At 36.9% G+C, this 120,569-nt stretch overlaps 6 protein-coding genes across 18 annotated transcripts; 5 read left to right on the top strand and 1 right to left on the bottom strand.

The window, feature by feature from the left end:
- Positions 1–956: 956 nt before the first annotated feature.
- On the top strand, positions 957–13,378 carry LOC18427422 (GTPase LSG1-1). Of its 2 annotated transcripts, none has more exons than XM_088854545.1 (8): positions 957–1,166; positions 1,734–1,981; positions 2,969–3,067; positions 5,495–5,581; positions 8,435–8,528; positions 10,762–10,818; positions 11,727–11,806; positions 11,950–13,378. In XM_088854545.1, the coding sequence occupies exons 2-8, from the start codon at positions 1,749–1,751 to the stop codon at positions 13,103–13,105; spliced, it is 1,806 nt and encodes a 601-aa protein (XP_088710671.1). In that variant the 5' UTR covers positions 957–1,166; positions 1,734–1,748; the 3' UTR covers positions 13,106–13,378. The 2 variants fall into 2 exon arrangements, with proteins under 2 accessions (XP_088710671.1, XP_006836535.1); XM_006836472.4 differs by having other exon boundaries at positions 957–1,027.
- Positions 13,379–28,473: 15,095 nt separating this feature from the next.
- LOC110006693 (serine/threonine receptor-like kinase NFP) lies at positions 28,474–29,228 on the top strand (the record flags this gene model as incomplete). Its single annotated transcript, XM_020663122.2, has 1 exon — positions 28,474–29,228. A coding segment is annotated over one exon (648 nt), but the record flags the coding sequence as incomplete, so codon positions are not given.
- A 394-nt stretch (positions 29,229–29,622) lies between these two features.
- LOC18427427 (Calcineurin-like metallo-phosphoesterase superfamily protein) lies at positions 29,623–74,215 on the top strand. Of its 11 annotated transcripts, none has more exons than XM_088854547.1 (14): positions 29,623–29,993; positions 45,358–45,429; positions 52,359–52,537; positions 63,905–64,043; positions 64,256–64,352; positions 70,339–70,398; positions 70,487–70,587; positions 71,324–71,358; positions 72,732–72,789; positions 72,897–72,971; positions 73,057–73,214; positions 73,367–73,624; positions 73,707–73,944; positions 74,064–74,215. In XM_088854547.1, the coding sequence occupies exons 1-13, from the start codon at positions 29,862–29,864 to the stop codon at positions 73,930–73,932; spliced, it is 1,590 nt and encodes a 529-aa protein (XP_088710673.1). In that variant the 5' UTR covers positions 29,623–29,861; the 3' UTR covers positions 73,933–73,944; positions 74,064–74,215. The 11 variants fall into 11 exon arrangements, with proteins under 11 accessions (XP_088710673.1, XP_088710674.1, XP_088710672.1 ...); XM_088854548.1 differs by having other exon boundaries at positions 63,908–64,043; XM_088854551.1 differs by having other exon boundaries at positions 29,693–29,930; positions 63,908–64,043.
- Positions 74,216–76,052: 1,837 nt separating this feature from the next.
- Positions 76,053–81,253, top strand: LOC18427428 (uncharacterized). 2 transcript variants are annotated; one of them, XM_020663171.2, is made up of 13 exons: positions 76,053–76,329; positions 77,319–77,459; positions 78,306–78,387; positions 78,504–78,580; positions 78,678–78,793; positions 78,945–79,062; positions 79,140–79,256; positions 79,361–79,452; positions 79,576–79,642; positions 79,912–79,993; positions 80,171–80,262; positions 80,696–80,839; positions 80,922–81,253. In XM_020663171.2, exons 1-13 carry the CDS (start codon positions 76,147–76,149, stop codon positions 81,066–81,068), a joined length of 1,458 nt encoding a protein of 485 aa, XP_020518830.1. In that variant the 5' UTR covers positions 76,053–76,146; the 3' UTR covers positions 81,069–81,253. The 2 variants fall into 2 exon arrangements, with proteins under 2 accessions (XP_020518830.1, XP_088710682.1); XM_088854556.1 differs by lacking the exon at positions 77,319–77,459.
- Positions 81,254–90,820: 9,567 nt separating this feature from the next.
- Positions 90,821–92,646, top strand: LOC18427429 (CASP-like protein 2A1). The gene is made up of 3 exons (XM_006836479.4): positions 90,821–91,082; positions 91,548–91,665; positions 92,164–92,646. The coding sequence occupies exons 1-3, from the start codon at positions 90,850–90,852 to the stop codon at positions 92,443–92,445; spliced, it is 633 nt and encodes a 210-aa protein (XP_006836542.1). The 5' UTR covers positions 90,821–90,849; the 3' UTR covers positions 92,446–92,646.
- A 20,383-nt stretch (positions 92,647–113,029) lies between these two features.
- Positions 113,030–114,796, bottom strand: LOC18427431 (uncharacterized). The gene is made up of 2 exons (XM_006836481.4): positions 113,987–114,796; positions 113,030–113,388 (listed from the first exon to the last, which is right to left on the bottom strand). Exons 1-2 carry the CDS (start codon positions 114,672–114,674, stop codon positions 113,309–113,311), a joined length of 768 nt encoding a protein of 255 aa, XP_006836544.3. The 5' UTR covers positions 114,675–114,796; the 3' UTR covers positions 113,030–113,308.
- Positions 114,797–120,569: the final 5,773 nt, after the last annotated feature.

Raw genomic sequence — 120,569 nt, forward strand, 5'->3', positions numbered from 1 at the left:
CTATGCTTGGATGGCTTACTTGGACTAAATGATTGGTAGGGTATGAAGTGATAAGATCCCAATTGTTTGAAACATAATTAAGGATAATAGGTTTTAAACATAGTTAAAGATAATGGGTTTTTTAACACACCAAAATATGTTTTTTTTTTTTTTTGCGTAGGGAAGAAGGCCCCTTATCTATTCATGAATAGAAGATAGAAAAATAAATAAAACTTCAGAGTAAAAATTCATAGGCCTTAGGAGGAATATCTTTGTCTCATTTTACATCAAACTAAAAATAAAATAAAAATTACATCCTTATACTATAGAATAAAGGCACACTTCTAAAGGTGTAACCTTAAACTATATAATAAAGGCGCACTTCTAAATTCAGTAGAAAAAAGTGTTCTAATTGAAGATATTGACCTTAAATAACAAGAAAGAAAAGAATTTAGAATTATAAAAATAATACATTTTGTAACAAGTTATTGGGTCCATTTATTTCAAGATTCTCAAGTGGTTTATCAAGATTTTTAAGTGTTTATTAATCTACTCAATGAGCCCTGTAAAATTTTTAGGGGTCGTTTGGTACGCATGAAGGTTTGACATGAAAATATCTTCATACAAAAAATTTACATGTGCAAATAATTTAGAGGAAATTTTTTAGTCAAGCATGCTTCTCACGGTAAATACATTCGTGTGGGTATTTTAGCATAATTAATTATATTTGATAAAATGGGCGACTCTATGTGTGACTAGAGATGGGGTCCTATTTTCACATGAATTGGTAATGGAAATTTTTTTCATTATGTATATTTATCGCGTACGCAGTATGCGCAAGAGTAAATCATAAACCCTAAGCCCAATGTGCGTTAGAGTAACACCTTTTTCACGTGAAAATATTTTCCTACCAACCAAACACGAAATTTGATGTTTAGGGCCGAAAACGAACTTCAAGCCATCCTTTTATTGTGGGCACGATTTTTGCGTAGTAGGTTTTCTCTCTCGAACTCAGACTCAAGACTCAGTGAAACAAATCAATAATCAGGTATGACTTCATGTGCTCTCAATGAAAATAAGAAAAACCATGATTTTTATACTTGAACCCTCCTTCGATTGATTAATTAGAACAATCATTCTGCAGTTCTCTCAAAATTGGATTCAGTCACTATTTGAAGAAAAAAAAGGTAGAAATAGAGAAAATCAAATATCAAAAGGAATTTTATCATCTTGCCTCTGCAATATTTTTTCTGATCAATCCAAAAAGCATATTAACCAACTCGAACTATTTTGAACAATAATTTTTTTAAGCAAACACTTGGAGAACTAGTTGTAATGGGGTTTCCTACTTTGTTGTTGTTGTTGTTGTTGTTGTTGCTATTGTTGTTGTCGTTATTATCATTATCATTGGGCTTTCACTAAGCTTATTGCGAAATTGGAAGAAAGGGGAGACATTCCCATTCTATGCCTTTGTGGTGATTAATAGAATACTTGATTGCTCTGCATATAGTGACTATAAAAAGCTTTTGTATTATCTCTCCTTCCAATATTTGCTAATTGTGTGTTTGCTTGTTTTTTGATTCTCATCTCATCAACAGCATAATCGATTCTTATTCCTTGAATCTCATCATCGACATAAATTTAAAGAGATTCTCATCTCTTTAAATTGTTTTATACTAGAAAAATAAAATTGAAGAGATTTTCATCTCTTTAAGTTATTTTACACTAAAAAACTTGAAACTGTGTGTTTGAAGGAGCATATCATCATCATGTCTAAGAACCACAGTGGGAAGTCAGGTATTGGGAGGGCCCTAGTGAAGCACCATAACCATTTGATTCAACAATCCAAAGAGAAGGGCACCTTCAATAGGAGGCAGAACAAGCAATTGCCTTTGGAGTCGGTTACAGACATCAAGGATATCGAGGCTGTGATTGAGCAGGCAGAAGAGGCTGGCCGCATATTTTCTTCCGCTAATCCCGACCCCGACCTCCTCATCAATCTGTGAGTTAACAAATTCGCTCCTTTAATAGCTACCAGATCACTTTTCAGAAATGATTGATGTTGTGAATTTCGATTCAAAATCTATGAATCCTTTAGTGTGTTCCATGCACAACAATACAAGCAGTAACATGTTTTGTGGCCTAAATCTAATGTTAGGACAATTATTGTCTCTTTATTTTGATGCTTGTTATTTGATATACATGCAAAGTGGTTGCATGATTTCCTCCTGATTTGCATGCAAAGTGGTTACATGATTTCCTCCTGATTGGTTGCATTCTCTTTACCAAGTGTATACAGTATACCAAATTTTGATGCATAAGGTTTCCTGTGATGCTTTTGCCACAACAAACTATTGAAAGAAGCTGCTTATCATTGTGAAAGGAGAATTAGCCTCCTGTCTCCTTTTGTCTTCTCCTAACATGTCCAATAAGGCTGTACATTCTTCTCCGATGATGTAGGGTTTGCCAAAGTGCATGTTAAGTGGATCCTATTCTTTGTATGTTTTTGGTGCTCGTGCAATCTATAAGTATGCATTCATGAGCACCTTTTCATACTTCCTTGGCAAGCAAGCATGCTTCAAGGTAAAGCTTACTGGATCAGGTTAGGTGCTTGATGTGAATGTGTGGGTGATCCGGATGAACATTTGATGAATGTTTATGCGTGGAAAGTCTCTTTCTCTCTCTCTTTTATTTTTTTGAGAGCATACACAAACCTAAATGTATGTTGCTTCTGTATGCAAGTACACATTTATTATGTTGATTCTATGAAGATTAATAATATATATCATTCAGATTACCGTTTTTTTGTGATTCTGTGCATGTATATGTCTTGGCAATGCTTTGTACTGGCTGTCATCATGTTTTCTTACTCATAATATATAATTAGTAAAAGGTTATTGTGATGAATTCTCTTTTCTTTCGCTGGGATATCTGCTAAGATAGTTATATAAGAAAGGTCTGTACTGATACCAAACCAAAATACTTTCAGTGATTTAAATTCTGAGAATGGCAATTTGACTGGGGATGAAAGGAGAGAGCAACAAAAAGAGGAGGCTTTGTATAGAAGCAATCTTAGAGTTCCTCGCAGGTGCACATCTCTCAGTCTTTCAAAATAATTTTTATATTTAACTGCTTTTGGTCTATGTCATTTGCATAAGGACAATCATAATGTATGATCCACATTTCGTGTTTGTTTCTATTTCTATAATGTGCTTGATATCTTGACATGCTTGACTCGTTTTTTTTTTTTTTTTTTTCTTTCTCTTGGCAACTTTTTAACCTGGTGTAGCTGTGCTTTGTTTCAAAAGTCAGCATGGACATGTCCATTTTGTTGTTGCAATGCTAATACTTGGTTGGTCGGGCACTAACAAGGATCTCGTCCAGAGATGAAGGTGGTAGATGCCAAATGTTTTGGTTCCCATAGACCATTTTCTTCTGTATTGTCCCTATTCATTTAGAACATGGCGATTCCTGACTTAATAGAGGTTTCCTTTGTCATCTCTGAATCAGTAAAAGGTCTCATATGTCACCTCCGCGGAAGATCTGTTTCCTGTCTGTGTTTTGGGATAATATAGAAAAGAAAGAAACAGCAAAATCCTGAAAGGTACCCATATGGATTGCTTTTGACTTAAGGAAAACATTAGGGATTATGTGACCATGTGGGTTGCCATATCGCCAAAGGTGTTTACAGAGGACCTTATACATGAATGAAAGCTGGTCGTTTACAGTGTCACTAACTGGGGCTGTGAACTGTGCCACCTTATGTCCAAACCTCATATTTGGCTGTAGTTCCTGGGAGTAGCTGGGTTGTCTGAGGTGGGTGATTTAGTAGAGCAACCTTGGTAGGACTTGAACGTTATTTACCGGGGATATGCATTTTAATGCTGTTGTAGAAGCAAGAGCCATATGGATAATGCCAATTTTATATCTGATTTCTTGGTCCACTAAGGTGATTTGCTTATCACAAGTCCAAGTATTCTTTTTCGTCACTAGATGCACGTTGGGATTGGCAAGTTAAGGATGACCATATTGATGGCAACAACTATCTATTGAAAGAAAGAGAGAGATAAAACTGACAAATCCTTGGAATTATCCATGGAGACATGACTAATTGATCCATCAACATTACCTGCTCTCACAGTAAAACTTTGTTCTACCAATTATAGCTTCTCAAATATTAATTAAGTCAACAATAGGACATCAATATCCTTGGCTTTCCAAGAGAGTCCACAATACAGCATCAGTATCCATGGGTTATCCGCGAGAGAACTGTTCACCTTTAGAGAGCTATTGTATTCCCTTGATGTCTAACTCGAGTAGCTTTTAGAAGACTCCATTAGCATAACCCTTGATGCCTCCCTAGGGTAAAATTTCTTTTATTTCCATATCTTTGAATATCCTTTCCATCCTACCCTTCTAAATCTTCTAGGTAAAATGGTGAAGAATCTCAAAATATCGATGGTTAGTACTATGTGATTGTATGGCGTTATCAAGCACAAAATAAAAATAAAATTGATTTAATTTTAAGGAGTTGCCAGATTTTGCATTCTTTTGTGGAAATCTAGCTAAATTACTAACATATTGATTTCAAATTTCTTTTCATTTTTCAAATCATTTAGTTTTCCCATATGATTTCCTGCTCCCACCAAAACATACTGTCCATTTGCTCCTGGGTCAAACCATGCTAGAAGTATTTTAGAGCCCAATTTTTGGGGATGTAAACCTCCTTGCACTTAGTGATCAATGTCCCAAAAGGAAAAAAAATGGACTGTGTAGCGCCCCAAAATATATCGTCATGAGATTGAATAGAGAGTCCATTTTTTTTGAGAGTTAGATCTAAGTGTTTAAGATCTCAAAATTTTATTTTTCTTTATTATTTTTTTAAAATAATGATCTAGTGATCCTCATGTAGGTCCGAAAATTTTAGATAGCTGTTTTGTTTGAGGGAATTGGCATACAGTATGTTCCTTGGGGAGAATGCTACATGTGTGCTTTAGTTTTCTTGATTTCTTTTTGTTTCCTTGATGCTTCCATCTGCCACTAAGCAGGTCAGGGCATTTACACTTGTGATGAGACTGCATAATTTTTTGACTACTTTACAGAATGTATCATATGATACAATGGCTGAGCATTGTGGTTTTAATGCTTTGTTCATAAGCAAAGGCATTGCTTGTTTGTATTTTTTCTTTGTATTGGTAGCCTTTCATAGCAACATGGTTATTAGATCATAAATACATAACTGGTTTAAAAATGAGATATGGAAAGTAAGATGAACAAATGAACTAGAGTGTGTACTTGGTTGGTTCTACATAGTACAAAAGCATTAGTGATTTATTGATGGATTCCTGGTCCATAATGTAGTTCTGTTTATAATAACACAGTTGCTTATGTAATTCATCCATTCCATATAGAAATCAATTTTAAGTGGATAATTCTTACAGTTGCCTCGGTCTTTTGCATCATTTTCTTCATTCGTTTGCAGCACTCTATTTATAACTGTATTCATGTTGTGCAGGCCACCCTGGAATCCAAGCATGTCGGTGGATGAGCTTGATGCCAATGAAAAACAGTCCTTTTTAACTTGGCGTAGAAGCCTTGCAAGGTCTGCTTCACTGTTTGTTTCTTAGAGTTAGCTTAATTAGCTCTATTTGAACTTAGCTTTGTCATTAGCAATCTCATGTAACTTTTGATTTCCTTCTTTACTATCTTCTTGTTTATTTTTTGGTAATGCGTTTGTAGTATTCATAAATGCTTTTTGTCTGAACCACCACCTAATGTGTCAATTCAGGCAAACTAATACCACTCCTACAGATTTATATTCTCTCTAGGTTCTGACGGGAATGTTTCTGTTCCTCATGATTTAAAGTTTTAACCTCTAAATATTCTTTTCTGAAGGGAAATATTTATTTCATTGTCGCAATCTATTTCAAAAAAAAAAAAAAAAAATCATCATCTGAACCAAATCACTTTTCATTTTTCTTTGTTTGTGCATATTGTTAAAAGTGGCATAGTTCCAGAGATATCATTCAGTTGTGTTGGCATTCTTCAATGAGTCTAAATACCTAGCCAACCGCACAATCACATTTAAGAAATCTTTTTATGATTCATGCCGCTAAGATACCTCTCACCAAATCCTTGAGAGAAAGAAAGAATTCATGTAATCCGTCTTACTTTACTGACCTCGAAATATTATCTATATGCCCACTTGAGTAAAGCTTGATATATAACTTCCTCTGTTAAAGCTCACACTGTTCATAAGGGGTTGAGCGGTGTTCTGAAACTGGAAGTGAGAGTTCCAGGCAGCTCTCTCTCTCCTCTCCTAGAAATACGTAATCAATATCTCAAGTACATAGCTAAGATGGATAGAGGTGGAAACAAGTGGTCAATGCTTCTCACCTGTACTACTTGTCAAACCATATCTCTACTCTCATCTCCAATCAAGGACAAAGTATTGCATTTAAGTTTTGCTGGTATAGAACAAATCCCATTCTATGCCCTCATAATTCTGCTATGCCTTCTTATATCTGATTCCTCAGTCATTATACTCACAACCTGTGTTTTAAATCTTGATGAACGTCCCTAGTATTGGATGAGTATCTAGACTGCACTTCTGGACTTATTCTAGTCTCTTAGAGACTCGCTCAAGTATTAGCAAGTTCTCTGGATTAGGATACTGAAAAGTGCCAAACTGAGTCTGTAATGCAACATGTTTTCCCTACAAAACCCAAGTGCAAGGAATATTTCTCCTCAAACACCAGTTCGACTTCCTTAGAAAGGTCTAGTTTATGGAACTAAATGTCGAACCCACAAGATTTTTGTCTTTGGCTTGCCAGCATCCTCCTATCTAACCGCATGGGACTTATGTATAAGGAAATCACCTATGGATTCTCTTGATTTATTTGTCTACCCCAAGCATTATCCTTAAAAGGGACATAATCACCACACACACACACATACACACACATACAGAGTATGTGTTTATATAAGATGTTAACATTCAACAATGAAAGGGTGCACCTTCAAACCCTGTTGGAAGATGCAATTTCGATGTCGAAAACCCCTGTGATGGGCTGAAAATTTGTTTTCACCCCTAATTATGAAATTTAAAACTCTAAAAATGGTGTAGCTCGAGCATATCTATAAACACTTGAAAATGGATGGTTCAAACAATATATTACAAGATGCACATTTTTTAGGATTTGAAACTCTTTTTTACCATATCCACACATCTTGAGGTCCAAATGATTAATTGGAGGGTTTTCTAGTGTTGGTGCAACCTTTACAGGAGGGGTTTTGAGGTGCGCCTTTATATATATATTATGTATAATATTTATGTCTGTGTGTGCGCGCCCTCGAGTGCATGTGTGTATGTACATATGCACATAGATACATATCATCATCATCATCATCATAGCCTTTTTCCAACTTTTTGGGGTCGATTGTGCAAATCCTGGTCGGCCATTCTACTCTATCAAGGACCATACTTTTAGTGAGGCCACAAGTCCTTAGATCTTTTCTCACTACTTCCAACCATGTTCTTTTGGGTGCGCACACACACACACACATATATATACATGGAGTATTTCTTTAATGTACTCAACATTTTTGGACACTTGATGCCCTTACCCCATAATGTAGTAACTTTTTTGTTTATATATATATATATATATATATATATATATATAGATAGATTAGGGTAAAATAGAAAATTTGGATAGAAAGAAAAACATTTTTTAAGTATGGTGGAGAATAACATCATCCACATGAGGTGTGACTTCACCCACATAAAGCATTAATAAATTTTAACCACTAATAGAATGCCATTAGTTTCTTATAGAAATATCTATTCTATCCCTCCTAATGACGAAAAATGCACTTGCTCAAAAAATTTGTATTACAAGGCAAGGGTATTGAGTGTTAAAAAATGTTGAGTATATTTAGGAAATATTCCTTGTGTAGGAGTGCCCTAACAAAACCCATATATGGAAGTACTATGTTGGAGTTTTTTGCCTACTCCTTGGTTGAGAGACATCTTCTTCATTGATAGAAGTCTTGGATACCCATATAGGATTACTGTTGAGATACAATTTAATAATATGTTTCCTTGTCTGGTGGATTTAGATTTTTGTGAATTGTCAAGATATGTTACCATTACAAATGAAGCATAAAATTGCTCAAATAACTATGAAAGGTTTAGATGATTATTTCATTGCCTGGAGAAAGTTGGGTTAAATCATTTGAACCTTGAAGATTCATCTCTAAAACATATGTAAGGATTTTTAAGGATGGTAAGCTTTTGATACCTAAATTTGTTGGCACTTTATAGATTTAAAAAAGATCAGTTGTTTCTCAATTGGGTTTGTGTTCATATTTCCATTTCGATATGGTTCAATGGGGTATCGGCCTTTTATTTCCATTGGACTGAAGATTATGATGTGGTTCTGTATTACTTCAGACTTGAGGAGAATGAGAAGCTTGTCCTCACCCCTTTTGAGAAGAATTTGGATATTTGGAGGCAACTTTGGCGTGTGCTAGAGCGAAGCGACCTGGTATATACTTTGTTTCCTCTTCAAATGGTTGTTTTTCTTTCACTTTGACTTTCCCTACTTGATGACTTTATTCAGGGAAGATTTTAAGCTAGTAGTGGTTTGATTTATTCATGTGCTATTTATGCAAAAATGATTTGAATGCATGTTACTGTGTTTAGTGTTTCAATTTTTTCATTTGTTTGCAGAAAAAAAAAAAAAATTTAATCTTCTATATATAAAGCAACGTGCCTTTCGGATATTGCTTCGAAGGCTATGGTTGACCAATTTAATATGCACTAGCCTTCATTTCAATCTTGCTCCAGCAGGAGCATTTTATACACTTACTCTATCAGTTTAAAAACATTATATTTTACATAGAAAAGCTTGACTGCCCTTGTCTTAATCTAGGCCCCCGGGGGTTCTAGCGCAGACAGCACCTAGGGAGCCAACCAGAACCTCAGGTGCCTTAAGGTTAAAGATATACACATATATGTATCATCCAAATTCACATATGCAGATATGTGTCAAATATGTATATTTTTATTCATTTTGTAAATATTCTAACTAAATATTTTATGCAAATATATGTGCATGAATGTGGAAAGACATTCAGATCATTGAAAATTTTGAATAATTGAGTACGAATTGTTTTGATTTGTAATAATTCATAAATCTTAAATATGTGAGTACGAACTGATTTGATTTGTAATAATGTATACAATATGTTAAATATAAATTATAACATGTAGTATACATTAGATTTATGAATTATTACATTCAAGAAAATTTAGGTGTGGCACCAACATGCGATAAAATAAGAGAGAGTAGACTTTGGTGGGCTGGCCATGTGTGGTGCATATCCAATACAACATATGTTAGGAGGTGCGAGTTAGTTCAAGTGGAAGGCTCAAAAAGGGCAAGAGGTAGGCCTAAAATGACATTGTTGGAAGTAGTAAGAAAAGATATAAGGACTTATGGTCTCATTGATGATATGACCCTTAATAGAGCAGAATGGTGGACCAAGATTTGTATAGCCGACCCCAATTAGTTTGGAAAAGGCTTTGACGATGATGTTAAATGTAAATTGTTAAATCTAGTTTAGGTATTAAACTAACTACTAATATTATAATAAGTATTATTTATTAACTAACTAACAATTAAGTAATATCCAAAATCCAAAATCACTTAAAATACAGACACTGAAATAGTGATGAACAAGTCCATAGTGTAGTAGTATCCGTACTCCATATTCCATAGTTCGTGAGTCATACAATCATAGTCATGAACTCCAAGTCTCAAATAAAACTACTCCAAGTCTCCAATAAAACCAATACAAAATGACGCAATTCAAAAGATGCAATAGAAAAGAAACGAATGAGGATTTCATTTTTCAAAGAAAAAGAAAAAAAGACCCAAAATGCCCCTTTCAGAATCAAAGCCACCCAAGACACCATAGCTTCACTAGTCCCTTTCTCTTGGGCCATGTTGTACTTTCTTGTTCTTTGTTCAAATTTTTATATTTTTTTTAAAAAGATCATCGTATGCACAAAGGAGGAAACAATATATCATGATCTTGATTGTTTATTCGGATGAAGATTAACCCATACGGGCCTCAGTATAGTTGGCGTTGTTCAGAGCTTTAAATAATGCAACTTGACTGGGAATTGGCTGAATCAGTTGCCATTGGCTTGGTGTTATGTTGAGTCCCACATCATTTTAAACTTTGGTTTTAACTTGGAAGGATGTTGTCATGTCAAAGAACGTCAGTGTTTGCATGCAATCAGGGTTGCAGAAGAATAAAATGGTATTTTTATTAAAAGAAACATGTATGTCCTTGTCATGCATACTAAGAGAGCTTGCAAGCATGTGTTATTTTTGAGATAAGTGATGATACTTATAGGGAAACATATACATTCTTGTTATAAGAAGATTAGAATTGGGTACAGTTACAGGTAAAATTTGTACACAGCAATGAATAAAGAAATGTGCCCATTGCTCTATACAACTTTCTAATCAAGACCTCTAATTATTTCATGACAGGATGTAACCTAGACGCCTATTGCCAATTAAGCTATTGTTTTCTGACAGTTGGTATTATTTCCTCCCTGTCCTTGTAAAAAGACGACTATCTGATCTGCTTGTGTTGTACTTTTTGTTTGTTACAGCATGACGTAGTTCCTGCCTTCTCTAACTATCTATGTTTATTCTTCTGCAATTTCAATGAAATTCAATGACATTATTGTGTTCTTGGCAGGTAGTGATGGTTGTTGATGCTCGGGATCCATTATTTTATCGATGTCCCGATCTTGAGGTATGATTCCTCGATGAAGCACTATGCATTATGGATACTATCTTGCTGGCTTTTACAAAAAAAATTAGTGTTGATCTCTGGAATACTTTGTAGTGTTAGAGTGCCTTTTTGTTTGTTGAACTTGAATATGGTATTGTGGTCGCCTTTTTTTTGTTTATATCATGTTTTTATCTTTATTATTTTGAAGTCACAAGGAATATGGTTCAAAAATGAAAAGAGACTAAAAAGAAACAACTCTGGGAAGTGATTATTCCAGAATCTTCCTCTTTTATGTTCCTATCCTTCCTTAGTCCTGCTACCTCTCTGCTTGTGACAGTTACTCCAACCCTGTAAGGGTCTCAACATGATGTGGCAGGGAGAAAGATTCGAGTCCACCGTGTGCCGCCTGGGCTGAGGCAATCATGCACCACAGACCTGCAAGCCCTTCCCTCTAATCTCCTCTGCGAGCTTGCAGTTCTTTTATGTGCATCTCTAAAGTGGATGCTCCACTCCAACAGGATACCCTAAGTACCTACCTTTTCCATCACATACTGCCCAATAGTTTGTTAGGGAATGTATGACACGACCAAGATGGATACCATGTGAATGAAAGAGAGATGTTTATATTCATGCTTTGATGAAAAATAGTTAAGTATTACGAATCATTCTTATGTGGCCTATCTGATTATCCAGGCACACACTCTGGTCCTAATGTGCCAATCATGTCATCATATAAAAGTTTTTACTTTCTAAAAGTATAGTCACTACTATTTCAGGTGTATCTGTGGCAAGTACGCAGTTTTTCTTATTGTTCTATTTAGTGGATGGAGTTTAGAGAATTGATCAGTTGCATGCATAACTGAAGTGGTATCTTCCATCACTTAGTATGAGCATTTCAGGCATCTTTACTCATTTTTTGCAAATTCCAGGCTTACGTGCAGGAGATTGACAAACACAAAAGAACATTACTGCTTGTCAACAAGGCAGATCTGTTACCATCTGATGTCAGGTTAAAATTCCTGTTCTTAATTATACTATGCGTGCTTAATTTGTCACAGTATGGTTTGTCAGGTTAAAATTCCTGTTTTTAATTATGCTATGCATGCTTAATTTGTCACAGTATGGTTTTTCTGATTGGGTCTTTTTCTACAGAGAAAGCTGGGCAAAATACTTCCATACGCATGATATACCATTTATATTCTGGTCTGCTAAAGCTGCATCAGCTGCTCTCCAAGGTGAAGTTTTAAGTGGTGATTGGGATCATCATGACCAAAATGCAAATGCGAAGGTGTACAGCAAAGAAGAGCTTTTGGCTCGCTTACAATCTGAAGCAGAGGCTATTGTAACTGCAAGGATCGGGGATGCCGAGGAATCACTTGAAACTCACTCTCCAAAGGGCAATTTGGTGGGTTTTCCTGATTCTAAGCATGTCACCGTTGGTTTTGTGGGTTATCCAAATGTTGGGAAAAGCTCAACAATCAATGCACTAGTTGGTGAAAAACGCACAGGGGTTACATCAACCCCCGGAAAGACAAAGCATTTCCAGACTTTTATACTTTCTGATAAGCTCGTCATCTGTGACTGCCCTGGCTTGGTGTTCCCTTCTTTTTCTAGTTCTAGATATGAGATGATCGCTTCGGGTGTTTTGCCCATCGACCGCATGACCGAGCACAGAGGTGCTGTGCAGGTCGTCGCGAATCGTGTCCCTCGAGCTGTGCTCCAGGATGTGTATAACATTGCCTTACCGAAACCAAAGGCATACGAGCCACAGTCTAGGCCACCTTTGGCTTCGGAGTTGTTGGGGGCTTACTGTATGTCTCGTGGTTATGTTGGTTCTAGGGGATTGCCCGATGAAACAAGGGCGGCAAGACAGATATTGAAAGATTACATTGACGGGAAGCTACCGCACTATGAGATGCCTCTGGACCATCATCCTGTTTCCTCGACACTTGGTGAGGAAAATGGAAACCCCAATGGTACGTATCTTTCTTTTGATAGGGAAGATGGTTTTCACATCTCTTCATGCAGCACAATAGAGGACCAAAATGCACCACCTTCCAATGATGTTGATGATATTGAGCATGTGTTGAAGGAGCTTGACTCTTTCGATGGCTCTTTTAGTGGTACTGCGAAAGAGAAGAAGGCAGCTCCCCAGAGGGCTTCTCATAAACTTCACATGAAGCCTGCTAGGAGGAAAGACCGCTCGTGGAGGGTTGGGAGTGACGGGAGTGATGGGATGCCCATGGTTGGAGTGTTCCAAAAGGAGGTCAGTTATGGGGCTGCAAAAACATCTTCAAAGTTTTGTTGAGCTGCCTTTGGGAAGAAGGTTGCATGCCGTCTCAGAAGCTTTCTCGAGTTGCTTCTTGAAAATGCGAAGTATGTGCTGTCTTGCAGTTGATTGGACGTCATACTATGGTTAGATTTGAATCCATGATAAAGGCTTGTAAGATATAAGAACTTTTATTTAATAATCTTTCCCTTTCTTGTTTTTCACTTTCTATTTCTTAGTTTAGGTTTTGACATATTGTGGCCCTCATGTTCTTACCTTATGGAAGCGGCGAAGATCTGCATTGAATTTTCATTTTGATCTTTGTCTGATTGTACTACTGCAATTACCATTACAGTAGTACTGCAATTACCATTGGTTCGCATCCCACTTCTGCAGCAATTATGTTAGGGAGAGGAATTTGAAAATTTGAGATCCTTAACTTTGGCGTCAAATGCGCTGTGATTTTGTCTTGGAAACGGTTGACTTGGGCTCAATGAAAAAATGTTTTTCTTGCTATTAATTTTCTTTTCCAAAAATGCACAAGTGCGTAGAAAATCAGACTGGCGGGTGCAAATAGAAGCCCAGATAAAAAAAGAATTGGACGAATCGTATAAATCTAGGGAACAGAAATCCCCCAATTTTTTTTTGAGATGATATATGATAAAAGAGAAGATGTGAATTTTTCGGGGGAGATTCAACATTGCATCTCTCTCCCCTTCCCCCCTTCTCTCTCTATGGATCACTTCAAGCGTTGTTTGAATGTCCTGATTTTTCGAGTTTAGAATAAACTATTCATGGGCACCTTTTTGGGAATTATTGTCAAAATGCCACATGGTGGGAATTTAACATGTCATTTTGGCGAAAATATTATTAGCATTATCTCAAAATCGATTTTTATATCTAATTATAAAATTTTAAACTCCAATGAATGTGAAAATCAAGTAGATATATAAACATATGAAAGTTTTGAAAATGGACGGTCTAGATAAAGTTTTGCAAGATGTACTATTTTTTAGACTCAATATATATATATATATATATATATATATATATATTTTCATATTCATACGTCTTGATGTTGAGATGACTAATTAGAGGTTTTTTCAATATTAAAACAACATTTTCTAATGGATTTTGAGGTGCATCTGTAATTTGACATTTTAAGGATACGACCTTATATAAACTTTTTTCAATACGTATAGACGAAAACGAATAGTGATTTCGCCTACCTTCTTCGCTGTCAAAAGTTCATTGCATGGTTACAATTGTTTGATAGTGTTTTATTTTTTATTTTATTTTTTTACAAATTAGAATGATCAGAAATTTGAAGCGTATGTAGATATTAGTGAGGTGCACGTAATAAAAATATAAAAAAAATACTTTATAAAAACAAAATTGACCAAAATACTCCCGAAACTTTTCGGGGGTATTTTGATCATTTTTTTCATGTAAAATATTTTTTTGATATTTTTCGTAGATTCATCTATTTTTTATGAACACACGTTTCAAATTTCAGGTCATTCTAATTTATAGAAAAATAAATAAAAAAAGAAAAACTACCGAATAATCGTGACCGTACGATGAACTTTAGACGGTGATGAACGTAGGCAAAATTACTATTCATTTTCTCCTATAGGCGTTATATATATATATATATATAAATGCTGGGATTAGCCTACTAGCTCATATGAATATATAAACCCAAATTGAATCTGGGCCGATCTGACGGTCACGATCCCATTTTGTATTTGAAATTTAATTTAATTTTTTTATATATATAGGGAGAATTTATAATTCACAACCTTTTAATTTATAAAAAGTTAATATTAGAGTGAGTTGTGAATAATAGATTTACTAACTACATGTTTCTTTAAGTTGTTGTTTTTTTTTTTTTAATTTATGTTTTACGCATGTAAATATTATTAAACACTAAGGGTATTTTTATCATATTCATGATGAATAAATTTGAAATTTTTACTCTAGGATAAAAGTACTATATATATATATTTTGATAATTTATTCTAAAATAAAATTTTACGATACTAACTTTTAAACTAGGATACGGTTAGTGGGCTTGACAATAAATATATATTTTAAATAATTTGATCCTAAGTTTTAAAGAACATTTAGTCTTTAAGATGGATGCTTTATATCTCTGGACTGCATGTTATATAAATTCGATCTAAGCCGCATGAAACAATTGTTCTTTAAAATATTATTATAATTTTATAAATATTTTAAGTTTACCTTTAATTAATGTTTAAATCATTCTCCAAATTTAATTTATGGGGAGAGATAGAGCTACTTCCGTGGTTGGAGTGCAGAGAAAGGAAAACATGTGGAAAAACTAAATCTCTCTAAAGCCATGCGATACCCCTCTCTCACTCTCTGTCTCTGAAAAAATTCCATCCTATCCTAGGGAAGTGATGGACACTGTGTCCCATACCAGACCATCGCTAAACCCAGTCTTTTGTTGCAACAACATTCTCTTCAGGCATTCCCCGTACTTCCCGCCCCAACGACGCTATGTTGAGGGAATTGGGTGCTCTCCTTGGCAATTATCAGCAACGAGTAGGAGGAGAGTGGAGACTAAAAAAGGAGTGTTGGTTGTGCCAAGAGCAGGTGGGGGTCCTCCCAGCAGCACCATTCTCATATTTGCGTTTGTGTTCCCTCTCTCTCTCATCGCCATCACCGTCCTCACTTCCATCAGGATTGCCGACAAGCTCGACCAGCAGTTCCTCGAAGAGGTTGCGATCTCTCTTACTCTCTCTCTTTCCAAATCCTTCCAATTATATGCTTTTATAACAAAATTATTCTCTCTCATTCGTATAATGTTATATTTCTCGATGTTCTCTGTGATTGACTGCCAACAGTTGTGTAATATCTTTTGTTAGCGTTGTTCTTAATGGCTGTATACAAGTTTACATTTATACTAGATTCTCAAAGATGCATTTCCTCCGCTTCTGCAGCTTATTTTATTGTATGCAGGTCCTAAAGTGCAAACGAGGAATGAATAGAAACATGAAATGATTTGAGAATCTATCCTCATAATCCATCCAATTCAATGGCCCAGAACTCGTGGTGATGGTGATGGAAACGAGTTCATTGCGCCCTACAGGAAGCCCATGAAATATGGCCTTCTCTGTCCAAATCCCAAGGGGTTTACATTTACTTTCTTTGTAAAATTTCTACCCCCGACATATTGTATGATCCATGAAGTTGAAATCCCAAGAATGAGCCCAATCACCTCACATACATATGGCTCCCCAAACGCCAGCTACCATTGAAACTGGAAAACTAGACAAAATGTGTTAACAATGACATATTGGCATGTTATCTCCTAGCAGTTAATAGCATAGGTTAAAAAACCACGTTTGGTGAAAATAAAAGGAAATAAAAATTGTGCAGAAAAAAGTGCAAAACACTAGTATTTAAGTCGGCAATTGGTTACATCTAGAAACCTCACATATATTTACTATCTATCTGTCTATAGCAGCCTCCATATAAAGAAACCAAAAAAAGACACCCACACGAAGAAACCTCTATCCCCTCCTTCTAGGTTTTAGAATGGTTCTCTCTCTCATTGAATCACCTGACTTTTTCCAGATCATCATCGATTAAAACTCGACAAGAGTAGGATCTCCATAATATTAGAAAAGGAGGTGATTATCCATAATATCAAGTTCCCTAAATAATGGAAACTTGACTTTACCGTAATATTCTCCCACTTTAAGACATGTTGTCATTCTGACTAATTTGCTTCAAGAAATCCTTGTGCAATAGTTACCAATCACCAAATAACCTCAATCCTAAAGGAACTTTTGTAGGAAGTACTTTCTCAAAAAAAAAAAAAAAAAAAAAAAAAAAACCGTTCGTAGGAAGTGAACTTTCCCTTTTCAATGGGTTCAGTCAACATCATTATCATCATCATTAGAGCCTTTTCCCAACAGTTTGGGATCGGCCATACGAATCCGGGTCCGCCATTCCGCTTTATCAAGGACTATACTCTTAGTGAGGCCATAAGTCCCGATATCTTTTCTCATTACTGCCAACCATATCCTTTTGGGCCTACCCTTTGCCCATTTTAAGCCTTCAACTTGAACCAACTTGCACCTCCAAACAAGTGCCGTACTGGGTTTGTGCTGCACATGGTCAGCCCATTTAAGTCTACTTTCTCTGCCTATTGGAGCCACACCTAAGTTCTCTCGAATGTAGGGCTGCGAAAACATATGTATTGGATATCCATATGGATTTTCCGTAATAAAATTGATATTCGTTAGATATGAATTTTAATCTATATTGATTATCTACATTGATATCCGTTGGATATCAATATGGATTTTCTATAATAAAATTGTCCATCATCTACCACATCATGAAAAAGTGATGTAGGATATCAATATGCTTAAGTTTTATCAATGAGAGTTGGATTCTTGCAAAATACTAGGCACTTTGGCTATCACAACGACATGGTATCCCTTCTTGTACAACTCATAATTCTCAATGTAACATGTTTAGCCAAATTGCTGCTTTAGTTGGTGCCTCTGCAAAGACAAAGCCACCAGGGACTATGACCTCGATAGTCAACTACTCCACCTGCCAAAGAAAAAACATACCTAGCAGTAGACCTTTTATCCATGTCACCTGCAAAATCCCCATTAGAATACCTAGCAACTTTCAAAATCCATTGCACTATCCAGCTACCAACATTACAAGTTCCCTTCAAATAACAAATATCTACTTATAGTGATCCAATGACCATGGGGTACGATTTGCCATGTATCTACTTACAACTCCCACCATTTGTGCCATGTTAGGTTTAGTGCTAACCTTGGGAAGCATGAGGCTTTCTACTGCTGATTTGCTTAGTGCATTCAATGGATAAACTTTTAACAAGTACTATACTTAACCCACATTGGGGATAGTCCTATCGTATTAACCTGGATTTTACTTCTAACTTCTTGGGAATTTCACCTTATTATCACTTAATATCATATTTTATGTAGTTTTACTACATCCGTCACTTGGGATTTCATTCATAGAATACTGTGGTTTCGCTATTCAACCACTATGAGAGTTATTGAGACAAGGCTTGAAAGGCTGCATTTCGTAACACCCCACTTGGCCTTGGGGCATTTATCATCTTCTTTCTTCGTAAACCCTAATTGCACTCCATGTTTCTCCAACATGCCCCGATTTAAAGTTTTTTAGTCAGGTTAACACCAATCATTTTGGGAGTGCATCACCACAAAGGGCTGGGATTGAGATCCCAAACGGTTGGAGCCGAGACACCTAATATTTGGGGATCTTTATCCCTAACATATGCATTGTATAGACGACATTCACAACCATAGGGATCTTTTAGCCTTTCATGAACTCCTGCTCTCAATACAACAACTTTGACTTGGATATAGGATTGACACTACAATGCTTAATGGCAATACTAGAAACTATTTAGTTATCATGAAATTTTATCAGTTGGACTGTGAGTTGTGCACTCCAAATTTGAAACCATTCAGAAGCTTTTCATACAAACAATCCCATGCACTCTTGTTTCACATTGCATACTTGTAAGACTTCTCGAGTCAGCAAAATTAAGATTGTAATTAAGTAATCCCTATCTGAAGATAGAAATTTTATAAAACTGGTTCTTCTTGATTATACAAAAGGCATATATTTGGAAAAGGCTTTCCCTATTAGTGGGATTGGAGTCAAAGGTGAGCCTTATACCATGTGATGAATACACATGTGTTGGACATGTTTTGGCATGTTAGACACCCACACATCTATATTTTGACACTCATCAACACTTCTTGGAAGTACTGTTAGGTGTGTCTTTAACTTTTCCATGCCGGACACACAAAATATGGTGTGTAGGGTAATAGGCCAAGGAGCCAATTGATGATGTATAGCCTTCCAATCAATCTCATTGCGTAAGAAATTGATATACTAGTATTGGGAATGACCTACTGAGCCATACAATAAATCATGCTCTTATACTTGGTGAAATCAATTTGCAGTGCTTCATTTTCCATGCATAGCAAGTGTATTATCTGATGTCATCTAGTTTGCCATGATGTGGTTCCATTCTTTTTTTCTCTTTCATAGTAGCCAATGTTTTTAAAATCGGTGATCCAGATCGGAACCGGCTGATTTGGATCGGGAATTGGTCAGGCTAATCTAGATCCAACAAAATATTAGGAATGGGCTGGTTCCCTCTTTAAACTAGTGGGTTCACTAACAGAATCGGCCGGTTCTGTCAGTGAATCGGATGGTTCTAATGTGAACCGGTTTAAAAAAATTGATTTTTTTTGTTTAAGGGAGAGGGGGTGGTGGGACCGGCCCTCCCTTGTCTTTATGTGGCTTTTTAGATTTGGAATTTTTTTATTGAAGTGAGAGGCGGTGATGGGGCCCGCCCTCCCTTATCTTTAAATAATTTTCTAAACTTTCCAAATTTTAATTTTTTTCTATTGGTGAGGGGTGGCCACTCATGTCCCGTAGGAACACGTGCTTTCACCTGCACATTTGAAGTTTCCCCACCTTCATGAGAGCATGTGATAGCAGTTTTTTTATAAGCCCATGCCCCCACTTAATTCTTCCGAATGCCTGATGTGGGACTAAAAGGAAAGGCATTAAAACATTCGAAAAGAGAAATGAAGGGGTGTTCAAATTTCTAAGATGCAGAGAGAAAAAATCAACTTGAGAAAAAACCATGCTCTTGTAACGTGTTTAGTGGGAAAATGATTTTTAGAGGCATTTTACAATCATCACGAGAGAGAGAAAACAAGATAGTTTTTACAATCATCATGAGAGAGAAAGCTGTGTTCGTTGTTCTTTGGAGGCAAATGATTGTAAAATGGCTATAACAACAGGATTGGCGATTGAAAAATTCATCTGAGATTTTTTCCATCAATTTAGAATTTGTAAAAGGGCTGTTTGTTGAAGAAATTTGCCATTTGGAAGGGGAAATATTGGTTTTCTAAATAAATTTATTATTTAATGTTATAACATCTAATTTTCTGCCGATATTTTTAATCATATATTGTAGAAGTGTTTTTTATTTTCTTTTTGGATCATGTTTGATGGAATATTGTTTTATTAAGATGAATAGTTTGGATATTAGAATGAATATGTAGTATATTATAATTGTACATTAATAATACAAATCTTGTAATTTATTTATTCTAAATTACATAATGTATTATTCTTTATTATAGATGTAAATAAGGATTTTTTTATATTAGAAGTTATTAAAAACTATTATTGAATTTACTTATTTTTGTACCTTGCCACCCTTTTCATCTGAAATCTGCCTCCTTCTCCCTATGGACTTTTACCCCTCCCCCTCGCCACCTCTTCCTCTTGTTACCATCCCCCCCACTACTTTCTCTGATGCAGGATCCTCCTCTTCAAACCCCACCCCCTTCCCATCTCAATATGTTGATTCTGATTACATCAATGTGGTCGACCGCGGCTGGGGCATCATGAAGGAAATCTTCAGGGTTATGGGCTTTCCCCATGAAGGCCCGGAAGGGCCTCTCCTCAGTTTCTTCTAGGTGGATGCAAATAGTGGGCTCAAGGGGAGACTCGAAGGTCAAAGAGAGGTGATGAACCTCTACACTGGTATTAACTACAACTGTCAAAACCCTTTGGTGCCACCTGCCTTTGCTCCGAACTCGGCCACAACTTCGGACCCTCCACTCAGAAGGTTCCCTAGACTGGCCACCACCCAAACTCCCCACATTCCCTTATGAAGATTCTTTCTTGGAATGTTAGGGGTTTGGGACAAACCCTTAAACGTAATGCTTCTCGGGACTTAAGTGTGAGGCACTGTCCTGCTATCCTGGCACTCACCGAAACCAAGCAACCCAATCCCTCTTTGCAGCTAGTTCGCCAGGTTTGGGGTTGTAGACCCTGTCAATGGGTGTCCCTACACTGCTGGTGCCTTAGGGGGAATATGGGTCATCTGGAACCCATATGAGCACGCCCTCATCAGCTCCCATGTTGGGGATTTTTCTGTCATAGTCTTCTTAACCAGATCTACAGATGGCTTCCTCTGGAAATTTACCGCTATTTATGGCCCCAATGCCATTGCCCTTAAACCCACCCTCTGGAATGAACTGGATCTTGTTGTATCTCTCCCCCACCCCTCATGGTGCCTAGAGGGGGACTTCAATATTACAAGGTGGTCTCATGAGAGAAATTCGAACTCCAACTTCTCTGAAGGGATGCGGGATTTCTCAGACTTTATCTCCCGAAATGAACTCATAGACATCCCTCTCCAAGGTAACCTTTATACATGGTCAGATCACTGTAGCCTACCTTCCTTATCAAAACTTGATGGGTTCCTTTTCTCTCTGGATTGGGACGAAGCCCTCCCAGTCTCCCATGCCTCTGCCCTCCCAAAACCCACCTCTGACCATTGTCCGATCATCCTAGACACCCAAACTGTGGCAAGTAGCCCAAGACCCTTCCGCTTTGAGCTGTCTTGGCTCGAAGAAGGTTCTCTTTCTTCTTTCATCTCTGCGTGGTGGTCGCCTTTCTTTCTGGGAGGGCAGGCTACAAACTTCAAACCAAAATTCAACTCTTGAAGGCTTCTCTCAAATCTTGGAGCAAAACCCTCCCTGGAAAATTTTCCCAATTGAAGAACACACACTTAGCAGCTATCCAAGCCCTTGACTTAGGTGAAGAATCCCATCCTCTGTCCATCTCAGATTCACAGCTTCAAACCCAACATAAACTAGATTACTTCTCTGCCCTTAAGAAAGATGAGATTTACTGGTACCAGAGATTTAGGGTCAAATGGCTGCACGCTGGGGACCACAACACGGGGTTCTTTCACAGGATAGCCAAATGTCGAAGAAGGGACAATTCCATCTCCATCATTAAGGATGGAAACAGGGTCTTGGACCAACCCCTTGACATCGAATTGGCCATCCTCTCCTTTTTTCAAAATCTTTACAAGACTCCCCTCACTTCCAAACCCAAGATGGGGGATATTCAGTTCCTAACCATCACAGACAATTGGATCTGGTGGCTGGAACATCCGTTTATTGAATCTGAAATCCTGGCCTTGATCAAGGACCTCGGAAAAGACAAAGGTCCTAGCCCTGACGGTTTCCCAGTCGCCCCCTTTTTGGCTTTTTGGGAAACCTCTCGGCCAGATCTCCTAGACTTCTTCAATGAATTCTTCCATAGAGGTATCCTTCACAAAGAGATGAATGCCACCTTTATCGCTCTTGTCGCCAAAAAAGAAGGCGTTGAAGAACTGAAGGACTTTCGGCCGATCAGTCTGATCAACTCAACCTACAAAATTCTGGCTAAAGTGTTAGCCTCTAGACTCAAAGAGGTCCTACCTCTTGTGATCTCTCGCTCTCAGAGTGCCTTCATCAAAGGGAGGCAGATTTTGGACAGCGTCCAGGTGGCGCACGAATGCCTTCATCCTAGGCAGTTGGCCAAAAAACCTAGTCTAATCTTCAAGATTGACTGGGAAAAGGCCTACGACCATGTCGACTGGTCTTTATTGGACGAAACAATGGCAAGGATGGGCTTTGGGGTGCGCTGGAAGACCTGGGTGAGGGGTTGCTATTCTCACCCCTTCTTTTTTGTCCTCATGAATGGAGTCCCTAAGGGTTTTTTTTCCTTCCTCTAGGGGCCTTCACGAAGGGGACCCTCTGTCTTCCTTCCTCTTTGCTATTTCAGCAGAATTTTGTAGCCAATCTATATCTAGAATGTACCAGGCAGGTCTACTTTCTGGCTTCAAAAGTTGCCCAAGAGGCCCTGTGGTCTCTCACCTCCAGTATGCCGAGGACACGTTGGTGTGCATAGATGCTGCACCAGCTGAAATTGAGGCCCTCCACCCTTTCCTCAAATGCTTCGAATATGCCACAGGGTTCAAAGTCAATATGGAGAAATCCACAATGATAGGGGTAGCACTCATCCAAACTGAAACCAGAGCTCTTATTCCTGAATGGGAGTGTAAAGTCGATGACCTGCCTACTAGTTAACTTGGTATGCCGTTGGGGTTAGGGAAACCCAAAAAGAGGCAATGGTCCCATATCATTGATAAAGTCGACCGTCGCCTGGCGGGTTGGAAAGGAAAATACTTGTCTTTCGCAGGAAGAAATACTCTCATCAAAGCCACCTTGGCCAACACTCCGGTGTATAACATGCCCCTCTTCCACATGCCTGCGACAATAGCAAGTCGTCTTGAACCCATGAGGAACTTTCTCTGGTTTGGGGAAGCATAATCGAAGAAATTCCACCTCATTGCTTGGGAAAACGTTTGCCAACCGAAGCGCCTTGTTGGTCTTAGTATTCGTTCACTCAGAAAACAAGACTCGGCCCTTCTTGGAAAATGGTGGCGGCGTTTGGCGACTCATAACAACTTGCTGTGGACAAAAGTTGTGCGGCACAAGTACAGAATCCCATCCAAAGCATGGCTTCTAGAGGGTAGCACTCCTAGTAGACCTTCTGGGGCCTGGAAGTCTTTCCTTTCCTCCCTTTCCAGTTTTCGCAGATGTATCAGATTCCACTCTAGGGTAGGCCACAGAGTTCTCTTCTGGTCCGACCTGTGGTTGGGTCATACACCCTTAAGGGAACAGTTTCCTTCTCTATTCAACTTAGCCACCAACCTCTCCTCCTCGGTCGCCGAAGAGATGAATGTTTTTGGCAACCGAAGGGTTTGAACTCATCATTCAGATGAACCCTGTCTGAGTTTGAATTGGTGGAGTTCATGTCTCTGTCTTCTCCTTTGCACTCCTCTTTCCTTGCTGTTTCTGGCCTTGACAATCTCGTTTGGACCCCTTACCCCCTCTGGGTTATTCACGGTAACCTCTTTCTACAGAAAACTGTTGGAACCTCCCCCCTTTCCTCACTCCCCACCATCTGTGATCTCTAAACTGTGGTCATCCATAGCCCCCCCCCCACAAAAAAAAATACGATCTTTAAACAGGAATAGCGGGATCCGAAAAGGCTCTCACAGTCGACCACCTCCAACGAAGAGGAATTCCAATCCCAAATCGTTGTGTAATGTGCCTTTGTGAAGAAGAGACTAACCCTCATCTCTTCATCCACTGTAACTTTGCACTTGACCTGTGGGGCAGGATTCTTCGCCTCTTCGGCCTTACACCTTGGCTTCCATTCCAGATCTGTTTAAACTCTCTGCGGACACCCCTTGGCCAAAGGCAGGCAGAACCTTATGGTGGGCCTCCATTGCGACAACCATTTGGGTCATTTGGACCGAGAGAAATTTATGAATTTTTCAGGGTACCCATTGCGATAATTCAGCACTCTTCCACAATATCATTCCCAGGTTATTTTATGGGCCTCCTACAACGAGGAATTTCACGGGGTTTCGGCTTCGACCTTCTTGCAAAACTGGGCCAAAATCATTTTTTTCAATTCCCTCGGCCTTCTCATGCTTCAAATTGGGTCCCACCTCCGGAGGGCATTAGAAAACTCAACTTCGACGATTGCTCCCTAGCCAACCCTGGACCAGCAGGAGTTGTTGGGGGGGGGAGGGTGGGGGTCTGGGCTTCTTTAGAGACCATCTAGGCAATATTTTGGCATCATTATCCGAGAGCATAGGCCGCGCTAATTCCCAATTGTCCGAATCCGTGGCCCTTCTCACCGGACTCAAACTGTTCAACCACGACTGGGGCCACTCTCTTACAATAGAAGGAGATGCTCAAAATGTTATCTCTTGGGCTGCCGGTCATACTTTTCCACCATGGTACCTTGCCTTAATCTTTGATGAGATCAGGCATATTTGTAGGGATATTGTCATATCATGGATGCATATCTGGTGGACGTCTAACTCCTATGCGGACTAGATGGCTAAGGAGGGTGCGCTATCGAACTCCTGAGAGTATGGAGTGTTTGACCCAAGTCACCCAGGCTTTTTGGGCCCTAGTGGTTCTCCGGTCTTCTCTTTTTGTACATTTTGTAATGGGCAGTTTCAAAAGCCTCACACATTTTTTGTACTAGGGCCTCCTTTAGGGTAGCCTATTTTTTGTCGAGGGACCCGGTCTGCGGGTTACCTCGAAGGTCTACTGTATTCCCCCTACTTCAATACAACTGTTAACATGTTAAAATAAAATAAAATACATAAATAATTGTAGACGAATAATTCTAATTTTAGAGTACAACACTACATTAGTATTGTATATATGCAAACGAGATCTGAAATATTCACTATTAAGAAATATTCATATGCTCTATTTTGGACCATGTATTCATATCCATTATGATTGTAAGCTCCTTTCTTCCAGTGATTTCAATGTAATGGTTAACTGACATCCAAATAGGGAAACATTGTCTCGATATTTATGTATTTTTATAAAATAATGAAAGCATATGCACAACCCCTTTTTTTTTGAGAACTCACTATTTTTATGGATTCTTAGTGATTTTTTATTATTGTTTAAGGCTGAATCTGGCTGATCTGCCCGATTCTTAGATCCAGGTCGCCGATCGGACCTGGTTTTTCAAATGGACAATCCGGGTGACCGATGCATTTTTTAAACCTTGACAATAACCATGCACAATGATATCGATGATTTTATAATGACCCAACTAAAGTTAGCTAGTTTGACCAGTTTGGACTGTAATAAGTTAATTATTTATTCCTGTTTTTAATGACATAGAACAATAGTGAACTGCATTAGACCTGCGGCAAAGCATTGTCTGAGGCCTGAAAAAGGACAATGGAAATGAGACTATTCTATTTCATAAAGTAGTGGAACAAAATGACAAGTGATCATGACTAGGATGACATGCTAGATTGAAGCTCATTATTGGTTTGACTTCTATTTTAGTATCCATTATTACTTCGTAGTTCTTCCTAGGTAATGTTGAGAGAGAATTTATACCTTGGATCATTTTGGGGTTAATGCTGAGAGTTGTATGGTTTCCAAATTTGAGATTCGTTTGAACGATACAGTTCTAAGATTTTCCACAGGTAGCTTATGTAGAAATATTGGATGTTAATCCTCATTTATGCACTTGTGTGGGTGTATCATAGTCCTCGATTTCTTTAATTTTTTTCTTCGAAAGCTTTGTGGTTAATGTATAAAAGTTTTATAGTCTATCTGAGTAGGCTAGAAATGGGCTATCCGGTCTACTGGGTGTCTAGTTTGCTGGCCAGCAAGGATGATTTTTATCCTTGGTGCTTTGTTTTCTTGTTCTATCAAGCTGATACAGATAATTGGTCTAAACAATGCGGTACAACAGAGTACTGAAAAATCTTAATTATCCGAAAACTAATTAGGCAGGCTGATAATACAATTATTTATGAGTTGTCTATCAATGTTATTGCTAAGTCCAACAAAAGTTATTAGGATCTACTTCTGTTTCTTAGGAGCAGTTTTATCATGTATTTTTCCTGTACTTGCACTAGTTCTTTATGAGCTGAAAAATATGGTTTTTCACCTATCCATCGAATCGAGTTCACTGAAGTACTTCTATGGTTCTTGTTGAATATCTTTCTGCAGTAAGCCTTCTGTTCAAGTTTATCTGTGTAATCAGCTTTACTAGTTTGGCAGGAATGTACCTATTTACATCGAATGAGAGCTTTGCTGATTTTGAGTTAGTTTTGGTCTATCAGCTTGCAGCAAATCAAGCAATTGTGGAAGATGAAGACGGCAATGATGATGACAATGCCATTTTTGTAGGGGATGAGAAGCCTGCACTTTCACGCACTCGTAACCGTCCCAAGCGCGAAGCATAAAATAGTTTCCAACAGTGCGATTTTGTAATATTTCCTATCACTTCATATGCACAGCCTTTTGGAGTTTGTATATATCCTGGAAATCTTTTAATTTGGCATCTGTTGTAATGTCTATATGCATGTGCTCAGTCATTTCTGTAGGTTCTCTTGACTATTTATATACATGAAATTAAATTATAGTGTTTTTGCAGGTCCCTCACTCACTCGGTTAAGTGTGTAAGTTCCGATAAATCTTCTCCCACTAAAGAATTTGAATTAAAAATAATAGAAAAATTCCTAAGAGTAGCAGACAATTGCTATACGTAATAATTACTTTATCCATCCAACTCTCATTTCCCTTCACACAATACTTCGAATAAACAAAACAAAGATTTTGAATTTATTAGAAATTCATTTTTTCACACCCTAGAATTAATGCCTTCACAACTAAGACATATGTGAAATTACCAAGTCATGACATTCATGCCAAAGTCCTTCGTCCCTCAACAAAAATAATGAGGAAGACATGTGCCGAAGTTTGTACAAAAATACAGGCATTTAAATTATGTCCGCTTGTCTTTGTTCTTCAGCCTTCAATTCGGCACGTATATGTATGATATATGTGTGTGTGGGAGGAGGGGCAGCTACTAAATAGGCCGTCGCCTAAAGTGAATAGTAATCTCAGCCATAAAAGTTCTAGTCAGATAGTTGGTAAAGTGAATAGTAATCTCAGCCATAAAAGTTCTAGTCTACTCAGATAGTTCTTTGAATTTTAATCTTTTATCTACAAATCAGATTAAGCTGAAATTTTATGCTATTCGACTTCCGACGGTCAATCAGCATAAAAAAAAAGCATAAAATTTCACTTTAATTTAATTTATAAAAAATAAGATCCACTCTCAACTATCAAATATGATGGAGAGGGTAACAAAATTACTCCTTGATTTAAAGTTTTCGGTGAGAACCTGTTCATTTTCTACACCTTAGATCCCAAGGATGCTCACTCGTCTGCTCCAATAGACCGTCTAGTTGGACCTTCACATGTAATATATTTTCTTTGTATAAACCAGAAACAAAATATTTTCATTACTTTTTTTTGAGTACCCCTTTTCTCGAAAACTTTGGATCAAAGTAAGAGAATATTATACAAATGTTGCTTATAAATCATATAATTCATGGTCTACCTAAAGTTTTCCCGTTTTATGTTTGCACCCTTTTTCCTTAATTGCTTTTAGAAAGACTCAGTCGCCCATATTTCGGATCTTCAAGATTTAAAATTATGCAGCTTTGAAATATAGTTTCTTTTATAATTATTGGATTTTGAATATAAAAATTTTTTTAGCCCAAAAATATGAAAGTCTGAAATTTATAAAAGCTGATAAATTTTTTGGGCAATATAAATTTTTGATATTCAAATTCTGAAAATTATAAATAGGGAAAATTACGTAAATATCCATTTCATTTTATGTTATTACCAAAAGACTTAAAACTTTCGGTTATATATGTCTGTTTTTTGGACTTAATATCTATTTACAAAAAAAAAAAAAACTACCCATTTTTCAGTTTTTCAAAAACCCAATTTATTTGTTTTTTGGGTTTTGAAGAATCGGAATTTTTTTATTACTTATATGTGGAAAAAATGAGATAATGTAGTAAAAGTGAGCAAAAGACTTAATATTTCAGTTGAAAGAATTGAAATTTTGCAGCTGCTATGTACCTACCTGTGTTGATTCCAGTCGATCAATTGCCAGTTTTATCTCAGCCTCCTTCAGGTTCTACTCGTGATTCTTCCCACTTACTCACCGATAAGTGTGATGACCACGGAGTTCTTATCATTTTTTTATCAGCTGCGGTATCTTTCCTTCTACTAGTATTGATTTATTTTGTTTTCCTAATTTACACAAAGCATAAATCAAAACATGTGGTTCTCGAGGGATCGAGCTTTGAATCGATGTTTCCAAGTCATCGGAAGAAACGTGATAAAGTCGAAAATTTGAGGCCAAGAACTCCAAAAGGAAAGAGATTAGTCGAAGCCTCATATTGTTTTGGTAAGCTGGTTTTGTATAAGAAGAGTAAAATTATAGTAGCAACCATGGATTTGAGTGAGGATTGCAGGATAGGGGGGTCAGTTTACAAAGCCACAATTGATGGGAAATATTTTCCGGTTAAGCAGCGTAGAGGACATATCACAAAGGAGATCAACAATGCGAATTCGGTGAAGCTCGCAGGTATTTCCATGGAGTCTGAGGGGAAAGAGAGAGAAAAATTGAGGAGAGCAAGAGTGGAGTTTAGGGTTTTTGAAAATCCGAAAATGGATAGTTCGGTCTTTTTTTTTAAATCGTTATAAAGTCTAAAGAACGATCAGTAATAACGAAAAGTTTAAGATATTTTGATAATTACTAAAAATAAAATAGATATTTACGTAATTTTTTCTTATAAATAATATGAATTTTTCAGGAAATTTGCGGATTTTTGGAATCTAAAAGATTGCAAAAAAAAAAAAAAGAGAAAGAAATTATGTGGTCAAATTTTTTTTAGACGCTCAAATCCGAAAATGAAAAAAAAACATGAAATTTGTGAGCTAAAAAATTTTTCAGAAATTTAAAAGCTAAAAATTGTAAAAGAAAAACAAAAAAGAACTTTTTGGCACAAAAATTGTAAAAAGCAACTAAATTTAAAAAATTCATAGTTCTGAAATATGGTAGAAATTTATATTTTAAAAGGTTTAAGAAAACATGCTCACAAATGTAAAAAAAATCATAAATTATGGGGGTTATACGCATAATTTTCTCTCCAAAACAATCTTTTGGGTGTTTAGGCCGCCGGAGTAAGTGTACAAAGTATTCCTGCGGGAGTACGGATTGAAGTTTGTCCCTACCAGCGCGATTACAAAGTCACAACTCACAAGACGTACACTCACCATCCTTTAATCTCTCACTCTGTGATTTCATATCAGAGCAAGAAACTTTCCTCCCTCCGTCTTTTGCTGTCTCGCTTTCTTCGGTGTAAAATCAAACAACCAAATCTCTCTGTCTCTCTCTCTCTGATTGCGAAATCGGAATAGTAGTTGCGTTTGAGAGTGGGAGGATGCATCATCAACAGCAACATGGTGGAAGGGACGTGTGGAGATTGACGATACTTCTGTGCTTGGCATGGGTGGGCACCCTCCTCTATGGTGAATTCTTCGCTTTCTCCATCATCCCTCATTGCTCTTGGCCGGTCAGTCACTTCATACCAACACCAATCTGTCTTATCATATCACTGTAATAAAATAATCTATTTCATTTCTGTTTTTTTTGAGGTTTAATTCTAGCTAGCTTGCACATCTATGTTATGCTCTGTGGTGCTTAGTGATTTAACCCCCATTCATTCGCATCAAACGATATGATCTGAAGCAATGCCGTTTGAACAAATCCAAGTTTACCAACTACTTGGTTTCAAAGAAATATTTGACCTTTTTTTTTTTCAGAGTTTTGGGATATTTTGGTCATCTTGAGTGATCCATGCTCTAAAATCTCCATCAAGCAATTCTATCAGCTGGCTACTTCTGCACGTATTTCAAATTTTCAATTGGGTAAGTCTTGTGGTGACTCTATCAAGCCTGGAGTTTGTTTTTTGATATAGATGGATTGGATTGGACAGTTACAATCCAAATAATTGGGAAGAACCTGAGGTGGGTTTGTGAGGGTTTGGTGCTTGAGAAAAAAGGTTTATTTGGCTGTGCCATTCCATGTTGTGATTGACAGGAGAGAGTGATTCTAGTGTGATGAGCCTGCCTCTGCTTTGTTGGTCGTTGTTTTCTTTTCCCTTTTGCGATCTTCCGACTCATTTTAGTGTTCGTTGAGTTTGGGAAGAAATAAAATTTTACTAATTATTACCTGTTTGTGTTGCCTGTGCCAACAAACTCAAGAAGTTAGGCCAATCCTATCTCTTTATTAGTACTAGGAGAAGCTATCAACTATGTGTTGAATGCCAAGAATCCTGATGTCCACAAGAGGAGTTAATCACAAAGTAGAGAGGAGTGTTGTGCTGTGAATCTGCCCTACCATCATCTACATCCATATGGTTTACATGAAAGACATGATATGAACCTATACTGTACTAAAGGACTAGTGGGCCGGTGACGCAGCCAGGCCCCAGCCACAACCAATTGTTCGTGGTTGGGCAGCCAAGGGTCGTAGGACCTTGAGGGGCAAAAGGGGGAACTAACATAATTTGGGGAAGTTATTTGGGTCCCATTTTTTATTTCAATTGTTAATTCTGATTTTTATAAAGATAATTTTAGTCATTTATTTTTAAGTTAATTATGGATGGCTTTGATTAAATAAAATGGAGGGATATGATTTTGTAGGAGCTTTTTAGGATTTTGAGTTACTTTAGTATTCTTTGAGGACTTGGTTATTTTTGAGAAGAGAGAAATTGTCTTTGGATCTTCTGAAGAGATCATTAGGGTGGACTCCCTTGCAAACCATGAGAGAGCATATCATTTCTCTCCCTTTATTAGTATTTTTATTTTGATTATTTCTTTCCCATCTTCCTCCCTTGCAGAGAGATGGTGTATTCTTTCTCCTTTATTAGTATTTTTATTTTGATTATTTCTTTCCCATCTTCCTTAGAGTGGTTATGATGTCTCCAAAAGTGGCATCCCGTGAAGTTATTTCTCGGTTAACTCAAACAATTCAAACTTTGATCAAAGCAGTACATATAATCGAGTATGCAGTTGGAGAGATTCATCGTGAAAGGAATCCAGCGTTGGAAATCGAGGCAATGATAGTGAAGGAGGTGTGACTTTCATATCTTCCTAGCCAACCTCTGGTTGGCGGCCCTGGTTAGTGAAGAGTTCAATAATCTAGCCCTTCAATTACTAAAAAAAGAGAGGGAACAGTGAATAAAAAATGATATTCCTGAGATCCAGTTTCCTCTCCATGTGAAAAATCCTATTTCGGGTAAGAGGTTGGATTTTGAGTAGTACAATGTCAATGACAAAACAATATATGATAAAAGGATCATTGAATTTAAGATGTCTGCATTAGTTCTTCCATCTTTGCATTTTTATCCATTTCTTGAGGTATTTTCGCAACCATTCATAATTTTAAAGTCGAAAGAGAAGAAGGCAAAAGAAGGATGTGAATTTGTTTTTGTTTTTTCTTGTCTCGAGATATCTTTCTCTCTTTTTCCTTCAGTAAAATATGAATATTATACATAAGATCCATTCTTGCTACCCCCCACCACTCCTTTCTTATAGATAGCCACTCTGCCGCTGTGAATCTGACTTTATCAATCAATTCAGATTTTGTTTTTGCTAAATCCTCAAAGCATCGTCTATTCTGTTCTTTCCATATTTCCCACAAAATAGATGCTCTAACTACTTACCAAATAATCTTCCCTTTACTTCCAATATTTTCTATATCCCACCCACATAATACATTCTCAATCTCTCCTGGAATGACCTTGATAATATCCAGCCATGTAACACACCACTGCCATACATACCGAGCTTAACTGCAATTAATCATTAAATGATCAACAGTTTCTTCAGCCTCTTTGCATAGAATACACACATTGGGTAATATCTTTCCCCCCTTCCTTAACATATCCATAGTCAACACTTTTTTAAGTTTCAACACCCAAAGAAAAGCATGCACTTTAAGAGGAATGGGCCATCTCCAAATCTTTGCTAAATCTCCATGTAAGCAGATTTCAACCGTAAAGGTCCCACTTTTTGTAAGTTCCCACACACATTTATCCTTCTCTTCAAGGGAGTAGAAATATTGTTGTAACATACCCAAACATTGAATATATTCATCGGTCACCACATTATCAACTCTTCTATAAGCACATAGAATACTCCAAACTGCATTAAATCCTTTCCCCTCCACCATTTCACTAATCATCTTACTCTTTGATTTTACTTTGGCAAAGAGGTGTGGGAATTGATATTTTAGAGGCATATCACCAATCCATCTTTGCTGCCAAAAGCGCACCTCTTCCCCTTTGCCTATCATCATCCTCATATTGCTAAGGAAAAAAACTCTATGAGACACTATACCTTTCCACATAATTGAAACCCCCTTCTTATTTACTCCCTTTGCCACTATACCATGCTATTTATCTATCCCATATTTTTCAGCTAAAACACATCTCCGTAACTGTTCTTTTTCATTTGCACATCGCCACCACCATTTTGTTAGCAATGCACTATTCATAATCCTCAGCCTTTTGACCCCCATCCCCCCATCACAAATAGGGGTACACACCTTATCCCACCTAACTAGATTGAAGTCTTTTTTATCATCACTTCCTCTCCTCAAAAACTTTCTCATAATACTTTCAAGAGCTTTCACAACTTTACTTGGCAGTTTGAATAGCGACATAAAGTACATTGGCAGATTTGCCAAAGCAGAGTTTAATCCTACCCCCAAGGGATAGAAGTTTATACTTCCAAGAGTCTAACTTGAACTGCATACACTGGATTAAGGGATCCCATAATGCTGCAGATCTCCCATTAAGAGATAGTGGTAAGCCTAGATACTTAATTGGAAACTTACCCACCCCACAGTTTACCACTTTTGCATATTCTTTAACTTGATCATCATCACATGCTACCCCATAAATGATTGTCTTATTCAAATTCACTTTCTGCCCTGTTACAACTTCAAAACACTTTAAAAATCTCTTTAAAGTTTTCACCTCTTCTTCACTTGCACCACAAAATATAAGTGTACCACCTGCATATTGCAGATGAGACACCATTGTACCTCCATTTTTAACTGTAAAACCTGTCAATAAACCCATATCCACCACTGATTTAATCATCACACTAAAGATCTCAGCCATGATTGTAAAGAGAAAAGGTGATAAAGGATCCCCTTGTCTAATCCCTCTTGACGCTTTGGAAAAACCTTGTGGTTTCCCTTTTATGAGTATAAAAAAATGAGTAGATTCCAAACATCCTCTAATCTACTTAAGCCATCTCTCCCCAAAGCCCATAACTTCCATTGTTTGTAATAAAATTTTCCACTCCACTTTGTCGTACGCCTTTTCCAGATTGATCTTACAAATAATACCAGCCTTTTCCTCCGCAAATCTAGAACTAATCACCTCTTGGGCACACATTATACTATCAGTTATCTGTCTATCTTGAATAAATGCTGATTGAGGATGCTTTACTATCATCGGCAGAACACACTTTAGTCATCTAGCTAGACACTTGGCCAAAATTTTGTATAAAATAGAGAGTAGACAAATAGGCCTTATATCGCCAAGACTCTCAATCACCCCCTTCTTTGGAATCAAGGCAATAAAAGTCGAGTTTAAACTCACATTTACTATACCCCTCTCATAGAACTCAGTCATCATCCCCACAACTTCTTTTTTGTCTTAATCCCAAAAATGTTGAAAAAATCCAAGTGGAAATCCATCTGGGCTAGGGGCCTTATCCCCTACCAAATTGAACACGCTTTCTTTAATTTCAACTTCAGTAAATGGTCTCTCTAACCATCTACTTCAATCTCTCTAACTGGGAGATATTTGAAGCAGTATTATTCATAGACCACGGTCCAAGCCGCACAACCCTAAACTGCATGGCATCAGTCCAAGCTATACGACCCTATACTATAGCGCACATCTTGGTTGCACGACGATAAACTGCATAACACATGGTCACGAAGGCACAACCTTAAACTTGCCTCCATTAGGTCTTAGTGGATGACCTTAAAACACACCAACCTTACGGTCTCGAAGGCACGACCTTAAACTTGCCTCCATTAGGTCTTAGTGGATGACCTTAAAAATACACCTACTCGACCGTCATGACGGCATGACTTTAAACACGGCTCCCTATGATCATGACGACATGACCTTAAACACTCCTCCCCATCGTCACGATGGCATGACCTTAAAACTGCCTCCTCAAAAAGACAAACTTTACGAAAACCTAAAAGGGAGTCATGGGTAAAAGAGTCAAAAGAAAAGAAAAGAAAAGAAAAAATGACGGGCGTAATAGTATCATCAGCTGTTACGAGTAAAATATGTCAAAAAGAAAGGAAGAAAAATGGGCACGGTGAAACCCCCAAGGGCATCGTGAGTAAAAATGTAAAAAGGCATACATGGTGTAAAAACTATGGGTAAAAGCGCCACAAAAGAAAAATACTGACGGGGTTTTTTGTGAAAACCGAAAATGGCACATACCCTAAGGGCTTGGATGAAAACCCGAAAGGGCATTCAAGTCATGCATGATGGAGATCAAATATGCTTCCAGATTCATCTTTTAGCCCCCTTCTAGAGGAGACAAGGGCTTGTCATAAAAAGATGAGAGAAAGATGCAAACCATGAAGCGAAAGAAGCAAACAAGTCAGGCAAAAGAAAGGAGCATTCATTCCATGTGCAAGAAGATTACAAAATTTGTGGTTACAAGTCTTAAATTCGCAAAAGAAAAGAGAGAAGATAAAATAAGCAAGAGGGTAAGGACTTCAGGGGCCCCCAGAAATTGTCAAGGGCTGCACGAATCCTTGCGTTCAATGCTTCTGAATGCTTTGAAGCTGCCTTCATCTGTTCTTTGAGGGTGGAGATTGCCTTGATGATCTGACTTGACCATGTACTGGTCGATTCTATCTCAGAGTACAGTTTTTCCAACTCTTAGGATTTGCTTTGGGCTTCTGCTCGCCGCTGATACAACTTGGCCTTCACTATGACAGGCCTGCAACCTTGCTATTTCTTCTTCTATAGCCTTCAACTCTGCAAGACAAGCCATATCTTCATCCTTGAAGCTATCTTGATAAGCAATGAGAAGGGCCTTCTTTTCATTATAGCCTGCTATTAGGTTCTGATGTTGAGTCAGGGAATCTTCCAAGGAAGTCAGCTGAGTGCCGCATAGTTCTTGCACATCAGATTCACTCTGTAGAGCTTCGCCTCTCGACCATTCCAGGTCATACAGAAGACCTTTGAAACGTTGAAATGTTTCGTTTCCAAAACTTAAGTTGCTCAGGGCAGCTGCACAACCTCTAAATGCAACAATCTCAAGTTCAAGATTAGAGAGAGAGTGTCCCTTTAATCTCTGAAGACTAGTCTATAATAAGGTTGCTACCAACGAGGCCTTCTTATTTGATAAAGTGCTCAATACTGAAGAACGCAAAGAGGAGCTAGCCACAGCTAGTGGGGGAACTTCAACAATAATGGCTGATTCGTGAGGTACAAGAGCTAAAGTCTCACTTGAAGGAGCATCTGGCTCAGATCTAGGCTCTGCCTCTGAAATTGTTGAAGTGGGTACTTTTGGAGCCGTTACCTCTGTATCTGGGATAACATTGATTGCTCCGGTATCATCATCAAGGCTGCATGCTTCTTCAGCAATGGTGAAAGGAAAGTCTGCCTGACCTGGTGGTGAGAGGGTTGAAAGCTGCATTGCCTCAGGCTCAGTGCTCACATCATCGGTCGGGCCACCATCACTAGGTGCCTCCATGACCATACAAACTATCTCCACCATAGGGGCAGGAATGCTCTTTGAACGATAGCTCAGACTAAACGAAGTTTTATCAGAAGGAGCTGGTTGAGCTATGACGACCTCGGGTGTTGGGATAACTGGCTCTTTAATGGGAGGCATCACTCTTGATAACGGAGTTGGGCATGGAAAAGCCTTGCTCTTTGCACGTTTCTTAGGTCTCGGAGGTAAATCATGTGCCTTACCTGGGGCAGATTGTACGGAGGGAGATACATCTTGATCTGAAGAAGTTCTTTTGCTCAATCGAGCACTCTTTCGATGAACCTCAGACTTTGAAGTATCACTGGGTTCGGCACTCTCTGATGCCTCCTTCTTTGCCCTTTTCCCTTGAGTTGCCTTGTTCGGCACTCTCTGATGCATTGAGATCTTGTGTGGGTTGGCCCTCGTGGCCTGGAACAGCACGGCCCTTGGTCTATTGAAAAATGGAGCAAAGATTATCAAAGAGAGATTTGGTTTCACCTTCAAGAAAGAGGTATTGAATAGAAGTATGGTTTGCAGCAAGTGACAGAGGGACACTGAGATCTTTCCAATTTAATGGGTAGTCAAGCTCATGAACTTTGGAAAAGACGAGAGGGGTGATATATTTATCATGTTTCGTATCAACCTTGGTGGCGTTGATGGCTTTCCACTCATGTGTCTCCCTCCAACAGGAGCGGTTAGTCGTGTTCCACCATTGCCAATAGCTCTCAATAGCATGACCGACACGACCGTAGTGGGGAACAACGAACTTGCTGAACCCAGTGAGAGTAAGGCAAGTTGCCCATGCCATTCGCATATTGCTGTCTGTCCAGGATTCATGCCTCACACCTGAAGCATGTGGGTCTTGCAAAGCCCCTTTCTTCCCATACTTCTTCTTGAAGAGCACCGAGAATGAACATCCCTGGTCCAAACCATGTTGGCGTGCAAATCTGTGAGGGTAATAGGCCTCTACCTTCTTGTCACCAACACCTCGGTAAGGCAGAATGCATCCCTTGACACTTAAAAGATACATCACTTCACAACTTTCAGTGGTGTGTCCATCAAAAACCTCACCAAAAGCATCAGTAAAGACACGATCAGTGGGGCCACCTATAAGGAAATGCTCTCACGAGAAAAGAAAGAGCTATCGGCAAGAAATCGACGTGCCTCATTCGGGCCCCTGAATATAGCCTTCTTCCCTGCAATTCTCATCATTTGAGGACAGGTGTGCTCTGACAGGTCCTCATTACGCTCGTATGCCCCAGGGGAATAAGGGGAGTCATTTTTTCGGAATAAGCAGAGAGCCGGCCAAAGATGTAATGGACAGGGAAGGCAGTTGTAAAGCGACCGAGAAGGACCTCCCCATTGAAAGATTCATTGCTAGCCTCACTCAATACTGCCTTGCCACGAGCAATCGCTCCCATGCTGTGGTATATGCTGCAAAGAACCGGCTAAGCTAGGGCATACTGACGCTCTTGGGCATGCTCACATGCCACGAAGAAACATCTGGAACGGATTGCATTGCTTCTTGACTCCAGAAGTGCAAACTTGCACAAGAAAAGAGTAAGGTAAGCCGCCAAGTATACGTGATCCTTTTCAGTGCTCTTGGGATGGATCACAGACGCTTGGTTCTCTATTTCCCTCTCTTGAGCGTCATCATCCAAAGTGATACTGGAATTGGGTTCCTCCTTATCTTTACGTTTCCCATGGAAGAAATGTTGCCAAGCGACGAAATGTACCATCTTGCTCTTATTCTCCGAGTGTAAGAGTTGGAAAATTTCAAAGAGCTCGTGAAGTTTAGGAGGTGGTGCTTCGCCATTCATGAGTTGGGTACCAAAAATCACCCCATTGCTAGGGATGAATTCTTCATACATTACTCCTAACATGGGTAGTCCACCAGTAAAATGCATATCAAGGAGAGTAATTCCCCCTTCACGGTGATCAAGAAGCCAGCTATTGCTCATATAGCTCCAGGTCTCCAATAGAGCTCTTATTGTATTAGAGCATCTATCATAATACCCAACTGAACATTGGCAAGCTGCATCTAAGGAGCATGATTCAAGATCTTTAGAATGAGATCAAAGAACATCAATAGTCCAGGTACTGTACCCTCTCATGTACTGATGCTCTCCTTCATACCGAAGTCCAAGAGCAGACCAATGGAAGCCTTTGTTCTTCATCATTCTTTTCCCTAAGTGGGGAGGTCTAAACTTGAGTCATTATTCCTATGAAGGGAGTGGTATATAGGTATACCATCTTCTTGCATTACTGGCTTGCCATCTTCATTCTCATAAAGGTAAAATGAAGCGTCTTCACCTACATAGGTGACGCTCAAAAGCCACTCTAGTTTGCAGGTGAGCTTAAGACTTCTGAGAGATGAACTCCTGGTGAAGGCATCACCAGTATAAGAATCAGTGCCTAACTCTCCAGATCGTGGCAGTTGAGTCACATCAAGAACTTTCACTGCATAAGAAGTACAAGATAATAGTTAGAAAAGAGCAAAGGAAAAATTTGATGGAACTTATACTTCAAGAAAGAAGGCATCAAGGATTTTGAAAAATTCCGGCAGCATCTCCTCTATATGCAGGAGGTTTATAGAAGAAGTTCTTGTTCAAAGAGATCATGAGTCAGTGGGTCAAGCCCATCGAGAAATATGACTCTAAAGAGCTCCCTTTTCTAGCATAAAAGGCACTGAATATGAATAGGAACGCCAAAAAATGCATAAAAATTCATGACTATACTCAAGCGTGTCAAACTATGCATAAAAATGCTCAGAAAATGCATAATTATGCATGACTATGCTTGACTATGCTCAACTATATCAGAAAATGCATGACTATGCTTAATTGTTCATAAAAATGCATTAACTATGCCATGAGAATGCTGAAGATGGCAAGCCATGATTCGAAAATGCATGAGGATGCGAAGGGATGCACGACCGTGCTATGAAGATCCTAAAGATGCTGAGCCATGCACGAAGATGCATGGGGATGTGAAGGGGTGCACGAAACTGCCTTGAAGATGCATAAAAATGCATGAAGATGCTCAAATATTTAAGAAAATGCTCGAAGATTCCTTGAAGGTGCATAAAAATGCATGAAAATGCTCAAATATTCAAGAAAATGCGTGAAGATGCTCAAAAGATGCTCAAGATGCAAAATGGATGTTCAAGGAATGATCAAGCATGCTAAAAAATGCTTAAGAATGTTCATATATGTTCAAGGATGCTCAATCATCAAGACTGTGCTCAAAGAGTACAAAACCATGCTGGACTATGCTCAAAAATAAATATTCATGCATAAGGATAAGCATGGAGCATACAAGAAGAGACAATGGGAAATATGAAATGAGAAAGAGCATAGAAAACATGAAAAGAAAGAAGAAGGGAAGAAATTGTTACCTTGAGGTTGGGAGGAGCTAGCCATGGCCTCAAAAGACCTCTTCAAAGCCTCTTTCTCATTCTAAAAGAAGTCTCTCTCTCACTTTCTCTCACTAGAAATGAAAAAATGAGTGAAAAAGGGGGAAAATGGGGGAAAATGGAGTTCCTCTCACTTTTATATAGCCTTTGAAAATGTTCATTCCCCCATATACCCACACAAGTCCTTTATTTCATAAAGGTCCACAAGAGAAGAAAGTGGAATTTGGAAGAAGATGGAGGATCTTGAAGTCGAAAAATGACCATCCATGCTGTTAGTCAAGCCTTAGTCAAAGATTTTACTGAGGGGTAAAAACATCCAAGTGGACATTTGAAAGGCCAAATAACATCAGAATGGGACGAGGCTGGGCTCGTTGCGAAGCTCGGGCCTGGCAATATTTAAATGCACTCAAGACGGGTCGAAAATAGGCCCTTGGCCTCAGTAGAAAGAATAGATTTTGGATGGGTAATATGGACCCATGGAAGCTTGGTAGGCTCGAGTTTTGAAAATCAGCTAAACCCGGGTTTATTGGGTTAATGAACTCAGAGTTTGGGCTTAAAAGGGTTTAAAGGGGCTAATGGGCTCAAGGTTTTAGGCTTCACAGAGTTGAGTGGGCTAATGGGCTTAAAGTTTTGGGTTTCACAGGATCACGCACTGAGGGGTTAGTGTGTGCCAGTGAGTCCAAAGGGTGTAACCCCTTTGTCCACTTTGTGAATGAGTGTAATAGTGTGTGTTGAGCTCACGGCCGAGCCGTGGACTCGTGTGAGTAATTGAGAGAGATTGTTGTATGAGAGAGAGTAAAATGAGAGAAAGTGAGATGGACCCGCCCTTTGATTCTCATTAAGAATAGAGAAAAGAGGGATGAGAGAGTGGGGGAAGAAAGGGAGTGGGCCTGCCTTTATTGTGGGCTCGAGTAAAGGGGTGAAAAGAGAGATGAGAGGGATGAGAGAGGAAGGAATAACGGGCCTCTAGTTGGGTTCGTGCCCAAGCTTGAACGAGAGAGGGAGAGAGAAAAAAGAGGGCTTGAGAGAGAAGATAGATGACGGGGTCCGAAGTTGGGCGTGGGCCTGTACTCAATTGAGAGAGAGAGGGACGAGAGGGTTGAGAGAGAAGAGAGTGATGGGCCCGCGGCTGGGTGCAGGCCCGTGTGTAGACGAGGGGGTAGAGAGATGAGAGAAAGAGCGGAGGAGAGAGTGACGGGCAGGAGGCTTGACGAGAGGGAGAGAAGAGTGCCCGAGGAGGTTCGTCTGGGTCTTAATTGGCCTGGCGGTCCGAGCCATATTTAGTGAGAGTTCGAGTGTAGTATCAACTACTGAAGGAGCTGAATTCAAACCACACTGCTGGACTGCTGGAGGGCTTTCGTATTGATCTAAGAGGGCTAAGGCCCGGGTGTGTCTCATGAACTTAACCAGTGGGGTAGGTGTTCGAGTCTACCTCTTTACTTCTTTAAAATTCTCTCACTGTTGGACACCTATCCGCATGCGACCCACGAGCACCCACACGCACGTAAGTCGAGCGGTTGTTTGAGAGGGGGTTCATTGAGTCGGGCACCCTACGTGCGCCCGAGCGACGGTAAATCCAGGCCTGACCAAATAGCGACTCCACTGGGGAGTTTGAAATGGGTTAATGAGGCATTCACGCCAGGTGGAGTGCAAGAGCTGCCTCGAGAGTACAGAGTGGTCCAATAGAAGTGGCCATCCGGGGGTTGATGACTTTGAAGAGCTGCCCCCTTCTATCTCTCGCTCTTTCTCTCTCCCTTTCACTTACTCTCTATCTCTTGAAATCTCACCCTCTCTCTCTCTCCCCTGAAGATCTCTCTCTCTTCTCATGGCTCTTTTCTGGAATAGCCATTATCATCATCTGCTGCTTATTAACCATCTCCTCCTCATCTTCACTTTCATCTATCACAATGACCTTGTCTTTTGGCCATTCACTACCATCCGAAGCATTAGGTGGCTTTTGCTTACTTGCCATAGCTGCTTTTCTATATGGTAAGAGCCTACAAATACTTCTCATGACTTCCTCTTCTCTAACCCAAACCATTTTCTGCACTACTTCCTTCTGGTTATCGCTACAAGGACAGCGTGGCAATTTTCTGCATTTTGTCTTCTTCCTGCTGTACCTCCTCTGTAAACCCCTTCCCATCTATCACCACCACCGCTGTACTACCCTCCTCTCCATCAGCCACATGTCCCTGACTATAGCCCATATAAAATCTCCCATCATGCCTTAAAGATACGCCTTCCCTAAAACTTATATTGTTTCAAGAATGCCCTTCAAAATTTACAACCTCATCCTCCTTACCATGCCTATCATTTATTTTATTTTTCCCATTTGCAATCGCCGTCCAATCAACAATAACTTTACCATGTGTTCCCTCACACGCCATTCCATCTTCCCACTCTTTTTAGACATGTATCCCATTTGAAAATTGCCACGCTGTCCATTCCCCTGACCTTTATGCTCATTTGTCCACCTGTTACCATGCTGTCCGTGCCACATTCTCTCTTGTCCATTCATCTACGTGTTCCATCGTCTTCCCAGTGCTGACCGATTCCTCTGTCCTGCATTCATCTTTTGATGCCATTGTTGATAATCCTCAGATCTCCAGTTTCTTCTTTTTGCGATATGTTATTCTTCGAACTAATCCTTAGATTGCTTATCCTTCAACCCTTCTTGCTCTTCTTCCATCTTCCTAGACCTATTTCTATCACCGATTGGATCCACCACCACAATTTTCAGCAGGAATTCATAATTTTGAAAAGCCCTCGTCAAAACTTGAGCACGAGTTTCCTCCAACCAGAGGAGACTGAAGCAGGCACATACTGGTCTAATTTGGGTTTTTTTGTTTTAATGGAATTTAATTAAGGGAATTGAGGGATATATTTTGGGGATTTTTTATTAGTCTTTAACTTTAGATTATCGAGGTTTAGTAAGTTTTTATTACATTTTTATTATTCTTTTTATTTCTTGTTATTTCTTATTTTATTAGGTGTAGAGTCAGGTATCTATGTTTAAGTTAATAATGGGTGGCTAAGATTAAACAAAATGGATGGCTAGGATTTCGTAGGAGCTTTCTAGGGTTTTTGAGTTACTTAAATACTTGTATTTAAAGGGAAGGAGATCCCTCTCTGAGAACTTGGTTATTTTTGAGAAGAAGGAAATTGTTTTTGGACCTTGTGAAGAGATCTTTGGGGTAGACTCCCTTGCAGCCCCTGAGAGAGCGTATTTATTATTTTTATTTTAATTATTTCTTTCCCATCTTCCCTCCATCTTCCTTGCATCAATGGTTACTGGAGCGCCCCTAAAGGGCTTGGTTCCAGCTTGAAATCTAGATCCGACGCTCTAAAGCAAGAATCTCGACCGAAGCTTTTTTTTTTTTTTAAGGGAGGTTGATCCGTTTTCTAGTAATCTCGATCCCTTATTCATATAGATTTAGATCCCCCTAATGAGGGAGCCTGATCCCTATATTTGTGGATCTTGATTCCTATCATGTTGGGATCTTGATCCCCCGATTCAGGGATCTCGATCTCTATATTTGTGGATCTTCATCCATTTCATTTTAGTATTCTTAAACATCAAGAATTAAAATATTTAGATTGCTATGTATAGATTGTGGACTATAGAGTATCAGACTAGATTGTAAAATGTATAAACCATATCAAGAATTAAAATAATTAAAGCATTTAATACAATGGGAAGAGGGAACCCGATCCATTGTGCAATGGGATCTTGTTTCCATGAGTATTGGAACTGCGATTCTTTGTATTTATGGATCGAGTACCCCAATTTGTATGGTTGTGGTCCCGAGGTAATTGGGATTGACATCCTATCAGAAGTGGGATAGGCGGTATGGATCTTGATCCCCCACTATTGGAACTTTTGGCCCATGTCGATCCGATGATCCCGTTCCCAATCCCGGAGCTGTGCCCTCTCCGGTTCCTAGTAATTATGGTCTGGACTCGTTTGGTACTTGGAGGACATATCATTGCTGTCGATAAATCGATCCTTTATGCTGATGAGGATAAAGGACCTAAGTATGGTAATCGGGGTTCAAAGAGCATTTGAAGCACAAATATTGGACACGGGGCAGTCTAGGAGTGTCATGAGCATGCATGAACATGGAAAATGAATGCTAAAGTGAAAGAAATTGAAAGTGAATTTTTTGAGTCCAGTGTATACCATGAGTGAGTATAATTATATTGATATTGTGACTCTGGGTTGGTAAGTGACCCAAGCCATAAAAATCAACCCTTTAGAGTGTAGTTACATGTATTATTGGTTCGAACTTGCTCAGGGGAATGACACTTGCTAGGAAGTTCAAACAATTCCGACCTTTATGGAATGGGACTTTATTTAAGAGGGATCTTATTTTGAAGTTTTTCTTTCTCTTTTGAGAAATTGATATTATGTTGGACTTAGTACGGGGGTGTTAGGAACCTTCTTAGAATTTTGTACTCATTCTGGATTCCTCTCCCTCTCTCTCTATAGCTATCTCTCTCGTTTTATGGGTTTCTAAGGAATATCTTCTCTTTAGAGTTTTTCCAATTGTAAAATGGAATATTATACTAGTGAAGAAGATCTCTAACTGAGAGTTTGAGTTGAAGCTCTAGAATGGAAGATTCATGTGGCATCATGTGAGAAATGGGTACATTTTCTCAGCCATGTTTGAAATTGTGAACACAGGGGGATATGTTACTATCAAGATTGACCAAAGATGAAGGCTTCTTTATGATCTCGAGCTGCAACTTGCAGGTTGCATATTAAGGCTGCATGATCTGAAGCACTAAGAGGACCACTAGACGAGAGTAATAAGACGACGTCAATTCCAGATTTGTAGCTAATGATTGGAAGGAAGCTTCTTAGAGGTTTCCTGTTTGCATGTATAGAACATAGCTTTTCACCTCTTATAATTATATAGATGTTTTCTGCATTCTAGTGGAATAAATTTCCTGCAGATTTTGTTCCTCTCTCATTATGGTTCATTGACAACTGTAAGGAAACATTACTTATAAAAATGACAAAGGAAAAAACAGAAAAAAAGAAGTAAAGGGAACACCAAGTTGGCAAGTTAATTCTTCGATCCAGCTCAAAAATCATGTGAAACCAAATGCTAGCATCCCCAATACAAACGAAGGATGCTCATTCGTCTTGTAAATTTGTAATAAACCTCAAATGGAAATCCAAAGTATCAGTCCTTCCCTCCATCATACCACAAAACACACTTGTTCTGTCTAACAGATTACTTCAAGTTCCGCCTTCTTCCTAAGCAATATAGAGAACCTTAGGTAGCTGTGCCAATATGATAATGCAATAAGTACATGTTACTTCGTCTATGAAAATCCATAACATGTTGAAATCTAATAGCAATTCAAGAATCATCCCATTTTATGTTGATCAAGTGCATGGTATGATGTTTGATTTTCTACTATGGATACTGTGTTCATCTGCTTTTGTAGGCAATTGATTGGTTGCTTATCCCTTCTTGAGCACCTAAACAACGTATCTTTTTTCTATCTTGTGGACTTCGATTTTAGTCACTATATGGCTTCATTTCATTCATATGAAATTTGCCTCCTTGTTGCCTTTAATTGCTCCATTATATTCTTAGTCCTGTTTCTTTTACTTCAGAGTGATGTAGGCAGGAGTTTTGACCTGTCAAATCGATTAACTAGTACGAGAATATTCACTAACTTAGATTTCTCTTTGCTAGGCTATAGAGAATTCAAATGAAGCAGGATATGGCCACAAGCTGATTAAGATTGCTGTAATTGCTGATCCACAGGTCATTATCATACTATTACATGTTCCTTGCCTTTCTTTTTTGATTATTGTTGTTGTAAGAGATATTTGATACATGCATGCATGCACAATATATGTATAGATAGTTATGAAATATACATATAGATTGCTATGCATCTATGTAATGTATATATGCAACTATTTATGTGCATATCATTTACCTCCCTTGGGGCATGTTAGCACTGTATTCAATTATTATGGAGTTCTGTAATCGATGTCAACGAGGATGAAAGAGTAAGGAGTACTGCAATTATTTTCTATCTAACCATGTATGTGGTGATAGCGGTGCAACATTACTTGCACAGGATGTTGTCACCCTCTGGGTAAGTTGTTTATCGTCATCTTCTTTGAGGTTTAGTAGGGATGAGGCTTTATTGAACTTTAGATTGTAGGTTACAATATATGACTTGCAGGGTACAAAATTCATAACACCTACTCAGAATTTACTAGTGCAATAACGACATACACGTGTATATACAGCACATACCCATCTCCAGCAAGTACCATTCTTATATATTCACACGCAATGACTGCTGCTGGCACACACATTCCACAAAGTCTGTTAAGAAGAAGAGAGCAAAATCATGGAGAGAATTAACATTCCATTACCAAATTCCAAATATCAGTCTGACCTTACATTTACACCCTTATATAAAGTCAGTTTCCTATTTTACATGTTTTGATGCAATATACACACACAATGGCCGGATCATAGCCAGTATGTCTGCTTTCTCAGACTTCATTTTTGCGAACAATCTCCTCGATACCCCCCTCAATGGTTCACTCCATCTGGTCCAATGATGCTGAGTGCCCCACTCTGGCCAAAATTGACCGCTTGCTCATATCTTCTGAATGGAAGGAACAGTTCCATGGCTCCCACTCGTATGCTCTACCAAAATTAGTTTCAGAATGTAAACCTATCATACAAGACACTCAACCATGTAGGATCAGGAGTAAACCCTTTTGGTTTGAACTCACCTGTTTCAAAGAGCATGACTTTCTAGACTTCATTCCTTAGTTGTGATCCTCTTTCATTATTTTAGGGTCGTTGGGATATAGACTTCAAAGGAAATTAGAGCACTTGAAACACACATTGAAACATTGTTCCATGAACCTACCAGGGAGCTTTCGAGGACTTACGACTCTATCACTAAGAAGGTTAGTGATCTAGATTCCTCTAGAAGGATCTGGAGCCATCACACCATCAGAGAGAGCCAATTGAATTGAAGCAAAGATTAGGGATTGAGCTATCTTTGCTTGATTCAAACAGGAGCTATCTTTGCTTGATTCAAAGAGGAAGATATTTTTTGATAACAGAGACACCCATATCAAATGGCTCAAAAAGGGGGACAGAAAACACTTCTTTCATAAGATTGCTAATTACAGAAGAATAGCTAACACCATTACTTACATAGAGGGAGGGGGTAGACAGTTCCAAGAACCCTTTGTGATCAAGTGAGCCATCCTGAGGTTATTCAAAAAGGATTATCCAACCCTCCCCTAGACCTAGACCATATATATTGGACGTAGCCTTTAGGACCATCCTAGAGGACAGAGCTGCTTGGCTCAAGCAACCCTTCTCCAAAGACAAAATTCGCAAGGCTATTACTGACCTAGGACTAGATAAGGCTCTTGGCCACAATGGGTTTCCTATGGCAATGTTCTCTAGATTTTGGGAGAACATGGCGTCCGAATTCCTAGCCTTCTTTAACGAATTTCATAGCTGAGGCTGCACACACAAGGGCATAAATGTGACTTTCTTTGCCTGGTTCCCTAAATCAGAAGGGTTGATAGAATTGAATACCCCTTATAAGATTCTCACCAATGTCCTTGCCATTAATCTGCAGTAAGTCCTAGATTTGATCATATCCCCCATCTAGAATAAGCATGTTCTAATAGCACATGACCATTTGTTCTAGGCACATGGCCGAGCAACCTGGTGTAATCATCGAGTTAGATTGGCAAAAAGGCTACTATCATGTAGTTTGGGCGATAGCCGCGATATTGGATGAAGTCCTTAGAATGGTTGGATAATGGATGCAAGGTTGCATCTCTCATTCCAGTTAATATGCCTGAATGTTACTTCTCTACCCTCCATAGCCTAAGGCAAAGGGACTCCCTTTCTTTTCGTGATTATTGTCGAGGTCTTCAACATGTCCCCTTCCCAAATGTTTGAACGAGGTTATCTAAAGGGTTTCGGAGCCAATAGGAAAGGCCTTAAAATTATCCATCTACAATATGCGGATGACACCCTCGTCTTCTGCAGCACCTCCTAGCAACAGTTATACAAACTATGGTTATTTTGGAGAAGCTTTGGACTCTGCTGACTCTGCTCAGATATGAAAGTCAACATGACCAAACAAAGCTTATGGCAATTGGCTTCGACAGGGTACCCTAAAGCTATCGCCCACAGAGTGGGTTGTAGAGTAGAATCTATACTCTTTGAATTCTGAATATCTTAGTCTTCCATTGTGCATTGGTAAGCCCCGCAAACACTTCTGCGACCCGGTAGTGGGAAGAATACAATGTTAATTGGCAACTTGGAAAGGAGGTTTCTCCCCTTTGGTGGGCGTATCACTCTTGCTAAGGCTACCTTCTCCAACATACCCAATCTACCACATACCCCTCTTTCAAATGTCTATTTCCCATTTGAACAATATTGAGAAATTCATCAAAAATTTCTCTAGGTGGGTACGACAGGGCACACAAGTTCCATCTTGTAGCATGGGATCGAATGTGCGGCCCTAAAAATGAAGATAGGCTAGGCATTAGGAAGCTGTAGGGAAACAACCTGGCCCTACTAGGCAAATGGTGACTGCACTCAGCCACCAATCTTGATCACCTCTGGGAATCACTGATATGCCACACATATAGAATTGGACCTTCCAGTTGCTTCCCCGTTAGATCTTCTGCCCGAGCCTCTAGGATGTGGAAGTGCTTTCCTAGTGCCATCTCAAATTCATGAAGAACATCCGCTTTAGGGTTAAAACAGGGAGAAGATATTTTGGAAAGGTGTGGGTGTGGAACATGAACTTGGTCGAATAGTAGCCATCTCTTCGCTTTTGCGACTAATTCTGAATCTTTAATAGCATATTACTATGAAATCATTGTGGCGTATTGTGTGGTACCCATCGTTTAGGAAAACACTCGATGATGATGAAACACAATACCTCGTCTTCCTCTTTCAAACACTTGAAATCCTCTTCCTCCCTCTGGCAGGCATGGATATCCTAACTTTGTCAGCTAGCTCTGGCAGATTCATGGTATCCACATTCTACAAATCACCATTTGCCCCCATCCAGCCCTTCCACCCCTCACAAGGCCTAGCTCACTGCAATCCCATTGAAGATCGAAGCCTTCAATTGATTATAACTCAAAAATCTTCTTCCAATTTCTTTCATTCAGCAATCTAAAATAGTAAACACCACCTTAGGAAAGAATCCTACCGCATTTTTCTTAGTTTATTGAGGAAAGCCATTGAAATCTGGTTTATCTCTCATATTCGTTAAAAATCAAATACAAATTGAGTTATTGAGAAATTTTTTATGATAAGTATATTGAAATACCACAAAGCCTGGTTCACTGTAATCCCATTGAAGATCGAAGCTTTCAGTTGATTACAACTCAAAAATCTTCTTCTAATTTCTTTCATTCAGCCATCTAAAATAGTCAACGCCATCTTATGAAAGAATCCCACTGAAGGTTTCAAGAAACGGTCATGCTTAGGCTCCCAAGACACCTTTGACCGCACGCCTAGACCTTGGCGCCCCATTCTGGGCGGATGTACTTGAGCGGCCGCCCAGGGGTTAGAATATTTAAAAGAATAAAATATTAATAATTAGAATAATAGAATTATAATAGAGAAAGATTCAAATAGAGAAAGATTAAGGGTTTAAAGGTATATAAATTAGGTGAGGACTGGTAGAATTTCTCATAGGTGAAGCTAATCAAATCAATTTTCAGACAAAGAAGAGGGCTAAACAAAACCATAGTGGCTAGGAAAGCCCTGGAGATTCTATGGGAAATTGGAAACGTTGGAGTAAGCTGTGGCTTATAAATAGTAAGATGAGGTGGGAAATGTTCTTCTCTTTGAATAATAAAACCATTCCATTACTACCAACCCACAGAAAAACGACCTCTCTTAGATATACGGTTTATGTTGGAAAGGTATGAAGTTGGACTAATTCGAAAACATTGGGCAATTTACTTTATACCTACTATTATGTCTGGTTTTTGGTTCCTAGTCCTATGTATTCATTTCAAGTTAGATGACTCAAACAGTTGTTTTAACTACACAACTATTAACTCGAACTCCGCTCGGGCTTCTCTTAGGGAGAATCCCTTTGCTACCCTTCGAAAACACTCGAACACACAGTTCAGAGAGAGGGAAGGGCTATCATCATCGAAGAAGGAAGACGAAACTGGACTGACCAAGTTGACTATCTGAATTTACCACCTAGGGAAGGTGGGGCATCAATCACTAGTCCTCTTCTTCAAGAAAGACTTGTCCCGGTCTTGAACAACAGAGAAAGAAGGGGGAGCAACGGAATCAATGGCTTTATCACGAATGCTCGGATCATAAGCTTGATCACGATCACTAGGGTGTGATGAGTAGACTATGCATCAGGATGCTATGGGTAAACAATCGGCTCTGCTACTGGTGCACATGCCCTTGCTTATGATGCTTGTACTTTATCCGTGGGCTTTTTTTTTTATTTTTAAAGATGCCCAAAAGGGCAAAGGGGGTATTTGACCTCCAAAAAGGTTTAAATAGATTATGGGGGTTATTTTCAACTCGTTAAAGTTAAAAGAACACATCCTAAGCCCTCAATCTCTTAGACATTTGGATGTTAGATATTTCACCTTTTGGGACTATTTTGTTGTTTGCTTTTATACTTTTGTAAGTTTGTTGAACACTTGGAGAGTTGGAGACTCGAAGGCCATGTTATTATGAAATATGGAGCTTTGAGGCTATTACTAATACATAGCCTATTAGACTTTTAATTTTTTTTAAAATTTTGTATGGTTTGAATTTTGAAATTTTGAACAAGTTTATTCTCAACATGCGATATGTCATATGTTTGTATATAAAAAGCATGTTACAATATTTTCAAATGCAATGAATTACAAAATTGATACAAATTGCATATATGTGCGTTTGGACAACACATATATGTATATTTTTTAAGAATTTATACTACAAAGGGCCACCTAGGGGCCGCTTAGCATTTTTTGAAACCTTGATCCCACTACATTTTCCTTAGTTTATTGAGAAAAGCCATTGAAATCAGGTCTCTCTTTCATATTCTTGAAAAATCAAATACAATTTGAGTCATTGAGAAAACTTTTATGATAAGTATATTGAATTACTACTCTCCCTAGATCCTCCTTATGGACAGCCTACCAGGCGTAATTGAGCTGAATTTGATGGCAGCTGTTTGATTGAGATGCGGCTGTGCTTGGAGGTTTGTTTCAAACCCACAGTAGTGAAACCTTACTCTCATTTGCGGGTCCAATGCCTGCCTCGCTGAATCCATGGCCATAAGTTGCCATATGACACTCTTCAACCGAGATTGGGACTCCTCTATCCTTATTTAAGGTGATTTCCACGATGTCAATTCATGGGCTAAGAAGCCTCCCCCTGCTCTTGGAATCTCGACAATATCTTTGAGCAGCTCTTCCATCTTTGACGTGGTCTCTCCTTATCCTTCCGACAGATTCGACGCAAAGCAAATTCCTCCATGGACTCCCTAACCCACCAATGGGTCATGATTTCCTCCAACCTACCGGGACTCGACCGGCCAAGGCCAGAGTCCAGCCCGAGTTAAAAAGAAAAAGAAAAACAAAGAAATATATATATATATATATATATATATATATATATATATATATATATGCCACTAACACTAAGGCTCAAATGGTGCACTGAGCTGGATGGCATGTGTCCTTAACAAGAGATTGAGGGATCGATCCACTCCGATGGGTATTTGTTTTTTGAACCCATAATCACCCCTTTACCATAATGGCCCCGTTGTTTTTATTTTATTTTAAAAATGGGTGGCGTATGAGGGGCTCCAAACCTTGGCCATGTGGCCTATAGCCTTATTATTTACATAAATGTACAACCTACTCGTTCTCACCCCTAGGGCGAGTTCAAGTCGTCTGGGGTGAGCCACGTATAAACACTGATTTCCTCTCTCCAAGTCATCCAGCCTCGCTGGCCCACCATCCTATGGACCACAATTTTGCATAGAACCGTCACCAAATTTCATATACACCAACTTTCCTATGCATTTTTGTTACAGTTTTATGCCCAATTTTCGAACTATTACCACACACTGTGCTCGGTGTACCACTCGCATTAAATGTACATGCTTACTCCGTGTATCACTCTCGTCGAATGTACATGCTTACATTGTCAATACAAAAGAGTTATTTATCAAAAAAGGAAAAATGTTAAAAGAAATGAGTTTTGAATTCTATTCATTACTTGAAACCTCCTTTCGGAATCCAAGAAGTTGATCTTGAGCATTGGGATACAAAGCTTGACAGTGAAGTGCCACATGGTTTGAGCACCATTTTATTCTCTATATGGAGGGGTACACTGTTCACTTGAAGAGTTACATCTGTTATTTTTGGTTCTATTAGAAATTATTTGGTAAACGTGACAAATTAAAGTGGTTTTTTGATATGATCAAGGAGGTGTCACATGGTTTCTTTTGTGAACCCACGATTATATACAATTCTGTTATAATCTGTTACCATGTTGCATGGTAAGGGAAGCCCGTATGTATGAATTTGTAATCTTTTTGTTGTGACTGTTTAAGTGTTTCCTAATTTTGGTTACCCTCCATATTTCTTTTGTGTGCAACATTTCATTCTTATTTATATGGTAAAATCCTACATTGACAGCTTACAGACCGGACATCACTTGGACTCCCTTCAAGATCACTTCCCCTGGAGGCTATACAATTTTATACAGATTTATACATGAGAAGATGTTTCCGAACTTCTGTACTTCCTTTTAAGCCCCATATACTCATATTTCTCGGTGATCATTTTGATGGGGGCCCACACTTGTCAGATGAAGAGTAAGGCATGAAAAGATTGACCAATTTACTTCTTTATGTTTCTGTTAATATATTCTATGCAGAATACTGTGGAATGTGTCCAAAAGTGCAACATAATTGTATATCTGTCGAAACTTTACTTGCTGTCCTCACATTTGTGTATTCGTTTTGTGGTTTCTTATATGACTACTTGGATGGCTGTGGAGTAATATTTCTGGCAACTCTTATACTCCTTGATTAATGAGATCGATTTTTTTGCTTAGTGGAGTAACGAGATTGCAGCTAAACAAAAATATGTTGGTTGGTCCAATTTACCTCTTGTGTTCTTGATTTCACATGAAGAACGTGGTGGGAATTGATTTTGGATGTGACTTCTCAGTGATTCAAATTTAGGGCTTCATGCGCCATGTGGTTTATCCTATGATTTATTTTATCTTTATAGATCGTTTGAAGGCTTAATCCTAATACATGAGGCTTTGGAAAAAACCTTTAGGCACATGAGATTTAGTGGTGAAAAGCCAGAGCATCTGAGATGCAACTTTAAAATCAGAACCATACGAGATTTGGAATACGAAAACATCAAACTATGTCATTCAAAATTCTATAAGTTGAAAGGACTGATATGATAGGAAACAGAATATTGGTTTATGGTTCAAATCATTACTTGTGCCTTAATCCTGAAATCTTAGAGTTTATTTCATACAATTTTACCATGTTCTGGAAGAATATGGAGTGGCATGTTATTGATATTATTAATTGTATGGTTGACTCTATCTCATTCTTAATTGTAAACTAGTCACTGCCATTATCCATACCATTTCAAAAAATGCTCTGAATTCCTTTAGGAACATATTACTTATAGAGATTCATACCTAGAATGCTAAATGCTAATAAATCATTTGAAACTAGTCTTTGCACTTTTGGCATTTAGCATTCTAGGTATGATTCTCTAGCCGACGCCATCTCATAGTATTGTTGGGGGGTCGACTACAAAAATATGCATGCTGGGGTTCTCCAGAGTATTTAAAGATATCTAGCAAGTTCTTGTATGATTTATCTCCTCACTTGAGACTCCCCAATACACTAAGAGTTATCACACTCATTATTAATGACGGTGGACATCATCACTTTACTATTTAAATAATGATTTTTTTTACTGATATTCAACCTTCTATACTTGGTGTAAGAGATATACAATTATTGAAAAAATAGAAACCAGATGAAGAATCTCTGCATAAGTATTTGAAATTGGGGGTAAGAATCCAAAACTGTGGATTTTCTTATCTATAAAAACTGTTTCTCTTGGTGACAATGTTTTTTATGTTGCAGTTGAGGGCAGGTGAAAACAATAGAGGGTCTGCTAATACTCTTTTGGCATTGAATAAGCGTGTGCATTGGGTTCTTTCCAATTGTGCCTGGAATATGCTTTTATATTGGAGCATAGGTTCTGTATTTGATAAAAAATTTGATCAAATTTCCAAGGTTTGCGGTTGATTTGTTTGCCTAGGCAATTATGTTGGTGAGTCTCCTTTGCTAAGCAGGTTGTTGCTCAAGTTATGATCACTATATCAAAGTTTAACTAGTAGAGGGAATGCTTCTGCCTGAATGGCATTGGACAGACCTGCTGGTCCATAATAGGTGAGCAAAATCTGCTTGTGGTGGTTATGGAACAGCCTGCCCACCCCTGCTGTGTGGGTTTCCCTTGAACTGTCATCAGAATTCAACCTGATGACCCCCAAATCACGTGGTAGCTAGTATGAGGAGGTCGGAATCTCTTTTACTTGACTCCAATTGCATGCTTCCAATTTTTAGTCCAGATCTGTTGCTGCGTATCCATTAAACTGCTCCCTTCACGTCACCCATGATCTGCATTTTGGTTTTTTCAAAGAGTTTGCCATGTTGAGCTTCTATGCTTTGGGAAGATTGATGAATTTGTTCTAGCCAAAGGCACCAGATGATGGCTTTTACATAGTTTGAGAGCTGGAGAGTGGATCGTTGCTTGTTAGGATTACCCTAGTTTGGGAGCATCATGGGAGTGTCTTTTATATGAGAATGGGCGACCTTATATCATTATCATCATCATCATCATTTTAGCCATTTCCCAATTAATTGGGGTCGGCTACATGAATCCTGGTTCTCCATTCTGCTCTATTAATGGGTGACATTATATATGTTTACAAAAATCGCACGAGATGTGGGTGCTGGGAGTGTCCCTACAATAAATATATCAAAGAGTAGAAATTTTTTAGGAAATAAAAAGGAACCAGATGATGGCTCTTACATAGTTTGGGAGCTAGAGAGTGGATTGTTGCTTATTAGGGGTATCCTGGTTTTGGAGCACAATGGGGTTGTCTTTTTCTTTGAGAAAGGGTGACATTATATTAAATTCTATGTATGTGCTTACAAAAATCTCATGAGATGTTGGTGTTAAGAGTGTCCCTACCATAAATATATCAAAGAGAAGATTTTTTTTTTTTTAAATAAAAGTTTGAGAAAAATTTTCTAAATATATTTGGATGCAAAATTAATATTTTTAGAGATATATTTATTGCTTGCTTATTTTTATTTACTCGAGTCTTCTCGTTTATGCGTCCTTCGTGATAATCTAGTAAAGATTTTATTTGATCTTATATTGTGATTATAATAAAAAGGATTTTATTTTGTTAAATCATATACTAGGCGTGCCTTTTTTCCCCAGACTCCCATATCATTTCAATTAGAAAAAGAAGTCTACAGAATGCAGTAGAGAGAACTGGTGAAATAGCCTGGGTGAAAGTGTTTGATGGATCCTGGTCATACCCACATTATGTTGAATACTTGGAGAATGGTGAACCAAATGGTAATGGCAAATTTGCAATGGATACAAATGATTAATTGACTTCTTTGCCATCTTAAGCATAATGTCCGAACTGGGAATGCTATGGTGTTGGATTTGGTCAATTGGTAATACATCTGTTGAAGATTCCCAACCAGTTGAAGGCTTGGACATTGGGGGTTGATGGGGTAGGCATGCACGAAGGACACTTGGTAAACTAAGACATGGGATGGTAAGCATTTTATAGAAAGAAGAAAATGAGAACTTGCTTGATCCTCCAAGGCCAGAAACAATTTGCAATTTCCTTTTTGTGGTGGTAAAAACTTTTAGTGATTGGAAAAGGAAAACATACTTTATGCAAACATCTATAACCAGAAGCCTATGTTGTGGGGTCAAACTCTCTCTTGGGATAACCTTAAAGCTTTTACATGATGGTCAATCTACCTTCTTAACTTGAAAGAAGTCTATCTAGCTTTTATATAATACACTTTTTAAGTTATTAAATGTTCATCTTGTTTTCTCAAGTAGGTGTTTGCTATTGCTAGGTCGTAAGCCATAGAAAAATCCAAAATAGCCTCACCCATTTCATTTCTTTCCCCAAAACGATATCCCCTATGTACCCTTTCATGTCTCAAAAACAAGATTGAGATTTTTGAAGATTGAAAAATTTCAAACTTTTGGATGTCTTGCAAAATAAAACAACTATCCAAAATTGAAAAGTGTTAAATCCAAAACTTTTTGAAACTTGAGGTGGTTGCTACTGAGGTCTTGTGGCACAAAAAGGTGGTTTGGTTAGTATATTTCATTTCTTGGTTTAAGTTTGGTTATTGTCTATGTGTATTTTCTTTTTTGGCTTTGTATTATTGGCCCTTATTGAAGTGGGGGTTTTATTTTTGATTTTTTTGACATTTTATTAAGATTAAGTAGCTCAATCCTAAAGGAATATGAACTAACTCAAGCATGTTAGATTTCTTCTACTTTATTAGTCCTAGATTGTCCAAAGATTGGAAAAAGGGCAGTAAGTTTATTTTTTGCTATTTTATAGCCCCCTTCTAATTCTTTGGGTGATTGCATTTTAACATTTAATGTAACATTAGTGACCTTTTTTTGCATATTTAGGTAATTGCTATTTTTTTTAGCGATTTCTAGGACGGGTTTTGTTATTGATTCAATACTTGGGTTTGAGTTGTTGCATGTTTGACTGCATAGTTCATCATCATCATCATTCGAGGCTTATCCCAACTATTTAGGGTAGGCTACACAAATCTTGTTCTGTTATTCTGCTCTATCAAGGGCTGTACCCTTAGTAAGATCATAGGTTATCATATCCTTTTTTACTACATCCATCATGTCCTTTTGGGCCTTTCCCTTGCCCTTTTAGAGTCTTCCCACTTGAACCAATTGTACCTCCTAACCAGTGCTGTAGTAAGTTTATAATGCACATGGCCTGCCCACCTAAATCCATTTTTCCTTATCGCCTATTGAAGCCACACCTATCCAATTTGTCTTACTAAGCCTAAGCGCTTGCGCGCTATACCTAACTTATACTAAAAGCGGGCTCCGCGTTCTCTTAGTATGCGTAGGCCGGCCGTTCAGCTCTCTCTTACACGCGGAGCGCCAGACGGCTAGCAACGAAAGAAAGGTTGTCAGTGCCGCGCTAGCAAGTTGATTTTCTCTTACATGCGGAGCCGCTAGAAGCTGAGGGCCCCCTCCAGCTTTTTCACACGGCATGTTGGAGACGGTCAAGAAAAAACTGGAAGGATTTTGAGTGCTGACCCAAAACACAGAGATCGCTCGATATATCATTGAGAAAGAAAAGATCGGTTTCCTCATCAAATAGAGAGAATCGTGTTATTTCAAAAAGAGAGATGCCTTCTCGGTTCCCTTGAATGTATTCATTCCGAATTTTTTCCTTTATTGTCTTGCCATTAATTCATCTTAACATCCTCATCTCAGCTCTTGACCGTCTAACATTCCATCCATAAAGTATGGCTGGTCCTACAACTGTCCTATAGAACTTCCCCTTTAGTTTCATTGGTGTGTGGCGATCACATAAAACTCTAAATGCATATCTCCATTTCACTCACCTGGCTCTAATTCTATGTGCAACATTTTCCTCAATCTCTTCATTCTCCTAGATTATTGATCCAAGGTATCGAAAATAAGCTCTTTTAGGTATTCCTTGGCCATCAATCTTAATTACTTCATCATTTTTGCTCCTATTATCACTAAACTTGCATTCCATATATTTTTAATATGGTTAATTTTAAAACTTTTAGATTCTAGAGCATGCTTTGAAGTTCTAACTTTGTGGCACTCAAAACGATGTCATTTGCGAACAACATACACCACAGTACCTGATTTTGCAGGTACTTAGTTAACTTGTCTATAACTAAAACACATGGATATGGGCTCAACACTGATCCCTGATGTAGGCCTATTATCACTGAAAACTCACTTTTCTCTCCACTAGTTGTCCTCGTAGTAGTTAGCTTTCTTTTGTACATATCTCTCACCATGTCAATATAGCCTTTGGAGACTCTTTTCCTTTCCAACACCCACCAAATTAAATATTTAGGTACTTTTTTGTATGCTTTTTCTAAATCAATAGGGACTATGTAGAGGTCTTTTAAGTTCTCCTTAAACCTCTGAACCAATTGTTTAAGTAAGAAAATGACTTCAACTGTTGACCTCCATAGCATAAAACCAAATTACTTTTCTGATACACTCGTTTCATGCTTTAGCCATTGCTCAATCGCTCTCTTCTAGAGCTTCATAGTGTGGCTCATAAGTTTGATCCCTCGATAGCTTGTAAAATTCTGTCTCCTTTATTATTGTAAATAGGTACTACAATACTTTTTCTCCATTTGTCTGAGAGTTTCTTTGTTCTCAACACCTTGTTGAACAACTTTGTTAGCCAGCACATGCCAATCTCCCTCTTGCACTTCCAAACCGCTATCGGGATACTAATTGGTCCTAAAGCCTTTCCTATCTTTATTCTTCTCAAAGCTTCTATCACTTGAGATATTCTCATCTTGCGAATGTATCTATAACTTCCGCCCTTATTTATGTCAAAGGTTCCTCCTAACATTGTGTTCTGATAGTGTTCGTTATTTACTATTTTTTTGAAAATAAATTGTCCACCTTTTGTTGACCTCGTGATCCTTCACTAAGACCCTCTGATCCTCATTCTTAATGCATTGAATATGATCCAGATCAGTATTCGCAAAACCGGCCGATCTAATCGGTAACTGCCTTGTTAGATCGGAACTGGCCAATGGTCGGTTCCAGTTTTTGGTGGTTTTGGTGATCAACCGATATTTTTAAACTTTAGATACAATACTACTTTGAATTTTTATCACATATATTAGGATGGTTTATTGGTTAGCTATAACGGTTAAGTTGTATGTGAATCATGGTTCGCATCTTGCTCCCTGCGTCTTTTCTTTTAAGCGTTTTTGCTTTTAAGTTATCATTGATTCAAAAAAATTACTGCCTACCAGAATCGAACTTGAAACAAGTCCTCTATTATTAGACCCACTAACCAATACACCATTTTCTACTTAGTTGACAAAGAAGGGCCTATATCATATATAACTTGATTTTTTCTTCATTTTCTTTTAAAAAAAAGAGTTGGTCAAGTCAATTTTTTTAACATTATTTTAATATTCTTTACATTATGGTAAAGATTAAAATTTTTTTTGGCCAATGATACTTTTATATTTTCCCATCTTTTTTCGAAAATTTTAAAAATACCCCATAGGCACAAATCGATTCGTTAAAATCCATTTTTTTCATTAATTTTCAACTTCATTTGAGTGTGTTTTGTTTTAATCACATTCTTTATAGACTTTTCATATTTTAATAGAATTTGTTTTTGTATCTTTTTTATGTTTTTAATACTTTTTTGATCGTATGGGACTTGCTCGATTAGAGCGGTTGAATTGGCTGGTTTACCGGTTAGGCCGGTTAAATCGCTTCCGGGCCCATGTCCGGTTAACCGTTCCGGTTCGATTTTGTGAACACTGATCCAGATCCCTACACTTCTTCTCTCTCATTTTTACCAGTTTGGAGAGATCTTTTTTAACTTCTCTTGTCGCAGTTTATTGTATAATTTATCATATCCCTTAAGTTTAGCCTTACTATTTTCTTAGCGCTGTTCGTAGTGTTTTTATATTTTTCTAAGTTTTGATCATTTCTATTAAATTGCCAAGCTTTATAACATGATCGTTTTTTGCTAATAGCCTTTTGAACCTCAACACTCCACCTCCAAGTTTCCTTATGGAATTTTTTTTTCCCTCTAGTTTCTCCTAAAGCTTCTTTTGCCATTTTTTAAATAAAATCAGCCATCTCATTAAGACTTTAGTTAATAATTTATCCCTAAATAAGTCTCTTTTCTCCTTTTTTAAATTTCACATCTAGTTCTTGGACACCTATTAATTTCACTCTTCCATCTCTTTATGTTGACATCTATAATCACGAGCCTGTGTTGTGTGGTCATACTCTCTCATGAGATAACCTTAAAGTCTTTACATGATGATTGATCTATCTTCTTAATTAGAAAGAAGTCTATCTGGCTTTGATATGATTCTCTTTTATAAGTTATTTAATATTTATCTCGTTTTTTACAATAGGTGTTTGCTATTGCTAGGTCGTAAGCCATAGCAAAATTTAGAATGGCCTCACCCATGTCATTTCTTTCCCCAAAACCATATCCGCCATATACCTTTCAATTTCCTCGATGATCCATTTCCTCGACGATCTTTACTTACATTTAAATCCCCTCCTATAAAAGTCCTCTCTTTGTTGGTATTTCTTGGACTAGTCCATGCATGTCCTCACAAAATTGTCTTGTAATTTTATCCTTTAGTTTTGCTTTCTGGTAAAGTGTGTCGCTTACGGGGAACGCCCTAGCATGAACATATAACATAGATTTAGGATTCATGAAAAGATGTAGCAAAATTTTACGCTGGCTGCCTACCTAACACAATTCTCCTCCTTTGCTCGGCCTTGGGACTGGCATGACTGGCATGGGGACGGCCAAGGCGCAGTTGTATGACTGCATAGTTGTCTTTGGTAAATTACTGTCAGTCAATACTTATCTTATTGCATTGATTCATAGATTTGTAAATTAATAAACTTATTGCCATCTGATCCTAAAGCCTTTCCTATCTTAATCCTTTTCAAAGCTTCATTCACTTCTGATATCCTATTCCTACAGATGTATTTATAACCTCCGCCCTCATTTATGCCAATGGTTCCTTTTAAGGAAGGAGTTGTATCACAAGTGAGTACCTTAAGGCCCATAGGGATACATGGGGTAGGGTCACCATAATGACTGATACATGGACTGATAAGATAACTAGAAGCACTATGAACTTAATGGTGCCTATGGGGATAATATTTTTGAAGTCCATTGACGCATCTGGCAAGATTGATGTGGAATTCATTTTTGAGTTATAAGTGTATTGAGGGTGGGGGAGGCATATGTAGTGCAAGTAGTTATGGGCATAGCTAAGGCTAATATGGAGCTGCTAGAATGTTGGAGGTGAAGATGTTACACATTTTTGGGACACCGTGTGTGAAGCATTAAATTGACCTCATGCTTGAGGCAATCAACAAGATGAAAGTGGTGGATGGGATACTGAAACACAAGAATTGTTATTACTGTCATATATAGTCATACTGATGTCTTAGCCATGATGATGATACATACACAAAATAGAGAGTGGGTGAGTCCAAGGTCATAAGGTATGCTACTTCATACTTGTCTTTGAAATCTATTGTAGACCAAAAAGATGGGCTCAGGAGCATGTTTGTCACTTTATATTACTGAAGCTAGTGGTCCAAGGATACAACAGGGAAAAAGGGTGTGACATTGTTATGGCACCTTGATTTTAGAATGTGTTCGTTAATGTCTCCATCTTTTTGAGCCACTTGAGAAAGTTTTGCACCTTGTGGATCATGAGAGCGAACCAGCGAGGGGGCATATTTACAAGAGGAGATCAAGTGGAACTCGAAGAATGAAGAAAGTAGATGTGTTCCTATTTTGAAAATTGTAGAAGACAAATGGAATTGACAGCTGGAGAGGCCCTACACGACTATCTCAACTTTGCTTATTACTACACTGATCCTGAGATAGAGTCTAACGGTTGTTTCCTGTAAGCAATTAACAAGTACAATGTGAAACTCAACCGTGATGTGGATGTCCAAGACGAAGTGTCAATGGAGCTTTACAAGTATCGATACTCAATGGGGACATGTGGGATGGAACTTGTAATAAGAAAAGGACAGAAATCTATTCATGTATGGTCAACTTTCAATTTGTTTTTTTAATGATGTATTTGATATTTAATTAGTTAATTATATGTTTTAACTTCTAATTTCTTACCTGACTTCTAAACATACTCTTACCTATAGACTCTTCATGTTTTTAATGCATGGAGCTTCATGGTGGGCCAATCATGGACAAAGCGTCAATTGTTAGTAGAAGATGGCTCAATGGGTGTTGAACTTGACTTGTAATCGTTTGGTGGCGATTGCCCCTTAAACACATTTGTGATTGTAAATTCTTAAGCGACACATTTGCTATTCTACCATTTTCTCTCGTCTCCATTTGCTATTCTGCCATTTGTCCTCGTCTCTTGCTTCCTTGACTTGTATCATAACTTTTTTAATTATAAATATCTGTATTGCAGTCATGCATTATGCAACAAATAGATACAAAGAAGAGAAATCGGCTCGAACAGAAGATACTGAATGGCCTTGTTTTCTTTAGTATAATTAGAAGTGAAGGAGCGCCATTTGGTGCACAATGAGATCAGCCCCATCGTTGTGAAAGATATAGATGAAGTGAGGGAGTGGTTGGTTGAGGAGGATGCTGGGGACGAACCAGTGTTCACAGGAGAGAGCTTGACATGGAGTGAAGTTCATTAGGCAGCTGAAACCGCATTGAGCCTTGAGGGGCCTACTAGATCTCACTCTCAAAGGAAGGGTGAGGGGAAGGGGAAGAGGCTGATGAGAGTAAGAGAGGAGGAGGAGGCAAACCTAGAGTAGACTAGGGAAGATGAGTATTATGAGGAGGGGGATGACTATGATGATGATGACTTGGTATAATCATCAGTTTCAGGTGCATTTGATGGTGTTGCAGAGATGGACATGCTATTGTTAGTGATAATGAAACCCAACCTAAAATTTGAGTTCATCATATTTTTGTCTTGTTTTGAGTTATGCTGTTTTATGTCATTTCATTATGACTTTCTTGTGAGTTGTGACCTTGTAATGGCATATTAACTTGTAGTGGTTATTAATACTTTCTTTGTTGCATAAATGATGAGTTTTGGGCATATTTTTTGAAGTGTTTTTCTTTTTGCCCAATTTTCACTCATTTAAAGTCTCTGTCATACAGTTTCAAGTTTCAAAGTCATGTATATCAAAGTTTGAACTGCCAAAATAACACACAAAACTATATAACAATGTTTTAATCAAAATAAATACAAAACTATATAACAATGTTTTAATAAAAATAAATCTTCTATCCACTCAACCAGAGGGGGTTTAGTGACCAACACAATCCCCAATATCATATTTAAGCATGTCAAGCTCCCCCTTTACGTGCAAGCCGCTCAAATACCTGGGTGCCTGCCTAGGCGGTCGAATCTACCTTCTTGAATACCAATTCTTTCATTGCATCATGGTTAGCCAAAAATGACCTATGGGGTTGGGATAGCTCTTCAAGGTTGCTTATAAGACTAGGGGCCACATTAAAAATAATTCGATTGCCATCCAAATACGTCAAAGAAATTCATATAGTTGATCACATTTCCTTAAGATTTTTAGATAATGCTTTATAAATGTCAGAACTACTCACCATAAGAAAAAGAACCTAAATATTGAATGTACGCATTCATAGCCTTCAGTCAGATGGTTTCCTTTGGCATTGGGAGATGGAAATTGTTGTTGACTTTTGAGGCCTGCTTTCTGCATTCATGTGTGCCGACCAATTTTGTGCTATAGTTATTGATGGTAAAAAAACAAGTAGTATATCTCCACCTGCATATCCTTTAAATGAGGTTCGGAAACTTGCTTTAGTGAAAACTTCAATCAGATGGTTTCCTTTGGCATTGGGAGTGGGAAAATGTTGTTGACTTTTGAGGCCTGCTATCTGCATTCATGTGTCCTGACCAATTTTGTGCTATAGTTATTGATGGTAAAAAAACGAATAGTAAATCTCCGCCTGCATATCCTTTAAATGAGGTTCGGGAACTTGCTTTAGTGAAAGATAAAGCCTGGAATTTCTTTGAATATGCAAACTACAAAGATAAAGAGTTAGTGTATATGCACTTTGCTGAAGAATGTTGCCTTCATTCCATTTTGGCTTCGATTTTTCTGTTGCTTTACAGTACATTACTTATGTTTATCCTTTTCAAACTTGCAGTTCATTAGCTTCGATGAAATTGTAACTGGCGATGCTCATATTGAGGCCACAGTTAAAAACTTCCGCATGATATGGCTAATGTTTTAATGTTTTTTGCTCCAAAAGTTTTTCATATCAGTTCTAAATTTCGATGTAGCAGATGGCAGGAGTCTTTGAGCCGGTTTAGAAAAATCTTTGATGTTATTCAAAGAGGTCGCAATTCAGACATTCCAGTTCATTATCTCTCTGGAAACCATGACATTGGCTATGCAGCTCTTCATTTTTATAAACCAGAGGTACTCTTTTGAGGATTAGGCTCCCTCTGAATTGTATCTTGGTTTCATCTTACAATGTGTGAGGTTTGTTGGACTTGGATGCCAATATCCTTCATGTACTACTGGAATGTTAGTTATTAGCATGACATGAACACATAGGATGCACTGTTTGTGATAGTGGTGAATTGTTGCTTCATGTTGAACGTATGATTTAACACTACATGGTCATGCAGGTTATCAATCGCTACGATCAAGAATTTGGAGAGAGAAATTATCGCTTCAATGTTGGCGAAGTGGAGTTTGTTGCTGTTGATGCCCAGACTCTTGATGGTAAAATGGCAAACAGTTTGTTAATTAAATCTTCTTTGCAAACAGTTTGTTAATTAAATCTTCTTTGTGCCATTTCTATGCTGGGGAAAATTATTTTTGAGCTCATCACGGTATGCATGTCACTATAAACTTGGGACGATGATCTTTGTTGTTGCATACTGGTTCAATCATTATTATTTTTTGCATAAGAAATAGAAGTATGCAGTATGCACTATAGTTCTATGGGACAGGTCAGCCTCTAAGCTGACTTTAGGGAAATGAGATCTATCTAGTGCTGTACTTGCCATGGGTTTCTTGGTATGCAAGTTTTTAACATCTCTTTCTCGTCATACAATTTAATTTTTTGGTATAAAAAGACATTTAATTGAGTCCCAAAAGTAAAAGTTTGAGAGGTCAAATGACTTAAAAGCATCAACTTGTAGATTAGTTTTGCGCTTTATACTGGTGGCGCTTCATGAACAAGAGTTAACCCCATTGAGACATAATGTGTTCTGGGAAGGTATGCCTTCCAAAGTTGAGTATTGGACAGGCTCTCTCATTCGACAAGCGTAATCCCATCAACTGATCTTCTGACACTGTCCTTTTCTTCCCCCCTTTTCTTTTTCCTTTTTTAGTATTCCTCTGTAGAGCTTTGGATTTGATTTCTCTTTTCGTTATTTTATGTTCCTTTTATTCTCTGTTGTCTAAGAACCTAATTCATACAAGGCAACCTGAATGACCACTAGAAAGCGACCATGAAAGAAGAGCTTGAGGCACTTGAATACTACCATTTTTGGAATCTTTCCTTTGCTATCTGGTAAGACACCTATCCGATGTAAATGTGTTAATACAGTCAAGACCTTGTTAGAGGGATCCATCAGCACGTATAAGACTAGACATGTTTCCTAGGGCCAAACTTATGAGTAGACTATTTGGAAATGATTATAATATCTGCCTCGGTTGCAAAGCTTACTAGAATTACCTTGGGGTGCCGACTTTGCTCAATGAATGTCAATGATGCATTTCTTGACAGAAATATTATTGAGTATATTAAAAATACAGCAGCAACCAAGAAAGAAGGGAAAAAAGAAGGAAATAGAGTTTCACTGTTAGTCATAATTTTTTCTTATGTACAAAAGTGCCCTTTAAGTGAAAAGAAGGGAAAATAAGTCACCAGGGACTTAAATACACTTAGAAATGAACTACGAGCTTTCATTATTCATTTTCACAACACTCCCCCTCAAGATGGTGCATAGATATCAATCATGCTCAACTTGCTCAAGATAAATCAAAGTCATGGTTTCCCAATACCTGTTGTAAGAATATCTTCTAGATGATCTTTTGTCTTCACATAGGGAAGACAAGTTGCTACGGTAGCAAGTATTTCTCTAGTACAATGTCAGTCTACCTCTATATGCTTGGTTCAATCAGGTTGAACCAAATTGTGAACTATACTACTGGCTGCTTTGTTATCACAATACAAGGACATTGATCCCTTTATAAAAAAACCTGGCTATCGTAATAGGGTTTTTAACCACAACAATTCACATGCTCCATGAGCCATCGATTGATACTATGCTTTTTCACTTTTACGGGCTACAACTGACTGATTTTTACTCCTCCAAGTCACAAAGTTACCTCCAATCAGTGTAAGGTAACCTGATGTAGATTTTCTATCATAATACACTCAGCCCAATTTGCATCTGTATAAGCCTAAACTCATAAGTACCAATGAGGCCTCTACATGGTGATGATTTTCTGTAAATAGTTTCAAGATGAATAGTTTTAGGAGTATGCCTGAACTGACCACCCACACAACATATGCAATATCTGTGCGTGTGAGTGAAAGATATATCAATCTACTCACTGACCTTTGGAACATACCTACGTCTTTAAGTTTTCTTGAAGCGGTTAACTGTGATACCTACATCTTTAAGTTATTCACCCATTTTCTCATCGAGTCTGGAGTTTTGTTCCTCATGTGTATCAACGGGCTTTGACCCAAGTTTTCCTGTTTCCTTAAGGAGATCCCAACACATAGTTCTTTTGAGAAATAAAAATTCCTGTCTTAGACCTGGCCACTTCTGTTTCAAGAAAATATTTCAATGGGCCTAGATCAAGACAATTGCATACTACAACAATATCATCCACATATACAATCATGGTAGTAGTACTAACCATGGTGTGTTTTAGTGTTTTAGAAAATGCGGTGGCACATATGAGGCCAGGGGAGTCTTGGCTACCCAATGCTTGGGAGGATGCCTAGGGATCTGGGCGTCCTAGGTTCAGAAGTGGGAAAGGAGGTGTCCATGAATCCTATTTTTAGAGCATTTTTTGTATAAAAATTGCATATTTAGGCATTTTTTATGCAGATTTTATTGATAATAAATACACCTTACACAATTTTATCCTTTTGATTCGGATTGTAGCCATACTTCCAATCCGAATCACCAATTTTTAGAAGAACCCAAAGATGACATTATCAAAATAACAAATAAAATCTCTAGTACGAAGATTCTTGACTATCCTTTATGCTCAATCTTCAATGTTTGAGATGTTTGTGAATCTCAAAAGCTCGCTAATAACCCTCTAATAAGCTTCGAATATGGATAGAATTGAATCCAAAGAAAATGATGAGGTTGGATCAATTTTAAGAACTTCGGATTGAAGTTCAATCCAGTCAAATTCAAAATTTGAAATTTTTTTGAGCTTTTTGGGCCTCTAGAGGCTCAAAACACTTTTAAGGGTTTAGAAACACCACACCCCCCCCCCCTCTCCCTTCTCTTTTCTTTCTTTCTTACTTGGGGGGGAAATGACTGAAAATGCCCATGCCCTAGGGGCATATTTGCCCCTAGATGGGCGGGCCAGGTCCTTGGGTGCCCGCTTAGGGATAGGCGTTGGGTGCCCAGGGACTTGGCGCCTAAATGGCCTACCTAGGCCTAGGCGATGCGCCCAGGTCCTTGAGGCCTAGCTAGGTGCTAGGCGGGCCATTTTTTGAAGCACATGTATGTTTCACAAATAGGGTACGTTCAACATGACTTTGAGTATACTTGATCCTATGGACAACACCAACCATGTCAAACCAGGCTCGAGGCGATTGCTTTAGTCCATAAATGACCTTCCTCTATCTACATGCTTTAACCTCATATCCAAAAGCCTTAAATCAAGGTGGAGGAACCATGTACACTTCTTCTTGCAATTCTTTGTGAAGGAGCGTATTCTTGACGCCTAGAGAGAAAAGGACCAGAATGGAGTTCATTCTAGCAGATTTAGGTATTTTTTATGCAGATTTTATTGATAATAAATATACCTTACACAATTTTGTCCTTTTGATTTGGGTTGTAGCCATACTTCCAATCCGAATCACCAATTTTTAGAAGAACCCAAAGATGACATTATCAAAATAACAAATAAAATCTCAAGTACGGAGATTCTTGACTATCCTTTATGCTCAATCTTCAATCCTCAATGTTTGAGATGTTTGTGAATCTCAAAAGCTCGCTAATAACCCTTTAATAAGCTTCGAATATGGATAAAATTAATCCAAAAGAAAATGATGATGTTTGGTTCGATTTTAAGACAATCCAATCAAATTCAAAATTTGAAATTTTTTTTGAGCTTTTTGGGTCTCTAGAGGCTCAAAACACTTTTAAGGGTTTAGAATTCTCTTTTCTTTCTTTAATTCTTTCTTACTTGAGGAGGGGGGGGGGAGGGAATGACTGAAAATGTCCCTGCCCTAGGGGCTTTTTTGCCCCTAGGTGGGCCAGGTCCTTGGGTACCCGCTTAGGGATAGGTGTTGGGTGCCCAGGGACCTGGCGCCTAAATGGCACTGCAAGGGACCTGGTGCCCAAATGGCCTGCCTAGGCCTAGGCGATGCGCTCAGGTCCCTGAGGCTTGGCTAGGTGCTGGGCGGGCTGTTTTTTGAATCACATGTATGTTTCACAAATAGGGTACGTTCAACATGACTTTGAGTATACTTGATCCTATGGACAACACCAACCCTTTCAAACCAGGCTCGAGGCGATTGCTTTAGTCCATAAATGACCTTCCTCTATCTACATACTTTAACCTCATATCCAAGAGCCTTAAATCAAGGTGGAGGAACCATGTACACTTCTTGCAATTCTTTGTGAAGGAACATATTCGCCTAATTGGTATAATGACACTCCATGGTAGCTGTCAGAGAGAAAAGGACCTGAATGGGCTTCATTCTAGCCCACAGGGGCAAATGTCACCCAATAATCCGTTCTAGACGTTTGAGTGAAATCCTCCTAATCGTGCCTTGTATCTTCTATTAGTTGTATGATTAGCCATGTGTTTAACCATATAAACCCATTGCAATAAACCAGCTTCTTCCCTTTAGGCAGATTTACCAACTCCTTAGTACCATTCTTCATCAATGCTCTCATCTCCTTGTACATAGCCTCTTTTCACTTGGGATGAGCTAAAGCTTCTATGTCAATGGAAGGAAAAGAAATAGAAGATACAAAAGACATGAGAGCATGATAGGATGACCTGTTAGCTATGATGCTCTCCACTTCCTTTTGTTTCCGCCGAGTATAGACTCTTAATTCTTTCTTTTTAGCGTCATGAGAATGCCCCCAATTGTCGTCTTGGGGACAGGATGAGGAATAGGGGACCTCTCTACCACACTGTTACTCCTCTAAAGAGAGGCTAGAAAGAACGGAGTGGACTAAAAAAGTTAAATACATTGAGATAAATTTCTTCCCTAACCCTAGATCAAGCATTTGTGCCCTTTGCAAAGATGAATAACCAAGAAAAATGCATTTTACAGATTTGGGGTCCAATTTAGTATAGTGTGGACCCCAGAACATGAGCAGAGCAAACACAACCAAAGACTTTGGGATGAACATTGAACAGTGGGCGATCAGGACAAAGTAGTTTATCTGGGGTACTTGTAGTCTAAAATACTAGATGGCATCTGATTAATGAGAAGAGCATGAGCTTCTATACCAAATTAAAAATACAACAGCAACTAAGGAAAGAAGGCGAAAAGAAGAAAATACAGCGAAATAGAAAATCTTGGTTAGCATGAAAGAGAGGAATGAGAGAAACTTTGAGGGAAGAAAGAAAGAGAGCTAGGTGGAGTCAAGTGTGATCCCCACACACCTTTATACTATATTATATTAGTTATTATTATTATTATTTTTGTTTTGGGTAATTCAGTGGGGATGACGAGCCCCTACCCATTTTTTTTAAATCGTTGGTGGTTTTTGAATGCGTTAGGTGAGAATGGAAGCCTAGACCTTAGCTGAGGCATAAGTGGTACTACCACCACGATCCCAACCCCATTATCATTAGTTATCATTCCTCTTCTATACAGAAATGCCCTTTAAGTGAAAAGAAGGACAAATAAGTCAGAGATTGAAATACAACTGAAAAAGAACTAGGAGCTTTGAAAATTCACTTTCACAACAATATTTTGGATGCCCCCCTAGGTTTTATTCAAGAATCAGTGGTATGTAGACTAAGAAAGTTTTTGTATTGCTCATAATGACTTCTTATGCTTGGTTTGAATTCATATTACTAACAATATTAAAAAAAATGAAATCAAGCACTTAAAAGTTATGTTCTTGTGATGGTTGAGTTTCCATCCAGTTATCAAAAGCATCTTTGATGCCTTTGAGGACTGTTCTCTCTTGATCTGCAACCCATTTCTTCACCAATATGCCCATACATTTATGAATTCCACCCTGCATGTTTTAGCGGCAGCGAGTTTCTATGTTCCGTGACTTAACATTTCACGCCAATAATTCTGGCATATATGCCTGTTATTTCTTACTATTGTCAAAGAGAAACCACCCCATACAGAACTTATGCATAACTTTGCTCAGGCATATTGTGGCTGTTTTCACTCAAAACTCGGCAAACCAGTGCTCATAGAACCTTTTTCCCTCTCAATGCAGCATATATGTAATATAATTGCTTATAATATTCCCACATATGGAATGGATTTATGAATGAAGCAATGCTTTTGATACTGCAGGATCACAAGGAAACTGGAGTCTTGCATCATGGAATTTTATAAAAAATCTGTCTTCAGCAGGTGTGTATTGTAGATCTTTCAACAAAGAGTTATCATAAAAATGGTTGCTGATCAGTTCGGATCCTGAGCAATTTTGTGATATATTTAGATGTTCCCCTTTCTCCAAGAATTCTATTGACCCATATTCCGCTTTATCGACCTGATGGAACTCCTTGTGGTCTATACCGATCATCTCCAATTATCAACCAGGTATATGATGTGTTTGAATATTCAATATTATATATTGGAAAAGTTTATAAAGAGCCGAGGCTCTAAACAATCAAATTAGAGCCCACCTCAAAAATTTTACTAGAAGAGGTTGTTTTGATCCCAAAATATCCTTAAATTGATCATCTCGACATCAAGATGCATGGATATAAGAAAAATATGGATTTCAAGTTTTGATAATAATGCATCTTGTACCGCATTTTTAGACCATCAATTTTCAAGGTTTTCAAGTGTTTATAGATCTGCTCGATCTACGCTATTTTTTAATCTTTAAATTTTATAATCAAAGATGAAAACATATTTTAAGGTTATCACAAAGATTTTCAATATTAAAACGACATTTCTCGATACTATTTGTAGGTGGGCTCTAATTTGCTTGTTTAGAGCCTCGGCTCTATACAAACCGCATCCATTATATATTGTTAGTAATATGAATTATTTTGGGTAATATAAGGAAATGTATAGAATAAGACTCGTGCGTGAATAAGCATACACTAACAATATATAAGTTGTCTTTTGGGTTATATGTTACTTGTCTTCATCACATGTGCATGTTTTTGGAAATCTTTTGGTACTTTCTAAGCAGGTTCTCGAGCTATACAGACTAGTACCCTGTCCTTTTTTTTCATTATGAATTATTTTTAGTTGAACTCATCAAATGCTTTGTATCAGCAGATTGAACATCTGTCTTAGCTTTTTCTGTTTTTTTCACCTCCAGAGAATTGTTCGTGCAGGCCGTGGTCAAGAAATAATGTGAGTAGCTTCTTTGTAGTTTATTTAAAGGAATTGTATACCATAAGACCATTCACTTTTGGTACAAGGAGGTCTTATTGATTCTTAGCCATTGGATGTCAAATCTGATAAATAGAAATGTGTCACAACATTTGAGAAATTTTATTTGGACTTTGTGTATAGTCAATGATATAACCGTAACCACCGAAATTCACATCTAACGATCAATAATGATTCTGATCTCTTAATAGCAAAGGTAAATGGTCTTATTGTATACATTTCCTTATTTAAAATACATTAGTGTATGCTTATTCAAGCACCAGTTGGCTGTTTCTTCAAGTGTCAGTTGGCTAATGAGGGACTCAGCCAGAAGAGTCTGAGGGTGAATGTTGGGAGACAAAAACACCACAGGGGAAGTTGTTTTTTATTTTTATGTAATTTATAAAAATAGCGTGTGGAAGGCCCAAGGATACAATATGCTGTCAATTCTTCTCAAAAACTTCGTAAAGTTATAAAATTTTAATTTTATTTCGTAAAATAAAATATTGATTTGTTTGATTTTTTTTTTTTGTACATTATACAGTCAACACTTCTCAAAGAGAAAAAATAATGTGTTATGTTTAATTTTTTTCAGTACCCAATATTATCTCAATAATTGTGTGAAAGCCCAAGGATTATTATGTTTTATCTTCTTGTAGTTTGTATGTAATGAAGGAAAAAGTTTATATAAGGTCGTAATTGTAAAATGTAGAATTACAGATGCACCTCAAAAATCCATTGGAAAATTTTTTTTTAATGTTGAAAAGCCCGCCAATTGGTCATCTCGACAACGAGATATATGAATATGAAAACAAAAAAAAGATTTTGATTCCTAGAAATAGTGCATCTTGCAACACATTATCTAGACTGTCCATTTTCAAGATTTTCATATGTTTATAAATCTAGTTGATTTAAACCATTTTTGGAGTTGAAAATTTTATAATTAGATATGAAAATCGATTTTGATATAATCCTAAGAATTTTTTACACCAAAATTACATGTTATGATAAATTTTGGAGGTGCGCCTTAATTGGACTGTTTTAGGTTGCAACCTTATAGAAACCACACCCTTTAATGAATGAGTGGATGAAGATGTCACTTTTCATTCTGACAAATAAAGAGGCAAGTGTATATGCTAGTGCATGTACCTGTTTGGGAGTGTGAGTGTGTGCACGCATTTCTATCTAGGTGAGTGTGTAAGCATGCAACTCACAATTTGTGTGCTTCTGCTAACAGTATTTATATAAAAGTAAGCTGATTTTGGTTGGATCTGTAGCAATTGTGCTGCCAATTTCGTTCTTACACAGAAATGAGGACCTCAAATTTTATTCATGTGGGCCATTCATTTCATTAGGTATCAAAATTATCTTAGTGAGGACACATCAGCAAATCTACTGAACTTGCTCAAACCAGTATGTTTACACTTTTCTCTTTGTTTAGGTTGACAATGAAAGGCTTCTTGGACTTCTTTGTCAATTGAAATGTAGGCAGTATTCACTTTAGTTGGTTTGTGCCTCAGATACTTGTCCTATCAGGCCATGATCATGACCAGTGTACTGTTACCCATCAAACCCCTAATGGGCCAGTCATAGAGGTAAGCGGCACATCATATCTTTTCTTTTTTTCCTGTGAAAAAAAACATGTTATTGAAAAAATGTATCATATTCTTCTCTTTGCAGCACACTGTTGGGACCTTCAGTTGGCAACAAGGCAATTTGTATCCCTCATTTATGTTGCTGTCCGTCGATGCCCTGGCATCTAAGAACTCAACAAACATGGAAGATATAATATCAACTCGTTTATGTTTTCTTCCAAACCAGACGATGATTTATATATGGTAAATACCATGATTTTGAATGAAGTTAACCGATTCTCAAAAAAAAAAAAAAAAACCTTGATTTTTAATGTACTCTGTCCTCCCTGTTTATGCCTGATTCTGAGATCCTTTGAAGCCATTTCCTTTTGGACTCTGGTCAACAAAATGTGCAGGTATCTCACCCTATTTGTGATAACTATCCTTCTGCTTCTCCTCTGGCCTGTAAATGGCCCGGCCTTTTTGGAATGGTGTAGCTCTTACCTAGGATCCATCCAAAGATTAATTTCAAACAAGAACGCAAAAGTGAAGGATGATGATGAAGACTGTGAGTTTGAGATGATATGGGATGCAGAGGGTTCCATGCACCTCGTCAAGAAAGCAGTGAAGAAGGCTTCTTCTTCAAGTCAAAATGGCACCCAACTTCCAGGAAGGTGGGTTTTGTTTGTTCATAACTTGAAGATCTCTCAGTACTCAACAAGATTAATGAAAAAAATCAAATCTCATGTCCCACAGGGGTAATGCAGTGGTGAGGCCTACAGCAAAGAAACAAAGTGTTGAAGCAGCCGACATGACGTCAACAAATTCATCTGCAACTGATGCAAAGTTGGAGTTCGGTAGAGGGCGTAGAAGGTTTGGGTTTAAACGTAGATTGTTGCTTGCCATTCGAATGATCATGGCAATTGTTGCTGTTAATGTACCTCTCTACATGATGCTGCTGGTCAAGGATTGGGTCGACTAGTTTCGAAATTTGGTATAATCCCATCATTAGTTTCATTATTCATCACCTTACCTGTTAAGTATAAACACTACGGGAGTTTGGGTGGAGAGGGTCTTCCACTTGATGTGATGCCATTAGCTTGATTGTTTCAGGTTTGCTGTTCAAAGATTTGTAGATTGAGCAGGTTTTGGAACTTGGTTCAATTTTGTTTGGTTCTTAGAATATTCGTAAAGACTTTTGTGCAAACTGTGAAGTTGTCATTGAATCTAGTTTGGGTTAGATAAGTTTGCCAAGCTTTCAGAAAGAATCAAATTCAAATCTCTCTAGCACTCCCTCAAAACATGTTTTATTTTGGCTGCTATTGAAGATTCGGTTTGGATGTCATAACCTCATTGGTAATGCCTGCGCTCCCTCAAAACATATTTTATTTTGGCTGCTATTGAAGATTCGGTTTGGATGTCGACAACATTGGTAATGCTTGCACCTGAATCTGCAGGTGCGGCTGAAAAATAGGGACTTGTAATTGATAATATCTGCTGCTAAAGCAACATGCAGAGTCAAACTGCTTGTTTTCTTTTCATTCGATAAGATGTTGGGTACTGGTGTATCTTGGCAATAAATGAAGCTTCATTCTTGATATTTCCCTCGTGCAGTGGCGTGCCAAGCTGACAATGCCACCCATAGCAAGTAAGGGTTATAAGACCTCATCTAAAGATGTCCAATGTGGCCCCAAGACCAAGAGAAGGCTTTCATTGGGCCAGCTGCCCCAGCTTGGCCCTGGTCCCTATAGGGCCGCACCCACCAAAGTGGTCTAGGTCCAGACCTGGCTCTAACCCTGTGAGACGGGGCGGGGAGGATGGGCCCTGGCCAGGCCCGACACAATCAAAGGAATAAACGGATAAAAGAATAAAGGAAAAAAGGGCCTGGCCAGGCTGAACCGGGCTGGTTGTGTTGTGGCCAGGCCCAAGCATACCCTAGCCTGGCCTTCGGCCCACATTTTATGGCCCAGGCCTTAGTTCTTTTGCCGGGTTGCCTATTGGCACAGCTGCCAAAGGCAAAAATGTAGCGTTTAGAAGTTATGCTCTCTCTCTCTGACGTGGACACCAAACATCATCTCTCTAGAAGTGGCCCTTTTATAATCAGACGGAAGCCTATGTTATTTCATTGATGGTTTAATGAGGTCAAACACTGAAGTGCTTCCCTTGGTTTTAGGATGGTATAGCGTCCAAATGATGTGGACGTTTTGAAGTGTTCAGAAAACTCCTTTTTAGGGTTCCTATTGAACTTAGCCCCGTTAAAGGATTTCAATTGTGTACTTTTTGACAAAACATCGTTGTCTTTTCTCAATTAATTGCGGTTCACTATTTTTTTACAAAAATATGTTTAAGTGTAATAAAAAAACAAAGGGAATTTTGAACAAAAAAATTGACTTATACTCCATAATGTTTTAGAGGTATTCAAACCAATTTTTTTATTTAAATTTATTTTATTAAATTTATCGAGCGTACCATGTAAAATGAATCTACACCCTAATTTTCAGGTGAAATGGATTTATAAATAAGAAAAAACAAACAAAATGAAAATTTAACCCCTGGCCTGCTTTGCAAGGTCCCGTGTGAGTGTCACCGTAAAAAGAAAAGTCAAACATCGTTATTTGTTGAATTCAATGGACAAAACACATCGGAGTATCAGCCCTGGAAAGCATGGCTTTCACAACGTTCCATGGACAGGCCTCCTTTTTCTGCTACACCTCGGAGTATCAGCCCTGGAAAGCATGGCTTTCACAAGGTTCCATGGACAGGCCTCCTTTTGGGTGACATTGGTTCAATTGACAGCCTCCTTCCCTCCCTCTGTTTCTCTCTCTCTCTCTCTCTCTCTCTCTCTCTCAAGATGTTACGCCTGTTGTCTTATAGCGAAAAAGTCCACCGAAGATGAAATAGCAGAAGAGAGAGAGAGACGCTTTTGCATTCAACAAAAAATGGGTAGAGGCCGGCAGAAGAAGATTCCCTTCTAACTATATCTTGCCAAAGAGCAAACACCCATACAATCGATTCCAAAGTATACTTCCTTTTCTGTCTCACGTCATCCAAACCAATGGATATTGATATAGCTCCAACCTCTGTTTTCTTCATATAGATATATATATTGTCTTATTTCTAGTATCCTAGGTAGCAATGTCATTGCCTTAAAGAAAGAAAAATCTCTTCTCTACCACTTTGTGTACGAGAAGGAGAAATGGGTGTGGACGAAGAGAGTGGGAGAGGCAAAGGGGAAGAGGTAGTTGTGATCCATGAAGAGGAGAAGATTGAAGAAGCAACAAAGGAAGAGAAGGAGGAGCTTTTGCAGCAAGAAGACGGCAAAAAGACTAGTAAGAAGAGAGTGGCCACGCTTGATGCCTTTAGAGGCCTCACCATTGTCGTAAGTTCACTCACAACCATTCACTAATACTAATAGGAGCACCCACCCGATGATCTACCACTCTTTATAACAAAACAAACTAATTTTTTGAAGGATTATGTCAGGGTACCCATACATGAATATTCCCTCAAGGATCCGATTTCTATGCGGCCAAGCCTATATATATAGAAATGCAGGTCTCTTAATAAATTTATTTTTGAGATGGATTTTAAAACATACTTTTTAAGGACATGTAATCTATAACATGAATATGAATCAATAAATACATTTTAAAAGCTAGAAATGATATTTCTAGTAAGAAAACTTTTGGACTGTGTTTTTAAATGAACACCTAGTTGCATCCAATTTTTTTTTTTTTTTTTTTTTTTTTTGAGTAATTCAGTGGGGAAGACACCCCTATCCGTTTTTTCATAGATTGGGGAGTTACATTTTGAAAGTGTTAATTGGGGGTGTCAGCACTAGAAATAGATACCACACACTAGAAATGGATACCACGATGTGGTAACCGGGTGTGGGGACATAAGATAATACACTTTTAGATATATAACGTGTACTTTGTCTTGTAACAATTAACTGCATTTATTCTACGGCAATTACCATGGCAATTCTTATCTGTCATGACTGAATCTCAGCCATTGCTATTTCCTCAATGGCAGACAAATCACACACACGCACACGCATCTAAAATTTTTACTCTAAAATTTGTACTCTGAAGAATTATTGCCGCCTATTTCGTTTATCCTTCACCTTTTATTATATATGTTAATTTATTTACCATACTTAAATGCTCTTTTAGTAACCATCTCCGATATCATATAATGCAAAGACATGTGCCATCGCAATCATCCATCTTTCATTCATGGTTGATTTTATTTTTCCTCTTGTATGCTCGAGATGATGATGATTTTATATTGTGCGTGTGAGATATATATATACACACTTTTTTTTTTTTTTTTGGGGTAAATCACATGCATACATATATAATATAGGTGATGATATTAGTGGACGATGCCGGGGGTGCATATGAGCAAATTTTGGATCACTCTCCATGGAACGGTTGCCGATTGGCCGACTTTGTGATGCCATTCTTCCTCTTCATTGTGGGTGTTGCCATTGCCCTTGCCCTCAAGGTATCAACTACACCTCCATTGGCGCATGTGTATATATAGGACACGGTTTCTATGAGTCCTAGGACTCTTATGTCGATATGAGCCATTGCTTAAAATTCCATTTTTGAGATGGATTTAGACCTTCTAACATGGAGATCATTAACAAAATTTTAAAAATTGAAAATAATGATTTTACGAAGAAAATATTTAGACCATTGGTTTTAACTTTTTATTTTGCTCCTCCACACATACAATTACAATTAAGCTTCTTTGCATACATGTTAATGGTTTTTTAATGTGTTAGGTGCATAGACCCCATCTCAAGATTTTTTTGTTTTGTACACACATTTTACCACATTAAGAGAATCACTTTCTATAATAATCACCAGTCTCAGCTGTCTGTTATGAATGATTCTCAAACCCTACAGAATACGGTGCACTCCCGTGGGGTCGATTATATACTCATTCCCTTGGGGCAGGATACAACTTTAGAGGAATTTTTCGAATTCCACTTAAGAATTACTAGATGAGAATTTTTTAAAATGAAAATAGGAAATAAATTTTTAAGTTCCTGAAAACCTTAGATTTAACTTTCCAAAAACTGGATGGTTTTGTTGAATTCGATGATCTAGAAATTTGTTCTTATTTAGATTCGTTTCTAGGTTGAAGCGAGGTCCTAAAAATATTCCTTGTGGGTTTTTACCCAAGGGATGGATCATATACTCTTGCAAGAGCAGATAATCTTTTGGGTATAAAAAAAAACTACTAAAGAGCTACAAAAGAATGAAAATTATACATGCACCACTCCACTAACTTTAACTGATATTAAAACCGATAATGTCAACCTGGCTTCCTATTCTTCTACAGAAAATCCCCAAGGTTGGAGATGCAGTTAAAAAGGTCATTTTAAGGACACTGAAACTCCTCTTCTGGGGTATAATTTTGCAAGGTAAATTTCTAGACTTTGGCATTTAAACCCCCCCCCCCCAACCCCCAAAAAAAAGGAAAATGTAAACTTTAACATGTCATGTGAACGATCCTTAATATTGCCCCAATATCCTGAAGGAGGATATTCTCATGCGCCTGACGACTTGTCGTATGGAGTAGATATGAAACATATAAGATGGTGTGGAATCCTCCAGGTATGTATTATCACCATCTACAATGATGTCTATTTGTGGAGAGTCATGAAGAAAAGAACTCTCATTACTGTGACTCAATTCTCCATGTACCGAGCAGAGAATAGCTTTGGTGTACCTTGTTGTAGCCATGATTGAGATTGCGACCACCAAGATAAGGCCAACTATGTTGGGCTCTAGTCCTCTATCTATATTCAATGCGTATCGGTGGCAATGGTGAGTTATGTTAGGAATCTTTCCTTTTATAATCTCCATTTTTTATTTTGATAAACTGTTATCACTTTAATTTACTGAATACTTAGTAAGAAAATGCAAGGCTACAAAACAGTCCCTAATATCCATCTTTTGATGGTTCCTCAATTTTCAGGTTTGGGGGATTCATAGCCTTTCTTATTTACATCATCACAACATATAGTCTTTATGTTCCGGATTGGAGCTATGTGTTACATCATCAGAATAATGAGAATAATGAGAAGATATTTACTGTAAGTATGTTTGGATTTATTTTCTTTTTCACTTCATGTCAAAGATAAAATCTAAATTGTCAAAGGGGGCATGTTAGGTAAAATGTGGTATGAGAGCCCACCTTGGACCAGCTTGTAATGCTGTCGGTCATGTGGACCGGCAAGTATGGGGCATAAACCATCTGTATTCGCAACCTGTGTGGCAAAGATTAAAGGTTAAGTTGAAACTAGACAAATTCATTTCCATTTATCTCTATCTATCTTTTGTTAACTCTTTCTTGTACTAAAATATAGGTATGCATTATTTGTCATTTTACAGGCATGTACAACAAGTTCACCAAAGTCAGGCCCGCTTCGCAAAGATGCTGCTAGCTGGTGTCTGGCCCCATATGAACCTGAAGGGCTGTTGAGGTTTGTAGGAAAATATTTTAGTTTTTCCCAATCAATTCATATTTTAGAACAATTTCCTAAGTTCATGAGATAACCATGTTGAAACTATACGCTCAATAATGACTTCTTTATGTGTTTTCCTAGTTCCATTTCAGCTATCCTCTCAGGCACCATTGGGATCCATTACGGGCATGTTTTGATCCATTTTAAGGTTATTAAGTGTATTCCCTACTTCAACCTTCTGTGTGATAGTTTCTTCCATAATATCGGTGCATCCTGTTGCGCTCACCATTCAATGTGAGGAGAAGATATTTAAAACAATGGAAGAGAAGTTATCACTAGCAAAGTATTTGATAATCAGCTTGAAAACTATGATGAACAATTCAAAAAATGTTTTGCCTGACAATTCTACATGGAATTCTGTGTAATGCCAGATCTCTATGCTTTCTGATGTCAACATGCATGTTTGGCCTTTTGCAGAGTCACCTAGAGAGGCTAAAGCATTGGTTATCCATGGGAATCACATTGTTTATTATTGGCATTATACTTCATTTCACAGATGGTATGCATTTTAAAACTTTGTATATAGCAATTGGAACCAATTCATCCTGTTAATAGATCATGAGCATTTTGATATGGGGTTAGACCCATGAACAAATGATTCAAATGGGAAATATTGGTTTCTTTGGATGTGTGTCTTGATTCAATGCAAAAGCTGATATCAAGCTTCTTAATGCAGCTATGCCTCTCAACAAACAACTCTATAGCATCAGTTATGTTTGCTTCACAGCAGGTGCTGCAGGAATTCTCTTCTCAGTACTCTACATGTTGGTACGGGATGCCTTTAATGTTGAGTCTCTATGATTAATGGATGCACAAATAAAAAAGATATCCTTGAAAGAAACTACAATGCTTATTCGCAAACTATGACAGAAATCTGAACTTTAACTTCCCTATGTTAATGGAACAAGAAAGAAATGCCACAATGGAAGTATTTTCCCCAATGTTAATGGAACAAAAATTACTTCAATTCCTTGTGGAATTTGTTCAATCTGAGAATCATGGGCATTTGGGCAAAAGCTTTTAATTGTTATTTGAAATAAGCAGGCAAACTGTGATAAAGTATATATCAAAGCATTGTAGCATGTTGATGAGGAATACTTATTGCCTATGACCCCCGATGAGAAATATAGATTAGCCAATTAGTACAGTATATTCAGATGGGTGTGACCATTCATTTTTCTTTTCATTCTTATATGATTAGATTGATGTATGGAGAGCTAGGATTGTTTTTATGTTCCTCGAGTGGATCGGGATGAATGCCATGCTCATCTTTGTATTGGGAGCTCAAGGAATCTTCCCAGCATTCGTTAATGGGTGGTATTATGAGGATCCTGAGAATACACTGGTAATGATCTTCTCCACTTCAGTATTTCTCTTTTTGAACATTCCATTTACCACTTTAATTATTGAACAACCATGATGAGCAGGTCAATTGGATTCAAAAACACGTGTTCGTCGATGTTTGGAACTCGGAAAATTTGGGGACGCTTCTCTATGTGATATTTGCAGAGATTGTGTTTTGGGGTGTAGTGGCAGGAATCTTGCATAAATTGCGCATCTATTGGAAGCTCTAACCATTCAAATCCAATTCCTAAATTACAACCTCACTGTGTTTGGTTGGCTTTTGTGATGGAGACTTAGTTTCTAAGTCTTTGCTTTAATGATGCTGTTTGATTAAGATTTGAACTTGGTTAATGGTTGTATCCTGGGTGGGGATTTCCTGGCAAATTTTAATAGAATTGTCTCTTACCTTCTCAAATTCTTTGTCCAATGAAATTCAATACTGAGTGAATCTTCTACTGATACATTACCAAAGTTTTAGGATGACATGATTTTCGTGCTGCGTTGCACAAATATTAAACACAAATAATTAAATAAAATTTTGAACTTAAATTTATTTTTTCCATAAAGGTATAAAACTCGTTTATAAAAAGGGTCTATAGAAGAAAGAGAATTTGATGGATCCATCTTCACACCTTTCATTAGATAATAATTAACTTTTGTGTTTTCAATTATATTATTTTCTAACCTACTCTAAAATTAGTATTAATGATATTAGTAAATATATTATTTACTCATAAGTAAATACTCTCCTAGAATATTAGAAAAATCAAAATGCAAAAACATAATATATAAACTTTGAAATATAATTATAATTCTATTTATAACTACATCATGAGGTAATTATTTTTCTAAAATAATTTCAATTATATTATTTGGATAGAAGTAGGGAGATAAATATGGTTACCTATGGTTCAACTGAGAGTATGGCACTTGATAGAGTGGATACCAAAAGGAAAAATATAGAAGGAATTTTTTTTTTGTTATTACCAATATAAGTATTAAAATTTTCTGATTTATATAGTAATATATTATTAACTTACATAAGTTGTATTTTTGGTTTATTATTTTTATTTTATCTTCTATATTTTCAATTATATCAATTTTTAAAATAATTAAAATTATCTTCAATTCTATTAGTAAATATATTATTTATCTATAAGAAAATATTATTCTAAAAAATCAGATAAAATGAAACTGTAGAAACATATCTCATGATGCATATAACAAATAACACATAATAATGAGATATCTATTTCGATTAAAATTGATAATAATGTTGGTATAACTTATTTTTCTTTATTTCATGGTAGCAAAGACTTCTCTCTGTCACTCTAATTCGCTCTCTTTTGTTTTTTTATTTAATTTAGGTTGGGATTTTGGAAATCCTAAAAAGTATAGATAGAAAATGAAAAACAAATGGAGAAAAATAGAAATGAATAAAAAATAAATTTTTTATGCCATTTGATAATTTTTATTATTTTTATTTATTAATGTAGCTTGCATTTTGAGGTAATTATTTTTTAAAACAATTATTTTTGAGTTAATTCTATTTCTTCATTTTGCATTTATAGTTAATTATTATTGTGCTTGTCCTTTTTTATATTTACAACTATATCATTTATTGACATAAATTTAATTATTTTATTTATATTAATAAATTTATTAATTACTTATAAGTAAGTACTAGAAGGAAAATAGCTAGGGAATTATATATTTTTTTTTTATATTTATCAATATAAGTATTTTTGGTTAATTTCTTTCTGGAATTTTTTTTTATATTCACAAGTATATTATAATTTAACGATTATCGAAAATCACATTTTAAAATAGAATTAGCTCTTTTTTAGATTCTTATTATCTTTTAAAATAATTGAAATCACTTGTATTTTATTAGCCAAATATATTATTTACTTCTAAGTAAATGTTATTATAAAAATTAGAGAAAATGAAATTGCAACAACATGCCTTGTATCTGCGTTTTTATCACATGCTCATATTTAATATATAATTATCCTTTTATGAAATATTAACTTTATTATTTATCTTTATTACTATTCTCAATTAATGATTAAATACATGTTACTTTGGCAATATGGATTTAAGCCAAAATTAATGGGACGAGGGGGAGACAGAGAGGTTAATAGATATTTAATGAAATGCATATTAATTAAGAGAGATTTATGGAGAGATTAAAAACTCAATATTATATAAATAAAAATTATACTAAAATATGAAAAACATATAAAGAATGTTTAAAACCAAAACACAATCAAATGAAGTTGAAAATTAATGAAAAAAATGGAGTTTAATGAATCGGTTTGTGTCTAAGGGTATTTTTAAATTTTTTTTGAAAAAGATGAAAAAATATAAAAGTAAGTATTAATGACCAAAACAAATTTTAATCATTACCATAATGTAAAGAATGTTAAAAAATACATTACAAACCAAATTCCTTATTTTTAAAACTTGATATACTTTTTTTTATTTATTTATTTTTAAATACAAATCGATCACTAATACTATCCAAAACTGGAACTGTGGCCAGTTCCAATCTAATCGGGCGGTTAGTGGTTAGTTCGCCTGGTTTTTCCAACAGTGCTCCTAGTCGTCCGAATTAATATCACTATCTCAATTTTAATCTTTTTTTAAAAAAATCTAATTGTAATGAAATTTTGGACGCGTGTAATAAAACATAGAGCACACAATAATAAAAATATAAAAATAACTCTTAAAATATAAAATAACTTAAATATCCGTAAAAAATTATGAGGGTAATTTAGTCATTTTAAATTATTGAAAGTAATTATTTTATATTTTTATACTGTGTGCAATAGTGTTAGGTATATATACCTAAAATTTTATCTAATCTGATTTATAAAAAAAATTAAGATTAAAATAGTGATATGAATTTTAAACCACCCAATAAACATTTGATGGCGGGGAACTACTAACTCATACTATTCATTACATTTGATGTCATGTGCCCCACTTTAGGGTGGTGCGGTAGGTGTTATTTTAAGTTCCATTTCTAATGCGAGTGGGGAACTCTTTCCACACTTAAGAGTGTCAAGATAAGAGTTTCTGACCATGAACTTTGAAAAAAAATATATCTAGACTTGACATGTCTGCACAATATATAGCTGTATGTGTGTTTGTGGGTGTGTATATTAAAATTTTTGTATAACTTTCCATCCATATTCTCAAACAAAATTGATTACCTGAGACAATTGTTCGCAAATAATTGATCTATAACAGAGTTTTTATGATAACATATCCCATCTTGTGTAGACAAAGTCCTATAACTTTGTTGAATATAATAATCAAACAAGCTGAGGTTCTAAATAATTAAATTAGAGCCTATCTCAAAAAATTCACTAGAAGAGATTGTTTTGATGCTCAAATATCCTTAAATTGATCATCTCAATATCAAGATTCATGGACATAAGAAAAAAAATTGGATTTCAAGATTTGGAAATAGTGTATTTTGTAACATATTTTTGGACCGTCGATTTTTAATATTTTCAAGTTTTCATAGATTTGTTGATCTACACTAATTTTGGAGCTTTAAACTTTATAAATAAAGATGAAGATATATTTTAAGGCTATCACAAAGATTTCCAGTATTGAAACTACATTTTTCAACACTATTTGAAGGTAGGCTCTAATTTGATTGTTTGGAGCCTAGGCTTTATACAAACTGCATCCATAAAAATAAGGATTATAATAATCACACAATAAAAAATTATTAATCAATCGACACCTGACTGAATCATCAGTAGAGGGGTTTAAGTGAGACCTTCTATGACGTGATTGATTACTAAATCTTACCAAAACAATGTGATCTCTATCATAATACAAATAGGAATAATATGAGTTAAGCATAAGAATGCACCTTACACGGCAAGATGAACTAATAAGAAACGGCACATTCTCGAGCCGAAACTTGTCTCAAGATACGAACACGGTATTGTACACTCGTTGGCCATGTCGTACTGGTTTTTGGAGGTTTATACGACTAAAGTGTCAACACATTGTTAGACCCTTATCAAATACATATATCTATGTTTTATAGTTTTTTACATTTGTGTTTTTTTTCTTTTTCCTTGTTTTTTTTTTCTGATTCGGTAACACCTACTATAACAGCCATTGCTATTATAAAACAGGAAATTTATCATAATAGATTGACCTATTTAACATTATGCTGATTTGTGACTGTTCCAACTCAAGACCATATGTTTTTTTATGGGTATTTATAACTTAAATAAAAAGATATGAGGAAAATGTTGAATTGTTGATCTGTTAGGAGTGATTTAAAAAATTTGCTTCAGAAAATAGAAAGGACGCAAACTTGACTTGTTCCCCTACGATTATTTTTTCAGTCTTGTGTTCATAATATGCATGCTTCTCAATAAACATATGGTGTTTCCATCACCCCGTCTTAGACATAGTTCGGAAACCAGTGATTCGACTCGAGTCGCTTGGGTTGGATTTTTACTAGTCCCCCGATTTTCAATTAGAATCGGCTGCTTCTCTGATTCTACTAAGTGATGTGGAATAGACTTGTACTTGGATTGTGTTATCCTTTCTAACGTGGCTGGCTTGAATATGAGTTATACATATATTATATATATAAATTGTCACTTACACTTCAAGCAGTCAGATATAAAATTAGATATTTAAAAAATATCTTAAAAAAACCTTTAAGTATAGTCCGTGATACGTCCTCAGCTGCCCGATTTCTGATCTAATGGCATAGCTACTGGCTAGATGTGATTGTAGTTCCAAGAAAGCATGACCATCATGAAGCAACTCGTCATTAGATCTAAAACTTATATGCCCACCCCTGGCAGTGCCTGCAAAGGATAAGCAAAATCTTATCTAAATTGTAAAGATTGAGCATTCCTATTCGTATCGTTCATATATATTAATATTTATTAGGACGGGTCCCAATTATTTCGTATCCGTTGCAGGAAACAGCGTTCGCAAACTCGGTTGGTTCAACTTGGAGCTGGCCGGTTAGATCAGAACGACTGTTTTTTATTTTGGCTTGTTTTGTTGATGAGACTGGGTATCTTTAAAAAACTTTAAAAAATTATATAAACTCTTAAAAAATAAGAGATTTGTTTGTAATTAGTTTTTTAATTATTGTTATTTTGTTAATTTTTTAATCATTTTGACTAAGATTGGAAAGTATTTTAGCCTTGAATACTTATTTGTAAAAAGTTTATATAAGGTGTCAACCTTACACTGTACGAGTAAAGTGCACTTAAAAAAACCACTATAGAATGTTGTGTTAATGTGCCGGAAAACACTCAAATCAATCATCTCAACCTCGAGATTCGTAGATATGGAAAAAGGAGGATTTCTAGACCTAAAAATAGTTTATCTTCTAATACATTATCTGGACCATCTATTTTCAAGATTTTCAAATGTTTGTAGATCTGCTTGATCATCACCATTTTGGAATTTTAAATTTCATAACTTGAGACAAATTTTCATATCATTGCAAGGCTGTGGCATCGAACCTGCATTTTCGGCATAGTTTTAAGGTGTACCTTACTTCAATAGTATAAGGTTGACACTTATACGAACCTCATCCTACTTATTTTTATATTTTCCCATCATTTTGTTAAATTTTAAAAATACCCCTGAGCACAAATCAAATTTTTAAAATCTATTTTTCTTTTATTTTTCACTAATTTTCAACTTTATTTGAATGTGCCTTGTTTAATCACGTTTTAAATATACTTTTATTTTTTTATTTTTTAACACTCATGTTTTAAATATACTTTCATTTTTTAAAAATATATTTTATATTTTTTTAATTTTAAACACTTTTTTGATTTATTGGTACCTTTTTTTTCCTGGTAGGCAAGTTGAACCAGCCGGGCGCTTGGGAGGTATCCAAGGCCTAACATTGGCATGAAACATTGGGAAAAAAAAGGAGTCCCAATTTTATGCTCATTAATTTTGTGATTTTCTCATTGTTTTTTATTTTTTAAAACTGCAGAAAGGCCATCTATAGTCAGGCATTGGATGGGATTGAGAGACCAGCTTGTTCGCTACCGCATTGCTATCATCTCTTTTTATGGACAATAATTATACCAACTACCAACTAGAATGGACTATTTCTTCCACCCAAATCATCATCATTTGCAATCCAAAAGGCTACTGATGGATGGTCAAGTCAGATCAATATCTCGACATTATGGGTCCTACGCCTTAATAAGCCTCCCTCTGCTAAGCAAAAAAAAATCTTCTAAATTCTCCAGCAGATGGTACAAAAGATGCCGAGGAATCTGCACCGTATGTTTTCTTACTTCTCGTGGTTGGATTCTGGGTTATCAAAATAAATGACGTGCTTCAGTGAAAGAACTCTTTTTTTGAAGCAACTGCTTAATTGATAACTTGGTATATTTAACTACCTTAATTGTTTTTTGATGCAGTCTGACTAATTTATCTAACCATCCATTTTTTAATGAAGAGCTAAGATTGTTTCAATCACAATGTGACGTCTCTGCACTATTTTATTTTTAATTTTTTTTATAAACTATTTTGACAGTAACTTTTGGACGTCCATTCCTCTAATAAACTCTCACTAGCGAAAAATATAAAAAAATTGTTTTCAATAAAATAAAATGACCAAAATACCTTTGAAAGCTTCAAGGGGTAATTTGCTCATTATATTTTATCTGAAAATTATGTTTAGTATTTTTTATAGGTGCGCCCTAATGAGAAGATGGCACGTACAAAATTTTATATTCATAAAATTTGTATTAAAAAAAACTAAAAATAAAATACTTTGAGACGTCGAATCTAAGATCAAATGGTGAGTGGCTCTCTTGATCAAAATTGAACAGTTGCATGGTAGGGGGAGGATAGAACTTCTATGTTGTAGGAGAAGCATAGAAATATTTTCCTTTATTTAAGGGAAATCTTTCTATGTTCTCCTTACAACATAGAAGTTCTATCCTCCCCTTTATCCAACGGTCCATTTTTGAATGGAGGGCTAAGATTGCCCCAATCACAATGTCACGTTTCTACACTATTTTATTTTTAATTTTTTCTATAAACTATTTTGAAACCAAATTTTGGACATCTATTCTTCTATTAAATTCGCACTAACCAAAAATATTTTGCATAAAATAAAATGATCAAAATACCTCTGAAATTTTTAAGGGGTATTTTGGTCATTATATTTTATCAAAAAATTATTGTTAATATTTTTTATAGGCCCCAATGAGAAGATGACATGCACCAAATTTCATATTCAGAAAATTTGTATTATAAAAAACTAAAAATAAAATACTTTGAGACGTCTTATCTAAGATCAAACAGTGAGTGGCTCTCTTGATAAAAAATGGATGGCTGGATGATACGGGGAGGATAGAACTTCTATATTGTAAGGGGAACATAGAAAGCTTTCCCAAAAGTAAATGGTCTGGTAGTATATAATCCCGCATCAAAATCCAAAAACGACAATTGCGTAATGATTGTGGTTGTGTTTATACATCAAATATAATTGTTAAATAAACAATTGTTTCATGCAGGCTGAACCGCATTTCTACAGTATGCGGTCCAAAGGTATTAAGCACTCATCTTAAAGATGGATGCAAATAGATGGTCCATCTAAAAATAATTGTAACTAATGGTTATTCTTGATATAATTATTATTTCTAATTTTTAAAAATTATTTATTTTTCATATTCATGATCTTTATATGAAAGATTATATATTTTTTAAAAATTAAAATTAAATTATATTTAAAAAATATATTTATTGCCAAGCCCGCATTTCTACGTGTCCGGGCTTGGCGGCATGCTAACCACGTCCTCGTTGAGTAAGTTAGAACCATAAATAAATCTACAATTGCATGATGATACAAACAATAGATTTTCTAGTGAGAGAGACCATTCCTTGTGTAATTTTTAAATGATGGGATCTTGGCATATCTTTTCATTTTCAAACTATGGGATCTTGGCATATCTTTGACGAACGAATTACCTTTAAAACAAAATGAGAAAATTGCTTTTTAGGTATGAATACTTTTTGAGAAATTATATAATGAGATCATTTACTTTTGGTATAAGGTGATCGCGATAAATCTTAAATGAAATTGGGTAGCTGCATTTATTTCATAGACCAAGTTCAAAGTTCAAAAAAAAATTTTCGAACTTTGTGACATACCCAATTGTCAAATTTTATATCGGATGGTCCCTATTCCAAAAGTAAATTGTCTCATTGTATACAATCCCATACCTTTTTGTATCCTTCCGTTTGATGTCATTCTATCCAAAAATTACGAGGAGCACCTCTCCCCTGCGGTGCTTTTTTTTTTCTTTAAGTTTCCCTCTTTCTTGGGAATAACAACATTGGACAAGTGGTAAACGCCACACACTCTTTAAATACGTTTCGGTTTTGTATTCCTAAGTTTCCCTCCTTTCCGGGAATAACAACATTGGACAAGTGGTAAACCCCACACACTCTTTAAAAACATTAGGGTTAAATAAAAAAAGAGTATGTATTCATGTGGGAGCACAATAAAAATTTACGCTTTCGAATAAAGACCTACTTGGGAGATTTTTTTCAATTTAGAATTTTTAGAATCACTTGATTATCACTAGATGATTATTTTGAAAAGTTAAAATTTGAAATTTGAGTTTTTTAACACTTGGACAGTCTTGTTAAATCTTAAAACATTATTTTTTCAAATGTGTAGAGGGTGCAATTAGGAATTCTTTCATTGAGGTTAATCTATGGGTTGAAGATGTTATATCTCCAAAATTTGGATTTCTGAAATTAATCCTAGGCCACCATTTTCAAACCACATATATTGTAGTTGAACACCGTAGTATGAGTGGTCCGAGGATGGGGACCTCGAACACTAACTAGATTGAAGTAGTTTGAAATTTTCATGCCCAGACCGCCTATAATGTGATATGACACCAGAATCTGGGTGGTCCGAGGATGGGGACTTCTGACCGGTTGCCAATTCTTCTAAAATATAGTACATGGTGCAAACAATTGAAAAAACTAAAAAAGAAAAAGGGGAAATTATATAAAATATATCTTAATTTTCGCCTAATTGAAAAAAAAAAACATGCACGTTTATAAACCTCGTCCACACTCTTTTTTTTCAATTTTTATATATTTTGGACAAAAATAGCCTTTACGGTAGTCGTGCTACCGTCCGCATAACGATACTTTAAGTACTATAATGGCTAGCCTAAGCATTACGGTATTTTAAATATCACGATGACCAAGCTAAGCATTATGGTACTTTAAAGACCGTAATACTCAAATTTCCAGTATGATGTGGCAAATGAGGGAGAAAGAGACCCCATGGTCATTATGGTTTTTAAAATAACGTAATACTTAGTCTGATAATTACGGTACATAAAGTACCATATTGCTGTAGTCATTATGGTAATACGACTACAGACTATTTTGGTCAAAAAATAAAATAAAAAATAAAAATTGAGGAAAAAAAAGTGTGGTATAAAAATTGAATATTTTTTTTCAATTAGATGAAAAGTAGAATATATTTTTAATAATTTTCCAAAAATAACAATTAAAACATACCATCCCTGAAATAAAGGGCAATATGGAACAATAAAAAAAAAATTACAATTTCTCGATGGAACGAAGGATTACTATGTGGACAAGCTTACAATAGGTGGATCTGTGTGAATAGAACAAGTATGGTGAAGCGAGAGGAGAGAGGAGAGTGCCATTGAATGTGAGAGGAGAGAGAGGCCATTTTTTTATTTGCTCCGCTGTGTATGGGTACCAACGGGAGGCCCGGAAGGAGCGAGATATTGGGGGGTTCAATTCCATATTTAAGGAGCAGTTAATACCCCAATCCATGCATATGGGAATGCGTGGCTGACCTTACCAAACCATTTAATGATCCCTCCTACCCTTGGATAAATGCACTTCTCGCTCCATCCATATATCACACCACAAACCGGTTAGGCAAGACAGCAGACAGCAGACAGCAGACAGCAGAAGATGATGAAGGATGGTGGTGGTGTAGAGGGTGGTCTGGTTGAGAAGAGTGGGAGAGGGAATGGAGGAGTTGTAGAAGAAGAAGAAGAAGAAGAGGTAGCCCCAATGAGGACGGCAGAGACTCTGATGAGGATATTGCCAATGGCCCTCTCTCTCACCGCTCTCTTACTCATCCTCAAAAACTCTCAGTCCAACGACTTTGGTGCCATCTCTTCTTCCGACTTTGCTGGATTCAAGTACCACCCCCTCTTTTCTCCTTCTTTCATTCACTTTAAGCTCTTATATATCAGTTAGACCGACTTTGCTGGATTCAATTACCACCCCCCTCTTTTCTCCTTTTTTCCTTCACTTTAAGCTCCTATATATCAGTTAGATACAGAGATGTTCATCCACGCTCTTCTTGTTTTCTTTGCATTAAGCCCTTACTACTCTTCAATTTCATTTGAACTTGATTTGGTTAATAAAGTTTTAAATATACTTATAATTTTTTTTAGTATTGTTTTTTTTAACATTTTTTTTTGACACAAACCCAATTAGTCCAGTTGATCCAGCCAGTTTCTTTTTTAATTTTTATTTTTTTTGGAACCGGCAAGTAACTTGGACGTGGCCCGTAGCCTGTTTTCGTGACCGGTCGGATTTTACAAACGCTGATTTAGAGAAATGTATTTAGAGAGGATTTTGATGAATTGATTTTATGGCAGGTATCTGATATATGCAAATGGCGTATGTGCGGGTTACTCCCTACTATCTGCATTCTATGCGGCGGTCCCACGCTCCTCCACCATCTCAAGGGCCTGGACAATCTTCTTCTTTGACCAAGTATTTAACCAGTCTCATCTTCTTTGATTCACATGTGGTTGCGGTTTGTATTTGTCTGGTTGAATTAGCGGTTACTCGGACTGATGCCGATTTGATTTTCCGAACATCGGCTCAAAAGAGAGAGAGGGACTGCACCATGGTCTTGCATCTACGCTTGGACCCACTCCTCTTTTTCCTTGAGAGAGAGAGATAGACCGACCCACCCAGTTCTTCCATGAATAAGACCCACTCTTCTTTGTCTTTCTCACTTCTGGTCCACCGACCCACCATGAATAAGACTCACTCTCCTTTTTCTTTCTCACTTCTGGTCCACCGACCCACCCTGAATAAGACCCACCCTTCTTTTTCTTTCTCACTTCTGGTCCACCATCGGATTCACGACTCCCATCTCTTTATAACTGCGGTTATTTATTGAAAAAACATGATATGTGTACTCAATAAGAACGTCCGTTACTTCTAATATAACGTAATAAATGACTGTTATAATCGTTGCCGCAGGTGTTCACGTACGTGATACTTGCCGCCGGGGCGGCGTCGGCCGAGATCGTATTCTTGGAGTTCAGAGGAGATGCATCCATCACTTGGAGTGAGGCCTGCGGAACATACGGCCGCTTCTGCCGGAAGGCGGTCGCTTCTGTCGCCATTACCTTTGCTGCCACTGTCTGCTACGCAGCCCTCTCTCTCCTCTCATCCTACCGCCTCTTCGCCCGCTACGACCCTCCTCCCGTCTCCTTCTATCCCCATGCCAAGGAGCTTCAAGTCCCCGCCTTTCCACGCTGAATCGTCTCTCCCTCTCATCTCTCATGGATCACCTCACCTCCCTCTCCTCTTCCCCTCTTTACACTGCACTAAATAAGACTGTTACCCTATTTTAGGGTTTCTGGAATGTTGTTTGTTGACAATGGGCAAAGCATCCCACCTCCTACTTTACTCCGCTCTTTTAAAAGCAAAGACGGATCTTGACTCTGTGTTTTTAGCTTCTCCAGTGTGCCCCGTGGGATAACAGTGTCCAAGAAAACAGTATATACGCTCCTCCCCCCCCCCCCCCCCCCCTTATTTAGAGGAGTATTTTTTTCTCTCTGTTTTTTTTTTTTTCCTTATCTAAATTTTTAGATAAAAAGAGTTTCTGAATACTTGCAAACGAACCTCCAAAAAAAAAAAAAAAACCAAAAAAAAGGGCCTCCGTCGATAAATATCCAAAAATATTTGCATCTAAAACGTTTTTTTTTTTTTTTTCTTTTTTAAAAAGAGGTCACAACCATTCTTGCCTTTCTTATATGTGAAAAAAAGGTCAGCTAACCTTTTTTTTTTAAATTTTTTTTTTTTAAATTGCCTCTCGATCAACTCGAATTTTGATTAATTTTATTCTAGTTGTTTCGTTAGAAGAACAGTGTCTTAGAGCTTAGGGTATTGCACTACTAAACAAAAAAAAAAAACCAAAATTTGAGATGAACGTAATGCAATTTTGAAAAAAAAAAAAAAAAAGGGTGGACCGACGTTCTTTGAAATTTCTGCCTCCAAACGAAGGCTTTTTGTAATTTATCTAAACATTTAGGGTCCGTATATAAATCACTCAAAAGTTTATACAAGGTTTCAACTCACGTGGCATTCTTCCCTTAGTTCATCACCAAAGCAAAGCACTGGCTCCTTGATCCTATACTTTTTTTTTATTTTTTTTGACAAATGTTCGTAACTTTTATTGTTGACTAAGAAAATGAAATTATATTATTAAAGATAACAATAAAAGGTAAAGAAACACCACCTTTAACCAAAGAATATGCCAAAGAGTTTGCTTCATGACACACATGGGTATGGCAAAACATCTACCAAATCCATAACCTGCAGCCAAAGGGATCGAAGCTCCCAAGAGACCTTCATTTCTTTGTTACACCATCTAATAATATTTAAAAAATCCCCTTTAATTCAACAATTTCTACCAAGATTCCTATCAACCAAGATTTTTACCCTACTCAATAAAGCATTTAATTCAGCAAAATTGGCAATTTTAACTCCAATCGGACCAGCATAGGAAAATAGGATATTACTCGAGGAATCCCGTAAAACACCATCAATCCCAGCTACACCCGGATTTCCTAGAAAACTACTATCAAAGTTTACAAATAGGCACAGTCCAAATACATCGTGGGCTATTTTTGACACTCCCAAGAAGGAAAAGGCTACTTAGATTAGCCATAACATCAAGCTTGGAGATACCTCACCCCTCTTTTAGCACGGGCAACCAAGACAAAATTGAAAGTTTGATGTTATTTAATAATCTATCAAAAGGCAAAGAATTTCACACTTGCCAAAGAATGACACATTTTGTTATTTTCCAAATAATTTTTCCAGTCTTTGGCAAATGAGAAATAGAAAACTGTGATACAATCTTTGCAATCGAAGAAAGGAATACCAAATTGATCTCGAGAATTCCAAATAGCCAAAACCAAATTTTTACCATGAATGAGCAATGGATGAAGAGGTGCGCACCAGACTCTCCATCAACTTTGCAAAGGAGATAAACATTTGGTAAAAGATTTCCTCTTTTGATCAGATTGTTAACAGTCAAAACCTTATTTATAGCCAGCAACCAAATAAATACCTGAACTTCATGTGGGATGGGCCATTTCCATATCTGAGCAATCTGAGGGCAATACCATCTCCAACGATCATGAAAAAACAAATTGTAACATGATTTAACAGAAAACACCCCATCACTCTCAAGCTCCTAGATCATTTCATCCTCTGCATTCAATGAGATATAGACTTTATCCAGCATCTCCAACAAAGCACACCATTGGGAAAATACTACATTGCTCAAATGACTATACGTCAGGGAGATATTCCATGATGTAAGATGGCCCCTTCGTTCTACCGCCTCATTAACTTTCAGATCAGGTCGGGTCACTATCCCATATAAATCAGAAAAGGCCGACTTCATTGGATAGTCAGTCTCCCAACTATTTGTGATGCCATAAAGATACTTGCCTACCATCACCTAAATTCCACCTAAAGTATCCTGTTACCATGGGCCTGCAATTATAGATAGCCTTCCATACCTGAGACACTATTTTGCTTCTTTCATCTCCAAGCCAAATACTACATCTGTCTATCTCATACTTAGCCGAAATAACTTTAAACCATAGATCCTATACTTGCCACAATATACTTGTCTTCCTCGCTCTCTCTAAAATGCAGCAACATGGTCTCTCTAGAATTCATCATATTAAATCTTCACTCTACACTTCTTATGGGGACTCGTATACATTTTTTTTAAGACAATAAACATGCACACACTCCTTCAATAAACCAGAATTAAAAATTTTAGAGCCAAAATGGATATATATTTCAACAGTCATTTGGTCATGCGGCTTATTACCATCCAGTCACGAAGAGATGCACAATGGGATCCATCCTTGATATTTTCATTGAAGGGACTCAGCAGGAGTCCACATTTGTAAACACTTTTTATTTTTAGTGTTAAGGAACTGCAATGTGTACCATAATTTTGCTACTGATATCGTGTTTGGTGCAATTCCAACCTAATAAAACATTGGCAAGAATACTGATAAAGATTTGGGATTGTATACTATGTGACCATTTTATCTTTTTCATAAGAAAATCATAATTGCTCTAATCATTAGATGTTAAATTGGTTGGATGTGGGTTTTTTTTTTTTTTGAGCTTTGAGTCTAGTTAATGACACTCTTACAACAACCTTATTTGAAATCTAAGATACAAGAGTGATTGTAACCTCCGTGTACCAAAAGTAAATACTCTCTTTATATATTTTTCTTAAATAGTTTTTGGTTGGACTGTCGAAATCATTGGCTTTGACATGTAAGTCCATGTAAAACTCAATCTGAAAATGTAATTATTGGTTGATCACAAATTTCACACCAAAAAGATCCTCCACAGTGGGTCATTTGCCTGAGGGAGTAAATATATATCTTGATCCCTTGGGAGCATAATATAGTTACCCAAAAACAATTTTTTTCTGGTTGTTCTAGGTTATCACCTTAAGAATTAGGATGGTCATATTATACTGGTCTCCTTCATAAATGGAAATAGGTGTGCGAGAGGATCCAAGGGCGATTGTTTTCACAAAACCTTCACAGAGAAGGTTGTAGCACCCTGTACTTTCATTCGCATCCTTCTGTCAAATGAAAACAATCCATAAGTGAATCTGCAGCATGTTTTCTTTTTAGGTTCCATATTCTATACTTGCGACTGAGTGTGCCCACCCCTCATAAACTTCTTAGAGTGATTTAAGTATGCACCTTAAAATTTTAGGTAAAATATAAAATGCTCCTCTTACAGTCGGAAATTACAAAAAAGGTTGGTCAAACCATTTTTTTTTTATTTTTTTCAAAATTGTCTTTCGATCAACCCAAATTTTGATTTTTTTTATTATTTCTTTTTAGTTTTTTCAGTAGTATGGCAGTGCCTCAAGCTTTATTTAAGGCACTGCCCTACTAACAAAAAAAAATTAAAATTCGAGTTGCTTGAGGGGCAATTTTGAAGAAAAGAAAATGGTGGATTGACCGAACTTCTTTGTAATTTTCACCTACAAGTAGAGCAGTACGCATTTTACTTGAAATTTTAGGGTCCGCACGTAAATCGTCAACTTTGCATAAAATAATAAACAATGATTGACTTCAATAAACCTCTTAGAAATTAATGAAAAGCAAATGGATAACCCTTAGCCTAAAAATAAATAAAATAAATGGATAACGAGCTCATTGATTCTTTAAAGTATGATTGAGAAGCTTACTGTCCAATAAATATCGATACTTGAGTTGTGGTCCCCAAACACATGCGGGTTCACCTGGGAATGGATTAAGTTATGACTAGCATTCATAAGAGAAATAGGTGCATAGCTTCAAAAAGCTAACTCCTAATCTACTTGAAGAAACGGATAGGGGTCTGACTCTTAAGATTTAAGAACCCTTTTACATGCGAAAACAACAGTACAAAAGTTGGATCCTACGAAGATCATATACTTATTTAGTTAGAAACAAAATAGGAAAAAGCACAAGCCATAATACGAGAAACGAACTTTAATACGAGAAATAAAACATGAAATACATGTGAGACATGAACACAACGATTTACTTGATTCATCCTAAGAAGGCTACATCCACGGGCACAACAAACTGAAATCCACTATACTAAATGTTATATCATAGATTTTGAAGTTTAAGCTTGGTCAATGGAATAAATGCAGAGATCCAATTTCAAATCTAATGGTCAAGTAATTGTGACTACCTTATACCAAAGAAAAATGTTCTCATTGTATATTTTTTTCTCCACTTAATTACCCAAAAAAAAAAAAATAGGTGCATGGTATTTTTCAATTTAAAAAAGAAACATTTAAATTTTAATATATTTTATTGAATAATAAGAAGTGGAACAATGCAGACAAACATAGAGACAAAAAGGGTTCTACAATGACACCTTTCAAAACTGATATCCAAGGTGAACCAATTCTGTAAATGTGTCAAATGGGTCTACCTTATCCCAGTATGGGTCCAAGACCTAGACCGTAGGGTTGAATTTGGGTCTAGGACCCCTGCACTGGTTAGTTACAGGTCTACGTCCCGAGTGTGACCCCGTCGTATTCAGGTCGTGGTTAGACCCGAAGCCAATCAAAGTTGGGTTTGGACCCAGCCCATATTCATCTCTACAACTATTGCTTTTGAGAGGGTCTGTTTTGAAAAACCGGATATCTTAAGCTATTTAGAAAGTTAAAAAAGAGTGTCTATATTCATATTCATCTATAATTAAAGATGGAAAATACAGTAACGCTCATTTCCTTTAAACTCTAATACCTCTCTCTCTCTCCGTCTCTAGGGGTAGCAAAAGGTCGGGTCGGGTTAGGGTCACCCAAAATTAGAGTGTGGAACCCGGACCTGATCAGACGCAACCCAAAAATTAAAATATCTGTATATTTAATTACATTTGAATATATTTTATCTATGGAAAAAGTTTATATAAGAATACGGATACACCTCAAAAATCCATCAGAAAAGGTAGTTTTAATGTTGAAAAACCATTTGATTGACCATCTCGACATTGAGATGTATGACCATGAAAAATAAAAAGATTTTAAGTCTCAAAATAGTGCATTTTACAACATATTATCTACACCGTCAATTTTCAAGACTTTCATATGTTTATAGATTTACTTGATTTTAAGCATTTTTAAAATTTAAAATTTTATAATTAGATATAAAAATAGATTTTGAGATAATCCTAAGAACATTTTACATCAAAAGTATATACCATGATAAAATTTGAAGGTGCACGATACCTCTACAACTACGGATGCATCCGTATGCCAACTGCACCCTTTATCTATTGGGACCCAAAAAGTATTATTGGACTCGGACCTAGACCCGGACCTGAACCCGGACCCAGAAGGGAACCCAAATAATGTTAGGATCTAAGATTTGGCCCAAACCCAACCTGCCGGCTCCAATTTTTGGATTAAATCTGGACTCATATCAGGTCTCCTCTCTGAAAAAGTCAGGCTAAGTTGAAAGATGAGAATGAGAACAACCAGCAAGGAAGAAGAATAGAAAATCAAATATGATGGAAGATATTGTAGAGCATGGTGGAGCCACAATGAGGTCTATTTCAGATATCAAATCCGAAATGTAATAGGGACAAAACGGGCCAAGAAAGGAGCAAGAAAAAGAATAATTCCTACTTTAGACAATGTTAGAAAATTGTGATATATTTAACGTTTTATTCGCATTCTTGCTGTAACAAATCAATATTATTTTGTTTCTCAAAAAAAAAATCAATATTATTTTTGTAATTTTCTTGTTGCAACATTTGAAAGTCATGTTGAAATGGAAATTGTGAGTAGTCAACACCACTTAACAAAATATTTGTTTCAAGAATGTGATTCCACCAAATACATCTGACCTAGAAATTTACACCCTTGGGCGTTTAGTTAAATAAGCAAACATTGAAATTATTTGATCTGTCCAATTTATAGGAAAATAAGTTTTTAAATAATGAAATTACGATCTTTAACAAGGAATCTCCACACAACATCTTTACCTTTTAGAAACCTGACTCTTATTTCTTTAAAGATTGGAGGGAAAATACATTTATAATGGAAGGAATTTACTTTGGATTCTTAATGGATAACGGGTAGATTTTCTTCCCCACTAACTCACCCAAAAAAACAAAAAAAGAAATTATTGATGCTAAACAGAATTATTCTATTTTTTTTTTTTTTTAATTTCATAAGATATATATTTCAATTTTGGGTGCGGTTGTATAAGTTTGCAACCTTAAACAATCAAATTAAGGTGCACCTCCAAATTTTATCATAAATATAATTTTGGTGTCAAAAAGTATTTGGAGGGCTTGAGAATCTATTTTCATCTCTAGTTATAAAATCGTAAACTTAAAAAATGGTACAAAACAAGTCGATCTATAAACACTTAAAAATCTTGAAAATGGACAATCCAAATAACGTATTGCAAGATATACTATTTTTATGACTTAAAATTTTTCTTTTCTTTTCATATTCACACATCTCAATGCCTAGATAATCAATTAGAGGGTTTTCCCCATTAAAACAACCTTTTATGATGGATTTTTGAGGTACGCCATAATTCTATATTTTAAGATTGTGACCTTATATAAAAAAAATTTATATAATTTTGTAATTTATGTTTAAGATTTTTAAGTTTTTTCGGAGATTCAAGGATTTTTAAATATTTTAAAGTTTTATTTACTATTCACATGTATTGTTTCACGTATTATTTTTTTATCACCAGTATTGCTCATGTTCTGTTCAGGGGTACTATTCACATGTTAGTGTTTATTGGGGTGTTTTTGAAATTTTAATATTGTTAAGGGTATTATAGAATTATGGGTACTATTCAAATGTTAGTGTTTATTGCGGTGTTTTTGAAATTTTAATATTGATAAGGGTATTTTAGAATCTTAAATATTTATTTGATCTTAACTAAATTTTAGATTTTCAAAGGCTTATAAAAGGTTGGATGTCAAATTTTGGAAGCTTATGTTATTTAAGAATGAATTTTATTTTACAAAATAAGAAAGTTATTTTTCTCCTTACTTGATTTACTGACACACTTTTTCTCCATTGTTATTCATTTTTATATGTTTGAGGTTCATAAGTATATTCAATTTCTCATCTTTTCTTTCTGCATCACTTATTCTGAATTCATAACTTCTCTAAAATTTCAAAAAATAAGATCTAATTCAATTTTTTTGGATTTGATACATTGTGAACAGTCTATCATTACATTTAGAAAATCAAAAATTTTATCAAAATGGAAATTTGGAAGAAGAAACCTATTTAACAAAAATCGAGCAGCGTGGGCACCCCCTCAAATTGCAATACAACAAGCATGCATGCATACATACGTACACACATGTACTTGCCCACAAACGGAGAGAGAGAAAAAAAAAAAAAAAAACAACATACCGCATATCCTGCTGAAATAGCATTCCATTCCAAACCTTCTTCCCTGATAACCCAAACTTGTGTCTGACTTTCCTCAAAATTACCTTCTCCAAACATTAAGGCTTGATTGAGTTCCATAATAGTTATCGCCACTCACGTATCCAACAGCATACTGCAGATTTATTAACAAAAGGTTAAGCATGAACATGAATCTGTGATCAATAATTACTTAATAGCCATGAAACTTCATGAAAGGGACCACAAATAATTTATAATCCACATGAACATCCCAAAAACTTGTTGCAAAAAAAAAAAAGTCTTATTATTTGTGTACATACTATTTGCCAAGTATTTTTTTTATTATTATTATCATTAATGGTAATTTTATTGAGTAAATTGTAGAGCAAGACGGATGCCACAGTACCGAAACAATCAACTTCTCAATTAGTGCAACAAAATCACATTAGCCCAAGACTCACAAGCAAATAGAAAGAAAAAGAACCAATATGAGGTGGAAGAAAAATATTCATTAAAAAAAAAAACACGGAGTACACAAAGGCATTACAATCTTAACATCCAAGATTAACCTTAACACACAGTACACAAACGCATTACAATCTTGACAACCAAGATTAACCGTCAACATGTGACCCAATTTTTCCCACAATACACCCATATTTAAATAGAGGTTCTTACAATTATATTTACTATAATAACTCCTCACTCACAGCAATAATTACTAACTTACAACAATAACGATTAACTATCTACCAATTTTACAACTTCCTACTACAAAAACTTACAAGTGCAACTTTACTACATCACTCAAGATAAAATAACATATAAACTAATACTTTCTAGAAAATACACTTTAATAATTTTAACATAAATAAAAATTACAAGGCGAAAAAAGGAAAAAAAAAAGAAAAAGAAAACCAGGGGATGGAGGAAAGAGAAGAAGAAAGGACTAGGAAAGCGAAGAGGGCTAAGGAAGTAGCTAATTTCACGAGAGTATTACTGTTATTTATGAGTCTATAGTCAGACAACAAATTTAGACAATCATACGAATGTCTTCGAATCAATTTCCATTAATCAAGAAGTTTACTTTTTCTTTGAGTGCTGACCCCAATTAATTAAAAAACGACGACTTTTCTTTGAGCGTTGATGGAGGATACAAGAACCAGTCAGGGCAGCACGCACTAAATAATTTGACTTATCTTCTCAAAATTTGCAAAAGGAAAAAAGAAATCATGAGTAGGTTTTGTGCTCTTGTATTCTACTTTGTGATGGCCCCATGAACACAAGCTCGAAAACAGTTAATCGAATTATATTTGAAAAAAGAATAGTACAAAAGTTGTATCAACATAAAGAAAAATTGAAGACCAAAATGTAATATTTTTTTATTTTTCTTTGCTCTAAGTTTAAAGGAAAAAGACTAAGGGCCAGTTTGGATCCTGAGTTTCCTATTGCTTAATTTTATAAGGCCCTGGTTGGTTTCCTCTTGGAAAAGAAAAGGGTGTTTCGTACTCTATTTTGTCGTCCGTCTCGACCACTTCAATGCAAACTGGATCTCTACTTTGTTCATTAACTTCGGGCAATAACAAATAAAACAGGATTATAAGGAATAATTAATTGTGACCACTTTGTACCAAATACATATTGGTCTCATTATATATTTTTCCATTTTTAAATACAAGCATGGGTTTTTAAATACAAGATTAATTGACTTTCATCCATAAAATTTGCCCCAACAAATCTTTTTATACCATTTTATCTCAAAAACTTTTTTAACATTGTTTTTCCCTTTCTATGCTTGTATTTAAACCCATGCTTATACAAAAACCCATGCTTGTATTTAAATATGGAAAAGTATATAATGAGATCAATTTGTATTTGGTACAAAGCGATTATAATTAATCTTGACCATGAGATGTAAAATTTGATGGTTGTATTTATTTTATTAATCAAGCTCAAACTTCAAAAAAAAAGTCTTGAACTTTATGACACATCCATGCTATCAAATTTTATATCGAATGATTGTAAATAATTGTGGCCTCTATGTATCAAAGGTAAATGCCCTTTAAAAATACATAAGAACAAATCCTACAAAATGACCTGAATGGTTTTCACTGCAGGTCAATTCAAATGTTTGCGATCTGCCTCTACTGTCGACTCTTTGTTCATGGTGCCTTTTCTTCCATCCACGCCATGGAAGATAAAGACTATGATAAATGCCAAAATCAGAAAATTTCCTCCAGAAATCCCCTTCATTTTGCAACTGTCTTTCTCCTGCAAAATTTCTGAATTCACCAAAAAGAAAATGGAAATCAAACGACGGAAGGAACAAGGGATGGCAGACTTCTTAGGCCTTGGTGTGATGGTTTCTCAGTTATAATATTGTCTTTTATATATTAAGTAGATTATTTTAAAATAAAGGTTATTCTAATACAAGAAGATAGAGTAAATAAAAATATACACATGATAATTACAATTGAGGAAGAATTAGAAATTGTTCACATTGGATCCCCTTCTCCCTTATTCGCTAGCCTTTCATTCATTACCCATGCATATATCTCTCCTTTATTTTATTTCATTTTTTTTATTTTTTTTGGCTACTCTCTCATTCATTCCCCTTTCACACTTTATTTTTTCCTAATTTAGCGGGGAAGACAGCCCCTAACATTTTTTCAAATAGTTTAGAAGTTAATTTTTTTTTAAGGCTTTAGTAGAGTGGGGTCAGTGGTGATAGGGTATAAGGATGCTACAACTTGGTTAAGATATCTAGTCATTCATACCTTGGCCTTTGAGATATATTTAGGTGGCATTGGGATAAATTAAGGGGGAAATTTCTTATAGAACCCTTATTCCTCGTATTATTTCATGGTAGACCCTCTTTCTATTTTTTTTTCAAGCGAAATAAAAAAACCCCTAAAGATTTCACCATACCCCCTCATCTCTTATCTCCCTCTTTTATAGACTTTTGATCATAAAAATTAGTCCCAATAAAAAATTTTATACTATTTCAACTCAAAAACGTTTTTAATGGATGGAAAGGGAAAAATAGTGTTAAATTTTTTTTTGATATGAAATAGTATAAAAAGATTTGTTAAAGCTAATTTTTATGGACGAAAGTCAATAAAAAAGAGAAATAAGAGATGAGGGGATACGGTGAAAATTTAGAGATTTCTTTATGCCGTTTGAAAGAAAAACAGAAAAAGAGTCTTTCATAAAATAATATAAAAAATTAAGATTCTATACAAAATTTTCCCTAAGTTAAGAGATACAAAATACACGCAAATAGTAACTCCGGCGTTTGTTTGGTAATGACAAGGCCACCTTGAGCAACAAAAAATACCATCTTTTGCTTCCACCTTTTGAAGTTAGTTCCACAGGATTAGTCTAGGTTTGTAAAGTCTTAGTCATTACCCTTGATGGTAATTATGTACGTCTCTATTGTTTCACCAAGGAACATTGTCTTGATTTTTTTATTTTTTTATTTTTATTTTTTAAAATATGGCATATGGGTGTAGGTAAAATGGGCAATGAAATAATTATTTTATTTGAAAGTTTTGTGAACATTTAGGAGAGATTTTCGTCTTTTCAAGCATGTCATTGTACGATCTCATAACAATATTTACCCCGAACCAATACTACCAAATATGTATAAAGGTTATTCATGCAAAAGCACCAGAGATGTCTTTATATTATTTTAGAGAGAGAGGAGGGGGGGGTTCTAGGTTGTGACAATTTGGTGCATTGTGACTCTTCATATGATGTTTAATGGAATAGTAAACTCATACATTAGTCATAATTATTTTGGAAAACGTTTATAGAAGGTCTCAACTTTGTATTGTACGGGAAATGTGCACTTAAAAAACCCAATTCTTATTAGGGAAAACCCGTAAATGGATCATCTCAACCTCGAAATTCATAGGCATGGAAAAAAAAAAAAGAAAAGAGAGATTTCTAGTTCTAAAAATAGTTCTTCTAACACATTATCTTGACCATCCATATTCAAGACTTTCAAATGTTTATAGATATGCTCGATCGTTATTATTACTAGAACTTTGATTTTCATAATTGGGGGCAACAATAAATTTTTATATCATTGCAAGGCTTTATGGCAGCGAAACTGTATTTCGGCAAAATTTTAAGGCGCACCTTACTTCATTATTATAAGGTTGGCACCTTATACAAACCTCACACAATTATCTTATAGTGGTTAGGCAATAGTCATAACTATCCAAAAATTGAATCGTACACACTCATGACGTCAGCAACATGGCACAAGACTCACAATATCCCGAAGCACATAATGACGAACCAACAAGATGACCATCAAGCAACTCCTTTTTTCTTTTTTTTTTATTTTAATAATTAACAATTATTTTCATCGATAAATGAAAAGTGGTTGCAACAAAAGAAAAACAAAAAAAGCAAGAAAGGAAGTGAGAGGGGGAAGAAGGGGAGAAGAGAAAGGGTGGGAAAGGCCACCCGTAGATCAAAGAGGAACACACCTAGCTAGTGCATCAGCATCACCATTCTGCTCCTGAATATGGATGACTTGAACCTCTCTATCTCGAAGTAATAGATCAATACAGTCATGGATGTGCATCCATTGCCAAGGAGTGGCAGATGGTTGATGGCACCGCTTAATGATATTAAAGGAATATCCTTCAATAAGAATCTGATTGTAAACCTCCTTGATCATGGAGATCCCATGAAAAAAAGCCCAAAGCTCTGATTCATTGGCCGTGCATGGATAAAAACTACCATGATAGGACCATAGGACAATCCCCATACAATACTTGAGAAGACCTCCATAGCTAGCCACCCGACCATCCTCCATCACACTGCTATCAAAGTTAAGCTTAACCCACTCATGTGGTAGTGGGAACCACCGACTGTCCCTAATAAACTTCCTCTACCTTAAAGCCAAGAGGTCCTTAAAGTGTGAATCAAAAAACTCCTTATGGAAATGCTTAAAGCAGGGAGAGCCTGGCGTAAACAACAATGGTTTTAAGGATGGTATCCTTTATTACTTTTCCTTCAAAAGGTCGAGCATTCCTCTCCTTCCAAATAGTCCAAAGCACGGTAACCACACAAAGACACCATAAGAAAATTCCCAAGCTAGAAAAAGGATGCAACCATCCATATTGAAAGATGCCTTCAATGTGACACAACATCACCTAGTGCCAATTAGACATAATCAGAAGCCATTCCCAAACTAGGCATGCAAGAGGACAGGTAAGAAGGAGATGAGGGGCACACTCCACATCCTGTTTACACACGAGGCAAACATTCACAATAGGAATTCCTCTAATGCGCAACTTCTCAATCATTAGATTCAGGCCCCAGCTAAGGAGCCAAAGAAAATCTCTCTCTTAAGGGGGCCTTGCACTTCCACACCTTAAAAGAACAGGAGTTGGTCAGATAAATCTTTCCACTAACAAGCATTTGTGCAGAGACCTCACCGAAAAGACTCCACTGGTTTCCAGTTCCCAAATCACCATATCACCTCTAAAAGGGGCAAGACACTACATAAAGTTGTGTCAATAGTAGAGAGTATTGATGTTCCACCACATGATTCACCCTCCTAGCATTGAGGATAATATTCCAAACCACCTTGTCCCCTTGATACTCTGCTAAATCACCAACCCTTGCCATTTTAGGAGCACATTTAAAGAACATCCATGGATATTGTATCCTTAAAGGACAATATCCAAACCATTTAAATGACCAGAACTGTGAAGTTAAGCCATCACCCACCATAACCTTGCTATAAGCAAGAAACAACAACCTAACAGAGTTAATTCCCCTCCAAATAGCAGATGCAGAAACCCCAATGGTCAGCTTCTTCAGGATAAGGTGGTAGGGATCCCAACCATACTTAGAAATAATAACCTACAACCATAACTGCCCCTGTGATGTGCAAGATCTCCAGCACTATTTAGTGAGCTGAGCAACATTAATTGCTTTGAGCTTCCTGATCCCGAAACCTCCCTCTTTCTTGGGCAAGCAAACTATCTGCTATTTAATTAGATGGAATTTCTTCTTGTCTTGGGACCCACTCCATAAGAAATTTCTCATCATTCTCCAAATAATTTTATCACAGTTTGTAGAGCCCTAAACAACGAGAAGAAATAAATAAGAAGATTCGCCATAGTTGTATTCATTAGGGTAATTCTACCCCTAAACGACAGAACCTACACTTCCATCAAGCAACTCTTGTTAAGTGACATTGTTATGTTAAATCAACTCAAGAGACACTAAGATCTCTCTTTGTTATAGATAAGATCCACATGGTCAACAATTCAACTTGGTTCTCAATGAAAAGGGTTGGGATCGTGGTGGTAGCATCCCCATACCCTAGTCACCACTTTATGGTTTTTATTCTCACTGACATCACCCACTGACACCTTCAAAAGCCTAACTCCTTAACTATTTAAACGAATCCACTAACATCCTTCAAAACATTAACTCCTAAACTATTTGAAAAAACTAGTAGGGGCATGTCTTCTCCACTAAATTACCCAAAAAAAAAAAAAAATTGAGCTTATCTTTACTTGTGCACAGGCTAAGAATGTCTATGCAAAGTGCAAAGTATGCATTAAACTCACTTGCATTGACTAATGTGCTTGTGAGCATGTGTGTTGAACTGTTCATGAGCTCATGTTGGGTTTATATGGCCTTTAAAGGCCTTATGAGTGCTTGTAAAATGAAATAATATAGTGGAACATGAACTCAGTGGAAGTGTGGTCTCTCGTGGACCATACTAAGTAAACGATGGTTTGTTGATACCGATCTGTACTTGACGATCTAGGGCAGTTGATTGGAAAAAACCTACGTTACCTAGGCATGAAGAACAAACAGATGAGGGTTTATGGGTTAGCCCTTGATGAGGTCTGAGAACATACCAGGATGAGTGAGCCAAGGGACTGTGTGACCCTTGTATGTGATGGTGATCTACATAGACAGGGGCAAAAACCTCATCCATGTACCATCACACAGCGTGTATATCGATAGATCGTTCGGGAAAGCCAGAAATCCACCTTTTAGGGTGAAGCGTATACATGTACGAGAGATACACCTATGCGCCATAGAGCTGTGGTCGCATAAGGTATTGGTGACCTTGACTTGTCTCTGAGGGAGGACCTGTAATCCACAGATTGGGATTGCGACCCCTTGCCTCATCCTCCAGACTTTGGTGACCCGCTGATGAGCCCCTGCTTGGACTGTGGGTCATGGGAAACGCTGTGTCAATTCGATAAGGCAAGTGTGGTATGTAGTCCACAGTTGAAGGTGGAGTGCCCTATGATTGCAAATTAATTTTCTTAACTATATGGATCCATTTCCCATCAAGTTTATGTACTTATGTTTGTTTTATGATAGAAACTATTTTAGAATTTTTATTTGAATTTTTATGAGTCATTTGATATTTTATTTATAATTTTTTTGGACTTATAAAAATGAAGATATTGATTTTACAAAATTATAAAATTCAAATAATGTTTTAGAATTTTTTTTATTGTTTAAAATTATATAAAATATCATGGAGGGGTCCATAGTGCACATGCGCCCACCATGTGTAAAGTGGGTGGGGCCCACATGTGCCACACATGGGTGGCACGCCCCACCCATTGGATTCTTTCTTAGAGTTTAAGCTATTTCATGTTTTGGTAATTTTATGTTATGGCATGTGGTCAAATAAGATATGGAATATTTTGACTATATATTGACCAAATATTGAAAGTGTATATTTACTTGATATATCTTTGAAATATTTTGTGAAAGATTATGGAAATGCATAATATTTTAATTAAATTTAATTTATATAATTTCTATTGATGGAAAAATGGTTAAGGAAAGGGGGATAATGGTCCATGCACCTTCCATAATGTTGATGGCCCATCTATGGAATGGATGGCTTGAATCTCTCACCCCACAAGTCACCCTTGATCGACGGTCTATGTTCAATCTCACAAGAAGAGGTAAGCCAAAGAAAACCCTAAAAAACCCTAATCTTGTTCAAGCCTATAAAAAAAGGATTGTCTCTACCCAAAATCTCTACACCTTATCGTTCTCTCTTTATCTCTTAAGAAAGTTTCTCCCTCTCATGTTTGATATCTCTCTCTTAAGAAAATTTCTCTCTCTCATGTTTGATCTCTCTCTCCCACATTGTGAAAGAACCTAAGGGTTTAGATTGTGGAGTTCTTCTCTCTCCTATCTCTAAAATATGGATTTATGGCTAAAGGTTTTAGGGTTTAGCAAAAAGAGAATCTATCTCTCTCAAACTACGTTGCTAAGAGAATTCACCTAGGGTTTGAGTTTGTGATCAAAGGGGTTCATGTTCCATTGGAATGGCATGGTCGAAATTTGCTTTCTCGATTCGAGATTGAAGCTAGACCGTTGATCCTGCACCATCAGATGGTGGTGACTCGTGGAGCGTAATAAGCCCGGTTGAGGTAATCTCTGACACTCTTCCTTTTATTTCTTGCAATCTTATCTTTATTCTCAAGCATAGTGCATAGTTGTTTCAATGGTATCAAGTTGTGAAGATCTTGGTTTTATTGTTATGTTGATTCTATTTTGAAATTAATCTTATTATAATAAACACCACCTGTAAGTGATATTTTGCCAAAAGAAAGGGGTGGAAAAAAAAAAAAAAAATGTATTCCCCGGTAAAAGATCACATAGGTCTTTCTTTCAGCTCACACATGTCTTCTCTCTCTTTGCTATAAGCAACAAAAAAAGGTATTCTTATATTTAAAATTGACGTTCTCTTCTTTATTCCTCAATGTGAGACTGAAACTTAGTACTAATGTAAAATAATAATAATCATCATCATCATCGCCTTTTTCCAACTCCTTAAGGTCATCTATATGAATTCTGGTATGTCATTTTGCTCCAACAAGAACCATACCATCAGTGAGGTCATAACTCCACATATATTTTCTCACTAGTTCTAATTATATTATTTTAGGCCTATCATTTGTCTCCTTCTAGCCTTCTACTTGAACAAACTCACACATCCCAACAGGTGTTGTACTGGGTCTGCACTACACATGGCCAGCCTAAGTAAGTCTATTTTCTATCATCTTATCGCCTATTAGAGCAACAACTAAGTTCTTTCTAATGCATTAATTTGAATTATATCCATTCTTGTCTTACCACTCATCCATCTCAACATCCTCATCTCAGCTATATTCATCCGATAGGTATGCTATTTCTTAACCACCCAACATTTTTCCCCATAAAACATAACTGGTCTCACAGGTGTCCTCTAGAACTTCCCCTTCAACTTCATTGATATGCAACAATCACATAAAACTCCAGTTTTACATCTTCATATCGCCCACTTAGCTCTAATTCTATGTGTGACATCTTCCTCAATCTCTCCATTTTCTTAGATTATGGAGTTAAGATATCAAAAGTGCGTTTTTTTTTGTATTTTTTGGCCATCAATCTTAACTACTTTCTAGTCTCTGCTCATACTATTACTAAACTTGTATTCCATATATTATGTCTTAGTTTGGCTAAATTTAAATCCTTTAAATTCTAAAGCATCCCTTCAAAGTTCTAACTTTGCCGCTTTGGGTCTCATCGATCAAAATTGTATCATCCACCAAAAATAAACTAAAAAATATAGAATAAACTTTCCAAAGTCAAGGAAGTAGCAAGACAGAGAGGGGAAAAAAAAAGCAATTAGGATGCATAAATAGATTTCCTCGATCAATAATGCTTTTTCAATTACAATGGGATGATTAACAAAAGGGGTAGGGTAGTTTTGTTTGCTTTTTTTTTTCTTTTCTTTTTTTTGAGACAAACTCCATGGGTTTGAACCCTTGGCCTCCCTCACCCTAACTGATGTATCTACCACTAAGCCAAAGCTAAAGGATGATTGTGATAGGCAGTTATATGAATGAAAGACAGACCAATAACAACAAGGTATATTGTCTCCTACTTAGACTCATGGATCCAAAAAAAATTCCAATATCCTACATTCAAAGAAGGAAAAATGTGCTTGGGTAGGTAATGTTGATGCAAAAGATGCAACTAGTACATAATTGCTAAAGGGGAACATCAATTATGGCTATTTATTACGTAATGGGTGCGGTTTCTACAAGGCCGAGGCTCTAAATAATCAAAGTAATGCGCACGTTCGAATAGTATGGAGAAATATGGAGATCTATGAAAATCTTAAAAATTGACGGTCCAAAACTGTATTACAAGATGTACTATTTCCAAATCTTGAAATCCATTTTTTTCTCATGTCCATCCATCTTGAGGTCCAGATGATCAACTTGAAGATATTTGGGCATCAAAACAACTTCCTCTAATGAAATTTTGGAGTGCACCCTAATTTGATTGTTTAGAGCCTAGCACTCATACGAACTTATTAATAATTAATAAAAGGGAAATATTCATTATGCTAGGGTAATATTGATCAATGAACTACTTTTGTCCATCTAAGAAACGAAGTGGACGATGTTTTATGTTACAAACCATAAATATTTCATTGAGTGGACTGACTCAAGCTCACAGCCCTAATGAAGTTAGAATTCTTGTATTCCTCTTTTTAATTGCTAATTTAGGTGCTCTGAGTCCAGACTTCTTATTTAAATAACATGAATACATAAAAAAAAATTTAATAGATTCAAAGTTTAAAGAAAAGTTTTTGAACTTTGTGATACACCTCAAGTCATCCAATTTGACATCTATTGGCTAAGAATAATTGCGACCTTGTAACAAAGATAAATGGTCTCACAGGAAAAATATATAAAGAGACCATTTACTTTTAGTGCAACGATTTACCTTTTAGTGTCTGTTAGATGGGTGGAGTTTGTATACGGATGCATCCGTAGGTGTAGAGGTAAGGTGCACCTTCAAATTTTATCATGGTATATAATTTTGATGTAAAATGTTCTTAGAATTATCTCAAAATCTATTTTTATATCTAATTATAAAATTTAAAATTTTAAAAATGGTTAAAATCAAGTAGATCTATAAACATATGAAAATCTTGAAAATGGATGGTGTAGATAATATGTTGTAAAATGCACTATTTCTGAAACTTAAAATCTTTTTGTTTTTCATAGTCATACATCTCGTTGTCGAGATGATCAATCAAAGGGTTTTTCAACATTAAAACTACATTTTCCGATGGAATTTTTATGGGCATCCGCAATTCTACATGATAAGGTAATGCCCTTATTTAAATCTTTTCCCTGTGAGATTTTAAATTGGGTAGTTGTGAGTGTATCTTTGATTATACTCAAAGTTCAAATAAAATGGGGGTGTCATTTGGGTGACATTATGAGCACTACCCCTCCCCCCCTTCCCACGGGTTTTTTATTTTTCATAATCTATCCCCTTGTCTGGCAATGCAAACACCGGACATGGGTTTGTTTTTACTAAGTTACCATTATTGTTCGGCATTTCAATTACCATATCACTCCTAACTTAGAAAACAAACCCATGCCGTTCAAAGATAACAATGTTCAAAGCAGAAATGGGAATTGAAGAAGAGAGAGGAGGCGATGGTTTTTGGGGGGAAAGGGCGTAGCAAAAAGGGTGGAGCCGCCTCAGATCGAGAAGCAGAAGCCTTGTCATCTAAAACCACAGGTTTGAGCCATGGCTCCACCTTGTCATCTAAAACCACAGGTTTGAGCCATGGCTCCAAATGTGGAGCCGGCATGTCATCTAAATAGGGCAAAAGCATTGGGTTCAAAGGGTTCGATCATAGTTCATGGTCCTGGACCACGATGCTTCAAAATTGAGAACTGGGTTCAGAGAGTTGGGGTTTGGGTTCTCTTGGTTAGGTCTGGAGAGGACCTGAGCCATCTGGTGGTGGTAGGGGCGGCTGAATACCTTCAGGCAGCCTCTGTGGCGGCATGGAGATCCGATCTTCTTCTCTCATGGTATTGAACTATGGTGGCTTCGCAGAACCAGAGCCCTAATCTTCACAAGACCTCAGTGCAGTTTCTAACAACACTCAATTCTTCTAGCTCTTCCCCTAATCGTCACAAGACCTCAGTGCAGTTTCTCTCTCACCACAACCTTCTAGTTCTTGCCCTTTGCCTCCCAATGCGACAAAGGGGTCTCTCTCTAAGCTTCTTTCTCTCTCTCTCTCACTCTGGTTTTTGAGTAACAAATGGGTTTCTCTCTCTGCAATTCATTCCTTACCAACCACTGATTCTCACCTCAACCACACAATCCCTTGCCTATAACCAGCAAATAAAATGAATAAACCCTACCATATTCATATTTTGATCTCATGCCTTGTGTTCTCCTCCTCTTTCTTCTAATGCTCTCCCCCTAGTACTTTGCTTGATATGATTTGCTGGTTGCTAGTTTTCTCTTCCAAGACTCTTACCCATTTCTCTCACCTCTAATCTTTAATGGTATGTTGATGTAAATTGAGAAATTTTCTCAATTTACAGCTGCACGCCCTCTCTCTTCTCTCTCTCTATTCCGAGTTAAGCTTTCCACTTAAGAATGTTTGCATTGAGTTAAGAAAAATGTTTGTATTGCCGGATAGGGGGTAACTTACTAAGAATGTTAGCATTGCTGGACAGGGAGCAAATTCTGCAGGAGGTTCGAGGTACATTTAATAATTGGCTTTAAAAATATAAGGGAGGACTTCCCAAATCTGAACAGAAGTGCTCTTTTCTGTCCAAGGTGCTCCAATTCTAATAACATTGCTGGGTATTCGAGTTTTCGAGTTGTTAAAGGCTGGTTTTTGTAACAGAAAGACGGGCCATGATAGTTTTCAAAATTTTAATTTTTTAATTTTTTTTAAATGAAAGGTACCAAATATTTACATGCACCAGGACTTGTAAAGGGGAAAATTTCAAACTTTACATTGAATTTGGGGGATTATGGAGAGCGAAAAGAGCTCGACAGAAAAGATGAAAGAAATAACGAGAGATAAACTAACTTGTCTTGACATAAACATCTCTTATAAATGTCTAAAAGCCGGCGAATGCATGGCAGGTCCTCTCTCTCTAGCATGGTATGGGAGAGATGATGGCATAAAGGGGCAGGTCCTCTCTCTCTCTCTCTCTCTCTCTCTCTCTCTCTCTCTCGGATAGGAGAGAGGCATTAAAAGGGAAGTGGTCTCTCTTCTGATGAAAACCTAAGGAGACCATGGCCCAAAGGAAGGAAGCAAACTTCAAAGTTCGGTTTAGCTCAACAGATTTGCCTGACTGAACAGGCAACAGCTTGCGCCCAGTGCCTTAACCTCCTCTTCACATGCTGAGGGTTGTCCCCTGCACAACAAATAACAAAGCAAATCTCACAAGTCAACTAATCTGAAATCTTAGAAGTCATCACAAAGTCAACTATCTTTAACGTTTGGAAAATGGTTTGATAGGGCAGCCTTATCAAAATAAATAAAGCCTCATCACGTGAAAAAAAATATTAGGATTTCAAGATCTAAAGATAGTGTATAACTAGACTGTCCATTTTGCCCTAAAAATCAGTATTCAAAGAACAGCAAGATCTGTACATTCTTTTTAAGTTTCAAATTTTATGAACATTTTTGGAAATTGATTTTGGAGCCATTATGAACATTTATGTTTTCATAAATCCTAAGCCTTGTAAAAACTTATCCCTCTCCTCTCTCTAAAACAAACAAATGCCTACAAAGTATTACTTAAATCCCATTTAAGGGAATGAGAGAGATTTGTAAGCAGCAAAACCATTATTCCACCGGGAGTAAAAGTGAAAGTAGGATGAAATTCATTAATGGAGGAGAGAAAAAGAGAGAGAGAAGTCTTAGGATGGAATATGAATCTGAAACTCTAATGTATCGGAGGGAGTCTTAGGCTGAAACACCTTAATGTAAGAGATAGAGGGTGTGCGTACCAGGGGTGAATATCTTCCATGCTTCGGAGGAGTTAGGGCTCCTGGGGCTCCCAAACGAAGAAGATTGGCCGCCGGAGCTGCTCGGAGTAGATTCCTCCTGTGTTGATGCAGTTGTCGTCGTCATCTTCGAGTCAGACAGTTGCCTGTTGACAGCATAGTAGAGATCGAGGGCAGGCAATGTATTACAGAGGGTGCGATCCTCGTGGTCATGGTCGAACCCAAAACCCAACTCAATGCACCCTTTCAACTCGTCGAGGTCCTCATCGGTCAAGCTCCGTCCCACAAACCCATTGAAGCTGCTGCTCCTCTCCTCCTGCTTAAGGAACTGGTGCCGCCGGCGCTCCCATGCTGCCTCCCGTGATGTCTCAAACATCGAGAGCTGCTTTGTCAGACGCTTCTTAGCACAAGCAAGTGCTGCCACTGTTGGGGGCGCCTCCCGCTGCGTGAGGCGCTGCAGTTCCTCCTCCTCCTCCGAAAAATCGGAGACCGACGATGGCAATGAGGAAGAATCATCAGACGAGGACGATTCCAACAATGGTGGCAAGAGCTCCTCCTTTACGATCTCCATTGTGGGGCTCTCTCTAGCTCCCCCAAAGAGAGCTCCCCTTCCCCCTTTGCTGTTTCTCTGTCTCTCTAATGGGTTGTTTTTGGGGGAGGGTTTTGAGAAGGGCAGGTGAGAGGCAGGCATTCTCTCTTATGCAGAGGGAGGGCCGAGGGCGAGGGAAACGGGGAGGCTCCCTACCTCTCGTTTATACGGTCTTCAAACTCTTAGCTTTCTCTCTCTAATATTAGAGACCCAACGCTCTTCTACCTCCTTCCTTAATACTTTCTCCTGTCAATCAATAAATATAGATGCCTCTTTTACAGCAAGAAACAATACCTAAATATAGATGGTAGAGATAGAAAGTTACGGACTTTGGAATTATCAGACAAAATTTAGGAGAAAGTCATGAAATATAGATGCCTTCCTACATTCTCGCTCAAATGGAAGGGAGGGATTTGACCTAATCCCACTATTATAGTGATATACACTTATCTAAACCTAACAACCTAAGGGTTTTTATTCGCCTGTTAAGGTTTGGTTTGGGAGAACCGAAGGTTTTTTTTTTTTTTTCCTCTGATACCATGTTAAAGTTTTTACGATAAAGTTCAAGAGCGTATACACAGACATTGAATGTGAAGAGAATAAGAAGAGAAAAGAGATAACACAAGATTTACGTTGCCTGACATTGAATGTGCAAAACAAGAGATTTACGTGGCCTGACATTGAATGTGAATCGAAAAAGAAGAGAAGAGAAGAAGAGAAAAGAGATAACACATTGAATGTGAAGAGAAGAAAAAGAGAAAAGCCTGGTTCAGGCCGAAACCTTACGTCCACATATCCAAAACCTAACTGGCTACATATTCACTATTTTTGGATAAAAAATTACACAAATACATAAGAAAAAGAAGAGAAGAGGATAAAAAATTACACAAATACATGAGAAAAAAAAGAGTCACTATTTTTGGATAAAAAATTACACAAATACATGACAAAAAGAAAAGAAGGATAAAAAATTACATGAGAAAAAGAAGAGAATAAGAGAAAAGCGTGGTTCAGGCCGAAGCCTTACGTCCACATACATCTTCGATTAAAATTACACAAATACATGCCTCTATATATAATCACAATGAATCAGATGAAAATAATAATATGAGGCTTATCGCCAATAACAGACAATCAATGAATTAGATGAAAATAATTTGAGGCTTATCACCAATAACCAACCACAATGAATCAGATGAAAATAATATGAAGCTTATCACCAATAACGACCAATCACAATGAATCAGATGAAAATAATATGAGGCTTATCACCAATAACGAACTTGACCAGTCAATTTGACTTGGTCTATCTTCAACACACCAACTTGTCTATCTTCAACACACCAACTTGACCCGTCAATTTGACTATCTTCAACACTCTCCTCAAGTTGGTGTACTGAAGCGAAGTTTTTTTTAGAGCGGATGTTTTTTTTTGCACGGCACTAGGGCAGAGGTTTTCGGAGTATACATAGAGATAGAAGAAGAGAGAACCGATAACACAATATTTACGTGGTTCAGGCGAAGCCTTACGTTGATGGATCCAAAGCCCTAACTGGCTACATCTTCATTATTTTTGGATAAAAAATTACACAAATACGTTGCTCTATATATAGATGACAATCACAATGAATCTTGTATAGTTACCATGAAGTTAATTCCTTTTTCAAATTTCATAAAAAGCTCTCTCAATCAAGATTAGAAGATTTTTTGGTTTCACATGTAACCTCTAAAATCTTAATCTCTACAAAGTTTATAAACAGAGAGAAGACAAGTTGAATGATAAAATTTCCTTGACGTAGGGAAAAAAAGACCGAAAACCAAGGTGCAAAAGAGAAGGAATTGCTTCTAGGCTTGGAGCATGTCTAGGGTTCTATTCCAGCAACTTACTAAGTTAACATTTCCAAAAAAGGAAACATTATCAACTGTTTATAGGTCCCTACATATTTGAAATCTCTCTTAGACCTACATATTCTCTTAACCTATAGTCTCTCTCTCATTAGGTGCCCTACCTTAAAACACTCTTCTACTTACTGATTCTATGTAGAATAGATATATAGATACTCTTGACCTAGAGTATCTCTCCTTGGGTAGTTACCATAAATTCTCTCCATGTAGGGTCCTCATTTAGTTCAAGGGCCAAGTGTATTGCTCTTTAACTTCAAGTTAACATTAATGAATTAAAAAAAAGAGAGAGAGAGAGAGAAATGAGTATAAAACATAGGTCCTACAATTTTTGGGATCACTCTAGAATTATACCTAAAACATTGAGAGTTCTATCCTTACTGGTAGCGTAACATGTATAGACCTATATATATTCTCTTGACCCAGGCTCTCTTTCTCGTTAGATACACTACCTTTAACTCAGTTGGCCTATAGGGTTCTCATCTAATTGAAGAAACAAATGTCTTACCCTTAACTATAGTAAAATATTTAACTATAATATAATATCTACTTGTATCCATATTTATATATACAACATTGTTATGCCACAGTTAAGGGATATCTAACTATAATATAATATCTACTTTATCTATGCTATATATCTGTATTTATATATACGACATTATTAAGGGCCAATTTGGATGTACCCAAAATTGGAATATTTTTTAATTTCAAATAAAAAAAATTGAGTTAGCAACTAGAAACCGTTTGGATAACCCCATTAGATTTTATTCCCCATCAAAACAAACTATGATGCTAAGCCAAATTTGCCCGTAACCGTGAACGATTCGCTTCCCTCATCACGCCTTCCTGTCCAACCTTCCCGCTGAGCCCCTCCCCGCCCAACCTTCCCGCTCTAAGTCGCACTTACAAAAACCATTCTCCCACTCTCAAGCAGGTCTCACACCTCTTTCTCTCTTTCATCAAATCGCTCAAAACATTTTTAGAGCTAGATTAAGCAGGTCTCACATCTCTTTCTCTCTTTCATCAAATCGCTCAAAACATTTTTAGAGCTAGATTTGTAAATGATGGTTTGCAACCTCAAAACATTTGCAGATGAAGGTTCGTGAAGGGCGTGTCACCTATTTTGCCCTTCAAGTTACTCTCTCTATAGAAAAAGCTTTTTATGATGTTGGGGACTTTACCTCTAAGATTGAAACCAATATAGATTGTTGATTTTTTGAGGTTTTTGAGAAATAAACGCGACATACATAATTGTGCGAACTATCCAGGAATCAAACTTATGAGTCACAGTATGAAGTTATGCGAGAGAGTGATTGAGTAACGACTAAGACACAAAACTATAGGGCAAAGGAAAAATACATCTACAAGGTCTTTATTGATCTAAAGAAATATTATGCTAGAGTACCTAGATATTTTATTTGGTGGAGATTGGAAAAAAAAAAAAAAAATGGAGTCTCCAAACACTAAACGATTTGGTGGGAGATATGTACTTAGGAACACTAACTAGTATACGAACAGCTTGTTGAGAGACAAATGACTTTTCAATGATAATAAATCTACATCAGGTTCAGCATTGAGCTTATACCTCTTTGTTTTAATTATGGATGACTTAACTAGGTACTTACAAGCTGAGGTACAGTGGTGCATGTTGTTCGTTGATGATATAGTTTTACCGATGAGACCCAAAACGGCGTCAACCCAAAGTTAGAACTTTGAAATGATGTTTTAGAATCTAAAAGTTTTAAAATTAGTCGGACTAAGACAGGATATATGAAATGCAAGTTTAGTAATAATATGAGTAGAGATGATGAGGAAGTAGTTAAGATTGATAGCCAAGAAATACCAAGAAGAATACACTTTCGATATCTTGGGTTGATAATCTAGGAAAAATGAAAGATTCAGGAAGAAGTCACACATAGAATTAGAGTTGGGTGAGTGAAGTGGAGATATGCAACTGGAGTTTTATGTGATTGTCGCATACCAATGAAGACAAATGGTGAGTTCTATAGGACAGTTATAAGACTAGCGTTACTTTATGAAGCATAATGTTGGGCGGTCAAGAAAATACTCATAAAATGAGTGTAGCTAAGATAAAGTTATTGAGATGGATGAGTGGCAAGGCAAGAAGGGATAGAATTCGAAATGAAAACACTCGAAAAAACTTAGGTGTGGTACCAATGGGCAATAAAATGAGAGAACGCAGACTTAAGTGGGCTGACCATATGTAGTGGAGACCCAGTACGTCACCTCTTAGAAGGTGCCAATGAGTTCAAGTAGAAGGCTCAAAAAGGGCATGGCATAGGCCCGAAAGGCCATAGTTTGAAGTAGTGAGAAATAATATGGGGACTTATCACCTCACTGACCCTTAATAGAGCTAATAGAGCAGAATGGCGAATCGGGATTAGCATAATCGACCTCAATTAGTTGGAAAAACGCTTTGATAATGATACCATTAAAAAAAATTGAGATTGTTTCTCTCTTTAAAATTTTTGAGATAATTTCTTTCTCTACAAATTTTGAGATAGTTTCTCTCTCTAAATCTTGAAATTTGAAATAGTTTCTCTCTAAAAATTTTGAGTTTCTCTCTCTCTAAAACTTGAAATTGCGTATAGCTTCCCCCTCTAAAGCATTTGACTAAATTTCTCTCTAAAACAAATTTGAGAGAGGTTCTCTAACCAATAATTTTGATATAATTTATCTCTCTAAAACTTTGGAATTTGAGTAGGTTCACTCACTAAAAACTTTAGGAGAGTTTGTCTCTCTCGCAAACTTGAAATTTAATATAGTTTCTCTCTAAAATTTTTGATATTGTTCTCTCTCTAAATTATAAAATTTGCTTTTAACAGCTTTGATATATTCTTTCTCTAAAACAAATTTAAGATAGTTTTTCTCTCTAAAAAAATTTGAGATAGTGTCTCTTTCTAAACTTTTGAAATTTGAGTAGCTTCTCTCTCTAAAAACTTTGAGATAGTTTCTCTCTATGTAATTTTAAAATAGTTTCGCTCTCTAAAATTTTGAGATAGTTTTTCTCTCTAAAATTTAAAATTTGATAATGTTGAGATTGTTTGTCTCTAGAACTTAAAAAAATCTAGATAGTTTCTCTCTCTAAAAATTCTAAAATAGTTTCTCTTTTAGATTTTGAAATTAGCTTCTCACTCTAAAAAGTTTGATGTAGTTTCTTTCTCTAAAAATTTTAAGATTGTTTCTCTCTAAAACTTGAAACTTGATATAGTTTATCCCTCAAAAACATGAAATTTGATATAGTTTCTCCCTCTAACTTTGAGGTAGTTTCTCTATCTAAGATTGAAAATTTAATATAGTTTCTCCCTATAAATATTTTGACATATTTTTTAGAACTATGTGATAATTTTAGGGTATTGTATACTATAAGACCACTTATCTTAACCATAAGGAGGTCACAATTACTCTTCGCCATCAGATGCCAAATTAGATTCTTTGAGGTGTGCCACTAGGTTCGATTTTTTTATTTTTTTTTTTTTTTAATATTGAGTCTAGTCAATCACACTCTTATAACCACCTAATTTGAAATATGATGGACAATAGCATTTATAACCTCCTTGTAGCAAAAGTAAATAGTCTCTTTATATACTTTTTTTAGTTTTAAATTCCTTGAGTTTTATATTCGCAAATGTATATGTGTCATTGCTGAGTAGACTAGTCATCAATAGGTTGATTTCAATTTTCATTTAAAGAAAAGTGAGGCTTGCATGAAGATACAACCTTACTTGTAGAAATAAAGTTGTAGTGTTCTATACTGTCTATTTGAGTTAAGAAGGTATCGATTTGGCACACTTTTAAGGCAATGTCATAAAATGATATGTCTTTTAAGACAATGTCAAATCTACACAATCAAATAAAGTAGATGGTGCATATTAACGCAACCTTACTTCGGATGACAACCTTACTTTTCTGCAAGTAAGGTTGTATCCTTATAAAACTTTTTCCTTGAGTGGAGCTGTTTTGGAACTCCGTGTCTAGAATGAAGTTGGAACTCCAAGGGTCTTGAGAGTGAAGCCAACATTATTGCAACCAGTTTGGCATCTTGATGAAAATATGGCCTTTTGAGGACAT

Source organism: Amborella trichopoda, chromosome 12 (assembly GCF_054954075.1).
Source record: "Amborella trichopoda isolate Santa Cruz 75 chromosome 12, AtrichopodaSantaCruz75HAP2 v2.0, whole genome shotgun sequence".
NCBI lineage: Eukaryota > Viridiplantae > Streptophyta > Magnoliopsida > Amborellales > Amborellaceae > Amborella > Amborella trichopoda.

Excerpts from the sequence above, each read along its gene's own strand:
- LOC18427427 (XM_088854546.1), top strand. The coding sequence starts at position 29,862 with ATGCATCATCAACAGCAACATGGTGGAAGGGACGTGTGGAGATTGACG. Across the intron at positions 45,430-52,358 it reads CTGTAATTGCTGATCCACAG|CTTACAGACCGGACATCACT; the intron begins GTCATTATCATA and ends CTACATTGACAG. Across the intron at positions 64,353-70,338 it reads TGATGCCCAGACTCTTGATG|GATCACAAGGAAACTGGAGT; the intron begins GTAAAATGGCAA and ends TTGATACTGCAG.
- LOC18427429 (XM_006836479.4), top strand. The coding sequence starts at position 90,850 with ATGATGAAGGATGGTGGTGGTGTAGAGGGTGGTCTGGTTGAGAAGAGT. Across the intron at positions 91,083-91,547 it reads TCCGACTTTGCTGGATTCAA|GTATCTGATATATGCAAATG; the intron begins GTACCACCCCCT and ends ATTTTATGGCAG. Across the intron at positions 91,666-92,163 it reads CAATCTTCTTCTTTGACCAA|GTGTTCACGTACGTGATACT; the intron begins GTATTTAACCAG and ends TCGTTGCCGCAG.
- LOC18427422 (XM_088854545.1), top strand. The coding sequence starts at position 1,749 with ATGTCTAAGAACCACAGTGGGAAGTCAGGTATTGGGAGGGCCCTAGTG. Across the intron at positions 1,982-2,968 it reads CCCGACCTCCTCATCAATCT|TGATTTAAATTCTGAGAATG; the intron begins GTGAGTTAACAA and ends AAATACTTTCAG. Across the intron at positions 3,068-5,494 it reads AATCTTAGAGTTCCTCGCAG|GCCACCCTGGAATCCAAGCA; the intron begins GTGCACATCTCT and ends CATGTTGTGCAG.
- LOC18427431 (XM_006836481.4), bottom strand. The coding sequence starts at position 114,674 with ATGCCTGCCTCTCACCTGCCCTTCTCAAAACCCTCCCCCAAAAACAAC. Across the intron at positions 113,389-113,986 it reads ATGGAAGATATTCACCCCTG|GGGACAACCCTCAGCATGTG; the intron begins GTACGCACACCC and ends TTTGTTGTGCAG.
- LOC18427428 (XM_020663171.2), top strand. The coding sequence starts at position 76,147 with ATGGGTGTGGACGAAGAGAGTGGGAGAGGCAAAGGGGAAGAGGTAGTT. Across the intron at positions 76,330-77,318 it reads TTAGAGGCCTCACCATTGTC|GTGATGATATTAGTGGACGA; the intron begins GTAAGTTCACTC and ends TATATAATATAG. Across the intron at positions 78,794-78,944 it reads AATGCGTATCGGTGGCAATG|GTTTGGGGGATTCATAGCCT; the intron begins GTGAGTTATGTT and ends CTCAATTTTCAG.